Genomic DNA, 140,031 nt, shown 5'->3' on the forward strand with positions numbered 1-140,031 from the left:
CTATTTTAAAAAAAAATTCCATGGGACTTATTGGCAGGTAAGTCTGTAGAGCAAAGCAACTTCTGCACCCTTTCCAGGAGCCTTTTCCTGCCTGCGTGAAGGAAGTGGCTCAGAGGAGAAGCTGAGTTTACAAGTGTACAGACTCAAAAATATAAGACACAATGATGGAATATATTAACAGCTATGGGAAAATGCATGACATGGGCAGCCAGCATCAAATTGCTGGTATGAGTACACAATATTTTAATGCTAGTCTGGGGAACAGTTGAAATGTCTATGCACCTAGGTACCCAGGGACCTGGGATCTTTTTTGAATCTCTGCTCATTCATATTCCCAGCTCATTCATTTTCCCTGCCTTCCCAGACACAGCTATATATTAGACCTGATCAGAGCTTCAGCTGCGACTGAGGGGCTAAGGTTCCCGATAATAATAGTCTTTTGCCATCACAAATCAAGCAAATCGAGGCTTTCCGTAAAAATTATTAGTGAAATCCATTACGGTCAAAGGGGGTCGCAAAAATATCTGCAATAAATGTCGAAAACATATAGGGCATCATTTGATAAACTGTAGTATAATTTCGTTTGATGTTTACTTTGAAAATTGGTGGCTCTGCACAGGATATTTTGACTACAGCATATAGCCATTTGGATAATGGTGATTCTCCATTTCATGCCTGATGGCTTTCTGGACATAAAGGTAACATGTTTTTGCCTTCACCTATCCGTTTTTATTATTCAAAACTACCCAGAGATCGCTGAAGGGGGATAGCCTTAGTCGCAAGATTAATTTGCTTCCAGTGACGGCCTGGTTTATTTAGGATGGAGGACATAATAGAAAAAAGGAGGACAGCGTGTGTCTCTGAGCTACAGGTTGAATCTGCTTTGTAACTTAAATTTGTTTGCTTGTTTGTTTTGTATACCACATTTCATCCAAAGATCGCAGAGCAGCTCACGAGATAAAAGTACAATTTGAGAACACAAAATGCATAACAGTAGAAGAACAAAAGCAAACCAATAAACGTCAGATCTACATATTAGCGAAACAAATGCTGACTCAGGCATCTGCATGAGGGCTGCTTGTCTTTTTTATTGTTAAGGGTGAAACATGAATGTTCATGCATTTTTCTGTTTATCTGTTGTTATAGTATTTGGGTGGAGGGGATGAAATTAAAAAGAGAGAGGACAGAACTTGCTTTTAAAGGGCAAATGACACTTTCAAAGAGGGAAGGTGTTTCTTACTGACATCATCTGTTGTGCACTGCACTGCTGCCTCACAGAATCTGTTTGTTCCCCAGACCACAACTGTGGGAAGGAACAGACTGAAAAGGTGGGAAACTGCTGACCTAGTAGGCAAAAAATTGTGGCTGGTGGAGCTAAATTCACCTTGGGATGCCACAAATTTTGCAGGCATGCCACACTACCGTTTATAAATAGGATCATCAGCAAGCACACAGTTTTTACATATATCTCTTTGACAATTACGAGAGAGAGGGAGAGGCCTCCTTCTCCTCTGTTTTTTTATTATTTATGTTTGGTGCCATTGATTTGTGCAATTAGGCAGATTACAGAGAATCATGGGTTCGTACATAAACAGGTGGAATTTGAAATAGCCACATGCGCAGAGGATTTATTATTCGTAGGCCCTAATTGTTTCTATCAGAATTAATAAAATGGATGAAATTTTTTGTTGAATTTTGGCTATAATTTTGGTGCAATTTCTAGTTAGGTAAAGGGACCCCTGACCATTAGGTCCAGTCGTGGCTGACTCTGGGGTTGCGGTGCTCATCTCGCTTTATTGGCCGAGGGAGCCGGCATACAGCTTCCGGGTCATGTGGCCAGCATGACTAAGCCACTTCTGGTGAACCAGAGCAGTGCACAGAAACACCATTTACCTTCCTGCCGGAGCGGTACCTATTTATCTACTTGCACTTTGATGTGCTTTCAAACTGCTAGGTTGGCAGGAGCAGGGACCGAGCAACGGGAGCTCACCCTGTTGCGGGGATTTGAACCACCAACCTTCTGATTGGCAAGTTCTAGGCTCTGTGGTTTAACCCACAACAACACCCGTGTCCAATTTCTAGTTAAACCCTGAATTAATGCCAATGAGCAGTGTAAAGTCGTCTAATTGGCAGTTTGGTTGGAGTCCAGAGGCTATAACATATTTAGGTGTTTTGGTTTCTAGACACATTTCTCAAATGATTAAATTGAACTTAAATAGACTGGTGACAGAGGTATCTATTGATTCAGAAAGATGGGCATTCCTAACAGAAAGGGCTCTGCCACACTTCAACTTGTTCTGTGCCTTGAAAGTACAGGTCTGAGTGGTTCTCTGTTTGCCTTGCCACTTTCCCCAGGAAAACCCGCTCTTTAGCACTGAATCTGAGCAAACGTCAATCTGAAGAAAACCCAGCTGACGTTTCCTCCAATTCAGTGGTTAAGATAGGGTTTTCCCAGGGGAAAGGAGTGGGGCAAACAGAAACCTTAGTAGTGGGGGCAAAGTTAAGACACATGGGGTGTTAGGGGAAGGGTAGTACCTGTCATGGGCCAGGAGTCAGCTTCACCTGCTGAACAGCAGCCTGAAGGGGGAGAAGGCAGAGTGACTCCACCTGTAGCTGATCAGCCTTCAATTTCACAGAGGAGAAGGCACTGATGAGAACCAGCTGGCTCCAGCCTTCCTAAGCAGAGCTTCCAGCAGCAGTCAGATGCTGGCAACAACACTTGTAGTTCCTGGCCTCACCTTCCTGCTTGTCTGTGCCCTTGACCCCACGATCATCAGATTCCTTGACCCCTGGACCATCTGACCACGTGAACTGCTATACACCCAACCTTAGGACTGGACCTGGTTTTGCTTATGGACTCTGTTTCCAGGCAAGTACCCCTTTGTAACTCTACTGGTTGGCTGGCCTCTCACTCCACTGGGCTGTGCTCGTGGGTGTGCAGCACAGGACTATGGCAGTACCTCTTGTGGGAGACATGTTGTGCTATTTCTGGGGTAGTTTGTCCACCTTTGGTCCCCATCCTTCACTCAATGCTCACCTGTGACTCCTGGAAACTCTGCAAGCAACAGTGGTCACACACCAGGAGACGGCTTCAACTGGCCGGCTAAACCAGGTGAGGGTAGCTGACGGGTCTCAAACGCTCTGTGAGTTAGGGGCTTCCCCTGCATGAGAAGACAGGCTGTGGCAGATTGAGGTGACAAGACCAATCGTGGGTTCAGCAATTAAGAAGGTTTCTGCATGTGCTGTAGAGGGAAGTGAGGGGCAAATGTGATTCATCAATCTGAACGGTACATAGGCCATCTGGGAGAAGAAAAAGTCTGATTCTTAACCTCCACTGCCTTGCAGAACATCTTTGAGAAAAGAAAAGGCTACGGCAGGCATAGGCAAACTCGGCTCTCCAGATGTTTTGGGACTACAAATCCCATCATCCCTGACCACTGGTCCTGTTAGCTAGGGATGATGGGAGTTGTAGTCCCAAAACATCTAGAGGTCTGAGTTTGCCCATGCCTGGGCTAGGGAATAAACCCTGCACAAATTCATAGTGGAGTCCCTAAGATGGTTAGATGGCCTGTTGTAGGCCTCCTTCCAGCAACTCCTGCAGCCAAGGTGGTGCCAAACATACTGCTCTGCTTTCCTTTAGACCAAATCATTGAAGCTGAGAGGGGGGGTCTTTCCATCTGAGCAGCCCAGGACCTCCATACACACTGGCCAGGCTTGCGCCTCGGGGTGGTTACTTTGGTGCTGCTAATGCAGCGGTTTGACTTCACACCCGGAGACGCACTCCATACTTTTTCGAGACAGATGGATGCCGACAATACACATAAGAGAAATATTTTGCCACATATAATTCATGCGCTTGTGATGTTCCTTTATATATTCCCTGTGTGTTTTCAAAGATTTAATGCAGCATTTTGGAAGTTTTTTGGGGGGACCTCTAAACCAGGCGTAGGCAAACTCGGCCCTCCAGATGTTTTGGGACTACAACTCCCATCATCCCTAGCTAACAGGACCAGTGTCAGGGATGATGGGAATTGTAGTTCCAAAACATCTGGAGAGCCGAGTTTGCCTATGCCTGCTCTAAACTTTGGTGTGTGTTTTTACTTTAAAAGATGCAGTTGTCAGTATTGGAAAGAGGGTTTAATTTTACAGATCTCTGACTATATCATAGGCCATGCCTTTTAGCACACAGAATTGATTGGCAAGTCTGCCTTTTTTTGCAAATAATCCTGCCTGCGTAGTCTTGGAGATGACGTATTCGGCACCTCTCTACAAATGGATGGCGTTGGGGAAATTTCCACTTGTGATTTCAGTCATGAGGGATCTGTGGCTTATAGTGCCTTGTCAGGTACACTTTGACCCATATGCTCATGCTAAGATAACTTTATGAGGTAATCCAGATTTGAAAATAGAGATGCAGTCCCTTTTTTTATGGAAGAAGCGGGTTGATAGTGGGATTTATACATTAGATCAGTTAATAGGATGGGATGGAGAACTCTCATCATTTTCAGTCTCGTGGCTTCAATACCACTTACCTGCTAGTGTTGAATGGCAGTATCTTCAACTGCAGAACCTTCTTAAGGACTGCTTGCTATTTAGTGTCAGCTTTGAGGGCCTCAGTATCTCTGCTGGAGGACATAATTAGTTATTTGCAGAAAGCTAACCCTGTATTAGTCGCTTATAAACATTTTTTGGAATGTAGTAGGACAGAGAGTTCCATTCAGCTCAGTCTGTTTGTGGTGTTTCTTTAGATTTAAAATTGAGATTGATTGAACAAAAAATGGATGTTCCTGGTATCTTGGGACTCTGCAACACCTTTATACGAAGGGATTGGCTAGTTTAAATAGACGCTAGTGACTCAATGCTGAAAGTGCCTCTTTGTGTCATGGACTGGCTGGTGGGAGGCACCAATGGACCCCCCCAAAAAAGATGCTCAGAGTCAGGGGATTGGTGGTGGGACGGTGATGAGTGGTCCGATGGATAAGACAGAGCAGACTCAGAGGAGGAGCTGAAGAGGCAACAGGGTTTAGTGAGCAGAAAGAGGCTGTGCTAGAGAGCATTCCAGAACTAGAGGCAGAAGAGAAGGCTGGAGAGGAGGATGGGCAGAGATCATGCAGGCTGCTGAAGAAGCCAGGAGGTCTCGCCCTCCTTCTGCAACCAGCTCCCCTCTCCCATGGTCTCCCAGGACCAGAAGAGATATGAAGTGGGTGGAGCAAGGACAGAACAATGCAGCCTCAGATTCCTTGGGAAGAAACCAGGGAGGAGGAGCCTTAGGGAGCTGTGGGAGCTTCAGTCTCCACAACCGCCTCATAGGGAAATTTTTACCAGGAAAAGTTGCTGTGCTTACTAGCTCTGGCCTCCTGAGTCAACCTTGTTTCCTTGAATAAAGAGTTTTCACTGAAGCAGTGTGATTTATTGCTGACCTACTCCTGGCACCCGCCCCAGTGGTGGTGTCCTCCTCCTGGTTGGAAATTATTGCTTGCATTAACTGTGTTTCGGATAAATCCTTGCTATTTGTGGATGTTCATGGACTCTTAGATTGCAGTCCTGTGGTGTGGGGACCAACAAATGAACAGCAAAAGTGGATTCTGTTAGCCCTTTTGGTGGCAAAAGAGACCTATATTGCATTTCTTTGTTGTTGTTGGTATTTGTCTTGAGAGACCATGGAGTGGGCCTCTGTGAGGTAAAACTGCAGCGTTAGCAGCACTGATACGACCTCCCCGGGGCACAAGCCTGGGCATTGTGTATGAGGTCCTAGGCTCCTCAGATGACAAGGCCTCACTCTTGGCCTTGCTGGAGGGACAGATACCCACCATCCACGACTCAGTGGTCTGAACATCTCACTGCCTTTTCTATATTTTAGCACATAATCGTCAGTCTTGGTTTGGATAATTGTCTGGACATATGAAGTGCTTACCATATTTTTTGCTCTATAAGACTCACTTTTTTCCTCCTAAAAAGTAAGGGGAAATGTGTGTACGTCTTATGGAGCGAATGCAGGCTGCGCAGCTATCCCAGAAGCCAGAACAGCAAGAGGGATTGCTGCTTTCACTGCGCAGCGACCCCTCTTGCTGTTCTGGCTTCTGAGATTCAGAATATTTTTCTTCTTTTCCTCCTCCAAAAACTAGGTGCGTCTTGTGGCCTGGTGCGTCCTATAGAGCGAAAAATACGGTATATTGCTTCATACACTTAAATTAGGATTGATGGAATATTCTTATTGTTAATGTCATCTGCAGATTAAAAAAATTAGAAACAAACACACATAACACAGAGAGAGAAGGAGCTTTTACAAATAACTCTTTACAATTCCGGGTGAGTTGCTATCCCTAAGCATGTGTATACCTCTTGGTTATCAGCGGGAACACAGAGTCCAGCTGATAAGAGAAATCCTTGGAGTGGTGTAATAGATAACTGAAATCTTGCCATTGAAATATTGCAGGACTTTAAGGCAAAGAAAAAGTCAATTGCATTTCATCGAAAAGTTATTATTGTAATAGATTTTCTGCTGAGGTAAACTAATCCCAGGCATTAGAATTGTAATATCTCTATTTTCTCCGAGCTTTGCTACTTTGGAATCTTAAAATGAAAGGCTGCCGTGTCGTTTTCTTCCTGCCACCTCACATAACTGTTAAAACTATAAAAAGATGTTCACAGGGGACTCAAGCATAATATGGTAGTGGCAAATGTGTCGTCCCGCGTTGGCCGCCTTCTGAGAGACGCATACCTGGGGGATACTGTTGGTCTCTTCTTGCTTGAACTGAGCCCAAATCTAGATTTCGTCTGAAAATGAAATAATTTGGTGTGGTGTCAACTGCGTTTCTGGCAGGCAAAGTCTATTCCATTATCGCTTGGGGCCTCCTGGCAGCTCAGTAAGCTCCCATAATCCTTGCCTACACCGAAGTTGATCGGGAAATAAAGAGGCGGCTTTTCAATGTTTACTGCAGCGTTTATAGACCTATCATTTTTAATACAATGGTGCAATAGACAGGTTCATCCATTCGAGCTTGAGTGGTGGCAACAGGTGAAATGACGAGGCGAGCGAACCTGATTCTACTACACAGCATATACGTTTAGATGATTAATAAAAACTAACTGCCCGGTGCTCTAGGAAGAGGGCTGCCGCAAAACGGCTGTTTGCCAAATGTGGCATTATGCCAGACTGAATGGATATCACATTAACAGGACACAAGGAAGAATCCTTTAGAATGGGGAGTGAATTAAAGTGGTAAGATGGTAACACCCCCCCCCCAAAAAAATGTGAAAATAAGGCCTGAGGTTAAACACACAGAGACACCGCAACTTGTTTCTTGAAGACTGAGAATTTTGTCCAAGAAACTCTGTTCTACTTTCATCCATAATACATTGCCTTTTGCACAGTCTTAGGAGAAGGAAGTGAAAGACAGAGGGAAATCCTATGTAAGATTTCATACTATTAAATGTCTTGTTTATATTTTTTTCTGTTGAAAAACAGGCCAACCTTTTCCCGTCTAATACAAAAATAATAACAATGCTCTCACAAGAAAGAGGGTAAAGCACTGAGAAAATGAAGTTTAAAAAGAAAGTACTGGTCAAACGGAACCATACGGTTGCACTTTTACTTAAGACTTGCCTACTCATAGGAACTGTCCCAATTTAATGAAATTAATTTCTTCAAGTGAGATACAGTCAACTGCTAAATCAGATTAAGTATAGCTTGTGTCAGTTTAACAAAATTATTCTAAACCCAGTGTGCCTGCATTGGTGGCTTACACCAAATTAAGAGAGGAATCAATTACAGAACTGATTTAGTTAGATCAGAGCAATTTCTGTGTGGAGACACCTGGTCACCCGGCCACTTACAGCCCAGCCCTGTTCATTTTGCTCAGAAGTAGCCACCACTTGAAATTTAATGGGACTTATTCCCAAGTAAGCACACTTAGGATTGCAGACTTTATTACATGCACTAGTAGATATATTACCTTGCTAATATAGTGACAATTTAGGGGCATTCTTCTCCAATCACTGTTTTAATATGGAGGAAGTAAGATTTAATTGTATCTTTGCACCAAGCTAAATCAATTGCTATTTATTTGCCATGTTGTCAGGGGCTCAGGAGCAGAGGCACAGGAAAGGGAGGAAACGGAGAGCGAGGGGGAGGAATCCGAAGGAAACGTAAGCGATGACAGTGGTCCGAGGTCTCTGAGTCTTTCCAGCGAATCGGAAGACTCACAGAAAGGGGCTCCCAGGGTCAGAGCAAGGGGGACACCCCAGGAAGAAGGGGCCAGAAGGGACTCAGAGAGCAGCAGCTGGAAATCGGGACCAGCTTCCCCACCAAAGAGCAGTAGGGGGGAGGAGTCCCAGGTATCGGGATCAGGCTGCTCACCGCCAGCGGGAGGAGATGAGTCAGGATTGGCCACGCCTCCATCGGAGAGCGAGGAAATGGTCAAGAGGAAGGTTGGAAGCTGGGCGCGCGCGCCAAGTTCAAATGTACAGGCGAGCGGCACAGTGGGTAGCCCGGATAGGGAGCCAGGTCCTAAAGCCCGCCGAAAGGAGGGACAGGAGTCAGGGGGGTCAGCGTCAGAAGAGTCCAGGAAGGAGGAGACACCGGGGGGCAGAAGGACCCAGAGGAGAAAGGAGCAACGGAAAAGGTGGAGTAAGGCTAGAGTCTTAAACTGGTGTACAGGGGGTGGAGACTCAGACAGGGCTTCGCCGATCTAGCGTCTAGACGTAGGGCTGCACGCTGCGGCTTGTAAATGGAAACTGAACCTCAGTAAAGACTTTTGTACATTACTACCGGCTAGCGTTGGTCCTCTGTGAGCTGGGACCTGGAGGCAGCCCTGACACATGTGAATTTAGACAACCAGCTTACCGTATGCTATAGAAAATGTGGAGAGGTTTGCCCATTTCATTAAGGTGTGGTGTGCTAAAGTGCAGCGACGCATGAGGCTCCATACATAGATACTGACTTTGCTGTGGAGTGGAAAACCCTCTTCTCCCTCGGGATGAGGGAGGAAATTTGATTCAGTTCACATGCAAAGGTGATTCTCTCCAATCCACCTTTTCCAAAACAATGCATGTTGGGGAACAAGTGAATTGATTTTATGTAAGTGCAGTTGTTGATAGAAACGGTTTATATATCTTTGTAATTGTTTATATAGATGCAATTGTTTTTAACTATTTTGAGATATCTAACTGTTTTAGATATCTCATCTTAAAAAGCAGAGACATCACCTTGCCAACAAAGGTCTGTATAGTTAAAGCTATGGTTTTCCCAGTAGTGATGTATGGAAGTGAGAGTTGGACCATAAAGAAGGTTGATCGCTGAAGAATTGATGCTTTTGAATTATGGTGCTGGAGGAGACTCTTGAGAGTCCCATGGACTGCAAGAAGATCAAACCTCTCCATTCTTAAGGAAATCAGCCCTGAGTGCTCACTGGAAGGACAGATCCTGAAGCTGAGACTCCAATACTTTGGCCACCTCATGAGAAGAGAAGACTCCCTGGAAAAGACCCTGATTTTGGGAAAGATTGAGGGCACAAGGAGAAGGGGACAACAGAGGACGAGATGGTTGGACAGTGTTCTCGAAGCTACAAGCATGAGTTTGACCAAACTGCAGGAGGCAGTGGAAGACAGGAGTGCCTGGCGTGCTCTGGTCCAGGGGGTCACAAAGAGTCAGACACGACTAAACAACAACTGTTTTAGATAGGCTTTTATTGTATTGTATATTGGGTCCTCCCTTAAAGAGGGCACGTGTTGCGGTGGGACCTCCATGGGGCATACCAGGAGAGGCAGTCCTGTAGGTACGAGGGTCCTAGGCCTAGGTCCTAAGATAGCTCCTGAGAAAGCTGAGCAGGCTGGCAAAGGAAGTTTTCCTTCAATGCTGGAAACATGGTAGGGTCCTTCGTTTTACCTGAGAGCAGCAGGCTGGCGACAAATGACACACACCAAACCTCGCTCCCTGCTTCTCCCCATCATTTTGTCGCTGCCGTCTGATGCAGCTGCCTCACTTTCTCTAATGATAGGGCCGGACCTGGACATTTTTCTGTCTTAACTGGTGGTTGTTGGCTCAGCTGCTACCATTGTGAATAGGCCAGGCAGGCAGAGGATTATTGTTTGAGCTAAGCTGCCAGGCTGAGAGAAGAAACACACAGAATTGCTCTCTAGGAGAATCTTATAGCGCAGTTCAAGAAAGCTGATGGGGAAACAGAGCGCTAAAGCTGTGAACCATCCGTCTTACGCTCAACCCTGAATGTGTATGTACAGCGTAAATAAAGCCTTACATAAGAAAAGTTCCATCAGGCTCCAGTGATCTTAGGTTCATGAAAACCAAGGTATGAGGTATGAGTGGAAAACCCTGCAACCTCCATTATGAAGCCACACGTGTAATTTTCAAGTATCCACAATGGTGTTGGAATGAGCATGCTGATTACATAGACTAGAGTTGTTGAAAAGTTGTCACTTGATGGTCATGCAGAAGCGTAAAATGTTGCTGTGTCCTGAGGAAGATTCTCTTGACCCCCCCTTGTTTCCCCTCCTTCCGTTGGATCGTCTCTCGCTCAGGGAACTCAAGACCCCAGAGACAGGAATCTCTCGTTTAGTTTTATTATAGTCATTAGAAAGGTTTGCTTCCCTTCACCCCTCCCACTTCAGTGTCTCTCTTTAAATATTTTTTAAGCAATTTTCAAAAATATAAACATACATCATAAAGCAATTCAAGATACCCAGATTACTCTGAATCTCCTGGCTTCACCCCATCCGTTCCAGGAGTCCTTTTGATTCTATTTTCAACTGCATATCAATACTTTTCCATTTTTTCATCTTTCTAAATTATCTATATGTTCTGTTACATTACAAGTGTATTTAAAATCCTGCTAATGTTTTGACCTGTTTACAATGGTTTTGTATATACATTATAAACATTTCCCATTCTTTTTTAAATTTCTTGTTGTCTTGATTCCTGAGCTTCTCAGTTAGTTTTGCCAACTTGGTTTGCCAGTCTTCTTCTCTGGTCAGGGCTGTCTCTTCCTTCCATCTCTGGGTTAATAACATCCAGGCGGTAGTTGTAGCATACATAAACAGTTTTCTCTGGTCCTTTGGCATCTCAGTCCCTGTAATCAGTGTTTTTTTCTGAGGGGGACACAGGGCTCTGCATACCCCTAAACATTTTGTGTATGTTTGGCCTCATTGAGGGGCAGTATTTCAATATGAGTAGGAAAATGAGAGTACCCCTAAACATTTTTTTAGGGGGGGGGAAGCATTGCCTACAATGCCTAATAAAAAAGCTTCTGGTTTTTTAACAAAAGTTATTTTGAACATTTTTTTCAATTCAATATAAATCATTTCCCAGAATTTTTTGGTTATATTACAGGTTCACCACATATGATAAAAGGTACCTTCTTTTTCTTGACATTTCCAGCATATATTGGTGTTTGTTCCATACATTTTTGCTAGTTTTACTGGGGTCAAATACCACTGGTACATCATTTTCATATAATTTTCTTTCAATAAAGAACATGCTGTAAATTTCAGATCTGTTTTGCATAGCCTCTCCCAATCTGTCATTTGTATACAGTGGTACCTCGGGTTTGCTTCAGGATAAGAACAGAAATCGTGCTCCGGTGGTGCTGCAGCAGTGGGAGACCCCATTAGCTAAAGTGGTGCTTCAGGTTAAGAACAGTTTCAGGTTAAGAACAGACCTCCAGTTTGTTTTCAACTCGCTTGTGGAGACTATCAGAAGTCACAAAGAAAGGAAAAATATATGATAACAACAAGAAGATGAGGAAAACAATAAAGAGAAGAATGGATAGAAATGTGAATATTATTTGGACAAAAATTTAAAAATTTGGCTCTGTAATATGGAATTAATGTGATTTGATTGGTTTGTTAATAAAAATTATATATTTTTTAAAAAGAACAGACCTCCAGAACGAATTAAGTACTTAACCCGAGGTAAAGGTAAAGTTACCCCTGTCCGTACGGGCCAGTCGTGTCCGACTCTAGGGTTGTGCGCCCATCTCACTTAAGAGGCCGGGGGCCAGCGCTGTCCGGAGACACTTCCAGGTCACATGGCCAGCGTGACGAAGCTGCTCTGGCGAGCCAGCACCAGCGCAGCACACGGAAACGCCGTTTACCTTCCCGCTATAAAGCGGTACCTATTTATCTACTTGCACTTAGGGGTGCTTTCGAACTGCTAGGTGGGCAGGAGCTGGGACCGAAAGACGGGAGCTCACCCCGCCGCTGGGATTCGAACCACCGACCATGCGATCGGCAAGCCCTAGGCACTGAGGTTTTACCCACAGTGCCACCCGTGTCCCATTTAACCCGAGGTACCATTGTATTATGTTCCACACCTTTCACCCTCAATTCAGAGTCTCTTTTAAAAGGTTCCTCCCCCCATGCAGCATTTGCAAGCTAGCACCTTTGGGTCTCAGCTGCATCCAGATTGCGGGGTAAGCACTGCAGTACACAGGGCAAAAGGACCTTTGCAGCATAGGGGTTTTGAGCAACACACTGCATCATGCCTGAAATGAGCCCTAGGTCAGGTTAGCTAATGACAAGGTAGCTGTGAAGAGCTTCTGGCCTGCATAAGATCCAGCCAATTAATAGTGACTCGTAGCATGCCATCAATAACCTAAGCAACTGACTTTTCTCCCCACAACTTCTGTGGGCTGAGATGGTTGTAGCAATGGGCCTTTGCTGTTGTGTCTTGTGAACATTTTCCCTCAAGCCCAGAGGGAACGAGTGAGCGTGGAAAAGCAATTTGCCTGTTTTAGGATGGGGGAATTCAGTCCAGACCTCCACCATTTCCCTAACCTCTTACATAACGGGCGGTTTTTCTTTGCTCCCTCCCTTGCCCTTACGACCAGCACAGCGCCAGGCATAAGTCACCCCGGTGTTCTGGTTGCATCCTGCAGTATAGGCCCTTGCCAGAGAGAGACATTTACCACACAGAACGACAGCCTCACCGAAGTCCTGAAGTGGCCAATCCCTCAGCAGGGTTTGTGGGTGTAATTTCTTCTGTTCTTTCCCTAGTGCAACTGGCCATCATTGCACGATGAAAGCCAGTATGTTGCCTAGTAACAGAAGTCCCTTCTCCATCCTTCCCAGAGCCAATGACACGGGTGGCTGACACAGAGATAAATGGCTGCCAAAGATCTCTTAGCTGCAGGACCCAGCCCAGAACAGATGCCCCACCCAGGCTGCAAGGCAATAACGAGAGGACACGCGATCCATTTCCAAGGGTTTAAACAATGCTCCGATTTATTAGCTTTGCCTCAGTTTTCAGTTTCTGCGACATACATATTTAAACAGGCCATTTTTGCTGCAGAATTGAGCAGCCTCTGCCTTTTGTTTTCAAGCTCTGGAATTACTAAAAGCCTAATTTGTATGCAATTTCTTCCAGGACAGTGTTATAATACTCAAAGAATAGTGTCAGGTCTGCCTTCCTTCTGTCATCTAGTGAGCTATGATTTTGCTCATTCGATATTCCCTTTTTTTATAACTATGCTGAGTCTTGTTCAACAAATTAGTAAGCTATGTCATATTGTACTGCTGCTTAATTATGCATGTGAGCATTCATTTTATCAGAGCTCTACCTTTCTTGCGCAGGTGGCAGAAAACCAAGTTATGGTTAAAATTAAACATGAACTGATGTCTTGTTTGGAAGCAATGCCTTTGCTTATTCATGCGAGTTGATAGCCTGCGGGTTTCTGAAGAACCATCATTTGGTCATTTTTAAGAGCCACAGGAGACGAGATTCTGCTGGAATGCCCATGTGGGGTTCTCCTCATGTGAAAAATTGCAAGGGAATTTCATGAGAAGTCAAGCCCAGGGTAACTGAGCTTGTTTTGAACTTGGTGAAAGCAAATATGGAGGTTCTTCTCCAGATGCAATATTTGAGGGTGGTAGTCCACTTAGAAGGTCATTTCAAGAGGGTGATGCTTGGAGAGTGCTCTTTGACCTTGTGAAGCCTTCAGTGTGAGGTTCCTCAGGGTTCAATGTTATTGCCCATGCTGTTTAACATTACATTAAACCACCGAGTGGGATTGAGGCAAGGAAGAAGGGCTACCCCTATGCTATCCATATAATCAGTTATCAGAAATCAATATATTCATATATGCTCACACATAATCAGGGCTTACAGTATTTTATAATCCATTTTTGAATCAAACGGAAGCTGTGCCTTAGCTAACTGCATATTGCTTGAAACAGCAAAATTAGGAGCCGACCTTTCCCCTACAAACATCCGTGTACCCTGGACAAGGGGAAGACGTGAATCAGAGATTCTGGAACAAAATCCCCTCAGATACAGGCTAAATTAATCCACAGAACAGGAAGAGCAAAACCACAAAATCTCCAAGCTCCCTGTCCTGTCATAACTAGGGGAGAGGATAGACAGAGCGTCACTGCAAGCATCGGAAAGCAGAACTAGAACTCTGTGCTTGACCAGTGCTTGACCAGGAGCTGGTAGCATGGCAAGGAGCTTGCTAATTGGCTAATTTTCGCTGACAATATCGTGACTGCCTCATGGTTGTCTCATGATCTATGATTTGCTGTGATCTGCTCAGGTATAAAGACCTCTGGATTTCTGTCAATCGGGGTCCCAGTTCCTTTTGGAAGAGGTTCCAAACTGGGTCCTTATTGCCTGGCAATAAACTTCACCTTCTTATTCTCCATTGCTGCAGTTTTGGAGTGTGTTGTTAGCAATATGCTGATGAGAGACTTCTCTGCTTCTTTACATCTGCAGGTGAGGCAGTGAGTGTGTAGGACCATTGTATTGGTTATGGACCAGATGAGAGCCAATAAACTGAAGCTCAGTTCAGATAAGACTGAGACACTGTTAGTGGGTGGTTCCCTGGACCGGATGGTTGGGATTATACTTCCTCTGAAGGAGCAGGTTCATAGCATGGGGATACTCCTGGATCCTTTGCTGCCGCTTGAAGCTCAGGTGGCCTCAGTGGTGTGGAGTGCCTTCCCTCAGCTGCACCCCTATGTGGACAGGGATAGCCTAACTTCTGTCATCTATGGTAATCTCTAGGTTATTGCAATGTGTCCTACATGGTGCTGCCTCTGAAGATGTTTGGATACTTCAGCTGGTGCAGAATTCAGCAGCCAGGTTACTCACTGGGACAAGACGATTTGAGCATATAACACCTATCCTGGACAACTATGGGGCCATCATGGAAAAGGCCCTGCCATTGTTGCCTGCCGGAATAAGTTCCCTCCTTCATGGGCATGGAAGTAGAGCCTTTTAAATCTGAAATAAAGCTCTTTGTAACCCAGAGGCGGAGCTAGCTGCTCCGGCACCTGGGGGCGGGGCGAACGGCGAGCGTCCCAGGGGGGTGGGGCGGCAATGTCAGCCCTCCCTCAGGGATGAGACCCACCACACCCCCTTCCTCTGCCAGCACTGTAACCTTGGCTATTCTGGATGCATAATAACACAGCCTGTGATCATTGCAAAGGTCGGTTTTTCCATCAAACTAGCATTTAAACATTGTTGGTATTCTTGCCGGTTTTGCCATATGAACTTTGCTATCAGTTTCTACCATGCCTGTATTATGTTCCGGAGGGATACTGGTAGATAAAATAATAATAAACTCTTTACAGAGTGCACCCTGCTATCTTTCAAAGCCAAGATAGTTGCAAGTTTGATCAAAAGAACACTACCTATTTCTGAAGGTAATGTATTAGGAGGATTACATAGATATATCCTTGTGGGATTAGATCCCCAGGTATTGAACTGGAGTCCATTTAAATCACTAATTTAAACTACCTGCATATGTGAATGTTACTTTGAATGACAGACAAGAGACAGTTAACACTGTTTTTATAGTTTCTGGGCAATGCCTACAAGTTGCTGTTTTCTACACCCATTGTAATGTGGGCTTAAACCACTCTTAAGTGCTCTGAGGTGTACATAACCTGCAAAGTACAATCTTGAGAAAAGTTCCTACTAAAATATCGTTAGGCGACTGAGGTGTTAAGGGACCACCTAACTTTCCCAAACTGGAATTCCAGAAGTTTGTAGTGCACAAATTAGATGCGTCCATATAGCATTAGCTGGGAGGGAGAAGGCATCTCATCTTAATATCTGTGCCATAAACAATCACTTTTGTAATGATCGCAGTAATTTGATCTTTCATTTTAACTGCATCATAAAAACCTGTTTATTATCCTACCAGCCCTATGACAGACTTGGCGTATTCAGAGGGACCTGGCAGAACCTTTTTACTAATTTGTTCAGTGCGCTCTGGGAATACGGAGCAAAAAAACCCCACCCTGCCTCAACACACACCCCCCAAAAAAACCCCCCACCTTAAAGCCAAGAGAGCTCTGTAAGCAAGTTGCCTCGAGAAAAGGCCTCGCCCACTGGCAGCGAGAGAAAGAGGGAGAGCTGCAGAGGCTGGAAAGAAAGGAACAAAGAAAGATAGAAATGTACATCGTAATCTAATGGAGCCGAGGCAACAACTAGACTGTCAATTTACTGAGCTGGAGAGGCAAGAGCAGGCTGGGGCTTTTCAATTCTGCTGTCTCCTCCCTGGGGTTAGAATCGAGACTGGTTGCCATGGATATCCTGGATTCCTGCAGCTAATGGGAGGGAGTTCTGAAGCCCTGGTATCCTGGGGACTGTCTAGGGCGGAAGATGAAATGGAGGCCTGTGGGTGTGGTGGTGCGGCACCAGGAGAAAGGAGGTCAAAGGGTCGGCTTCCAACCGCGTTAAAGCTGAAATTTCATTTCAAGTCACATTCATCCGGCAATCTCCGTGTCAGACCTCGTTTGTCCTCTTCTCCTCTCTGTCCTTTTCCAAGGCTGCCAACATTGTTGTCTTAAAACGGCTATTATCAAAGCACTTAATATTGCACATAATTGGATGCACGCCGGCAATTCGGGGGACTTCCGCCCCCTCCCCTCTCTCACACACCGCATACCTCCAGTATCTGTATAATTTGAGCCGGACTGGGATTTAAAACCTGAATTTCCAATTTCTAAACATGAGGCGGTAGCAGTGCTATCTGGATTTACATCTGCTACGAACACAGAGGATTGTTTTTTTAAACAAAAAACCCACACCACACCATCTGGAGTTTCTGGGTGTTTTCACTTTATAATGATGTATCGGTCGACTTTTGCAGAGTTTTGTCTGCGAGAGTTTTTTGTTCATGGCTATCCGTAAAGAGGAAGGTCATCTGTGGGCGTGACATTATATTTAGCCAGTATATTTCTCCTCTCCTTTGATCTATGACAACATTACTGCATCGGCATTTCCCCCCTCTGGATTTCTCTTCAGAAAAAGGGCACTCTTCCATTGGGTAGAATTAAAGGATTCTCTTCCAGTCCCATAAAGCATCAGATATACCTGAGGAAACAGGCTTTGATATGCACATCCCTAGTTATGCTGGATGGGAAGTTGTGTGAGGCAGTTCTCCACCTGATTTAGCAGCATAACTTGTGCCCAGAACTATTTTTTAAAAATAAGTTTTTGTTCAGTTGGTTCAGGAGAAGAAGCAAGGGCTGGATTCATTCCTCCTTTTACACTATTTCCACTTTTCGCAGCTGTCTTGGAGGACCATAGCTGCCCAAAACAGCTACATGCACTCAGCCCTACCTGTGCCACAGCTGCTCTGTTGGGTCAGAATCACAATAATGACTTTTAAAAAAATTAAAAAATACTGATTTTTCCTTCTTAAGACACCACCATGGGATTAAAACCAACCACAAGGTTACTTTCCATGAAGAATTTGCACATAAATAGACATCCCACCCAGGGACGTGGGTGGCACTGTGGGTTAAACCACAGAGCCTAGGACTTGCCGATCAGAAGGTCGGCGGTTCGAATCCCCGTGACAGGGTGAACTCCCGTTGCTCGGTCCCTGCTCCTGCCAACCTAGCAGTTCGAAAGCACATCAAAGTGCAAGTAGATAAATAGGTACCACTCCGGTGGGAAGGTAAACGCCGTTTCCGTGCACTGCTCTGGTTCGCCAGAAGCGGCTTAGTCATGCTGGCCACATGACCCGGAAGCTGTGAGCCGGCGCCCTCAGCCAATAAAACGAGATGACTCAACCTAATGGTCAGGGGTCCCTTTGCCTTTTTAGACATCCCACAATGTAGTTTTCCTAATAGGTAAAGGACCCCTGGACAGTTAAGTCCAGTCAAAGGCGACTATGGAGTTGCGGCGCTCATCTCTCTTTCAGGCCGAGGGAACCAGCCTTTGTCCACAGACAGCTTTTTGGGTCATGTGACCAGCAGGACTAAGCCGCTTCTGGCGCAATGGAACACTGTGACAGAAACCAGAGTGCACGGAAATGCTGTTTACCTTCCCACCGCAGTGGTATCTATTTGTCTACTTTCACTGGCGTGGTTTCAAACTGCTAGGTTGGCAGGAGCTGGGACAGAGCAACAGGAGCTCACCCCGTCGCACAGATTTGAACCCCCAACCTTTCGATTGGCAAGCACAAGAGGCTCAATGGTTTAGACCACAGCGCCCCACACAGTTTTCCGAATAGATTATCACCTGGCAGATTAGTAAGCAAATGTCCCTGAATTTTAACCCCATACCAGATAGGGTTTTCTTCCTGAATATAAAAGAGCCTAGGCAATATAAGCTGATCAGTGCCCTTCTTTTGATGCTATAAGCATGGACATATGACCACCCTGGAATACATTGCAAATTGCCTTGGGGTAATAAAATGTTTTTAAACATTGCTTATGTCAACTTCTGACATAAGGCTATGATGACACTTTTATTTACCTCCATGCCCTCTTAACTTCATCAGTTCTACAAGCTGTATGAAGTGCTCCTAGCTAATTCAATAAGCCCATGTTCATTAGAAGTTACGGTACCTGTGGATGTTACCCTAAATGACTGCAGGATGGTAGTTTGGGATGCTTCGTATTAGGCAAATCTGAAAGCATGTTCAGAGTTGTTTATTCCAATATCTGCTTCAGGACTTGCATAGACAATATCTGCTTGTGGTATCCTTCTGAAAATCGCTGATACTATAAAAAATACTGTACATTGCACATTCATATTGTTACTAATTATTACTAATAATAATAAATGAGGAAGCTCTACAGAGACTCATCAAACCTTTTCCCCAAGCCTGCATGGAGTTTCGCCTCGCCATCAGTCCTTCCAACATATTGGGTCAGGATGTATCCAGCACTTCATGTATTGTTACGGTGACCACACGCTTGAGGGTAGTAGACACTTTTGCCTTCCTAGGTTCCACCATAACTAGCAACCTTTCCATCGCCACGAAGCTTGAGAAGCGTATTGGTGCGACAGCTATGGCAATGGCTCGCCTCCCCAAAAGGGTATGAATGCCAACAACCAATACCAAGATGAAGATCTACGAGATTTGTGTATTAAGTACACTGCTTTATGATAGTGAGACATGAGCATCTTACACCAGCCAGGAGCGACACCTTAATGCCTTCCATGTGAGCTGCAATGGGAAGATTTTGGGCATCAGATGGCAGGATAGTCTCAAACAAAGATGTGCTCCTTCAAGTCAACTTTCCCAGCATGTTTGCACTTCTGTCTCAGCAACATCTAAGCTGGCTTTGTCATGTCCACAGAAGATGGCAAGATCTCCAAAGATGTGTGCTTTATGGGGAACTGGCTTCAGGTACCAGGCCTGTTAGCAGACCAACTCTACGATATAAAGATGTCTGCAAACATGACATGAAGGCTGGCAATGTTAACAACAGTGACCAGAGGAGAAATGACCACTGGGAAGAGGAAAAAGAGGAAGAGGAAGAGGAAGATGAAGAGGAGGAGGAGTTTGGACTTGATATCCCGCATTATCACTACCTGAAGGAGTCTCAAAGCGGCTAACATTCTCCTTTTCCCTTCCTCCCCCACAACAAACACTCTGTGAGGTGAGTGGGGCTGAGAGACTTCAGAGAAGTGTGACTGGCCCAAGGTCACCCAGCAGCTGCATGTGGAGGAGCGGAGACACGAACCCCGTTCCCCAGATTACGAGTCCACCGCTCTTAACCACTGCACCACACTGGCTTGCATCTGTAACAGTGAAATTGCATGCCTTCATCTGCCCCAACTGGAATAAAACATGTCTCTCCTGTATCAGACCACAGCAGGCTCTGTAACTCTCCAACAGTTTGACTTTACTCTTGATACCACTGTCTCTCAAGACTGTCGTATGCCAACAATAAAGAAATACCGTACATTGCACATTCATATTATTAATTATTATTACACAGTCTAGTTTAAGCAGAGACCTGCTTAAACAAGGCAAAATTTCCCATGCTGCTTGCAGTGGAGCAGGAAAGCTAAGTTGATGTGCAGCCCCTTTAGGAATGACAAGCCATAGAAATATGGTTGCAGGCTGTTTCTCTGGAGAAAGCCACTCCCAGAGGGTCAGTGAGCACTAAGCAGGCAGGCACACAGAAATAAATGTTCCCTTCTCTTTCCTTAACAAGAAAATGGAGAGTTGTGATGTACCTATTCACAAAAGAGAAGTGGCAAGATTTCATGAATTCAGCCTTCCAGTTAAAACACTGCTCACACGCATAGATACCTCACACAAACAATTATTGACAGGGGCACGACAGCTGCAGCTACATCTGGAGAGGGTTTTCTGAAGGAGAATTTGCTTTGACCCCATGGGGATCTAGACGCTTCCTTACAGAAGTCGCCGGCCAAAGCAGCTGGAGGACAGTGGGCCACCCACCACCATTTACCACCCCAGGCCTGTGACACTCCGGGACCAGACGAGAACTGGACTTCAGAGACTCTCCAGCTGTACATCCCTCTGCAAGGACACCCAGGATCCATGGCTATGATCCGCCGAAGACATTTTGGCACCTGAGGCGAACCGCAAAATGGCATCCCTCCCCACCAGAGGAGAAGGGGTGAGTGAAGATCTACATCAGGAAAGAGGAGGGAATGAAGATCTACCTCAAGAACAAGGCAGGACTGGAGACCTACATGGGGAAATCAATCAACTGTACCCATAATACGGGGGAAAGGGGCATGCGCTGAATCATGTAGGATGGGTGCAGAGCCCAGGGGCTCCCAGAAGGCAGCCCCCCACCATTTCCTTCCTCAGCCAGCAGCACCTCCTATTCACTGAAAGGATACTGTGGAAGAAGAAGAGAAGAGTTTGGATTTGACATCCCGCTTTATCACTACCTGAAGGAGTCTCAAAGCGGCTAACATTCTCCTTTCCCTTCCTCCCCCACAACAAACACTCTGTGGGGTGAGTGGGGCTGAGAGACTTCAAAGAAGTGTGACTGGCCCAAGGTCACCCAGCAGCTGCATGTGGAGGAACGGGGAAGCGAACTTGGTTCACCAGATTATGAGTCCACCGCTCTTAACCACTGCACCACACTGGAAGTGGTTTGAGGCAGGGGCTGTGGAGAAGGAGGCACATCTTGGCCTCCAAGGACCACACAGCAGTCACTGCTGCTGCAAGGGCAGCAAACAATGTGTTTCCTCAAGGCTAGATCTGCCGCCCCTGTAGATTCTGCCACCAGAGGCAGTAAAATTCCTGGGGATGTTGTTCTAGGGTTTCACAAATGCTACAATAATTACTGCGAACAAAATTTGCCAAGCGATTTAGGAAGGCTTCTATATATAAGTTAATTAACCAATCAATTAATTGAGTAAAATGCTCAATATCGCTGAGTCTCAATAGACCCCCCAGGAGCTTCCTGCTATAAAGACACAAAACCCCAGAGAATTTGCTCCTCTTTGCTCCTCCAGTCCTAAACAAATTCCCACCTTTCCATGCAGAGAGACACAAAACCAGTCTGGATTACAATATCCCTGCAGCAGCTAAGCATGAAATGCAAAGTGCCGGATGCCCCTGACCTTAGTGATTGTTTTTTGCTTTTACATTTTATTATAATGTTTTTAAAGTGTGCATGTGTATAAGAAAATAATTACAATGGCATATGACATATATCACCCTGCGCACGGTCAGTGTCAGACCACTTCCTTGAGAATTTTGGACTTAAGTCTTCGATTCTGCAATCAGGGATAGTGGACTAATTATCTGCCCTAGGAAACAAATGGAATCCAATGGATTTCTGAATGCTCTTGGTTTCTTTCCCAGTGGATAGAACAGGTGATCCTATTGAAGCCCACACTGCGGAATACAGTGGTACCTTGGCTCTCAAACTTAATCTGTTCCAAAAGTCCGTTCCAAAACCAAAGCGTTCCAAAACCAAGGCATGCTTTCCCATAGAAAGTAATGCAAAATGGATTATCCGTTCCAGACTTTTAATAACAACCCCTAAAACAGCAATTTAACATGAATTTTACTATCTGACGAGACCATTGATTCATAAAATGAAAGCAATAAACGACAAACTGCAGTCACACAATCAATCAATCAATCAATCAATCAATCAATCAATCAATAGCTGAACTGGGTTCCATACAGTCACAAAAACAAAACAAAAAAACAAGAAAGCAAAATAAATAGCAAAAAGAGACTGACCGCAGCGTAACACTCAAAACAAAAGTGTGGCACTCAAATCAGAAGTGTAAGACTCAAAACGGAGCACGTTTGGCTTCTGAAAAAGGTTTGCAAACCGAAACATTTACTTCCAGGTTTGCAGTGTTTTGGGTTCCAAGTTGTTTGAGTACCAAGGCGTTTGAGAAGCAAGGTACCACTGTACTGAGATGCTTCAAGCTCTTAACAGGGCCGCCCTCAAGCACCCTCTCCAGCACGGTGGAACACATTCTGCATTTTGGTGCACCATAGACCTAAGGGCGATGAAACATGCCAGAGAATGGCTAGAACACATGTGGTAAAATGGGGCATGAGCAGGAGGGAGAGGGTGGCAAAGAAGACTGCCTGCTCTCCCTGCCTCATATCCTTGACTAGCCATCCTCTTGTATTGTCCAAAGTCTGTTAACAATGGTGTTTTAGACCCTTTGGAAGCCCATGGAGATGTATTTGCAAGGCATTTTGAGGGTAAGATTGCTTGCTTCCATCGCCGTCTTGACCCTAAATCCACGTTCACTGCTGTCTCTTGTGAGGTGCCCAGTACGTCTGCTGCAATATTGTGGGATTGGTTTCAATGGATGTGTCTTGATAATGGGGTGAAAGTGCTTGTGACAATGTGGCCAATAAGGTCTTCCTCTTGGTTCATTAAAGCTGACAGGCGGGGTGCGATCACGTGCATTTAGGGTGTGACATATACACCCCGTTCCAAAACATGACAGCAATTCTTCCTCGGAAATAGGGGGGGGGGGGAATTAGTCAGGCTAATTGCAGGACAGCCTCAGCAGCAAGGTCCATAAGTTCAGATTTCAAGGTTCTTGAGCAAGGCAAGAGATTCAGAACTTGATGGAAGCTACATAGGAAGATGTCCCAACACTTGGACATACCCTTCCTGCCAAGCTTCTAAAGATGAGGTGGGGCAAGCTCTCCTGCCCTACAAGTCTCCTGCAAGTAATCAAAGGCATCTCCAAGAAAGATACCTTTGACACGATCTGCTCTCCCTTTTTATCTTTTATTAAAGAACAGGATATTTCAATGCCATCATCATCACCACAGAGGTGTCTATGGAGCAGATATATTGGTTGAAAATGTCAAGCTAACCAGATTGCTAGTTGGGTTCTTATTGAAGATTTGGCCAGCCAAGATGACAGTGATGTGGGGTTGAGGATTATGGAAGTGGACAAAGCTGTATTGTAACTTTTGAACACACTCACACACACGTCCCCTGTGTGTGCACACATGAGTACCCCAGCTGGCCAAGGTGCATTAGATCCCATGTATGCAGGCGGTGCCTGTTTCTAGGCAACATCATCTCTTGATTCAGCAAATCAAGGTGCAGTTAAATTCATACCTGGCTGGTCTTTATTCTGGCCCTTGATAAGTTCTTACTAGGGAGAGGAGAGTGTGGCTTTCACAGTAACCACTTACTTTCTTCTTTTATATAATTCTGCTTTGTATCATAGAATTGTAAAGTTGGGAAGGACCCCGAGGGTCCTCTAGCCCAACCCCCTGTCACTGAAATCATGTTTTTACAAGCCTACAGCCTGTTGCCATGCTAATAACTGAAATGTCATAAATTCGCCATGGAAATTTTCCACAGAGGAGGAGAAAACGACAAGTTTAGTGGAGCAAAACAAATAAGTTGTGAAGTATGGAGAGAACTTTGATAGATAAGCAGACAAACACCCATCCCAAAGGGAGCAAAATAGTTGTGGAGATTTACCAATGACGCACAATCTCTCCGCTGAGAGAAGCGGTACATTGGCACTCATGTGGAAAACCAACCCAAGGCTTCTTTCACACATGAGGGTGACATGGCTGCTCCCATTTGTGGTTGGGAATGTATTGGAAACTTCCGCCCACATGGCTGAGCTTCCATGTGGATACATAACACAGAAGCTATGTTACAGGGATGCAGGTGGCGCTGTGGGTTAAACCACAATACCTAGGACTTGCCGATCAGAAGGTTGGCAGTTCGAATCCCCGCGACGAGGTGAGCTCCCGTTGCTCAGTCCCTGCTGCTGCCAACCTAGCAGTTCCAAAGCACGTCAAAATAGATAAATAGTAGATAAATAGGTACCGCTCCGGTGGTAAGGTAAATGGCATTTCCGTGCACTGCTCTGGTTTGCCAGAAGCGGCTTCGTCATGCTGGCCACATGACCCGGAAGCTGTATGCCGGCTCCCTCAGCCAATAAAGCGAGATGAGTGCCGCAACCCCAGAGCCAGCCACGACTGGACCTAATGGTCAGGGGTCCCTTTACCTATGTTACAGTGGTGTCAATGCACAAGGAAGCCCAGCCATCTGGGTAGACATTTTATATGACGCCATGTTGGAGCAAATGCGTTAACATCCGTGTTGCCCCAGAGCGTGCAAGAGGCTGTGGCGATATTATTTGAGGACCAACCAAACGCTCACATCCACAAGGACTTGGGCTGTGTACACACAGTACAATTAAAGCAGATTTAAAGTACCTGGCTTCCCCAAGGAATCATGGGAAATGCCACTCAATGAGCTACCATCCCTGGACTTCTAGCAAATTACAGTTCCCAAGGTTGCTTGGGGAAATCTTTAAATGGCACGGAAGGAAAGGTCTTTATTCTCTTCGGTTTCAATGCAACTACAAGAAGCTTCTGAACTGAAGGGGATGTCTTGTATAATGTCTTCTTTGATGTTCAGACACAAAATAAAAAAAAAAGTACAAGGATCTTTAAATGTGACTGTCATCAGTGCAAAGCACTTAAATGGCGTTTTATTCTAGGATAATCACCTACAAACCAAACCTGCCTCAGGAATTAGCCTGTAGTCTATCCTCTGGCCAATAGTCTCAATGAAACTATTTGTACAGTAATAATAACTCAATAGCCTTTCTTAAGGGACATGTCCTGCATTTACAGAGAGATCGCCACAGTCTTAGAGAGCTTTTCCTGGAATCATCTTTCTTTCTGTCTCAAGAACTCTCTAATATGTTAACCTTTCCCCCTCCTTTTTTTAGAACACCCGCCTTTAAAAAAATAAAATCAGCTTGAAAAGGTGCATTTTTTCTATAATCAGGGGGGTGGGGGCCACTCAGAAGAACTGAGCCAAAACTAGAAGACAAGAGGATGTAATAAAATTGAGGAATTTCACTTGATTTGATTGCCTGCTACTGCTTGGGAATCTAGCGAAGGAATGCCTGAGCTGAGAAGGTGACCAAGGTGATAATAAGAGCAATGTGCTATCCCTCTCCCCCCCCCCCACCCAGCGATTATTTTGTGCAAGAGAATTCAAAGGTCCAGGGGAGATGGTCCATGGAAGACCTCATTCTGTAATATCTGGAACAAAGCCAGCAATCAACCACACCCCTGCAGGGCCCACATGCTTTTCGAAAAAATTATTTCTCCTGCGCTCGTGCAATGTTTACATCTTTACAGAGCAATAATCTGAAAAATCAGCTTGGGAAACAAGTGCCTTGGGAATCCTCTGTATCAGGCTAGGAGCAATATTCGCCTGGAAATTCTTCTTCGGAGATGGGGCACCATCTAGTGGCACCTCCGCGAAACACAAGATTAAGGTGGCCTTTTTTAGAAGGGTGGGTTTGCTGAAATATGGATTATCTAGCCCAGGTTTCTGTCCACACAGTGGCAAAGCAGGTGCCAATGGGGAGAGCGCTTTCCCCACTTGTTTTCCCCAAGAACTGGCTCCAACAGTGAAGGCGGAACATATCTAGCAATATCAATGTCTATGAAGTGCTTTTGTCTGTCCTGAATTTTCTGACATTCAGCTTCACTGAATAGCCGTGAGCCCGAATGACCCCGTGCATTGTCTTGAGGAAAGGGGCATAACATCTTTCTTTCCAGAGATGGAAAGAAGAATCTGTACCAACCAAGGAGGAGTGGCAGACTAAACTAATGGACTATGTCGAAATTGCAAAACTTACGGAAGCAATCAGTAACCAAGAGGGAAAAAGACTTTGTCCAAGACCGGGGAAAATTTGTGGATTACCTGAAATGTTACTGCACACATATAAGTTCATTAGCAGGGTCAACTTAAACCAAGCAGCTAAAAGTAATGCTAAAAGAATTAATAATTGGAGTAATGAAGGAAATTAAGTGTTACAAATTGAAAAGCATGAAGCTCTGCCACTGGTCAAAATATGTATGTTTATTGGGAAAATATTGGATTTTTGTTTCTGTTAAAATTCCTTTTTTTTAAGCTGAAAAATAAAATTTATAAATAAAAAGAGAAAAGGTGCGTAACCAGCACTTTCACATAGACCTTTTCCATCTATTGAGGCACTTGCAATGTATCAGGAGGACATCTGCATTTTTAAAACCCAGCTTGATAAAACAAGACAATGACTGCTTTGCGTTTTGTAGACAAATTGGTCTATTTTCTCATCCAGCAACACTTACGTGTGCTCAAGTAAATCACAGCTAATGCCTATGGAGAGCAAAATTAAGGGGAGATTTTCCAGCACTGGGTAGTTATCGTACAGTTGTATAGAACTGAACACTCAAGTAGAAAATCTCTACAGGTAGCCGAAAAAAGGAAGAGCGAGAAAAAGGAACCACAGACAGATTCTGTGTGCAGGAAAGTCTTGTAAGTCACATCCGTGTCTTTAGAGGTGGGATTTTGAAACAGGGTTTGTAGTGAATTTACTTTTCTCCATAGGAGTGAATTTTTACCTCTTACTTATTTGGGATAATGTAAAGGGGTTCACTTGGAAGTACTATATAGCATGAAGGCGAAATCCAATTTTTGCCCTTGGTGAGCCCAGCAGCTGAGCTTTGTTTCTTCGCTGCACAAAGTGTGATGAAATATTGGTGATGAAATCCAACCGGCCAGCTATAGAACATGCTGGAATGCCTGCAGATTTTCTTCATTTGGCATCAAAAAGACATCAAAAGTGGGCAAAAGGTATATATTCCATGCACAGGGTACCCCAACTTTCTTCCTGGTAACCATACACCTATATTTAATGGCAGGCAGGCCTAGAGAAAAGCCTCAGATGACTTGGAGTTTGTGGGTGTAAAGTTGTTTTTATTAAGTTGTCCAAAATTCACACATGCATTTCAATACATAATAAAATCATCTTCTTTTTAAAGACTTCCCATCCCCTTTTCCATGATGTTTCTGTTTCTCTCTGCGTCACCATCTTCTCTCTCTTAAACCTTAACAAAACTATTCTAATCTTTAGTCCCTTCTGTTGCTCATAGTTCAAATCCTGCTAGAGTGTTCGTCATACAATAATATTTCTTTAAATAATCCGGAAAGGGTTGCCGTTCTTCCAAAAACCATTTGTCATTAGGTTCTCTTATTCTTTTTTGTTGTTGTTTAGTCGTTTAGTCGTGTCTGACTCTTCGTGACTCCATGGACCAGAGCATGCCAGGCACTCCTGTCTTCCACTGCCTCACGCAGTTTGGTCAAACTCATGCTGGTAGCTTCAAGAACACTGTCCAACCATCTCATCCTCTGTTGTCCCCTTCTCCTTGTGCCCTTAGTCTTTCCCAACATCAGGGTCTTTTCCAGGGAGTCTTCTCTTCTCATGAGGTGGCCAAAGTATTGGAGCCTCAGCTTAACGATCTGTCCTTCCAATGAGCACTCAGGGCTGATTTCCTTAAGAATGGATAGGTTTGATCTTCTTGCAGTCCATGGGACTCTCAAGAGTCTCCTCCAGCACCATAATTCAAAAGCATCAATTCTTTTGCGATCAGCCTTCTTTATGGTCCAGCTCTCACTTCCATACATCACTACTGGGAAAACCATAGCTTTAACAATACGGACCTTTGTTGGCAAGGTGATGTCTCTGCTTTTCAAGATGCTGTCTAGGTTTGTCATTGCTTTTCTCCCAAGAAACAGGCGTCTTTTAATTTCGTGACTGCAGTCACCATCTGCAGTGATCATGGAGCCCAAGAACGTAAAATCTCTTAACTTTGTCAGTTCTGCGCTTTGCTTATCGATTCTTCTTCAGTGGCTATTTCTGCTTCTTTCCATTTTGTGTGTGTAGAGAATCCTAGCTGCAGTTGTAACGTACATAAATAACTCAATCATCTTTTGGGGGACTTCTGTCTCTATAATTCCTACAAGAAAAGCTTCAGGTTTGTCGTCGTTGTTGGTATAGATTCCTGAAAGCAATTTGTGCAATCTGCCAACCCAACCCAATCCCTTTTCAGGGCCCGGTTTTCCAGCAAAGTCCAGCTCGAAAGTCTAAGCCCCCCCCCATTTAAATCTCATGCTCTTTCATGCCATGTACCCAGACCCCACCTAGGCAGGTGCACTGTTGAAGGGGGAAGGGAGCCAGAGTCAGCCACTACGAACCATCCCATCCTTTTACGAAATCGCTAACCTCCATTAGGGCAAGACCATAGAGATGGGCCAGTCCCAAGCCATAGAGGCTGCTGTAACTCATATACACGAGAGGATGGCTACATAAAAGAGCTCCCACTTGGAACGGCTCAAAAACATTGTCCTGGTTTTCTACAGGGCTTAGGAATTGCTCCCGTTTGTGGAGTGAAGCTTCTGTGGGGAATGGAGGAGACAGCAGCGAGCTCTTGGGGCCGCCCCTGTGGGGGGGGGGGAGAGAACAGCCTATTTTAAGCTTGCTTGAAAACCTCTCCCAGCATTATGCGCTCCAACTTCACGGAAGAACGGTTTAATCTCCGTTGCCATCATTAATTTTTGACGGAGGGCACCGCTCAACATCCTGTTTACAGCCCACTAAATCTCCATTATGAAGCTCCAGCTTACAGAAAGAGGAACCCTATGAAGAGCTGCGTTAACTTTTACGATTGCATTCCAACTCTGAAACGCACAAAGGGAGGGGATTAAAAATACCGCGATTTCTTTCCGGGGGTGGGGAAAAAAAAGCAGCCACACTTCGGGACACAGCAAGAGAGATTATGGGCACACTGTTCATCATTATTGCCACAGTTGCCATAGTTACCGTATGCTCTACGACTGCCAGGAAGCAGCTGGTAGCGCTGTGGTCTAAACCACTGAGCCCCTTGGGCTTGCTGATCAGGAGGTCGGCCGTTCGAATCCCCACCAGTGAGCTCCCGTTGCTTGGTCCCTGCTCCTGCCAGCCTAGCAGTTCGAAAGCATGCCAGTGTAGTAGATAAATAGGTACCACTGCAGCAGGAAGGTAAATGGTGTTTTCATCCGCTCTGGTTTCCGTCACGGTATTCTGTTGCACCAGAAGCGGTTTAGTCCTGCTGGCCACACGACACAGAAAGCTGTCTGCAGACAAATGCTGGCTCCCTCGGCCTGAAAGCGAGATGAGCGCCGCAACACCATAGTTGCCTTTGACTGGACTTAACCGTCCAGGGCTCCTTTACCTTTTTTATGCTCCAATTTTTCATGCTTTGCGTCCACAGGCTCTGGCAGAGCGGCAGCAGCAGTCACCCAGCCCCCTCCGCCCCAATGAACCAGCTGGGTCTGGTGTAACTTTACTCTGGCTTAACTTACTTGCTTTATTCCTGTTTCTTGTGCATAGATAGCTCCCTTAATAAGTATGAAAATATCAGAGAAAGAAAGGTGTTTGAATGGCACATATGGCAACACATCTATGCTAAGTTAAGCTGTGGTGTTACGTTGGTCACACAAAAACCGCTGCATGTAAAACATATTACAGTGATACCTCGGGTTACATACACTTCAGGTTACATACGCCTCAGGTTACAGACTCTGCTAACCCAGAAATAGTACCTCGGGTTAAGAATTTTGCTTCAGGATGAGAACAGAAATCGTGCTCCAGCGGCGCGGCAGCAGCAGGAGGCCCTACTAGCTAAAGTGGTGCTTCAGGTTAAGAACAGTTTCAGGTTAAGAATGGACCTCCAGAACGAATTAAGTACTTAACCCGAGGTACCACTGTAGTTAATATAGCACCACATTTTCTTAATACTAAGAACCTCAAAGAATAGAAGGTTAAAACATATAGATTTGTTTGGGGGGGCACTAAGTGTTTCTGTGACTAACGTAACACACTTAAGCAATGAAGTTTTAGTGCCCTAATATTGACTCCGTATTGGTTCAGTAATCCCGATGCTGGTGAATATGTATCGACACTTCCAGTGAGAGGGGAAATGTCTAGGAAATTTCACTAGGGTATATGAAAGGTACAGGGCCATCTAGCGGCTAATACAGAGCGAAGAAGAAATTGTTTTAACCCTCTGTCTGCCAGGAGTTCCATACCAAAGGCAGATTTTCAGAGAAATATCTGCAGATATTCAGTTTTTGCACTCAAGCCGGCTTTGCAAAACTCTCCGTCTCTTGTCCACAGTGTGGAAAGTGTTTCAGGTACTTACAATCAAGTTATCATCTAAGCTATCATTTCCCCCACAAGCAGCCAGTCTTCTTATGTGGTGTACAGCAGTTGATCCTTTCAGAAATGCGAATTGGAGAAACCCAAGAGGTTCTGACTGAACAAATTAAGTCAACGATTCCCAAGAAGAGATTTTGGGCAGAGATTTGAGGCTGAAACCTATAATTGTATGTTGCTTTGAGACATTCCTGTCATGAGCAATGAATAAATGCAATAAAAATTATAGCAGGAATAATTACAGATAAGGTTAGATTTGGAGAAAATTCCATCCTACTGTCTAAAACAATGGAACCATGTACATAGGTGAGATCAATGAAAGGTTGTTCCAAAGCATATCTGTGTGCTTAATAATGCTGATTTTTTGGACATTGTTTCTTCATGCTGTGGAGTACACAAAGCAATAACCATCATTATTTATCTTATTTTTAAAATATTTTACTGTATTTTATTTTTAAAGTGTAGCTTTCATAACACAGTCTCTAGTCTAACCTAGTTAATGTTGAGTGTTGACTTTCTTTTTAATGGCTGAAGGAGTTGACATCTTTTTATTTCTACAAGATTCAGTTAGAAAATTTAAACTTCATTTTATTCCCTGAGAGTCCTAACAGCTCATAAATAATACAGAAGACAATTGTCTAAACGAATGTTTTGAAACTTTTGCTGGTGTCCAGTGTATCTTCATAGTACATTTCTCCTTCCAGAGACCCTGCTGTCGGCATTTCCTGCTGTTTGAGATTTTGATCTTTTGTATTATTAGTTTACTAACTAAGGCATAGTTTTTATTTTTCAGTGCAGTAATTTTTGGTTCACATTAAGAACATAAGGGCATCTCAGCTGGATTAGGTCAACAGTCCATCTATTTTTAACCCTCTCCCCCAATTTTTCAGAAACAGTTTCACATAAATACCATCCAATATGTTCCAACTAATATATGTATTTTGAACTTCCCCCCACTCCTTTTGAGGTTTCTTATATTTTAAAATTTATAAAACTGCATCTCCTTCACTACTCCAATTATTAATTGCTTCCTAGTTATCTTTTAACATTAATTACAACTGTTTGGTTTAAGTTAATCCTGCTAATGAACTTATATGTGTACAGTAACATTTCAGATAATCCACATATTTTCCCATGTCTTTTATAAAGCTCCCCCTGTCCTGCGGTCTCTTGGTTTCTTACTGCTTCTGTAAGTTTTGCCATTTGGGCATCATCTGCGACGACTACTTGGCTAGTACAGAATCTTTTTTCCATTCCTGAGCATAAATCATCCTGGCTGCGGTCGTAGCATACACAAACTGTTTCTTTTTAAAAAATATTTTGGTAACTCTGTATCAATTATCCTAAAAGAAAAGCTGCTGGGGGTTTTTTTTTAAGTAAAAGTTATTTTAAACATTTTCTTCAATTCATTATAAATAATTTCGCAGAAAGCTTTTATAGTGGTACCTTGGTTCTCAAACGTCTTGGTACTCAAATGCCTTGGTACCCAAATGCCGAAAATCCAGAACTAAGTGTTCCGGTTTTCTAACGTTTTTCGGAAGCTGAACGTCTGATGCGGCTGTCGGCTCTTGTTTCAGGGGCGCCTGCACCAATCAGAAGCTGCGTCTTGGTTTCTGAACATTTCGGAAGTCAAACGGACTTCCGGAACAGATTAAGTTTGGCACCTTTGTTTTCGCTATTTATTCTACGTTTTTGTTTTTGAGACTTTTTCGGTTAATTTGTTTTTGTGACTGTGTGGAACTCAGTTCAGCTACCAATTGATTGTGTGACTGCGGAAATGGATAAAAGCCCCCCAGCCAAACAATGACTGTCATCAGTGCAGGTAAGAATTTTTTTTTTATCATCTAGAATACTGTCTTATTAATTGTATAGTACAGTACATTGATTATTGCTTTCCTTTTATGGATCAATGGCCTTGTTAGAAAGTAAAATTCATGTTAAATTGCTGTTTTCGGGGTTGTTTTTAAAAGTCTGGAACAGATTAATCCGTTTTGCATAACTTTCTATGGGAAAGCGCGCCTTGGTTTTGGAACGCTTTGGTTTTGGAACGGACTACCAGAATGGATTAAGTTTGAGAACCAAGGTACCACTGTACACTCTTACAAGACCATCACATATGGTAAAAAGTACCTTCTTTCTCCTTAAATTTCCAGCACATATTTGATTTTGAGGTCAAGGGTCGGGAGGTTGGCTTGTTTATAGCCACTGCTACAGAGAGGTCTACTGCCTTTCAATATGGAGACTCCACTTAGCCAACAAATTTAGCCGCCAATTTAATTGGGTGACCCCACCAAGTATGAGTTCTTCTGATACACAAGAGGAACAGGAATTCCTCTCTTCACATGCAAAAGATCTGTATCGCGAATGAAAACAACCAGAGGAAATGCAGCAATGACATTTATTGGAAATTCTCCAAATAATGATACATGTGAATAAGTCCAACTTAGAGTGAAACTTTCTCTGCCTCTTAAAAAAAAAAAAAGTTCTGAAAAAAATTGCAATGTGCGCCTTAACAAGTTGATCAATGCAGTACACAGTTCAAGAGTTCTATGGGACTGGTTCTGTATGCACAATATTGCTTCAAGTGAAATCGCAAAAAAAAGGAGAATTACTTTCCCCCTTCCACCTGGGAAAATGCAATTATTAGTATGATTTCACCGGATTCCATGTGAGTTTATTCATTTGGGTAAGAGGCAACAGCTGAAAGAAAATAATGCTAGGCACAATCTATTAGAAATCTGTCTTCCACAGTGGAATTTCCTACATTGTCACCTATTTGTTTCATCCACTCCTGCTAGACTGTGCCCCGTGATGATCACACCATTGTTATCAACTAACAAGAAAAGACTGATACTGCCGTTTTAAATCAGCAAACCAACTTCGTTGTTGCTTGCATTATGCATTTTACAAAGGAAACATTGGCACTCTCTCCAGCTCACCCCACACCCATGAGTAAGACACTTGGCTGAATTTGGCACTTGGCTTATTATTATTATTATTTTTTTAAAAAAACAATACCTGGAAAAATATAACAAATAAATCCCCACTGGATGTTACGATAATTCGATTCAAGCATGTTCCCACAAATGCAAATTTCCTGCGCATGATTAACTGCTATTTTCATAGCTCCCTCAGATCAAAGACTGACTTCAGGGTCGGGTCTACAAGACAGAAATGGCTTCCAGAAACAACAGATCTTCAGCGCTGTGCAAAAGCAGAGACTGATAAAAGAATGGAAAAAGCCCGGATTGAACTGTGTCTATTGGTATTGAATCCTGCTTCTAAACAAAACGAGAAAAGGTATGCCACAGAACAGATATCGTAAGCTGAAATGTACTAACCACTAGATTTGGACGACGAATTCCCTGCTTCTCTGAGGCAAGGGCATTTTTGAGGCATCGTAATAGTCTACATAGAGAATCCTGAAGGTTTGTCAGTGCCCATATCCCAATAAAGGAAAAAATCTGGACGGGTCATTGGCTCTTTGCACAGAGAGAGGTTGGGGACTCTTACAAGGTATTTTTGGCTTGTTGAAACCATGTATTCATCACATATTAAACTGCATGAAGCAGCACTCAAATCGAAGGTTATCTTATGTGCCAGCAGACAGGCAGAAACTCCATGTAACCTATCTGTTGGTGTGCATCATGTGAGAAAATGGGTGAGAAACGAAAACTTCGATTCTTTCCCCCCATAAAATAATTCCTGCACCTACAGAGCTAGTGCGTCATAGGGAAAAGCTACCTTGGAAACACGTGCTAGTTCTGTATATGAAGGGAGTAGTTTATTTCAGGGAGCGTTCGCACATTTCACAGCCAACCGGCTATTCATCATGGTGTATTTCCAGTGAGATACATCATGCGAGATTTCCAAGAGTCTGTTTCGGCTCTTAATTTCACACCACAGTGAACGGGGGAAGAGGAACGGCTTCCAACCTTCGCTTTTCTTGCCTCCGTTGGGGAGAATAAGGCTTGGCCACTTCTCTACATGCGGAAGAAACATGGCCCCATTGAACTCTCCTCAACAGCTGAGCCGCAAAATGACAGCCGGTCAGGGTTATTCTTGGACGTATGTGGAAGTCAGCAGAATGAACTGCAGGCACATAAGAGCTTAAGAGATGTCCTCCACAAAAATGGCCAGAGACACACACACAGAAAAAAACCTTACACGAAACACAAAAGAAATCCCCAACTAAAATGGAAAACATGCTGTTCTTTGGAGGGGAACAATTACATTCTTGTTTTCTTTTCAAGTATTGATCAATGTATATAAAGACAACAACATGTTCCTTTTACTAGATCCAGAGAACATATTGAAGTTGACATTTAAGTTACCAGCGGTCCAAAAGGGTGGACTTTCATCTCTTTCCCTTTACACCAATCCTAAATATACATCTAATTGTCTTCTTTAGGTCCAATCTTCTTTTGCTTTCCTTTTTTTTTGCATTGCTATTTATGTACACCCATTATTAAAAACATTTAACCTGGGATTTGCATATCAAGATTTTAAAAGGCCTCTCCGCTGCTAGAAGAATCCCAGTACCCGTGTGTGATTATGCAGATACCTTCTATGTTTGTCGTTTTCCCTTTTCTTTATTGTTCGAAACCGTGTTGCCTGCAACGCTTCACTTATGGCTTATTTCTAAATTTTGCTTGGGTTACAGTTTGCTTCTTTTAGCAGCTGTTCACAGTCAGGCAGCACCTCTTCTGGTAAGTATTTACAGATTTTCTCAATAGTCTTTCTATAGAGCGCCTTCTCTTCTTCCAGAGACTGAATTAAGCTCTTCATCTTGCTCTCCCTTTCCAAGACGTCTTCCAGGTTCGATTCCACACTCTGGATTTTAGCATGGGCTGCCTAATCAGAAAGAAGGAAAAGGATTTTTTAAAACGAGTGTCCTTGAGAGCAGAAACACATAGCAACTACCTGCATAAATTGCTTGCAAATACGTTCTACAAATTGCTCACTGTTCCCTTCAGGTGCATTGGGCATAAAGCATTTCCTGTTTGCTCGCTGTAGTTCTTGTGATACAGGCATATCTAATTTCCAGTTTACTGAAAAGAACTACTTGCACAAAGCTATTTTATTGTGGATCTTAACTTCTAGTCATAGTCTACTGCACTTTGGCAACAGCCATTCCAAAACTGTGTGCTGGGGTACCACAGTGTCTAAAGGTAAAGGGACCCCTGACCATTAGGTCCAGTCGTGACTGACTCTGGGTTTGCGGCACTCATCTCGCTTTATTGGCCGAGGGAGCCGGCATACAGCTTCTGGGTCATATGTCCAGCAGGACTAAGCCGCTTCTGGCAAACCAGAGCAGTGCACGGAAATGCCGTTTACCTTCCCGCTGGAGCGGTACCTATTTATCTACTTGCACTTTGTGCTTTCGAACTGCTAGGTTGGCAGGAGCAGGGATCAAACAATGGGGATTCAAACCACCAACCTTCTGATCGGCAAGTCCTTGGCTCTGTGGTTTAACCCACAGCGCCACCCGCCTCCCTACTACCACAGTGTCTACCCAGCTCCATATTGTCTACACTGAATGGAAGCATTTCTCCAGGGTTTCAGGCAGAAATAAGTTCCTCTCAGCCCTCCCTGGGGATGAACCTGGGACCTTCTGCACACAAAGCAAATGCTCTCCCACTGGGCTATGGCCCTTCTACTCTGGCATGGATGGATACAACCTGGTGTGTTTTCCTATTCTACCTCAATGAACCTGAAGACCAATCGAAGCTTTCACCATCAGATCTAGATGTTTGACAAATGTGTAAAAAAATCGGGAGAGGATGGAATTTGAAGAGAACTGTTGTCAGGAGTGGCTCACTCTTCCTCCATAATCCTCTTCCGCAGCCACCAAACAAAGGACTGGAAGTTTTCCTCTGAGGAAGAGAGGCTGGAATATAGGAGGGTGTCAAGTACCCGCTCCTGATGTTTCTCCTTTTGTTTAGCCCAGACCCGGGTCTTCTGCTAAACATTTAGAGAATCAGAGAGCCTGAACGGACCTATGAGGTTTCCTAGGCCAACCCCATGTGCCACACTGGTTCTGCAATGCAGGATAAAGTCACAACATGCAGCTTGGCCCTTGGTAGTTTACCTGTAGTTTCTCCAGGAGGTCCATATTCTGCCTCTTCAGCTGATTGTTTGCCCTTTCGAGTTTCTCGGGAGCCTCCCCATCATCGCAGAGATTTGAGTTCTCTTGCAATTCATCTTGCAGAACGTGGTACTCCACCTCATAGGCGTGCAGCTGTTTGGAAATATCCATCTCAAAGACCTACCGACAGAAGAGAAAATATTTGGAGAATATTTAAGGATTAGATGAGATCATATTGTACCAAGCACACCATATTAGCAGAACACAACAAATACCGTTTGTGGAGTAGATGGGAACAATATTAAAGAATATAAAACTGTGCAGAAAAAACGACGGTATAAACAGTACAATGAGAATGATTGGAAGACTTGTTTTGTCAGAAGTCTTTTTTATTTAAGTGCTTATTTAGGAAGATTAAGTTTTTTTATGCACATAAATCTGCTTTTCCTTCTTTCTTTTTTCTGTATTGACTTCTTTTCTTTGTTTTTTTCTTTCATTTTCTTTTTGTAGTATGAGATTGTAAATTCTTTGTAAATTCTTTGTATATGTGTGTAATTTGTAATGTGTGTAAAAAAGAAAAGAAAACCAGTTTCCTTATGAGAGGTCCCACCGTGCTTAATTCAGGCAAATAGGACCATATGAACTAAACAAAGCATGCCTACGAGGATGCCTCATCCAACTGGGTACATGAGTCAAGGAGGTGTTTGCACTTCTCCCCCAGAAGGGATGACTCAAGACTAGAAGCTGCTTCTGGATAATGAGCCTGAAAGATGGCAATCTTGAGGAATCAGCAGCATGCATGTTCCAAACTGAAGTTTGGTGGAACCTGTGCAACTTGGGTTGATGTGGCTACATTAACACACTTTCTGGACAGGCCCATAAATAGATGACTCTTACCAGAGGCAGAGACTAATGTCAGTAAGATAGCTGGGGAATTTTCTTGCCCTTTTGCCAACACGCTAACTCAAAGAAGTTTCAAGGATTAGCAGCTAAGTACAGGGACTAGGGTGGCGCTGTGGGTTAAACCACAGAGCCCAGGACTTGCCAAACAGAAGGTCGGCGGTTTGAATCCCCGCGACGGGGTGAGCTCCTGTTTCTTGGTCCCTGCTCCTGCCCACCTAGCAGTTTTAGAGCACGTCAAAGTGCAAGTAGATAAATAGGTGCTGCACTGGTAGGAAGGTAAACAGTGTTTCCGTGCGCTGCTCTGGTTCGCCAGAAGCGGCTTAGTCATGCTGGCCACATGACCCAGAAGCTGTCAGCTGTCTGCGGACAAACGCTGGCTCCCTCGGCCTATAGAGCGAGATGAGCGCCGCAACCCCAGAGTTGTCCAAACACCCACCCACCCAAATTTGTAATTGCACATGTACATTTTTTAAAACGCACACACATTTGTGATATATTCCGATGACATTTGGAGGATGCTGCAAGTGTGCATTTGTTTGTTTAAAATGTATTTTGCTGTTAACCTTTGACATTTGAAAAACATTTATACAAAATACAGCAGGCTAAAAATATACATGCATGTATTCGGATGATAATAATGCCTATACATTAGAAAGGTATATATGGAATCGCTCACTTCTATAACAATATAGTATACCTTTTCTTTTATCCTGTTCAGTTAAAATGTTCTTTAAACATTAATTTAAAAAAATACCTCGAATATGGCAAAATCTTGAAACTGCAAGATAAAGTTATAGCACTGACCCCCAGAGAGTGCTCTTTTCAGTTAGTCCTTCACAGAACAGAGTTTTCAGTCTCCTCCATTCACCCAGATATAAGCTAACCAGCCAACTCCTTAAAGATGGCCTCACGCCAGAGCTTTGCACTCCCAGGATGGTGTCAAAGGCACTAACAGCTTCTGCATGAAATTGTTCACAGCAAGCACCCAGTCTGCTGGCTTGAGGTGGAAACTGAAAGAGCCAGGGTATGAGCAATATGACTCACAGCGTTGGGATTACAACCTAATATTTCTCATTAGAACAACAGTGAACTTTACAGAGTGCTTCCTGTACATCAGCTCAGTAATCCTTACAAAAAAAACCCTGTAAGGAAGGCCAGATATCATTTCTGTATCCTAGACCGCGGCTGGAGAGTGGCTTCCCTCAAGCCACCTGGTGAATTTATGGGAGAAGCGAGGTTCTTCTTCACTCTCCCATATTTCAATACAGATCCACCACTTGGCCAGGGCCTTTTGGTTCACAGCTCAGTTCTTTAGGCACTATTGTATGACTGAATGGCCAAGTGATGCATTATCAATGCATTATACTGTTTGTGTGGGGGTGGAACAGACTATTATTACCTGCGTCATAATCTTTTCCATTTGGAGCTTTGTCATGTCTGGTAGAGTGTTTTTCAGAAACTCGACGATGCTTTCAAAAGCCTCACACATCATGATGTGTTCCTCTTGGCTGCTTAGCAAACTTAGTGCTACTTTAAATATGACTTCTGTTCCCTGAAGAAATATAATGTCTAGGGCAGAGAACAAAACATAGATTAGAATGAGTTTCCCATTTAAAACATTGACATATTTATGTTGAAGATTCAAGGGGATTAAAAAAAAGTCATTTGTTTTGTGTTGTTACACTTATCTGTTAAAAACATGTTTTATAATTAACATATATATCATACATGTTTTAATATTCCAAGTCAAGAAAACGTGTCATGTCTTCTCAGGTAAAATCCAAGCACAACACATGGCTTGGTTAGCATCAGCGAACCATCACCATGGCTCAAGATCTAATGAAATGTAGATTATGTTCCTGCAATACACTTTTAAAAAATTCCTGCAGAAGGATTAGTTTCAGGAAAAAAAGAAGTCTTAAACAATTGTTCTAGTGCAGAAGGAGTGCCCAAACTACTCAAAAGGATGTTTTCTTACGTACACACATGAATTAGGGAACTGTTCTTATACATGAGGGACGCAGGTGGCGCTGTGGGTAAAACCTCAGCGCCTAGGACTTGCCAATTGCATGGTCGGTGGTTCGAATCCCCGCAGCGGGGTGCGCTCCCGTTGTTCGGTCCCAGCACCTGCCAACCTAGCAGTTCGAAAGCACACCCGGGTGCAAGTAGATAAATAGGGACCGCTTACCAGCGGGAAGGTAAACGGCGTTCCGTGTGCTGCGCTGGCTCGCCAGATGCAGCTTGTCACGCTGGCCACGTGACCCGGAAGTGTCTGCGGACAGCGCTGGCTCCCGGCCTCTAGAGTGAGATGAGCGCACAACCCTAGAGTCTGGCAAGACTGGCCCGTACGGGCAGGGGTACCTTTACCTTTACCTTATACATGAGAAGCTGATGTCAAATAAGTCAATGTATGTTAGCCAGCGTAAAGCAGAATTAAATGTGGATGGTCTGGTATAAATCTGTCACTAAAGGCACTATGATTACGTCAAAGGCATGTTGCGGAATAGGATCCCCCCCCCCCACAAAACTACCAATTTGGAGGGGCCTATTATTGATCTGCCCAACCAATACACTGAAAAGCTTCCTACCGAACACTCTGGCTACAAATCCCAGTGGAAACTGCGAAGCGAATAAAGTCAGAAACCAGGGGGCAGCATAAAGGCTGGGGCTGATCTCGTTCTCTTCAAGGTGGTTGTACAGGTCTCTGTGGTAATCATGCAGAAGCCTCGACAGCTGGTACATCTGGATCTGTATTAAAATATGGGAGAGTGAAGAAGAAGAAGAAGAAGAAGAAGAGGAGGAGGAGGAAGAAGAAGAGGAGGAGGAGTTTGGATTTGATATCTCGCTTTATCACTACCCCAAGGAGTCCCAAAGCGGCTAACATTCTCCTTTCCCTTCCTCCCCCCACAACAAACACTCTGTGAGGTGAGTGGGGCCGAGAGACATCAGAGAAGTTTGACTGGCCCAAGGTCACCCAGCAGCTGCAGGTGGAGGAGCAGGGAAGCGAACCCAGTTCACCAGATTACGAGTCCACCGCTCTGAACCACTACACCACACTGGCTCAGATTAAGAATTTCTCTGACATCTTGTGCAATTCGTACCTGTTATCCCAGTTTCCCCAAGGGGAAACCCTGAGGCTGTTTGGGTCCCCTCTCCCTGTGGCTGCTGTTCACATGATGCTTGGTCTGTCCAGAAGGTGTGGCCACATGTGTATATGCGCATAGCTAGAATTCACTACCATAAGATGCGGTCACAGTCACTAATGCAGGCAGCTTTTCAGATTCGCAGCACCCAAGGTTGTATTTCAGGTTGGTTTTTCTAAGCTAGAAAATGATCACAGATCTCCCAAATAATGTGTCGTTCGTCCCTTACTCTAACTGATAAACTATGTTGAAACAGAGTACTCTCCTGTGAACTAGCACTCTGGAACTTGTCTTAGGAATTCCAACCAGAGGAGGGAGGGATCTGCATAGCTCTCCCTCAAAATTGAGAAATGAAAAGCAGGGAGATATTGATCAGCTGCCACGTCTTATTACATTGCCAACAGAGGTTTACACTTAAAGAAAGATGCTATTTCTGAGTGAGGGAATAGTTTGCCACATCACTTTGCCACTGCAACAAGTTGAGCGAGGATGAAACCCGGCCATGAAGCGAGCTAGCTTCTAACACCGTGTTCCTCTCATTCATCGCTTCCACTGAGGGTACCTAATAAAGTCATGGAGCAGCAGAATATTTGGCAGCAGAGTATGGGGTGAATAGTGTATGTAGGAATGATCGCTGGGTGTGGAGCAACCTCCCCGCCCGCAGGCAGCCTCAGCTGCCTGCGTGCGTTACCCTGGGGTGCGGAGCACACTCCCCCTCACAGATAAAGCCATAGCTGTTTGAACATCTTGCCCTCTGTCTAACCTTTTGCGATCTCAGTAGTCTGCCGTGTCCTGTCTGAAACCTTTGTCTCCTTCGTCATACATTGTGCAAGGGGAAAATGACACGGTGGAAACAGGCTCCAAAATAACTTTGTTACCACCCCACGATCTCGGGACCGGAAGATATGTAAAGGTCACAGCCCAAAATGTATCTGCCTGGGTTTGCATATTGTGTCAATAAAAAGAGCCTCCACAGAGCTGGCCGGCAGCTTGCTTGCAGCTGACCTGTGCGCAGCTCACCTGCATTATCAACTCCTGCCTCATGTCCTTCACTTCAGTGTAAACTGCTGAGGTGGTTGAGAAAAACATAGGGAAGGGAGATGCCCAACAAGCCAATGGGAACTTTTAAGGGACAATACAGGAAACAGTGGTAAGAGAGGTTGTTCTGAGTACGACGAGGGATCAGAAACCAAAGGGAACCAGGTGGCAGGCCACATTTAGTTCATGAGCCTTCTGCAGTGCTGCCCCCAAACTCCCAGTGTAACATCTTTCTCCCAAACGGAAGCCTATTTCTGCCTTACCTGTAGCGACATCATGTCCGGCCTGTACTGCTTCCGGAAGCCGAGGTCGTACATGAGGAATTTGAGCATTTCAAAGGCTTGTTCTTCACTCATGTGGAGGAGCAGCACCCCAGCTACAAAGCTGATACCTTGGCAGTAGCCCACCTCCTTGTCCAGCAAGGAATAAGCTTTCAGAAGATTGAAGAGGGAGAGCTGCCCTGCTCCTAACTGAGCAGAGAAGTAAGGATGTGTTGGGAAGGTCCTCCCTGGTGCAGAGAGAGAGAGAGAGAGAGAGAGAGAGAGAGAGAGAGAGAGAGAGAGAGAGAGAGAGAGAGAGAGATATGTCATCTGGAATGAAGAACTCACAGGACACTCAGTCAGAATAAAAATCATCAGAAGCCATGACTAGCTTCCAAAGTGATTGCTTGCACACACATACAAAGATATAACCTTTGTTATATACACTTCCTAACCGTGGGCTTTAGTCAATAATAATAATAATAATAATAATAATAATAATAATAATAATAATAATAATATTGGGCAGCCCCCAACAAAATACCAAAACACAGTAATGCATCAAACATTAAAAGCTTCCCTAAACAGAGCCGCCTTCAGATGTCTTCTAATAGTCTGGTAGTTGTTGTTCTCTTTGACATCTGGTGGGAGGGCGTTCCACAGGGCGGGTGCCACTACCGAGAAGGCCCTCTGCCTGGTTCCCTGTAACTTGGCTTCTCGCAGTGAGGGAACCGCCAGAAGGCCCTCGATGCTGGACCTCAGTGTCCGGGTAGAACTAAGTTTTACTCAGAGCAAAACCATTGAAATCAATGGACCTAACTTAGTCATGTTTGTTATTTTCAATGGGTCTACTTTGAGTAAACCTTCATTGACTACCACCCCATTATCCAATAGCAACAGAATGTTAAACTTCTCTTTCGTCTCTTGGCAGGACTAGGAAGTCTCCCTCTCTCTCTTGGTTCCTTACACTGTGCTACTCCTGAGCCCATGATCATGAGAAGTGTGAAAATCAACCATCCTAAGCAAATGAAAAACGGGGTGCTAATTACTGGGGGCAGTTTCCAGGCATAACAACTGGCAGCCATAAAACAATAAATGTAAGCAGGCTGCAAGATTTGGGTGGCACAGAAGAAGTACAGAACTGAACACTAGGCACAAAATTCAGGTTCCCAAAAAAACTCTTTTCTTTGTTGAACGTCAGATCTCTAACCCTCGTGGCTAAAATATGCAGCTGCATGTTTACAGATAGTGCCACCTAACGTTCCAGAAACCAGAGCGGGTGGCTGAATAAGACTTCAAGAGAGAAAGAGTAAGTCTTCAGTGCTCACATAGTTCTTTACCCGGTGGCTAGCAAAACAAAAATGAATTTATGCAAAATAAAGAGGTGTTACCCTGGTACTTGTACAATTTATACAATCTGCAGAACCGGATTAACTTGGAACAAGTCCCCTCCCCCGCCCCACACATACCCCCACCTCCAACCTGTTCATGACCTAAAGTCCTGACTATGGAAAAAAAGTTACCTAGGTCTACAAGGATCGCATGTTGCTGAGCTGTCAACTGTTTCAGGAGTTCTTTGTAAGAGATATCAGAAGGTTGCTGTTTATTTGGTAGCCGGTGCCTTACGCGATGCTGCACAGCAAGAAATTGCCATATTTCTCCCCGGCGACTTTTGGGAACACCTGAACACAGGAAGATATAAAACAAAATTATTCAGGGGATTGTGGGGTGGTTTAATAGAGTTCACTACAAATATAAAGATGACCCATTTCTAATTTATAACCATTAGGGTCATTATTTTGAACTTCTATGCACTCTGTTCCACATTAACACTTTCAGCATCTCATTTATTGCAGCCTCATAATGGGGCAAAAAAATGGAATCCTTTTGCTGACCCAGGAGCTTCTGAATTTTCAGACCTATTTTCTGAGCTTTAGTTTACTTTTCCACCCGAATTCAAGCGGAGCACTCCCTTTCTCTAGTTACTGTAGAGCCCAGAAATCTTTATTTGTCAGCCACTCCTTTCCCAAAACTCAAAGAGACTATAATTTCCCAGTTTTCAACTGGAAATGCAAGGCAACAAAAGTGAGGGAAAATCACCAGAAAAATGCCATGGCTTTGCATCAAGCTCATTCCCTGCCTATGGTGGTGTTCAAACAGATGAAAAATGCAAGGTCTCAAAAAAAAAAAAATGCACTCAAAATTACCATCTTTCAGAGTTGCATGGATATCTTCCATATCGCATCTGATTTTGGCTCTGCAATTCAACAGCTTCTTATCCCAGATATTGATAGCGTCTTTCTGACAAGTACCAACTTCCTCATAGTCCAGCTTAACCTTTCTGGACTGGAGCTCATCTCTGCTTGCTGCAAGAGAGAACACAAGGCACAGACCATTTCAGATGATGGACCACAGACCAGCAGTTAATGCCATGTAGGCCACATATCAGGTTATGTCCCGTCAACCATCCTACAGGCCGAGGTTTAGGAAGGCATGTTTGGGGACAGTTACCCATAGTAGTGTTCTCTTACTGTGCAAAAGCTCTGCACACTTACAGCCTTGTACAACCAGCTCTTAAACTAAAGCTGTAGAAAGTTCGGTAAGACTCAAGAATAAATAGCAGAAGACTTTCTTAAAACCTGTGGGAAGGTGGGAACATGTGCTCAGCTGTCTCCCCTGAGCCAGCCTGGTACACAAGCTCCTTCTGTAGATGATCTGAATTCCGTTGTATGGTTCACAATGTGATTATCCTGTCCTAAAGCTAATCATTAGATTTGGTGGGGTTGCAAAGAACATGGCGGTTGAATAGATGGAAGTAGCACATGCAAGACGTAAAGCTACAATTCCATGACCCAAACTGCGAAAGATTTGGTGCTATTCTACTATCTGCAGTGCTTCAAATTGTGGGTTACATATAAGGAGGGGAAGAAAATATTTTCCTTACGTGCATCTTACCTTCTATAAAAGAAAATATAATTCAAGCTTCCTCGACAGCATTAAGAAGAACAGGAAGTATTTTTATTAGTATTTTGTCAACAAATCTCATCTGATGATGAATAAGCAAAGAGGGTGTACGGGCAGAAATAAATTGCACAAAGGCAGGACTGAACTCTGCTGCAACTTGCTTTATCAACCTAACTCTCTGTGCATGGGAAGGTGAGGAAGAAGGGAGGCAGGTTTATACGTTGTCTCAGCCCTCGAACGATGCAATGTTAAATGCTGTGTGATATAGCAAAGAATTTGAAGCTGATGCAAATCAGCCAGCTGAAACAGGCTGCTTAGAAACTTCCACTCAAGCAGAATTCCCACTGCCACAATTTGTTTTCTCATTTTCACTGCTTCATAATTCAATGTTATTATGGAAGAAAGAGAAAGAGGTGTTTGCTTTATGCTTTTTTAAACCCACAGAACTATGAAAAAGGGATTACAAGGCACTTCTGTCTACATTTTCTTCACAAGCATCTCTGCTAAATGGTGTCTGATGGAGAGGCCCATATGCACCTCCCAGACAGTTCAAATAAGCTAAAAATAAATAAACAAACAAAATCCAAAATCTGTGGTAATGTTTGAAAAGTTGAGTGTCCCATTTACGGGGCTGCTTATCCCTCAGCCACCTCATTAGAGCTGAAGATATGTGAGTGAGTGAGTGAGTGAGTGTGTGTGTGTGTGAGGGCTGTGAAGCTGGAGGCAAAACTGGAAGCAGGAACTGCCTATCATCTTACAGATAAAGGAAAATAAACATAGTTTTAAGGTGCTGAACTGCAACAGGGATCGCAGGTCCAACCAGACCCAAAAGCCATCCAGGATGGGCTTGTCATTTACTTAAAGTTTTTTCTTAATTTTGTGACGCATACCAAAAACCTTTATACTGAAGGACGAAATGTAAGCCCATGAAATATGGCAGTCGCACAACACCATTTCATTAGCTACTTCTGCTTCAGGTTCCGCAGGGAATTCGTTAACTAATTCCTGGGACATCCAAGCCCGGAAGGCAGAGCAACCATTCTTTATCTTAACCTTCACTAACCTTCCAATTTCTGGTTTTCCTTTTCCATTCGAAGTAGCAGTATTTGCTGATGGATGGCTTTTCTCCACAGACTCTGCAGCTCTTCAGAGTTCTTTTTCTCCCCAGTCTTATCTTGAAGATCATCGTTTTGCAATAAGGAAACAAGGGGGTCTTCATCAAAAGATCGTGCAAGAGGAGACAGCGGCAACAATTCATTTACATCACCTCCATCTGCAAAATATTGCTGCATTAGACATGGATTTATTAAATACTATTTGAGAGTTCTAGTATGGTGGCAGAAATATGCATCAACATCCATCATTAGGGTTTTATTTATTATATTACTGTATATGCTCACATTCACCCATCTCCCTTGTCTCTCCTCTTAGGAGAGAGACCTGGGTTACTGGGGTTTTGGTTTTTTTGCTTATTCTGCAGAACTGCCATGCACATTGATGACACTCTATAAATAATAACAGTAGTACGTAGTATTTTTAGTCTGTGCTCCAGCACTCAATAACATATATACTACCCTAACTGAAGGGATGTGGGCGGTGCTGTGGGTTAAACCACAGAGCCTAGGACTTGCAAGTCAGAAGGTCAGCGGTTCGAATCCCCACAACGGGGTGAGCTCCCGTTGCTCAGTCCCTGCTCCTGCCCACCTAGCAGTTTGAAAGCACGTCAAAGTACAAGTAGATAAATAGGTACCGCTCTGGTGGGAAGGTAAACAGCGTTTCCGTGCGCTGCTCTGGTTCGCCAGAAGCGGCTTAGTCATGCTGGCCTCATGACCTGGAAGCTGTACGCCAGCTCCCTCAGCCAAGCGAGATGAGCGCCGCAACCCCAGAGTCGGCCACGACTGGACCTAATGGTCAGGGGTCCCTTTGCCTTTACCCTAACTGAAGCCCATGGACCTAAGGACATGTTGCTACAAGCCCAACTATACCCTTATAAGAAAGCAAGATGGAACTTTTATAATGTCACCCGATACAGCCTAACACTGGGATTATTATCTCATCCAATACTGCTTCTTCACACACCAGTCAGCAAATTTGTTTTAAGATTCTTTGCATCCAGTTTGCCCTGCTAGACAGACAGACGAGCCATTCTATAACAGTGTCACCTATTGCGTGTAATTTTGGAAATCAAGTGCTAATGAACATTCATCTTCTGTGGTTCTGCTGAATATAACAATCGAGTCAGAAAGTGCAAGCAGACATACATAATTCTGCAAGTTTTGTTCTCGAGAGTAAAGTGCCAAGGCTATATTTTCCCTTATGAGCTGCAGACTGGCTTTCTTTCTGGCCTATGGCCTCCCTTGAATAAATACTTCCCAACTGCTAATTGCCAGATGTAATTAGTGTTCCTTTTGATTTAGCATCCAGAACTGTTACTAGAGTGCTCTCCGAGCAGCAGAGCCTGTCAATATGATAACTGGATGTTATCCAACTTAGGCATTGAAAGCAGTACTGCAGCGAACTTGCAATTAGCAGAAAGTTTCCTCCAGGGGTGAAACTTTGCCAATCTTAACCAAGAGTTGACCTGGCTTTGCCCAGTTGGCCTTCATTACCTGAGAAAGATCTGGTGATCTGGCACACACCCAACATCTGCCTTTTCCTATGCTAGGAATTTGTATTAAACAGAACACAAAGTATCTCTAACATACTCTTTTAAAACCAAGGAAAGATGGTCCATACCATCTGCATCACATCTGATTCATAGCTCCTGAAAGGCGGTATGATACAGGCCCAAATGCTGCAAGGTGGTTGACAAGCACGGGGTGAAGAAAGAGGAGAGAGAAGTTTCTGTCCCTCCCTTTTGTCCCTTCCTTTCATCCAGTTTAACTGGCTGGCAGGAGATTCAGAAGAGGTAAAAGGAAGGGATGTGATCATTTGCCTTGATGGTCTTAATGAGGACTGGCAAATTCATGGAGGACAGAGCTACATGTAACAATATTAACTCTGATTGTCAGTAGCTGAGAAGCAATTACATAATGCAGGCATGGCCAAACTTGGCCCTCCAGATGTTTTGGGACTACAGCTCCCATCAACCCTAGCTAACAGGACCAGTGGTCAGGGATGTTGGGAACTGTAGTCCCAACACATCTGGAGGGCCAAGTTTGGCCATGCCTGACATAATGAATTTACTTCAGATGCACCTTTCCAGATGCACCTGTGCATAAGGACAATATTGGGCTAGATCAGGAGTTCCCTCCAGCTATTTTTGGACTACAACTCCCATTATCCCTAGCTAGCAAGACCAGTGGTCAGGGTGATGGGAACTGTAGTCCAACAACAGCTGGAGACCCAAGTTTGGGAAACCCTGGACTAGATGAACATTGGATCAGATCCTGCAGGACTCTTCTTATGTTCATTAGCCTGTTGCCACCAGACATCTTCTCTTGCACCACCCCATACAACTTCCTTAGCTGTAACTTGAGGTCAAGGCAGTGTTGGCGACAAAGATACGTTGCATAATATAGTTGTTAACCAAATGTTACCAGGGAGGTCAGAAGGAAACATGATTCGGAAACAGATAGGAGGAGATGTGGCCATGTGTTTCTGGAGACAATTGAAGTGGTTACTCTTAGAACAACATGTTGAAAGATACAGGGATACTCAATAATAGACTTGACTCAGACTTCGATAGCATACTGCCACAAAAAGGCCAACTACTTGAAAAAAAACATCCATTTGGAACCTTAAAACGAAACACGCACCTAACAAGCATATCAAGTATTCAAACTTGGGTCTTGCAGAACTTGCCCACTTCTTTTAAGAGCAGACTGGAAACTGCCATTCTTAAACAGAGAAATGAAATCGAATTGTCGTGACATAAACTGCTGCCTCAAGATGAGAACTGACCTTGAAGTTGCATTGCTGAGGGCGATTTCTTCATGGGCGATGCCACCCTTAGGAAGATTCTCTGCCGCCAGGAAATCCGGCGGGGCGTGAGAGTAATTCCGCCAGCATTTAGAGAGTCATTGCTGCACACAGAGGAGGTCCTTTTTCTTCTTTCCCCATCACTGCAGGATCAGAAGGAAAAGACAACAGCCCAAGTCAGCGTCAAGGAAGACTGACAGAAGCCTAGGCATGGCCATGCAAAGCCAGCGAAACAGCCTTGAACACACAAAGGATTACATCAGTTCAATGTAATCGCCATATAGCGAGGCTTCCCAGATCTTTTCATTAAGGACACCGGCCTCATCTGGGCCCAAGTTCTCACTGTATTTTTGTCCTAGGCACTGTACTGTTTCTACCACCAGAAACCTGGAAGTTTAGCCATAAATCTCCAATAAGTTTTTTGTAAGTCCCATACAATTTTGGAATCTACGAATATTTAGAGTTGCGGCAAACTATGTTGCACATTGCATATTTATTAGAAGAAGGAAAACTGTATTTAACAGAACCCTCATTATCAAAATTGGGAATAGACTGTGTGTTTTCCCCTCATGTCCATAGATCTCTAATCTAAGCTAAAAATGCTACTGATCTCAACTCCTAGGTTACCTGAAGATTAACAATTGCCTTAGGCTTACTGGATAGATAAGGCTAAACAACACAAGGAACTTGACGTGAAGGTCCAAACAAGCGTATTAAGTCTCTCTTTTTCAAATTGCATCCACATTCCACGAGGCTTGTATGTGCATGAAAGCAAATGAAGTATCAAAATTTTACTTCTGCTGAAGAATCAGAGTTTGTTCTGTTTGCAGTTGCGATGTCAAAAGTTTTCGTAAATGAGATAATGTGTGGTAAAGATGACATTATTATATCTCAGAAGTGGAGAAGTCCTGCCATAACTTCTTTCTATTTTATTTATACCACCACGAAATGGACAAAAAGTGAAACGCACAACAAGGGTGCATGATCAAGAATGGTTTCCTTGTCCAACTCCTTTGAAGAGAAGCTTTAAAAATAATATTTATAGCATCAATGCACATGGAGGCGCAGGTTGCAGCCACAGCAAATGTAGCATTTTTCCATCTCCTCCGTATTAAGCAGTTGGTCCCTTACCTTTCTCGCCCTGATCTGGCCACAGTGATCCATGCGACGGTCACCTCCAGGCTTGATTATTGTAACTCGCTCTATGTGGGGCTGCCCTTGAAGCTGACCCAGAAACTCCAGCGGGTGCAGATGCTGTGGCGAGGCTCCTTACAGGGTCCTTGCCGTGGTATCACATTCATCCAGTGCTTTACCAACTGCACTGGCTCCCGGTGGAGTACAGGGTCAGGTTTAAGGTGCTGGTTTTGACCTTTAAAGCCCTATGCGGCCTAGGACTCTCGTACCTATGGAACCGCCTCTCCTGGTATGCCCCGCGGAGGACCTTAAGGTCCATAAATAATAGCACTTCGGAGATCCTAAGCCTCAAGGAGGTTAGATTGGTTTCAACTACGGCCAGGGCCTTTTCAGCACTGGCCCTGCCGTGGTGGAACGCTCTGTCAGAAGAGACTAGGGCCCTGCGGGACTTGACATCTTTCCGCAGGGCCTGCAAGACAGAGCTGTTCCGCCTGGCCTTTGGTTTGGACCCTTATGTTTCCCTCCCCTTATGGTCTTGATTTATCAGCTACTTTAAAACGAGGCTGCATTTTAAATTGCATTTTAACCTGTATTTGAAATTGGTTTTTCCCTCTATTATGTTTTTACTGTAATTTTACTGGTGTTAGCTGCCCTGAGCCCAGCTCTGGCCGGATAGGGCGGGGTATAAATAAAAATTAGGACATATGCCAAGGATATGCCAGTATCCCAAAGTGCTTACAATCTAAAGCAAAGAAAAGATCCTATTTATTCAAGCAACCTTTGAACAATCATGTTGCCTACTGTCTTGTGGAAATTAAGCCCCACACCCTTCTAGACGTTTGGTTATTATCCTTTGGCTATTCAAGATGACAAATTTAAGGTAGATTTGTTACCCACTGAAAAAAAATAATTCACGTCCAGCACTCTATTGCATCAATATGTGCTTATACATATTACTGTTTATGGCTCATAGTTCAGAATTTCTGCTCTGAATATGGGACAGTGCCAGATTCTATCTTCAGGTAAAAGGAAGTCAAGATAACTGGGCTGGACACGTTAAAAACAATAATAAATTTAAAAGAACTTGCAATTTCCTAAGTGCATCAATTTCTCAGGCTTCCAGTTTGTTCCTGAGCCTAATTTAGACTGCTCACTGCCTTTTCTAAAGCCTTATATGCAGTGTGGGGTTTTATTCAGGGGGTACTTAAGGGCACGCAGTACTGGCACCTCTTTTTGCTGTTGTTAAAAAGTGTAGCACTTAATGTAATAACTTCATGGTGAGTATTGGCATCTATTGTTCTAGGAAAAAAAGCCCTGCCTGCTCATTAAGGTCTTCTTTCTGCATGCTGCCAACATCCAAGTTCCAACTGGTTGGAACATGAGACAGGGCTTTCTCTGGGGCCAAGTCCTGGCTTTGGAACTCACTGCAGAAGGAGGCTTTCCTTGAAGACTTTCCCATTATTGCACAAAGACCTTCTGTTTCCTACTGGAATTTGACATGCCAAGCTGTTCATCTCCCTGGCATTTCATCTGTGGAGTTTTCAAGGTATTTTAACTGCTGATATGAATGGTTTTTATTTTGTTGAATTTTGCTGTCATTCTGCTTAGCCACACTGAGGATTTTTTTTAATGAAATGGAATCACCAACACTGGAATACTGGACTCAAAAAGAGAAACAACTAACAGACTTTTAGAAGACATCTGAAACAGGGAAGCTTTTAATGTTTAATAGACTATTGTATTTTAATATTCTGTTGGAAGCTGCCCAGAGTGGCTGGGAAAACCCAGGCTGATGGGCAGGGTATAAATAAATTATTATTATTATTATTATTATTATTATTATTATTATTATTATTAAGGACATACAGACCTAACAACTGAAGCAAAAAAAGGGTGTAAATAGATACATTATAGGTCCAGTGAATGGGTTAGAAAGCAGTTTTTCTTCATCGTGAAGTTGACCAGAACAGTCTCCAATTGTTAAATTCTTAATTCCTGGGCCTTTGTGTGTGCTTCAAAGAATCATGACTGAAATATTTTAGAACCTGAAATTCGCAGACAAGAAAGAGCTTCAGGAGATGATTTTGTACAGCATAACAAGTAGTGAAACACCATGACAAAGAATGAAACTGAATAAAAGCAAGTCCCATCATATTAAATAAAGATGTCTAGAGACCTTTGGTCTCAATTCTAAGCACTAGCCAAGGACCAAAGAGTATTTTCTGCCAGCACCTCAAAAAGGATCGTTAATGTGCCTCATTTCTAAGCTAAACAGAATATGCAAGTATTTTTTTAACCTCCACTAATGTAATATTACATTAATATTCTACTTAATATTTAAAGCTAACAGTACAAGATCAGTACATAAAAGCAATGCAGATATAATTAAAAGAGTTTGGCTGCTGTGATAGAGTTAAAAATCAGACTGATGTATTCTAGACTAATGAAGAGTGAATATAGTCAAGCACAGAATTACAAAGACTGAACTACAAAAGAGGAAGAAACTAGAGTCATAAAAAGGAGACACACATTCAGAGAAAACCCTCTAAACTCTCTCAAAATGCATTGCATTATTGTGACGAATCAAAAGTATGTAGCATGCCCAATCTGAAATATTTTACATACATAGCAAGTGGGCGTGAGATAGCTTTTATATAAATAATGCACCAAGAAAGAACTATTTCGACCTCTTTTGTGGCCCCCACACTCATCACTAAAATGTTAATTTCTAAACAGGCTAGCCATAGATGCTCCCTACTTTAGTTGTGCAAAAACTGAGCTCAGATCAATGAATCTTGTGCAATTATGTCTTCCCGTGGCCCTTTAATTTTTCTGATCCCAAGTAACCTAGTTTTCCAAGCAGGTAGCAAATGCAAGTCTTCGCTAGGTTTTTTAAAAAATGGTTTCAACAAGAAATGGCAAAATCCCCTAGAGCTTAGCAAGAGCAGTTTCTGGGGGGTACCGTATTTTTTGCTCTATAAGACGCACCAGACCACAAGACGCACCTAGTTTTTGGAGGAGGAAAACAAGAAAAAAAATATTCTGAATCTCAGAAGCCAGAACAGCAAGAGGGATTGCTACACAGTGAAAGCTGTAATCCCTCTTGCTGTTCTGGCTTCTGGGATAGCTGCACAGCATGCATTCACTCCATAAGACGCACTTACTTTTTAGGAAGGAAAAAGTGAGTCTTCTAGAGCAAAAAATACGGTAAGTAGTACTACTAACGTTTGCTTGTAAAGTGTAACAGCAGCTTTAGAGTGAAACAAATGCAAGTAAGACTGCCTTCTGAAAGTGAAATGTGTTTATTGTTTCCCTATATTTTTAATTAAAAAACGCCCTACATTGAAGCTCCGACCTAGTCCTTTTACTTTAGAGATTGCTCTCACAAGCACACACCACAAATAAAAAGGTCTTCCATTAACCCATACTAAACCCATCTAGGTTTTAATGCACATTCTTAGAGACAAAGCAGGATAAAAGGAACCAAATCAAAACTGCAAAGAAAACCACTGTTCAGTTTCTAACTTTGTATTTTTACTCTTAAGCTGCTGATAAGTTGTGAAGCATCAGAAATAAATTAGCAAAACACTTAAAACTACCTGGTTGGCCATGAACCCAGTCTCCATTTAGCCAGCTGTGAGATCCTGTGAAGTTTGCCTCTACTTTTAGAACGATCTGGTACCAAAACCACACGGTAATTACAAAAGCCCTTTTCTATTCCTTCTTCCAGTTTCATCAGCAGAAGCATTGAGCTTCTCCAAATAAATGCAGGGGATTTCCTAAGTGACAAGAGCAACAAGCTCTAGATTTCTTGGTAGCACAGTTCCACAACCGTCTTTCAAAAATAATTTCCCTTATTTTGTTCACAAATGGAGCGTTTTTGAATTTTAACCCGCAAGCCGTAACTCACCCAAAAGTAAATCTTTAGGGCTGCAGCATATGAAAAATCTGCATTGTCTCCCAGCTTTGCCTTCAGTTCAACTTCTCCTTTCCTTTGAAGGAAAGCAGAAAACTAAAAGGGAAATTCACGCCTTAGCCTGTGTATGTACCCACTGATGTTAGCTGAAAATGAAAACACACCCACCCGGTGAATAGAAAAGAGCGGCTCAGATGCTTCCGCCTTTAACTAATGTGTCCTAAGGCTGAAAGATTCCTATCAGTTTTAATCCTCTGATGGGTTGACTATGATGTTGCTTATCTCTCTCTGTATTACTCTGAATTACACAGGACCACACATCCAATTTTCCTGGTAGCCCTAAAAGTGCAAGAAGAAAAATATAAGCCCTAGATGATAGATAGATAGATAGATAGATAGATAGATAGATAGATAGACAGACAGACAGACAGATTTGCTACTGATGAAATGTCTGAAATATTAAGAAACTCAACAGCTTTACAATTACATATGTAACTTGTAAATAAGATGGCCAGTCAATGACTTGGAGTGCTCATGACTTAAGTCTGTCACTAACGGTTTTTGTGTTTTGTTATTTTTCGATATTTTTCGTGTTGTTGTTGTGTGGAAAATACTAATAAAATTTATATTAATTTTTTTAAAAAGTCAGCCACTAACAGTGATAACCTGTTATGCATGGTAGGAGCAATAAGGGGCCATAGAATAACAGAAATGTGGAGCTGGAAGGGACCACAAGAGTTATCTAGTCTAACCCCCTTTTAGTCTAATCTTTTGCTCAACGCGGCACTCGAACCCATGACCCTAGAGTAAGAGTCTCGTGCTCTGCCGACTAAGCTAGGAAGATGAGGCCAAGATGTTCCTCCCCACAGAAATATTTAGTAAAAAGAGGCCAAGATCAGGATGAGAACGGTAAAAGGTTTCCTCCGCCAGGTAGGCGGATTTTAGCTGATAGTTATAGGATAACACAGATAAAAAGAGAACCTATTAAAAGTAGGGCTATAGCCAGATTAAAGAAGCCTTAGTCCACTAATTTAGCAGATACAGTTGATCAATTAAATCTGCATATAGTTGCCTACAGTAAATTTTAAAGAAAGACACATGCATGATATGTATTATCTTATAAGAGGCATTCCTCACACAGAAAAGAATGGTTTTCTTTTGCCTGCGGCATTTAAGCACTTCCATGAGAAAGGTAGTTTTCATAGTTCTGCTGCCTCCTTCAGCCATCGACAGTGCTTTAACTGCTTAAAATCAGGAACAACACTCCTGCTCCTATTAAAATCTGTATCAACCAGAATGCTAACACCCACTTACTGTTTTCAAAGCTCATTGCGGTTTTAAACTTGCAAAATAAAGAGATACGAGCAACAGTTTGTTATTGAAGTCGCCACTGCTGAAAAATCTTGAGATGGGAGTTTGAAAGCAAATGACCTTGGCGTGAAAGAGATGCTGGCTAGATGTACTCCAGATTTAATCACATTTTAAGTTATAATATGGTTAAATAATAATTTTGGGTTGCATCAGACAAACATTGTCACTCTAATAAGATGGTCTGCAGGGGGACATTTGGGTTTAGCAGGAAAGAAAGACACATCCCCGTGATATTTCTCAACTACGGTTATCGCTGTTCTTCGCTGAAAATCCCAGTAAGCCAATTAATTCCGTGTGAATCAGTGTGCACCACCAGCCTCCTCGACTCTTTGGGTCCAGGTCCAAAGTTTCTTGCATACTCACAAGGCAAAGGACGGTACCTGAGACAGAAGGCCACAGGCTGGGGCCAGTGGACACATTGCTTTGGTTCAGTGAAAATAAAATCCAAACAGAGATATTACAAGTAGGCTGAAGCACAATATCCTCCACATCAGGGTCCGCAGACTGCCTACACTTTCGCGAGCAGCAAAATTGGTGAAATCACAATTCTGAAACCATTCAAGGGCATCACCAAAGAGATGTACCACTGTTACTTTTGGATGCTTTCCTCATGCACTGGGGCTTCACAAAACCTTCATTGCCATGCTCAGAAAGTGGAGGGAAATTCACACTTGCCGTATAGTATGTCGAAACAAAAAACGTATAGTATGTGTCATTGTGTACTGGAATCTAAACATAGCTGCAGCGGTTGAATCGTACCAGTAACTGGGTGCCTTAAAAATGCAAATATCCAGGTTGGCCAAAGGGAGGTCAGTTCACACAGCCCTATCACAAGCCTCCCTGATAGCAGGCATTAGCAGCCCAGTGCAGATTATATTCCTCATTTAAAGCATTAAAAACAACAAAAGCATGCCAATGTTAGTCACACACGGGCAGCCTTCACATTGCCCCTGCCACACAGCACACGATTAAGCAGCTAATTAGTATAATACCAACTAATATCATCAACATTGCCATTTTTCTCTCTCCTTTTTTTAAAGTGCCTGGGTTATTTTCTTTACATTGCTAATTCAACAATAAAGGTCGTTTATTTTTTAAAATCTGAGACACTTCAAAGTGTGTAGTGTAAAATGCCCTGCTTGTTATCATCTCCTCAAACGAACTTTACAACCATTCTGTGTGGTAGAACAAGATTGTTCCCATTTCTATAGATGGGGTGCTGAGGATGACAGAAAATCTGTTTTATTCGAGGAATAAAAGTCCTTCCACATCCAAGTCTTGTACTAGACTACACTAGGGAGACATGCAGAGATTGTCCAGAGGAATAATTTAAAGTCATATACAGATTTATGCAGCGGTTGTTTTTTTTTAAAAAAATATCCCATCTGGGGAAAAACAACAATCAGTATATTTAGAAACCTTATGATTTTTCACTTACTGGGTTTGGCAATGTTGATCTTTTTTTTCACATTATTTTGGCATTAGTCAGAAAACTAATGTAGTAGTTATGCAAGATCTCTGTGCTGTAACCTTCGGCAGGCATTTCCAAAGAATGCTCTGCTCACAGGTTTCCACAAAACAAGTGAAGTATCTCACTTAGAAGCGAGTGGCAAAAATTCCTTATCGCAAGCCGGCTGCATAGGAAGTGCAAAATTGCAGGCCAGGCAGAAACCAGTGTTCTCACCTCTGGGGGAGCTCATTTTCAGACTGAGGAGATGGTTTTCCTGAGCTCTGGTAAAAGCTTTTCAGGAAAGATGGGGCAGAGAAGGAAGAAGGGAGACTCGAGGGCGCAGATGATTCACTCTCACTGCGAGCGCGTCGGGCAATTGTCAGCCTGACAGCAGGCGATAAGAAAAAGCGTAGCAAATGAGTTTCAGTACAACATTTTAAAGCGTTCCCACACTCCATACTCACCATGTAAGAGGTTCAGTCAAGACCTGAATTGTAATTGCCATTATTACTGTAACAGTGTGGAAATTTGATGCACTTTAAGTTTAATGCACCACGAAATTTTGCCGAAGTTGAGTTGGGGGGCATTTAAAGAAACCGAAAAGCTGAGTCATGTACTTGGCTTCACATTCCCTCGACTTGCACATCTAGTCAAGGTAAACTACCCCTTCCTCCCCTTTCAGGGATATACAGTGGTACCTCGGGTTACATAAGCTTCAGGTTACAGACGCTTCAGGTTACAGACACCGCTAACTTTGCTTCAGGATGAGAACAGAAATCATGCTCTGGCGGCGCAGCAGCAGCAGGAGGCCTCATGAGCTAAAGTGGTGCTTCAGGTTAAGAACAGTTTCAGGTTAAGAACAGACCTCCGGAACGAATTAAGGTACCACTGTAGGGACGTGGGTGGCACTGTGGGTTAAACCACAGAGCCTAGGACTTGCCAATCAGAAGGTCGGCGGTTCGAATCCCCGCGACTGGGTGAGCTCCCGTTGCTCATTCCCTGTTCCTGCCAACCTAGCAGTTCAAAAGCACGTCAAAGTGCAAGTAGATAAAGAGGTACCGCTCCATCGGGAAGGTAAATGGCGTTTCCGTGCGCTGCTCTGGTTCGCCAGAAGCGGCTTAGTCATGCTGGCCACATGACCCGGAAGCTGTACGCCGGCTCCCTCGGCCAGTAAAGTGAGATGAGCGCCTCAACCCCAGAGTCGTCCACGACTGGACCTAATGGTCAGGGGTCCCTTTACCTTTACCTTACCACTGTACTAGACCCTAAAGGTTCATTAAAACTTAAGAAGTTGCAAGTCTTGTGACCTACTGGGAACTAAGAAAAACCACGCGAGCAGTAATTCCAACAGGAAGGTTAGGTGGCACTGACGACAAGATCCTGATAAAAAACACCAGCACCACACCTTAACTCATCCTTCTCCTCCTATAATGTCGCATAGAATTTAGCCATTGCCTGCCATTAGAACATTCGGAGAAGAAGGAAGTTCTGCTACGTGTTACAAGGGGGCGTGGGAGCTGCTGGATGCAGGTCTGCCATTTGTGTCCCTAGCACAACTGCCCGTTTTTTATTTTCTCTTATTCAAACTTACCGTATTGGCCTGAATATAAGCCACATTTCCCCACCCCCCAAATTCCGACTGTGAAAAGTTAAAGTGAGGCTTAAATTCACCACCTTACAAAACCCGGCTTTTACCATATCGCTGCTGAAACAAACATATGGTAAAACAGAACCAAAAAAATGTTTTATTGCTGATTTGCGAGTTTGAGACTGTTGTGCAATTAATTCTAATGTCACTCGTCGCTTTCCCCATGTTTTACAGTGCAGTATTGATTTTTTATTTGCATTTATGGTGCCACAGATTTTCTTCTGCATTTGTCATTTACGGGTGTGAGTGTCTGCAGAATTTTAAGGGAGCGGCTTATATTCGGGTATTGTCTCTCCCCCCCCCCACCGCCTTGAATTTTAAAGGTGTGGCTTATATTCGGGTGTAGCTTATATTTGGGCCAATACGATAATAGATTCACAGTTACTAGTTTGCTTATGATTAGGCTTCTATCAACTCATATTGACTTACGATTTTCCCTTCTGCAATGTACCTGCAAAGTGCTACACTGCCACTTTGTTTTCAGCAAGAAAAACCACAACATTTCACCAGAAGATTATTTGGAGTGGGCAGAAAGATGCTACGGGGGGGGGAGGGGGAGAGAGATACAAAAGCATGCAGTTATTTTACAGCGATAGACTCCAAAACGATGGAGTCGATCAAAATAAACGTGTTCTAGAGTTGGTGGGAAAACTTAAGTATCCTCAGAATTATTTCAGGCTGTTAGAAGGTGAATCATTACAAGCCTCCGCCATCAAATATTTCTGGGGCGATCGTTTTTGAGTCTACACACATGCACAAAAGCAACTTATGATCAAACTGTTGAAGAGTTGCTGTTTTGACTAGAAAACTTGCTGAGCAAGAAAAAAAGACAACAGCTCTGCAGCAATGGGCAAAGAAATGTTGTCAGCAAGTCTAACACAATTATTGTTCAAGTTTCCTGTTTCACCGCAGCATCGTAATGATTAGGGTCTGAGGGTGGGGGGAGCAACCTAACACGAAATTTATCAGCAAAAGACAAGGTCACTTTGCTGACAAGCTACAAACTGCCAGAAGAGGGTGTTGAGAGGTGTCAACTAACCATGGACACAGAAGGGAGGATTAGCAACAGATACTCCTGACGGCAAGCGGACTTACTACTAGGGACAATTCATTGGAAAGTTTGGAAAGTGGTTACTACACAGAACTGCAGCAACCTGCTTAACAGGGCAAGATTAATACCAGTCTTTTAGGGATGAAACAACTTGACTGGCTTCAATCACACTGCAATCCATTGTGGATCCGGTCACAAACACTGAAGCTCAACTTGGCGATGGTGTTAATTAGCACTAACTGGGAAAAATGGATTACCTATCTCTAGAAGAAAGGATCTCAACCACAAGGGCTGCTGTTCCAACTGGTCTGGCTGTGGGGCTGACTGTACAATTAGAAATAAATGAATAAATGGTCGTCTCAGTCATTTCAACAGAGAAATACAGTACAAAAAGGCTTGGTACATTAAACACTTGGAAAATGCTTGCTTTCTCTACCCTAGATGTTAGGGGGGGAAATCTCAGCTAGGGGTGTCCTGAACCCAGATCATTCTTTGCATGAATCTTCTCATCTCAATTAATTTAAAAAGTGACTTGGTATTAAGGCTACATGGTTCGGGGGGGGGGGGGGTTATGGGAGTATTTGGAATCCAAGCCTTCATCCTACCCTCCTAAGAGTTAAAATGGCACCGCCATGTATCTCCTCAGCAGGAGGAAACTGCATGGCCACTGTCTGCAATGGAGGCTCATGAAGACCGCAGTTCACCTCTGCACATTGTTCAATGAAGGTACGGTGTTCTGCAGTTTCAAGGGGAAGTTTTGCTTAGGAACAAACAAAACCACCTAAATTAACTGAACTTATTATGTTACTAGTTTTGAAGGCATTTAAGGATACTTAAGGTGCAATCCTTTCCATGTTCAATGAGACTTACTTCGAAGTACTGGACCACATCTTAAACACTGCAGCTGTTGCATAGGAATTATTCAATATCTGGATGGCGACACTGCCTGCTAGTCAAAATGTACTGAGGCTCTGGCTGTTTTCTTACATGCCTTGGCCACATGCATGTTCAACGGCAGCAATGCACTGTGTGTGGACTGCTTTGGCCAAGTGCGCAAAAGCTGCAGCCATTGAAGAAGGCAGTGGCCAGAGAGAATGGAAGGGGGCGCCTTTTTTTGCAAACGTGTCACTCAGAAATTATTTGATACTTTCAGCTTGTTTTGAAGCCTGATCCAAAAGTGCCAGTAATAAATTATAACTCCCTAAACAGGTTGGGAATGAAGTTAAAGAACCACCTGCTCCCATATTATCCTCCCTTTGTCCCACCATTTTTAGAAGTGCAGTTGCTGGGAATTCCTCTTCCTCCAGTATCAAAAGACTACACTTATTCTATGTCCTTTTGAGATTAGGTGAGCTATGTCTCTGCTCCCCTCTCCTGGCTGAGAGGTGCCAGAACAGTTCTGTTGCTGATTTTGTTTTTGCATTGCTTAAAATCCTCATTGTTCAATGTTTGCTTCTTCTTATATAATAATATTTTATTCCAAGATAATTCAAAGTATATTTTTTCTACGCTGCTTTGAGAGTTATTTGGGGATAGAAAAGCAACCTCAAAATGTTAGTCTAAAATAAACCATTGTATTGTAAATCCCTGAATGGTGGAAAGAGAAAGGTATCTATACTGAAACAAAGCACAAGACTTGAACCACTCTAGAAAAAACAAGGCAGATCTTCTTTTAAACAACACTGTCACTTTACTTTATACAAAGCACGAAAGGCCTTAAAGATTTACATAAATAAAGTCCACAAATCAGTGGGTCCAATCGCTTTTGTGCATCTTCCGTTCATTTCAAAAGGTTTGTGTAGAAGAGTGAGCCACGTCCAAAGAGCAGATCTTTATATACCCCTATTTGTATTGGCTGGCTATAGCTGCTTTCTGATTTATAAAATGTAGACCATCATCATTACAAGCACCTAATTGCTTCAGATACTTTACAGCCGTCGAATGAAAGTGTTTTTATTAACAACAACAACAGCAACAACCCAATCTCTATTTGTAGGATGCAAAGCCCTACACAGGAAGATGTCTCACCAAACTCACTGGAACTTACTGCTGAGTAAAATATACTGAAGATATATGCTGTAAACTGTTACTCTCCGGTTGCCTGAGATAGAATGAAAAACCCAATATTCTTATCCTTGTTCCATCAAAAAAAATAATGGGAAAATAAAAGATATCCAGACAAGCCTACAAGATTCCTATGCAGTTGCTTGGCTCAAAACTCACCTGCTATGCTCCACAGAGTTCTGCCTCAGGAGAGGAGACTTGACACTTTGAGACCTTCCGTCTTGGAAAGTAATCCTCTTTTTGGCGCTGGATGGTGGGTGGCTAAAGGTATGAGCTCGTCTCCTGAACTGGGGAGAATCGGAATCCTCTTCGGGGAACGGCTGCCAAGCCGAGGATATGGGAGAAGCGGGAGGCGTTGTGGAAGGAGATTCCCCAGAAGAGCATTCCTGGAAGAAGTCAGCCACAGTCAGGAATGAGGTTGCCCCTTTTACACCCTATAGCTACTCAGTGAATGTCAGAGTAATCCCTGCAAGTTAACAAGAGAGGAGATGAAACTGAGCCACCTCCTCCTCCTGGGCGGAAAAAAACGAAAGCAAACCCATTGTATGCTAATTAGAAACTATGCCAAACATCCTTTGCCCCTGGAATTGCCATGACCTCTCGCGAACAATACCACAAAAAGAATCTGAATACTTTACTGGCACTGTTACTACATTTTCAAGCCTGGGTTCCAATCAAAACTGGCTTCTTTTCTCGGCCTATCGTGTACAGATTTCCTGTCCTGTCAGAGCTCTTTCCTGAAAGAGGGATCTGCTAATAAAAAGCTGCATTAAGAGCAACAGGAAAATTAGAAGTCAAAAGAACCGCTCTGTTTCCACATCTCTCGGAGGAGAAATAATAATAATAATAGTGTGTGTGTGTGTGTGTGTGTGTGTGTGTGGAATTGCTACGTAAAAGAGGAAATAAATGGAAAATGTACAACGAGCTGTTTACACATGCTGCACAGGCAGGCTAACGGCAAAGGATGACAGATTTAAAATGTCATTGTTTAAGAGACATGTATCAACTGGGATAAACAAGGGCTTTCAGGTTTTTTTCTGCTTTACATGCTTACTTCCCCTAAGTAGGTTTCATTTCAATTGGCAATGAGTTATTCTGTTTACACTCATAGAAGCAAGTAGGATTTTAGAATTGATGGAAAGGATCTTGAGAGTCATCTAGTCCAACGCCCAGCAAAGCAGGAATATGCAGGAGGCTTGAACCCACAACCGTGGCGTTATCAGCACCACACTCTAACCAACTCAGCTAACTAAAGATCCTCTTACACTAGTGGTGTGGAACCTGAGGCCCAGGGGCCAAACGGAGCCCTCTCTCCAGGCCACCCCTTCCACTGGCCTTGCATTTCAAACCCAAATATTTTTGCCCCATGGAAGGTGGGCCAGTTCCCCACCTCTGCGCCCTAGAGAATGACCCAATTCAGACTTCTGTTTTACTTATATTTACTAAACAAAGCTTTAAAACTTTTGTTGTTCTTTAGTCGTGTCCGACTCTTCGTGACCCCATGGACCAGAGCACGCCAGGCACTTCTGTCTTCCACTGCCTCCTGCAGTTTGGTCAAACTCATGCTGGTAGCTTCAAGAACACTATCCACATGAGTTTGACCAAACTGCGGGAGGCTGTGGAAGACCGAAGTGCCTGGAGTGCTCTGGTCCATGGGGTCATGAAGAGTCGGACACGACTAAACGACTAAACAACAACAAAAGGTTTTAAGTTTTTTTAAAAAGTTTTTAAGCTTAAAAACGTAGCCTTTCCTAATATGTATTTGCAGTTGCCACCCATTGTTTTTGACTAATGAATTTATGAAACGGAATGTTTTTCCACCAAGAAATAAAATATCGGCCCTGCATCACTGCTCCTTGTTTTTCCCCCAAGCCATCTAGTTACCACAAATGTCTCTTCCAATTTAGACCTTCTCCCCTGCTGGTTTGCCAGGCAGTGACTCTAACCAGCCATAAGCTTCCAAGGTAAGGGGCAGTTTTCAAGCACTATTAGGCTACTTGTTGTTTTGTTTTGCCTGTAAAAGTAAATAGCCAGCAAACCATAATTTTATCAGAAAGTGAGCTTCTCACAAGTTTTTTTTTAAAAGGAAAACCCGAATAAACTCCTATACCCAGCATAATTTTGCACTCCCCCCCCACACGCGCGAAGCCTGTTACTTACTTTGTCAGAAGTGAGGTTGTTGCACCTTTCAAAGCTGTCCATGCTCCCCAACCGGCCGCGCATTCGGTTAGCTCCCTACGGAATAACAACAAAGCATTCCACCTCTTAAGATCCCATTCCCCACTCTCTGCAATTCACAAACAGAAGCTTACTTTCGGCTACAAGGGAGCAAAGCCAGGAAAACAATTCACAAAAGGATTTCGCCTGGAACGTTAACGGCTCAGCGACAGCCTGATGAGGCCAGAAGCAGCCTGTGGACCCCTCTGAATTTGGGAACTTTCCCATTTTGTAGTTCCCTTGGAGAAGCTGGCAAGGATAGGACAGATTGCTTGAATGTGCTGTGGTGCTTGAATGTGCTTCTAGCACGATCTGTACCAATATAGCTGTCAAGTGCTGAAAGGCAAGCCATTTAATTCCACGCTGAAGAAATATCCTTGATAAAGAAATCCCAAGTTGGAACGTGCTGTGAACCAACCCCAAATTGGCACACTTACTTGAAAACTGAAATCCTGTGCAACTCTAGCGCTTTCATGTGTCAAAAAAGGATACAGTCTCGAATCCTCTGATCCCATAAGCAGAAATCTGTTCATGGGATTCTCCCGGTGGAGAACAGATAGGAAGGCAATTTTCATTGACTCCCCCTTTTCTGTCACTAACCCCCTGAAATTCTATGACACAGGGTTAGGGAGCCATCCAGACAGTGTTTGAAATTAGCTAGGAGCCAGGCGCATTTTGAACCTTGCTTTTAACCACTTGCACCAGGATTGGGCCTGGTATCTCCACCACCTGGGGATCACTGGATCTGGACTGTTTTCACGCACAAATACCCCATATTATAGAATTCTTTCAGTTATATTTTATCTATACAATCAGAATGAGTCTCAGTAACCAAAATGTTTTTTCTGGGCAGCCTGAGCAACAGCAGCAGTCACCATTAAGAAAAAGAGGTTGGAAATAGCCTCTATATATATGTGGACTGTCTCTGGATCAAGTGACTTTTATTCTTTAAGTTCTCAGAACTCAAGGTTGTAATCTGCACTAGCCAGATGTTTAAATGAGAATTATTCACAGTCAAGCTCATCATTTGAAAGCTAAGACTTCAGAACCGCTTTGCCCCCAAATGGCAAGTAGACATTCCATTTTGGCGACTGCAAACCTGGCTTAAGGAGCAGGTGTGGAGGACTCCCTGGACCTGAATGGGGTAACTGTGCCCCTGAAGGACCAGGTATGCAGCCTGGAAGCCATTTTGGACTCACAGCTGTCCATGGAGGCACAGGTCAATTCTGTGTCCAGGGCAGCTGTTTACCAGCTTCATCTGGTATGCAGGCTGAGACCCTACCTGCCCGGAGACTGTCTTGCCAGAGTGGTGCATGCTCTAGTTATCTCTCGCTTGGACTACTGCAATGTGCTCTATGTGGGGCTACCTTTCAAGGTGACCCAGAAACTAAACTAATCCAGAATGCGGCAGCCAGACTGGTGAGTGGGAGTGGCCGCCGGGACCACATAACACCGATCTTGAAAGATCTACATTGGCTCCCAGTACGTTTCCAAGCACAATTCAAAGTGTTGGTGCTGACCTTTAAAGCCTTAAACGGCCTCGGCCCAGTATACCTGAAGGAGCGTCTCCACCCCCATCGTTCTGCCCGGACACTGAGGTCCAGCGCCGAGGGCCTTCTGGCGGTTCCCTCACTGCGAGAAGCCAAGTTACAGGGAACCAGGCAGAGGGCCTTCTCGGTAGTGGCACCCACCCTGTGGAACGCCCTCCCACCAGATGTCAAAGAGAAAAACAACTACCAGACTTTTAAAAGACACCTGAAGGCAGCCCTCTTTAGGGAAGCTTTTAATGTTTAACAGACCATTGTATTTTAATATTTGTTGGAAGCCGCCCAGAGTAGCTGGGGAAACCCAGCCAGATGTGCGGGGTATGTATAAATAAATAAATAAATAAATAAATAAATAAATAAATAATAATTATAATTATTTGGTGCCTAGTTAATAGATCTGAGTTTCTAACACTACACCAAGAACAGCATAGATGGTGCAGGAAGAGTAATTAATGAAACTGCCTTCTCTCTTTTTGCCAGCAGGATCCTATTGGCTCAAAAGCCCCCCTGTGGATGGGAGTGAAGCACAGGATCCAAGCCATGGGGCTTCGTACAGAGGGCTGCATGAACTTCAGTAGGCAGTCAGGAACATCTGGGTAGGAATGGTAGAAACATCTGGGACACATGCAAATCCCCCCCCTTCACAACCATGTGTGCGAACTTGGATGCCATTTTGCTTTCATCCCAAAATTGAGTTTGATGGTTAGAGGTATCAGAAGTGACCCTTAACGACGACACCTCCATTTGCCATTAACCTTCCAAGGTAACTGAGTGTTGGTGTTATACCTACTAAGGCCTGTTGAACAGAACTCTTGTTAAGTGAAGCAAATATTTATCTGGCAGCAAAACAGCAAGAGATATAAATGAAATTCTTAAGAGGCTCAGGAATTTGCTTCAGGAAAGCTTCAAGATTTCCTTTCAATGTTCAAAAAAATGTGCTGACTGTTCATAAGCTACCCTGAACAGAGTATGGCATGTTTGAAGACAAGAGAAATATGCTATACTTATGAAACCTGGAGTTTAATAGGTTGTATTTATTCAGTCAACTGGAAACAATTTTTGCCAGACAACCCCTTCCCTCTCATATCTCAGCACTTGAGATATGAGCTTGCAACTGTGGAAGCCTCAACATTTGTTTATTTTTGAAACTAAATACATTTTGGGTTTCTCGTTGCATGGTAGCTTTGTCTGTTGTTCATCTTCTACCACTTTTAATCTCTTCTCAAAATGGCACTTCTGCAAACCTAGTTGCTGCCCAAGGCCATATATTGCCTATTAAACAACAAATCTAGCGTCCTGGGCAGACAACGTTTTCAATATTATATTGGGGAAGATACCAGTTTAGGAGTAAAATTCTAAAATTCAGGGTCAACCTTGCCTTTCGGTTTGGTTTCCATGTTATATTTACTGAACTACAACATATACGCTTGCCATCAATCAATCAAAAGTTCAAGTCTGAGTGAGACTGTCCTTTGCCAATCAAAATTCACCCCCAATTTTTGCTCTTGAGGTTTCCTCATGTTTGTTGCTTTCGATGCCATGCTATCTTCTCCCATGATGCCTAATTAAGTAAGCAGGAGAGGGAATCTGGATGCAAGCCTCTAAGACTATGTGACCCATCAGCAACCACGTTCAGAAGCAACAGAATTCCAGAAGGCACTGTGCCGAGTTAATTTTAACTTTCAAATCTGACCTACATACAAAGTGATTTATCGTCCAAGCTACTCATGTTAAAATATGTAGCTTCAAGCCATGCATTGTACAACTTATGCCAATAAACTTCCTAAAAATTCCTTAATACCTATTTGATAATAATATCAAAACATGCAGATGTTAAATGACACACTCAATACATGCTCTATGAGGAACTTCCTTGTGCTTGATCCAGAAGATGCAGTTAAAGCAGAGTGATGCCTCTGTATAATTAGTTAGAGCATGGTGCTGACTGCTGACAGGAGTGAGCCCTTGTTTGCATAGAATAAAGGTAAAGGTACCCCCTGACTGTTAGGTCCAGTCACGGACGACTCTGGGGTTGCGCGCTCATCTTGCTCTATAGGCCAAGGGAGCCAGCGTTTGTCCGCAGACAGTTTTTCCGGGTCATGTGGCCAGCATGACTAAGCTGCTTCTGGCAAACCAGAGCAGTGCACGGAAATACCATTTACCTTCCCGCCGGAGTGGTACCTATTTATCTACTTGTACTTGATGTGCTTTTGAAATGCTAGGTGGGCAGGAGCTGGGACCAAACAATGGGCACTAACCCCTTCGCGGGGATTCAAACTGACGACTTTTCTTAGGCTCTGTGGTTTAGACCATAGCGCCACCCGCGTCCCTTTGCATAGCATACCCATGTTCAATTGGCTACCAGGCCAAGTTCAAGGCCCAGTTAGTACTTAAAGTTAGCATTTAAAGCCATTAACAACTTTGGACTTGTGTACCTATGAGATTGCCTTATGTGCCCTACTCGATCGCTTCAACTGGCAGAATTAGCACTGCTACAAGTGCACATAATACGCGTTCCACATTTGTTAGAACCCTTTAGTGTGGCAGCACCTAGACTTTGGAACTCCCTGCCTATAGATATCAAGCAGGCGGATTCACTGAACTCTTTTCTGAATCCACTAAAAACATTCTTGTTTAGTCAAGTCGAATCTCTAGTGATGGCGTCAGCTCAGAAAGTTGGCTCCAGAGCTCTGCAGATCACATGATTTTAACCAAGTTTTAATTGGTATTAACTGGTGCCAAGCCAATTATTTTATCAACCTTTTTATAACTTGGAAGTTTAGTCAAGTCTACCCAGATGCTTAGAAAAGCTGGTGTGAATTTTAATCTGTTTAAGCGTTTAAACGTCTTGCAAGTTTTAATGTACAGTAAAAAAAAATCTGGTTTATTGGTCTTATCTTTTTGTAAAACACTTTAAAAAACCCCTTGGTAAAGTAATCTATAAATTTTGTGATATAAACAAATAGAGAAGCACATTCCTGTAGGGCACAATACATTCACAACAGGCAAAATACCAGCACTCCCAACAGACCACCATTTGCCATACTGAAATTAGTTCTTATTTCTGCAGTAGTTGTTGCAAAGACAACTAAATGAATTACTGGCGATCTGTACAATTCAACACAAATTTCAGTTTTCAAGAGAGGGATGCAAAAAAGAATAGGCCCAAATAGGTAGGATTTGTTACCGAAGAAGCTATTCAAATATCTCAAAGGTTACAATGATCTTATGGACAATTACATCTCAGGAGTCCTTGCTCCTGAGCAACTTACCCTTGAGAAAATGTTTTCTAGAGAGCTGGTCAAAGATTTCTTGGCCTTGTTTTTCAGAATGTCAAGTTTGAATCTGCCACCACTAGCTGCGTTCTCTGGAACTGTCGTGTTGGAAGCATTCTGCTGAAACAAAAAGGCAAGTTTTGTCATCAATGTTGCCTACAGAAGACAGCCCTGCCAAACTGACCCACAGATATACAAAGTGCAAAACAGAAAAAAGTGCACTTATCTCATGTTGCCTTTTAAAATTTTCAGGGTGCCGTTGCATTAAGTTTTTCTACATGCCTCACTTTGGCTTTTAGTGCAATGTAAGGAAACGCAGGTAGGGACGCAGGTGGCGCTGTGGTCTAAACCACATAGCCTAGGACTTGCCGATCAGAAGGTAGGCAGTTCGAATCCCCGCGACGGGGTGAGCTCCTGTTGCTCGGTCCCAGCTCCTACCCACCTAACAGTTCGAAAGGACGTCAAAGTGCAAGTAGATAAATAGGTACCGCTCTGGCGGGAAGGTAAATGGTGTTTCCGTGCGCTGCTCTGGTTCGCCAGAAGCGGCTTAGTCATGCTGGCCACATGACCCGGAAGCTGTACGCCGGCTCGCTCGGCCAGTAAAGCGAGATGAGCGCCGCAACCCCAGAGTTGGTCACAACTGGACCTAATGGTCAGGGGTCCCTTTACCTTTAGCTTTAAGGAAACCAGGTCAAACTAGATGCAACATCAGGGGTGCAAAATTCATCGCTGACTTCTTGATGTTGTTGCTATAAACTATTTGGATTGAGGCTGGGCCACAGGGGGGCAGTGACCCCTTTTTTGTGTACTGCAGCCCCAAAGCAAATCAGAAGGTCCCATTGGCCATTCATTCGCTAAAAGCAAAGCCAGGGTTTCAGATTCCAGGAAGTCTCAATGCATGAGTATGAAGGCTCGTGCTCCCTTGCTAAAGGCGTTCACATTAAAAACATTTTTTGGGGGGGAAGTTGTAGGTGAGACTTCTGTCAACACAGGAGCAAAGAATACTGAATAGGGCTTTCGTTTAACTCAGGCTTCCTCAACCTCAGCCCAGATGTTTTTGGCCTACAACTCCCATGATCCCTAGCTAGCAGGACCAGTGGTCAGGGATGATGGGAACTGTAGTCTCAAAACATCTGGAGGACCAAGGTTGAGGAAGCCGGGTTTAACTGCTCTGGCATAGTTAACATTTGCTGGGTTTTATAACCAAGTTTTGTTTCATAGTAGTTTTTAACTTAACTGCTGCCTTAACAATATTTCAATCAAGAGCCGGTTTATCATTAAAGGAAGCTATTATTGTGATGGTCAAGATGGTCACTCAATAATTTCTACACTATGGTACTTATCACTCGCCGTCTTCCTTATTCTGCAAACAAAAGCAACTTGCAATTCCCTCCCCAAGGGTAGAGTTTCCTACCTCTCTCACAAGGCTAGAGCTTGGGGTCACCCAATGAAAATGACTGGCACAACACATAATTGCCCTTTGGAAACCACTGCCACAAAGTGCCATAGTTGACTAGCCTGACCATATATTAACTCAGAGGGATTTCATTGGGACTAAGCTAAATGTATGCTCGGATGTATGCTGCATCCCCGGAGAAGGTGTTAAGATGGGAAACCATCCAACAGAAGCACTTGGGTTCATATTCTAAGATGTCTTCCGCCATCGCTAAACAACAAAACATGATAAAGAGCCTTACCATTGGGGCCTCTCCAATATGCACGTGAGCCTTTTGTTTAGCTTCGCACAGTTGTCGCAAGTGTAAGATCACCAGCTCATTGTCTTCCTGGTCGGTAACAGGCTTCATTTTCTGTTAGGTGGGAAATAAGCAATATATTTTTGGAAATTTGATACCTGCAATTCTGGTTCAACTTGCTTTTTATAGAACAATAGACAATTCATTCTTCTAGAAATAAAGTATCAAAATAAATTCATTTCATCACTGAATAATAATGATGATGATGATGATATTTATACCCCGCCCATCTGACTGGGTTTTCCCAGTCTTTCTGGGCAGCTTACAGCAGTTTAACAATAGCCTCCAGAGTACAGTATACATTTGTGATTGTACTTTTGACTCTTGGTGTCTCTGAGCTGACAACTTGATCCTGTAGTCCCGTTTCAGAGAATGAATGCCAACCGGTTAGGTTTATTACCTGCACACGCTCAAAGATGTCAGCTTGCTCATTGTCACTGAGAGAGGACAGATGTTTCTGAATCACAAGTTTAGCTCTTGGTGGATAAAGACCTTAAAAAACAACAGAGAGTCAGGCAGACATTGATGAGGTAAGTTATATTTATTTGACAAACCATCTCACCATACTTATTGTAGAACATCAACACTGAATAATGTGCAGTATATTAAGTCATGACAATGTCAAGAAAACTCAGATTTTATGCTAAAAACAAAAGTTTCTGCTCCACAACTTTTACAAATTCAGTCTTATTATATTCTTAATTTATGGAAGGGGAAAGCGGGGTCTCAAACAAGCAAGCGGGTAAAGAGAACTACCACCAGTGATGTGATTATGTGTTTTGGGGCACTAGACTTCATGATCTTATGGGGGCCCTCTTTTTTAGATGCAAGAGAAGATGGCCTCTGCCACGTGCCAAGTGAGATCCATCTTCTCAGATGCACTGCCTTGCCTCAGAGGATTCGAGAGGGAGTTGATATGACACCAGGGACATATTAGGATGGCAGCCAGAACTGCCTCCTTCATACGAGCACCGTGCGATTTCTGTTTGTGTGCCACATTTTAATAGAGATTTTGTTTGAGAAACTTTTTCTCGGCTGCTCCGAGAGCCTCTTGGCACTATGAAGTGGGCTTTTCCCTTCACTGGTACCCGATATTTAACAAAATTTAACGAGCATACCACCAGGTCTGGCACCTACTTTCACCTGGAACGCCTCTATCGACTGAAGCACAGTCTTCCAAGATATTGCAGCTCTTTTTAAAAATAAATAAATACCCACCCACCACATGTGATAGAAATCTTCTTTAAGCTGTTGGTGTAGCTAAATCAATGCAAAGTTGTTGTTGTTGTTGTTGTTGTTTTGCGTGCATTTTTCTTGCTCAAGGGCAGAATCATAACTCAGCAGTGGGGTTCCCCCCCCTCTCTTAAGGCCAAGGAAGGCCGTACCTTTTTCAAAACCCAGGCCTCCCGCAGGATTTCAGTTTGAGAGTTCAATCAGTCAGTCATTCTCGAGAGAGGTGATTATAGGTCCTACATACACCCTTCCAGAACCTGCCAACCCGCCCACCCACCCTGACAAAGCTCTTTCTTTTCTTGAAGAAAGCATCAGCTTAAGTCACGGGCGGCACTTGCGCAGACTTGGCACTCTTCTCTGCCCACCAGAGGGAGCTGACAACTAAATATGTACTTCTGCTATATACACATGCCAGCATAGAAGAAAGCAAGCTTTATTTTGGGCTGGGGGGAGGGGGGAATGCCATGTGGGTAGCCTTGTCATGCTGTCAGTATGGTGACTAGCTTCCAACGGCCTCCATTTTGAATAAGGTTTCCGCATCGCGTTCTTAAAACGTGTGAGTCATCCTTTTGATGGAAATTGTTGCCCAGGATGAGTTAGGGCTCATTTAGACTTCCTTTTGCTCTGCATTTTCCAGGCCCAGGGTTCATGTTGTGCTTCCCCTGGGAAAACCCGTGTTTCGCCACTAAATCAGAGCAAACAGCAATCGGGTTTCCCACTGGCTGCCATTTGCCCTGATTCGGTGGTATGTATGCTGGCACCCGCCTGTTCACGAGACCATATGTAAGTGCGCCTTTGGGGGTGGTCAAACCATTGGAGAGGTACAGCACTGTAGAGACCGATACGGGAGAGACAGGTTTTGTTGCAGGTGGGGCTGAGGAAGGTACCCGGTTTTACGGCTATGGGTGCACCAGGGTGTTTCTTCTCTCATTGCTAAGATGTGGGTTTTCCTGGTGAAAGCACCAAGACAAAAACAATGATACTAGACCAGTGCCTAGAAACACAGCACAAAAGGAAGTATGGATGAGCCTTTATAGACATCAAACAAATATATAGGAAAATAGCACTGCTCGGGTGGAATGACCAGCCAGGGTAGGAACCAAATGGAACCCTCTATACTGTAAATCTCAGAATACCAGATACTGTGGGGTGGTCTGTAAGGAGCAAGCTGTTGCCTTCATGATTCGTTTGTAGGTTTTTCAAAATAACCTCTAGTCACCATTTGAAACACAATTACTGTACAGATTTGCTAGACCTTGGTCTGATTATGCAGAGCTATTCTTCTGGATAGGGTTCATATAGTTCAAGGCAGCCCCTCTTCCTTTCCTTTAAAAGGCAACAATCTGGCACATGCCCTATTTATGGCTGTGACAGGAATCCTATAACCTTATAACAGGAAGGGGGCCTATAATAGGTGGGTGGGTCTTCTTGATACAGAACCAAATATCCACAAGAAAAGTTGTTGTGGTTGCTTGAATTTATAAACTGCCCTATACTCGGAAGTCTCAGGGTGGTTCACGGAATAAAATCAAGACATAAAACCACAAAATACATAATAAAAATAAAAACAACAACCCAATAGTGGCCCCCTCAAAAAAAACACATTTTAAAAGGGCATTGGATGTAAATCTGGTTAAAAAGGAAGCTTTGTGCCTGGTACCTAAGGTGCGCAATGAAGGCGCCAGGTGAACTTCCCTGGGGAGAGCATTCCACAGATGGGGAGCCACTGCAGAGAAGGCCCCGTTCTCGTGTTGCCACCCTCCGGACCTCTTGAGGAGGAGGCACAGGAAGAAAGGCCTCAGAAGATGATCTCAGGGTCCGGGTAAAGTTATATTCCCTCACAGTTATGGTATACGCAGGGCAATCTAACGTAAATTACAGCCTTAACCAGGCATTCATGGACACTGGAAGAGTTAGCATGGCGCCCTAAGCAAACAGGCTTGACTGTTACTGCAAAACAAGGCCCCGTGGCACCTTTGTGTGCAAAGCACAATGCTCCAGATTCAGAAAGCAAGCAAGGGATCACAACTACCTTCAATCCTTTCGCAGAGCTTGTGCAGCGAGTGCATTGGGCAGGCCTCGCAGAGCTTAATCTGAGTCTTGGCGCTCTGGAGGGCTGCAGCCGTGCTGAACGCTTGTTTCAGAGTGAGCATTACTTCATCCACCTGAAAAGGGAGGATTAAAATCCAATGAATCTTATGTGTGCATTTTAATACCAGTTACATAAAAATACATACATACATATTTAAACCAGACACCAGATTTTCAATCTAGTTAGCAAACCACTGAGTTACCATTAGAAATAAAAAAGCACAGCAAACTGAGGTGATGCTCCTTCAGAAATGAACACGAGTTACACAATGGCTAAGAACCCTTTCATTTCACTACAGCGTCTGTGGAAGAATCTGCCAGTGTCCTGTGTCCTATTTTCATTTAAATGGCTTGTTAAAATTAGACTGATTTAGCAGGCTCTGTTTCACATTTGGATTGCTGTTGTTTTTTTAAAAAAACAAGTGTCGTTTTTCTTGCGTTGTTTTTTTTTTAACACAGCTGAATTCTTTGATAATAGGGATCGGAAACTTAACTTTTCCAATAAGCATAATGAAGATATTAAATCCTATTCCTGGATAGAATTTAATTTAGAGAACTGGGCCTTTATGTAGTGGGACTAAAAGGAGCTGAAGACAAGCTACCAACTTATTAGTAACCAACTGAACAGCTCGCCAGCCTTTATTGTTTCCAGACGGCAGTCTGGGCCGTGCTCCCCCCCCCCCCCCCGGACACAATCACAAATAGAGGCAGGCAAAATTCCCACACTCTCCCACGTTAGAGGGGGGCAAACTTTACATTCTCTGTCAGGAAAAGGGTCAGAGGTTACAAGGCTTCCCCTCAAGTGGTATAGAGATTCAAATCCATTTTCATGCCCCGCAAAGAAGCTTTTCAGTATCTCCTTTCCCTTCCTAAATTTTATGTTGTGCCGTTTAAGAAAGCCAGACCTCGAGTCTGGAAAAATCTGGAACAAGATTCGCTTTTTACAGTAGCTTCTAGTTTGCTTTGAACTTCTTCTTTTTTGCATTTGGACACAGTTCCGCAGCTTTCTTGTGAAGAATATTTGCCAGGCAAGGAAAGCGAGGCCCTCGTCTATGGACTGTTGCTTAGCAGAGTATTTGGTGGCTGTGCAATTTTCCCTTTCCAGAGATCACATCATCTTTATCATTTAGATCCTAACTCAAAGCCTTATATGGCACAGGAGCCTAGGCCCAGATTTCTGTTTTGACTCTTCTGTCAAAACAGCTTTTAGTTACAATTGGCGCCATTCTCACCACCTGAAATTACAGAATAAAATTCTCTCCTGCCGATATAGAAGCTCCAAAGGCAGTTGTGCATGCATAAACTAGTGTATTAAGTTATTTGTGAGGAATGTAGGAGGTAATGTCAATCAGGCATCAGAACAAGCGATACCCTTTTTGCAACTATGGGTGTTGGTCGTGGGGGGAAGGCAGCTCTTATTATCTTTTAAGATTATAGTACTTTGGGTGGGTACTGTTGGGGTTTCTTGGGTTTTTTTTCCCTTGGGATTTCCTCTGCTACTGCAGCATCATCATAGACTCTTGAATCCCAGGGTCTCTTTCCTCCTGGCCTTGCGATGATGTCGCTGCCCATATCTTGGTGAAGAGAAAAGGGAGATGTGCCGCGCTTCATTACCCTGCTCAAAATGGGTATGAAATATCTGCCGAATGTGCCCTGGCACATGAAATTACTGCCATCGGATGTGGGAGGGAAAACAAAGACTAGAAGCGTGTGCTGCTTTTCCCCCCACTGTCCAGAACTAAGAGTCACAAGGAGATCACGCTATGGATTTGGCCTGTGTCCAAAAAAAGGGAACACAAATATCTTACCACATTTTTGGAGTTTTATAGCTCTTGAGATACAAATCACTAGATGAACGGAAGAATACAGTAAACAGTAGTGACTTACCAGAGATTCGCTTGCACACTGGAACACATAGCAAACATACTGATTGATCCCAGGTTCCGCAGATTCCCGACAAATAAAACCAAAGTGATCTATGTGTCTTATGCCCTGGAGAGAAATAAAACGAAAAGCTGAACATACAGTAAAAAATTAATTGATGCTCATCAACTACAGATCATTAGGACTCTAGCATTTTTTTAAAAAATCAGGAGTAACTAAACCTACTTTTCCTGTATAGTGTTTCCCAATCTTATAGATAGAAAAACCATGATCCTTTTGTGGTTTTAAAGAGCGCGTATAAATATATACAAACATTTCTGAATATGTGATGCTCCTTGCTCCAACAGACATCTCCAAAAAAGAAACAAAGCTAACAGATCACTATTTTGAATTACTACACTGAAGAGTCGGAATCATTTTTCTGACTTTTGTTTCTGCTTCCACTGCCTATTCCTCCTCTCAGTATACATTTCTGACACTCCCCCAAAGCCCTATGAATCAAGGAGGACCCCAAAATAATGTGTGTCCTTTCTTTCTGAGGGGAGCATGAGAAGATCCGAAATGGTTAAGTCTCTACTTGGCATAGCTCCTGACTTCTAGGCCCCAGCATACAAAATGAAAATGGTGGCAGCCTCAGCCTGAGTTGAAATGGGTCACATGCAGTGTTTATTTGTATACACTAGTACGTGTATAAAATTTGTATGCTCATCTGGTACACCGGCCGAGACTGCAAGGCGCTCTACCCGGGGCTACCTTTGAAGGTCACTCAGAAGCTACAACTAATCCAGAATGTGGCAGCTAGACTGGTGACACGGAGCGGCTGCCAAGACCACATAACACTGGTCTTGGTACATTGGCTCCCAGTACATTTCCAATTCAAAGTGTTGGTTGTTGTTTAGTCGTTTAGTCGTGTCCAACTCTTCGTGACCCCCTGGACCAGAGCACACCAGGCCCTCCTGTCTTCCACTGCCTCCCGCAGTTTGGTCAAACTCATGCTGGTAGCTTCAAGAACACTGTCCAACCATCTTGTCCTCTGTTGTCCCCTTCACCTTGTGCACTCCATCTTTCCCAACATCAGGGTCTTTCCCAGGAAGTCTTCTCTTCTCATGAGGTGGCCAAAGTCTTGGAGCCTCAGCTTCAGGATCTGTCCTTGCAGTGAGCACTCAGGGCTAATTTCCTTAAGAATGGAGAGGTTTGCTCTTCTTGCAGTCCATGGGACTCTCAAGAGTCTCCTCCAGCACCATAATTCAAAAGCATCCATTCTTCGGTGATCAGCCTTCTTTATGGTCCAATGTTGGTACTGACCTTTAAAGCTCTAAACCAGGCATCCCCAACCTTTGGCCCTCTAGATGTTTTGGCCTACACCTTCCATGATCCCTAGCTAACAGGACCAGGGGTCAGGAATGATGGGAATTGTAGTCCAAAACATCTGGAGGGCCAAAGGTTGGGGGTGCCTGCTCTAAGCGGCCTTGGCCCTGCATACCTGAAGGAGCGTCTCCACCCCCATTGTTCAGCAAGGACACTGAGGTCCAGCTCCAAGGGCCTTCTGGCCTTCCTCTCTGCGAGAAGTGAGGTTACAGAGAACCAAGCAGAGGGCCTTCTTGGTAGTAGCGCCCGCCCTGTGGAACGCCCTCCCATCAGATGTCAAGGAGATAAAGAACTACAGTGGTACCTCTGGTTACGTACTTAATTCGTTCCGGAGGTCCGTTCTTAACTTGAAACTGTTCTTAACCTGAAGCACCACTTTAGCTAATGGGGCCTCCCGCTGCCACCGCAACACGATTTCTGTTCTCATCCTGAAGCAAAGTTCTTAACCCGAGGTACTATTTCTGGGTTAGTGGAGTCTGTAACCTGAAGCATATGTAACTTGAAGCGTATTTAACCTGAGGTACCACTGTACATAACTTTTAGAAGACATCTGTATCAGGAGGTTTTTAATATTTGATGTTTTACTATGTATTATATATGCTGTAAGCCGCCCAGAGTGCCTGGGGAATCCCAGCCAGATGGGCAGGGTATAAATAATAAAATAATGATGATTATGTTTGAAGTAGTTTTGTAGTAAAATGGAAAACATGAAAAATAAAGTGATTTTAAGAAGCCAAGAACAGCACTGACCACACTAAACAGTTTAAAGGAGGAAGGTATTCATTCTGCAATCCTATGCATGCCTATCTGTGAGTTAAGTCCTACTGAACTCAGTGGGGGTTATGGCTGAGTAAACATGTAAAGGTTTTTGCCAGCAGTTTACAACCCTCCATGTGCTGCTGGTCTATAGCTCTCCCCATACATTATCACCGGTCAGGCTGACCAGAGCAGATGGGAGTTGTAGTCCAACATCATCTCATGGATCCCCTCGGTTATATCATAAAGTCCTTGCAGAAAAGAAGTGCAAGGACTTCAGACATCAACAGAAATGGAGCAGAAATTCATACTGAATCAAAAGCAAGCAGACGATTCTCTTTCCTTCACCAGCACTAAGGGAGTGAAAGTAACCACAGGGTTGCTTCTTACCACAACACAGTAAGTGAGACAACTGTGTGTAAGGGGGAAAACCCTAAAACTTAAAACTGGTGTGACTGTCAGTTACGTTGTCTCCTCTTAGTTCTTCCCTGGGGAGGTTTTTCAACATCCCAAGAACAACAGGTGAGTTTCTTTTATTGTTCTCAGTACAGGGAAACTCTCACAGCTGCTTCTGACACGCAACGCCATACTAATATGTTTTGATATTTGTGATCTGCTTGTACAAGTTCAATGCATGCAACCTTCCTGCAAAAGTGTCAGTCACTAGAAAACAGCCGGTTGGAAGTGACGTTGCTATTTTAGTCCAAGAGAATGCATGCTTGAGAACTCTAAAACCGGTGATGAGAAAACTGAGATGATGATGTGATGAAGGTATTTGCCTGCAAGTCTTGTTGGAAAATAGTGGCTGCAATCGAGCAACGGAGAATTGCAAGCAGAAACAGCCTTCCATACACAAAGCCCACAGAAGCATGTATCTCACTATTTCTATCACAAAGCACATTCACTGGTCAGATCCATCTGTTTTGCACATGTAACAGGATTAGTTGTCACGACGAGACCCCATTTTGGGGGGCAGGGGAATGATCAAGAAATATCCCAGCACGCTATTTCATCATTTGTCTCTCTGATACTTTTCATTTTAGATGTGAAGAACAGTTAAGATTTTCACCTGCAACTACCTTAATAAAGAGAATGAACTGAAACTTCTCTTTCAATAAGTAGGCAAAGCGTCATGTCAAAAGTACCCACTGATCACTCAATTTTATTTTATTTTTAATTTCAAATTGTTGTTCTAAATGTTCTAAGAAAAATTTGTTACCACAAGGAGGATTGGAAATGAGAAATCAGCAGCAAACAGCATGAAACTTAACAGATGTCTCTGTTGTTGATACTGCAGGATAATTCTCTGGCATTCCCTTTTTATTATTATATGCTGCTAGAATATATTGAATTCTACAGTGAAAAGCAGGAACAACTAAGCAGATGTTAACAAATAGTTCCTCCCACCTCAGTCCTTCTGCTTACACTTAATTTTCCAAACCTGTTTTTATTCTGAAGATGCCCAGCTTGTTTTATCCAAACACTATTAACCTAGCTTGGATACCCACCTGAGAACATGAGGAGATATCTTTAAAGTTCTTCTCAAACACAACCGATTTCGTATCTGGACTGATGAGGTTAATTTCAAATCGACCAACCTTGAAAAGAGAGAAAACAACAACAACATGTTAAGGCAATCAGAACATCATGGACAAATAGCTATCCTTGAGACTTGAGGCGCCAGAAATTTTTACTCGTGCCTGTTTATCAAAGGGAAGCGTATCAAAAACTGATGTTATGCCAACAGTAATGATTAAGGACAGGGTGACTGTTCTGCTAAGCCACCTGAAAGCAATCGGAATAGAGAAAGAGGAACAGGCATATAATATATTTGCTTTTGTTTTATTCAGGATTCCACTTTATCTATGGGATGAGTAGTCAGTCATGCAAGCTCCCACAGAAGACACAGGCTTGAAGTCTCCGTAACAAGCCTCTCAAATGTTCCAAATTCAGGGCAACTGGAAATATTCAGAATAAAACTCGGTGACAGAAGATGAATAATGGGAATTACGAGGTACAGAAAAATAGTCAAGAGGAACCAGGAAGAGCATCAGCATGCAGTTTAAGAATAGACATTGATGAATTTGCTCTAAATGCTACAGTAATAACCTTGCCTGCAAATATTTTCAATTTAAGGGATCTTGAAGATCATCTTAACCAGTCATCCAGAAGCTAATCTCACATGTTTACAGATTTAACAAACACCAAAAGCAGAAAGTAAGGGTGAACAGGACAAGGAATTTTATCAGCAGTACTGTACATCAAATTGCTGGCTGTGTTATCAGCTGAACATATACAGTATCTTTTTCAGTATATAATTAGCTTTGGTATGCTTTTAAGGTGGTGGTCAACCAAACAAAAACATAATTTAGAGACACTGCTCCATTATTTAGAGCCATTGCTTCCTCAGTGCTACAAACTACAATCCTGGCCTCACAGGTTAAAACCTACCAACCATCACATATTCCTATCAAAATTTATATTTCATTTTGTGAAGTTTTCTCCTCTCGCTCCATTTGCTGAACATATTATTACTTTTTTTTTACCATTTATAACCTGTATACTGGGCCAGGAGAAAGTATACAGCATACCGTATTTTTCGCTCTATAAGACGCACCAGACCACAAGACGCACCTAGTTTTTGGAGGAGGAAAACAAGAAAAAATATATTCTGAACCTCAGAAGCCAGAACAGCAAGAGGGATCGCTGCGCAGTGAAAGCAGCAATCCCTCTTGTTGTTCTGGCTTCTATGATAGCTGCGCAGCCTGCATTCACTCCATAAGACGCACACACATTTCCCCTTACTTTTTAGGAGGGAAAAAGTGAGTCTTATAGAGCAAAAAATACAGTATGTTACAGACAACTCTCTGATTTCCAGCAGCCTTTAGCAATGCTAGCCCCAGACCTAGGCTAGATCTACACTGACCTGTAAAAATGCTTTAAAAAAGTAATATAACTCTCAATGCAATTTTCCATTGGCAGTGGATCACTGCTCTATAGCGCCCTCTGATGTCACAGGTTTATAACGCATTTTTAACGTTTTAACTGACCACTGTAGATGAATCCTTAGTAAAAAGGTAACAAAAGGGAGAGGGGAGAGGCCTGAGAGTAAAATGAAGGAGCAAGTAATTTGTAAGGAAAGATGAAAAAATATCTAGGGGAAGAACAGAAGCAGTAAAGGAAGGGCTGAAATGGCTTTGAACAGCATGGATCAGCGTGGATGAGTACAGTCTCCTCTCTCTCTCTCTCTCATGCATGCGAATGCCCAACTCTGTCCTGGGTCTCCTCGTTAGCTGTAGTAAAATTGAGTTTCAGGTATAAAAACCCAAGTTCCTGACAATCTAACGAGTGAGAATCAATGGGGTATTCATAGTAAGCATATAAACCAGGGGTCGGCAACCTAAGGCCCATGGGACACAAGCGTCCCATGGGGGGGTCATTTAACCGGTCCATGGACCCCCGCCGCCAGCTCGTTCGGCTCCCGTGCTAAACCGGTGCGGAGCAAAGCAGGGACCGCCTTCTGCGATGCTGGCTGGCTTCCCATTGGCTGCAGGAAGCTCCTGTAGCCAATGGGAAGCTGTGTATGCCTCCTCTGTGCTGGAAGGAGCGCCAGAAATAGCGTTTGTGCATGTGTGTGCGCGCACACACACTCTGGTCCACTGCGGGACCGTGAACTGGCCCAAGCGACAAAAACTTTGCCAACCCCTGATATAAACTATTGCCTTTAACCAGGAAGAGGGCCTTCTCGGTAGTGGCGCCCTCCCTGTGGAACGCCCTCCCACCAGATGTCAAAGAGAACAACAACTACCACCAGACTTTTAGAAGACATCTGAAGGCAGCCCTTTTTAGGGAAGCTTTTAATGTTTGATGTATTACATTATTTTAATATTTTTGGAAGCCGCCCAGAGTGGCTGGGGAAGCCCAGCCAGATGGGCGGGGTATAAATAATAATAATATTATTATTATTATTATTATTATTATTATGCCTGCAAATTCTGGAACAGCATTCATGTTGGCTATAGTCCTATACACACTTGTTAGGGAAAAGTTCCATTAACTCAACCGGGCTCACTTCTGTAAGGCACTATTTCGTAAGAAAAACAAGGAGGCTTGCAACATCTGAAGACTGTGAACTGATGGCAGAAGTTTTTGTGGACTACAGTCTGCAACGTTAAGTGTAATTTTTAATTTTAAATCCTCTTAACAGATCTGCCTGCCAAAAATAGTTGCCAGGGCTGTTTAATATCTCTGTGTTTGTACACGTGCAAATGTGTGTATGTAAAAATATTGTTTTATTAAAAGAACAATTAGAGGCTATATCCCTAATCATAAACTGGGGAGGAAGTCACATTGGAAATTTGTTTCTGAGTAAATATGAACAGGGTTATACTGTAAACAAAGCTGTGTTTGTTTTATAGGTACCGCCTTAAGTTCCATCATGGAACTCAAACCTCTGTCATTCGAGTTCCCTGACAGTCTCCTATCCATGCACTAAACAGATCCAGACCTGTTTATCTTCTGCAAAGATCCTGCATCAGATACTGGCAACAGCTGCATCAAAACCTAAATGGTAATCTACCCGGTCAGCAGAAAATTTAATAGTCCTGTGGAAAAAGAATAGTTTTACCCTGCCTGCTAAACTTAGGAGTGGTGGCACAGCCTTTAAGGCCTCTTCAGGAAAGGTATACAGAGGTGTGGCATCACCACAGACCCCCACTAATTGTAAAAGATAATTTTGTATTATTAGGAAATTAAAACTATGCATAGCTAACTGTGCTTTCAACAATGAGCGCTTGGGGAAGCTATTGGGTGGCTGAACTCTCCCCAATGCAGTGTAGCAATGCTTAGAACTGGCATGACAGCCTTATCTTGCCTCCTGCTTTTTCAGGTTATTTTAGGTATAAATTCTAAGGCAGATAGGACATCAAGAAATAGTTATTTGCTTGTTCAGGATTTGCTAGGTATTCGATTACTATGGTACATTATCTTGCATTCCCTTTCAGCTCTGTTCAAATGCACAATTGCAGTAGCTTAACTATGGCTTGGTGCAATGTCCAAGTATAAACTATGGTTGATTACTGGCCAGCAAATCAGACTGAGAAAAATATGTTCTGAAGTAGGTTAGCAAACCGTAGTTTGGCATGATGTCTGACTTGAGAAACCATGGTAATATTCACCGTTCTGCTGCAGAATGGAGACAAGTGCACAGGGAGACAAATAACATAAAATGAAAGCAGAAGAACTCTTAACACAGCACTGACCACTCATCAGAAGTTGGGAACCTTGTCTTTCAACATATTGCAAAATTTCAGCCTCTTATTCTGTTCACCTTATGACTGAAAACCATGGTTGTACCACTAAACACTGATGTTAAGATTCATTTTGTTTTAGTGATGAGAGCCAGTGTGGTGTAGTGGTTCAGAGTGGTAGACTCGTAATCTGGGCGACCGGGTTCGCTTCCCCGCTCCTCCACATGCAGCTGCTGGGTGACCTTGGGCCAGTCACACTTCTTTGAAGTCTCTCAGCCCCACTCACCTCATAGAGTGTTTGTTGTGGGGGAAGAAGGGAAAGGAGAATGTTAGCCGCTTTGAGACTCCTTAAAGGGAGTGAAAGGCAGAATATCAAATCCAAACTCCTCCTCCTCCTCTTCTTCTTCTTCTTCTTCTTCTTCTTCTTCTTCTTCTTCTTCTTTAGGTGCAAACACAATTTTGATAAGAGAGCTTATTGTCTGAGAGCAAGTTCAAGCTGCAGCTTGCAAGAAGTTTAGAGCAGCTATCGCTGGTGCTTTGCGACCAACAGTACATCTCCAACTTTGATGCATTGACTGGGAGTCTGTTTAGACTAATAAGGGATCTGTGTAAGGATCTTCCCTTGCTAGCTTGTGTTGTTTGTCAGTGATCAGATTCCAAGCATGTTTGTACAGAAGGACTCCAACTTAAAGATATGAAGTAAAGATACAGTAGTATGTAAATTTGTCTACCTCAATCCATTCCCATTCACTCCACCCTCCCAGCTGCGAATATTCTGGATTACACACAGAGCATACCTGAAACAGCATTGTCCTGTTCTTTTCGGAGTCAGAAGGCTGGACGTGGCTTGGGGCACTTGCGTGACGTCTCCGGGATTGTGTTTTCAAACTATTGTCATGAACCTTCCTTTGCATGACACCCGTAACACTGCTGCACCGGGATCGGAACTCCTGCTGCTCATCAAAACCTGAATCCTCCAAAATGCGCTCGGGGAAAGAGACGCGGGAGCTGGCCAAGCTGGCCAGGTTGGGTTGGCTTCCAACTATGAACATCCCGGGGCTACCACCGTTTAGGCCGTCCACCTCCTCAAAGGGACTGTCCAAGGGAGAAGAGGGCAGTTCTCCATCGCACTCCATAAGATCCGTGATAGATTCCGCATTCCTTTGCTCGCTCAAGAGTTTCAGGCGCTGACGCTCGTGCAGGTTGAATTTCTCGATGCAGTCGTCAATGAGACTGGAAGGCGCCTTTTTGTGTGCCACCATCACTTTGCCACAGTACAGAACCTCAAATTTTTGAGAGTTGTAGAAGGCATCTTCGCTGTCTTTGTTAGGCTTGGCATCCTCTTTCAGGGCTGCTTTGCAAACCTGTCTTATGCTGCTGATGACATCTGGAACCTTTAGAAAAGGAGAAAGAGAATCATCATTAACAAAATGAAAACTGAAAGAAAACGGAGAACTTTTTAACAAAAAGAGAGGCACTTCCTTTAGGAGAAGGGTGCTGTCTCTGGAGTGGAGGTTTGCCTTACACTAAGGTTGCCAGTGAGAGCTGGACCATAAAGAAGGCTGATCGCCGAAGAATGGATGCTTTTGAATTCTGGTGCTGGAGGAGACTTTTGAGAGTCCCATGGACTGCAAAAAGATCAAATCAATCCATTCTGAAGGAAATCAGCCCTGAGTGCTCACTGGAAGGACAGATCCTGAAGCTGAGGCTCCAATACTTTGGTCACCTCATGAGAAGAGAAGACTCCCTGGAAAAGACCCTGATGTTGGGAAAAATGGAGGGCACAAGGAGAAGGGGACGACAGAGGACGAGCTGGTTGGATAGTGTTCTTGAAGCTACAAACATGAGTCTGAGCAAACTGCGGGAGGCAGTGGAAGACAGGAGTGCCTGGCGTGCTCTGGTCCATGGGGTCACGAAGAGTCGGACACGACTAAACGACTAAACAACAAGGTTACCAGATTTTTTTCAATGAATCTGGGGACACTTTTCAACTTCCTACTAAATAGATGTATTTTGTCAGGGGGCTGATTCGTAAATCCGGGGACTGTCCCTGGGAAAAAGGGACGTCTGGTAACCTTACCTTACACTTGCCTTGGGTGGGCGTCCAGAAAAAGGGATAACCCAGTCCTTACACAGAAGGAAGGTCTTATGGAAGATTCAAACAATTACCGGTACCTATAAAATGACCTGATTACGTGGACTGGAGAGTGTGAGGATTAGGGACTGTATGCTCTCTCTGTTTTTGCATTGATTCTAAACAGAATTCAGATATGCCTCTGTAGTTATCAATTGCTCCATGCATTCATGAACAGGACACACTGAAAAATCTAAGCATAACCAAGACAGGGAGTGCATCTCTGTTATCACCTCTCCCCCCACAAAGACACACACTTCAGTTTGGGCAGGGGACAATGACATCTACTAGAGAAGTATTTGCCAGTACTGCAAGCTTGGAGAAGAGGATTAAGAGCACAAATTTCCTAACCGTGGTCCATGGACCACTAGAACTCCACAAACTTCATTCTGGTAGTCTGCAGCATGTTTACATTGATTACAATTGTATTTGACCGCTTCTTTTATTTCTTATATTACGTTTTATTGATTTGCAATCTGAATTCGATGGAATGCAAACTGAAATATAATAAACTACAGTAAAAGAAATGAAAGAAGTAATAAAATATAATTAAAAACCATACAGCACCTAGCAGAGCACATTACAATTACTATAACAGGCAAAAAAATGGCTAACTGGTTTGCCAAAACAGTTTAAGCAATTCTACCAACACTTCTAATCAAAGGTGTTCAAGCCCTAGAATCCTCAGAAACCACATTCTCCATCATGACGATTAAGCATAAAAAGCATCCTTTCTTACGACAGTAGAATTTTTTGCAACAATTTCAAATTTCAAAGACTTGAGTATGGATAAGAAATTTGCTCATTATAAAGGTGACTTTCTACTTGAAGTTACAGATAGGTAGCCGTGTTGGTATCTGAAGAAGTGTGCATGCACACGAAAGCTCATACCAAGAACTGACTTAGTTGGTCTTAAAGTGCTACTGGAAGGAATTTTTTTTTTGTTTTTGTTTTTTCTACTTGAACTTCAACATCAGCTTGATCTCACAGGTTTAGAAAAAATACAACCCAATAGTTCATTTATTTACTTTAAGCGTTGACCTATCAAAGGAAAATATGGCATGTTCCCGTAATATAAAAATTCTCCATTTGGAGTTTGAATACATACAATTTTTGGAGAATTCAAGCGACCATGGTAGGTGGTGGTGGGAATGGACAAGGTAGGGCAGCCAATTTTCATTTGATGGGATACGCTTTACAGTAGCACAAAACCACCACTGCATGCAAGCTTATGTTGACCACCATATACATTTGGGATACAGAAAATGCGAAATACATAGTTATAAAATACTTCAAGTGAAGAAGCCTGTGAATAGTATTAGTTCTGCCACACATCTCACATATAAAAAGCTGAAGATATTCTGCTAGTAAATTTCCCCCGAAAGATGAAATGCTATACACATAACACACTAGCTGCATTGAATATTTTCTCTATGAATTTTTTAGGTAAGCGCTTAAGATTTAGTAAGCTAGAAGCTTCTCCTATTCCATATGTAACAAAGTGGTACCTTGTTATTGGTATTTCAGCAGAACAGTGAAGGCATTCTCAAAGTTCTACAGAACTCCAGAAACAGAAAGAGGACTGTATTTAGAAAGACTTTCTTCCTCTGCAAGGATAAAAATGTCTCTCTTGCTACAGAATTGGCAGCTATTTCACGGCATTTCCTTAGACACTCTGTTCACAGCAACAGTTGCATGGTTTTTCAAGGAACAGTCATTACAGATTCAAAAGCAGAGTGTTTCCTGATATTTAAAACACAGGAAGCACATATGCTGTCAAGCATTTAACTATCTACAGGCCCTTTTAGTTGCATTCTTAAAACTATATAATTAAAACTAAACTAAAGGAGTCTGACTCACATAAGCAGAATAAAGTTTAAGTATTTTGCAGGTATAAACATGGATGGATTGTAAACTATGGGTAATATATTGTATCATGCACACAGATGTTTAAAATTCTCCTTAAATTGTTCACATGTGAGCGTCTCTGAAATACATAAACCCAAGTGTTATTACTTTATTTTTGTTTACACTCATGTAAACACTGGAGAATGGTGCTAACTGATGCAGAGAGCCCTCACTTCGGATTACATGATTTTATAAACATTAACTCAAACTTCTGCTTAAAAGCATTATCCAACCGTGACTCTGCTTCCAAGATCAAAGTGGAAAGTCTGCCATCTACTCATTAAGTGTTATTATATTGATCATAAAGATGCACATAAAGTAGGTAAAACATATTCTTATTTCTGTGAGCAAGCATAAACAAGCTTTGTATCTAAAGGAGCAGGTTTATTGATTGCTCAAGACTGCAGTTGCCAAGGGGTGTATTACTTTGCTCTACAAAGAAACAGGTGCAATTTATAAGATTTTGAATTCAAAGCTATTGGGGCACCGAGCTAGTTTAGCAGCCTCTATTTATTGAGAGCACAACCTGTAGGAGATAGAAGGCTGGAGAGAGAGAGAAGCAAAAAGCCAATGGTATTGATGCATCAGGTTTGGACCAAATGGATTTTTGGTACGACATCAGCTTTGCTTAGGGGACTGGGGAAGAAAGAGCACAAAATATCCATAGAAAAAGGCTCTTCCTTTTGCTAGGGCAAACTTGGCTCACGTTGATGATGTAAACACGAGGGGAATCTTTCCATTGGCCAAGATGATCTCTAAAAAGAGGGGCAGTTGCTGGAGGGAGGCGAACCAAGATGCAGGAATTACAACAGACACATGCAGACCAACTGCAAACTGTGAACACAGAAGCAATGCTCAAACATGGCGGAAGCGTTCATGACCCAGAGCACATACATTCTTGACCTTGTATGTTCAGTGCAGAGATTCCTATTTATAGGGGTTGGGGTGGCGGCAAACAATTATTCTCCATTGACTCTTCTTAACCTCTCATCAGCTTTAGCTAGAGTAAATCACAATTGTCTTGCTTACAGCATCTTGTGTTGAACCCTCCTCTCCCATTACATGAGCACTGGGGTTTGTCCTCATCTGTGTACAAAACACTCAACAACTTTATTCTGTCAATCCCTTTTCACACCGGTGTTTCGAAGCAATTTACGTAACAGAACCAGAAACAACAACAACAAAATACCCCTTAAAACCAAATAAAAAAGAGCATTGAAAGATGACCTAAAGTGCTCATCCAAAAGGATGAAAGGAATGATACACATAAACATGGAAGAAAAAAAGGAGAGAAATATAATCAAACATTAAAATGAAGGAGAAGCTGGAAAGGGGGCAATATTACAAAACTCTTGTGCAGTTTTATTCTACCTTGTCTGCCAACATTACAAGTGAAGCAGATAATATAACTCTTATAGTCAGTCTGGGACTTGTTGCAGCTTTGATGGATTTCCACCCTTCATTCTTCCCATCAAAGGATGGAATCCAGATGGAAATGACTATCAATATGGCATCTTTGTAACTCCAACTGCAATGTTGAAGCACAATACTATGCCAGCCTGAAGGAATGAGATCATTGCAACCAACTAAATCTTGCTGTCGGATACTGCCATAATAACCATCCTCGCATGTATTTCTTGCACCAAATCAAATCCTAGCTTTTTTATTTATTTACTGCACCTGTGACAAGTATTTTCAAGTTTACTTCGGCAACATAAAGCCCCAACTCTCGATGAAGTGCTAAACCACTCTAGGATGGACCACATATGACTGCGGCTGAGTACTTAAAAAAAATAATAAATTCCCTGTGCATACTATTTCAGTGTCAGGGAAAAGGGATTTAGCCTAGCCTTCCTCCTGACATGCTTAATAACCACGTGCAGGGAATTGCTCCAGAGGTAGTTTTATGGGGTGCAGTGTGGTTTTAGTGGGGTGGATATATTGTGGATAATAAGAATATTAACTTGCATGTAACTCTCCCAGGTGCCTCAGACTCCACCTCCAGGCAAGCAGGCTCTTTTCAAGATATGTCAGAACAGGTGAGCAACATATACTGGGAAGTGAAATATCTCCAGAGCAGGAATCTAGGTCAGAGATAAGAATTGCCTTGCCCGTATTTACTCAGTGAAGCTTCAATAAATATCTGGAATCATGTGAAACACAGAAACACCCACAAACTCATAACAGTACAAGTATACCACCCCCAACCTCAAGATCTTTCTTGAAGTGTGAAGGTTTGTGGCACAACGTGCAAAGGTCCCGTCCCCATGTAGCCTCATCCTGATAAACAGCAAGTTTATCCTTCACCATTAACAAATGAACTACACATCTCTAGCACAGATTCTCTATCAGCCGTTATTCTCCACAAAACCACATTCCAGAATGTCTATGCCGAAAACATTTCTGCTTCTGTTTAGGAGGAAAATAGGCCAGCCTCAGCTTTTGCAATCAATATTACTTCTCATTTTCTGAGCTCGGCATCTATATTTGAAAACTTAATGTTCCACTACCACATCAACACAGACTTCCTCCCTCGTAATGATCTTTTGAAGAGGCTGCTATATTACAACACACAACCCTGAACACCTGCTAGAAATCCATTAAAATTATACTTGTGTTGGCAGCAGTTATTGGAGACAAGACGTAAGAAGTAAAGTCAGAAGAACTTCATGCCCAAAATATAACTGAGTGACAAAGCATAACCCTCACGAAACCAAGATATCCAACACATTTGCTTCCTTTATGGGCATATAACGTCTTTTGCTTCCACACTAACCCCTGATATTGCCATCCTGTTCACTCATTTTTAAAGAGGACTCCACAAAACACAACAGGAGCATTTTAATTCTGAGGTAGATTTCTTCATCTTAAGTTCAATAAACAAGCAGGCCAGAGTTAAGACACACACAAGCCCTCCAGGCGAGCGCAGTCCCTGGTACAGTTTCCTGTTTATTTCAGCTTTATTTCCGAACCCAGTCCTAGCAATACGAAAACTAGTCTTGAACCGTTGGGCAAAGCATTTCTGTTTACCTAGCAATTTGCGTCTGACGTACTTTAAAACGCTGCCCTCTGCATAACCCAAAGTAGGAATGTGGGCATAGCCGTCTACAGAGTTAGGTCTGCAAGAACTTGTCTTGCACACATTTTAATAAAGGTGATTTTATCTGTGGCCTTGAAAGACTGGCTGTTCTGGCTCGTCTCCAGATTTAAAAAAAAATACAGATATGTGCAGTGGAGCTTCAATTAATGGATACTATAGGAATGCAGGTTGTTTCCAGTTCCAAGAGGTTCCTGCCTCCAAAAGGTTTTTCCTGCATAAACGTGGCGTCCTTCAGTGAACCCCATATTTTTCCACCAACTGCCGCCCAAGCAATTCAATTGTGGGATACGGCCACTGACTAACTGAAGGTTTACGTACTAACAGTATGGAACAATCACTTCCCAGCTGAAGAATGATCAAGGATCTCATACATTTAAGAGCATAACTTAAAGGTAAAGGGACCCCTTACCATTAGGTCTAGTCGTGGCCGACTCTGGGGTTGCGGCGCTCATTTTGTTTTACTGGCCGAGGGAGCCGGCGTACAGCTTCGGGGTCATATGGCCAGCATGAGTAAGCCACTTCTGGCGAACCAGAGCAATGCACGGAAACGCCGTTTACCTTCCCACCGGAGTGGTACCTATTTATCTACTTGCACTTTGACGTGCTTTTGAACTGCTAGGTTGGCAGGAGCAGGGACCGAGCAACGGGAGCTCACCCTGTCGCGGGGATTCGAACCGCCAACCTTCTGGTCAGCAAGTCCTAGGCTCTGTGGTTTAACCCACAGCGCCACCCGCGTCCCAAGAGCATAACTCAGCCCATTCAATTCCAGAGAGATGAGTTCTCATGAGAAGTAGAAAATGCTTTGCAGAGAAACTAGCACATAGGGATTGTGGACAGTAAACTCACATTTAAAGACAAACCTAGCAGATCTGCACTTTCCAAAACAATCTCTGAACCAAAGCACAGTCACATCTTTATAAATATGCACTTCTCTGAATTTTGCAATGCAGTTCTCCAGTCAAGTAATATGTACAAAAAGGCATATAATTGGGCAGTGGTATCCAGCATACTGCCCTCCAGATGTATGGGACTACAAATCCCATCATCCCCAAGCAGTGGCTGTGCTGGCCAGGGCTGATAGGAGTTGTAGTCCATGACCGCCACCATGTTGGGTACCCTTGTATGAGTGTACATAAGATTGCATACATTGGTGAAAAATCTCAAGAAAATGCATTGTATTAGGAAAACGGCATTCTAAAAATGACTCTATTAAGAAAAACAGAACAAAAAATGTGTTCGTCAGGAGAAATTCATACTGAAAGGCATGAGTTTGCATGAGGATTTTTATTTTTTAAGGCAGATTTCCTGTAGTAGCGCTAAGAACTGATTTAAGATTGAGAAATTGGGAGTGGCTGGGGCAACCTAGCCAGATGGGTGAGGTACGAATAAAAAAAAATGTTATTATTATTAAATTATTAAAGGGACTCCAAGCAGGGCTTGCAGTCAGAAGTGGTACACACTGGGCATGGGTTTATTATCACGGGGAGAACTAGGCCAAGTACTTGCTCTCTGCAATACCTGGATCAGAGATGGGTACTCTCTTCCATTTGCAGGATTGGGCCTGATCCAAAACCTCACTAAGAGCTTTAGTGAACTGAGTGCTCCCAAAGGAACAGGAGGGTCCTTAAGAAAATAAAAAAGATATTTCTGCAAGTGAAACAATGCATTCCACCGACAGCCAGCGTAGGACTTACAGAAAGTATTATGAAGAATTCATTATCACAGCTGCATGCTCCAATTTAAGTCAGAACCAAATACTACAGCAAAACAGCATCTCTCTCTCTCTCTCTCTCTCTCTCTCTCTCTCTCTCTCTCTCTCTGTGTGTGTGTGTGTGTGTGTGTGACATCTCCATGCTGCAAGGTGTCACTGCTCATCACTTATAAGAACAGGAAACTAGTCAAGACATATTATTAGAGTAAGACAGAACAAACAGACATAAAGCTGCTGTTTTCTGTTGCAGCTATACAGTGGTACCTTGGTTCTCAAACTTAATCCATGCCGGAAATCCGTTCCAAAACCAAAGCGTTCCAAAACCAAGGAGCACTTTCCCATATAAAGTAATGCAAAATGGATTAATCCATTCCAGACTTTTAAAAACAACCCCTAAAACAGCAATTTAATATGAATTTTACTATCTGATGAGACAATTGATCCATAATATGAAAGCAATAAACAATGGACTGCAGTCACACAATCAATCAATCAATCAATAGCTTCAACAACAAAAAGAGCCACAAAAACAAAAATGCAAAACAGACAGATCTCAGTGTAACACTCAAAACGGAAGTGTGGTACTCAAAACAGAAGCGTAAGATTCAAAATGGAGCACGTTTGGCTTCTGAAAAAGTTCGCAAACCAGAACACTTACTTCCAGGTTTGCAGTGTTTGGGTTCCAAGTCGTTTGAGTACCAAGGCGTTTGAGAACCAAGGTACCACTGTACATCCCAAAAGGTCTAATTCAAGCAGCAGAAGTAAGCAGTGAATCAGAGCTGTGTGTTTTTCTCCTGCTCATTTTCTTGTGGCAATTATCCTTTGCACATTTATGGAACAGTGAAACCTCCTCCGTCTTTCTGCATCCATGTAACACGTGTTGCACATTTAATAAGTTAAGGTTTTCAAGCTTTGTGAGGCTTGAAGAGGAAAGAACCTAAATCGGAACATGGAACTGACTAAAACGACCAGCGGCATCTATTGCTCCGCTGCCTAATACTGTCTGAAACCAAGAGAACTATTCTGAGTGCCTAATAGGCGTCAAGGCTTGAATTTGGCCAAATTTTTTTGGTTCTCTTTGCCACTGAACAAACTGCTTTAGGAACCCAGGCAAGTTTTGAAGGCATTTGCAAAATGGGATTGCAGGTTACTGTGAAAAAACAATGCAAAATCCTACTGCGCATGTCAAAGCTCTTGGGCACGCCTAACGCAACTGTTTGGATCCCAGCCATTACATTTGATCCACCTTGCAAATACACAAAGCACCCCGCTTCTTAACTTATGAAGCCAACTTTCAACCAAGTTACTCATACAATTCCCACATCCAGATGATTTGGTTCTTGGCCTCAAATGCCTGCATCCAGCAGGATAATTAATCTGATTTATTGCTCTTCAGAGTCTTAACGTTTTATCCTACTAACAAGAACTGAACTATATAAGGTTAATTAGTTTTCCCATCAACAGACTTTTAACTTCCATCAATCACTTCCTTTTTTTTAAAAAAAAAAGCAACATCATTTCTGGGAAAAGAACTGTAAAAGACAACAACTTCTAGGACAAAAGGCAACGGAATCCTGACTTTTTGAATGACCAAGCGGAAAACTGACCGTTAAACTATGAAGGCCAAATATTCCTCAAGTATTTTCTTTGTCAGAACAGAAACCAGGATGTAAGTTTCGTTGCTTCTGCACAACATTTCATAATAACATCTCCCACTTCAACACTAGCTGCTATGCTTAAACAATCACTCAGATTTTGCTTTTCAAACATCCTGCTCTCAACCAGGGCTGTACAACAAACACACCAATGACATCTAGTTTCAATTTTATTCAATAGCAATCTGGCAGGGTAAAACCAGGGCTTTTTTTCTTACCGGGACTCAGTTTTGGCACCTCTCAGGTGGGCGCCATTACCATTATAAGAGAACAAGGGTTTGTTCCTGCCCCTCTTTTTTCTAGAAAAATAGCACTTGATAGAACTATTTCCTTAAGCACAGCTTTTTTCCAGTCCTAGTTGGTGTCATTGCTTCTACTGGTGGTAGATATGATATCATGAGTTTTCAACACAAAGTGCTGAATTAATCACAGAGTGATTTCAGCCAAACGGGGATCACACAAATATATAATTAAATTTACTCACTGAGGCTAATGAAGTCAATTGAGCAAAAGGGAAAGGGAAGATCAAAATGTTCCTTTCTTTAGCAAGGAATATAAAAACACACACCAGTTATTTCTTTCTTTCACACATCGTTACAGCATTAACAAGGAATATATTAAACATAAGCAAAATAAGCTGTTAACGCCACCAAAAAAACTTACCAAAAGGATAAATCTAGTAAGTCAGAAAAACGTCAAGCTATTAAAGACACATCTATTGTCATATACAGTACTTTGTCATCATGAAGTCCTTAAAACGACAATGTCTTCTCCGTAATTCCTGCATTAACAATCTAATACTAAACTTGGCCTTCATTCTGAAGCGTGTTTCAAAGCAGTTTTCAAGAGAAACTACTTGAAAACACACTTCAAAACAGTGTTAGAAACTCAGACATAGAAGCTAATCGCCAAATGGCACCTTAAACTTTGGTTATGGTTGCCACAAAGGAATATCTAGGTGGCATTGTTGTAATCATGGAATTTATTCTTATTACAGTGGTACCTTGGTTTTCGAACATCTTGGAAGCTGGATGTTTTGGTTTTCAAACACCAAAAACCCAGAAGTAAATGCTTCCATTTTCCAATGTGCCTTGGAAGTCGAACGGCTTTTGTTGCATGTACCTGTTATTTTTTCCAGTTTTCTGCAGGCCGCCCTTCGCACCTTCAAACGTTTCGGAATTCAAACGGTCTTCTGGAACGGATTACGTTCAAAAACCAAGGTACCACTGTATTATTATTATTTTCATTCCTATACCACTTTATATTTTAAGGGGGGGGATCTCTCCGTGTTTTACAACACGTTAAAACATCAAGTAAAGCAATCCAGAATAAAACAAATTCAAGCTTCAAGGAAAATATTTCAGATGGAGTCAGTCACAGCCTCTTAACCTCCCTGACAGGGTCATTGAAGGGATAAACTGGGGCGGGGGATGAACCATGTAGTTCTTGGAGGAAAAGTTGGGATTTAAATGCAATAAATGAGCTCTTTTGCTTACCTGCTTAAGAAAGCTGGAGGGGCCAGCCAGGTGGAGATCTCATTGCAATCTTGGCATCCAGAGATCTCCATGTGGTTGAAACTGGACCAGCACCAGCTATAAAACAGGCCTAATGCCTGGGGAATTTCTAGCACTGGCTGAGAGACATCGCCTTTGAAACCACTAGGAAAACACTCTTCAAAGTGAAGGCTGCACCTATACCTGCCTCCCGCCTAATGTCTTATGTGATGTCAAGGATGTGGTACGGATCCACGGTTCGGAAGAAACAGACTCGCAGGTCAAATGGGGACGTCTGCTGGGCCAACTTACGCCTGCGGGTTGTGGCTTCCTCACCCTTGTACAAAAGAGATGTTTTGATAATTAAATCCCACCATTTTCAGTAAAGCTTAAGAGCTTATTAGTGCCTTTCCTTAAGGTCACTCCAATGTCAGTGCTGAGGAGCCGCTATTTTGCCACACGTCAAAACGAGTTATTCTTGGAAATTAACATATTGCAAGAAACTGCACTGTATACACTGTAAGTCCGTTCATTCCCTGAAGAAAAGAGTTCCTTCCCAAGTAAAGTTATGAGGCTTAATAAACCAACAGCATTTTGCAATTATGCGGTCTACTTTCCTTCCTCATCTGGACCACAAGCAATAAAACACTCAGGTTTACATAATAACTGAACATATATTTTCATATATGGCAGTAAAATGGAAGAGGAGAAGAGGAGGGCAAAACCGATCTGACCAGCTTTGGACTGAGGCTACAGCAAAGTGTCAACGTTTATTTCATTCTCATCTGCATCAAAGTAATATTATTTAGTTTGAACAGGGTGAACTATTTATTTTCAAGAAAACTGGTCCTTGCAGAGAATGGATGCTCTATCAAGTACACAGGGCTTGTGTTAACACCTTGCTCGAATTTGTGAAAATTATTGGTCTTTAACAGCAGCCTGGTGTACAGAATTAAGCAAGCAAAACTTTTTGTCAGTACTTTGGTCTTGATCGAAGAGCTACTTGAGACACCCCTCGGCTTTACCTAACATCCGCCATTTTGAATAGATGGTTCCCCAGTTTACAGAGGGAAGTGCTTCTGTTAATTCTCTCGAGTCCCATAAGTGGTCCATGCTGCATAGGATTGGGAGTGGGGTAGGGGTGGAGAACAGGAGGTTGCTTAAGAAGAAGTCATCCAAAACTTCCTGAGGCAGGCAGAGTTCCTTGGCACACTCCTTGGATCCTGGCATTTGCCCATGCCAGGAATAACAAAGTGTTGCAGCAGCTCAAGACTAAGCAAGTTTATTATGGGCTGCGATCCACTGCCTTAGGTGCGTGCCAAGAAGAACATCAGCTTCTTTATTTCTAGAACAGTTTTGATGGATCTTCAAGACTGTAGGGGCGTTGGCTTAGATGGGTCAGTCCTCTCACATTGATGGGACAGAGAGTATCCATATTGATTACAGATTTTTTTATTTTAAAGAAATCACATTTGTGAAATAAAGAAACCAGCAAGGCCACTAAATTCAACAGATCGTATCGTAATGAGACATGCCTACTACTAAACACAAACAAAAACAGGTTCAAACCAAGATGTATCCAAGATTCGGTCAGCGTGGGTGACCCATTCCAGATCCACTAGTGGGAAATAAGTATAGCAAAGTGAATAGTTTAATATGCTTTTAAGAGTCACGATTACTTTCAGTAGAAGCCATTTCTAGTCTCTGTTCAAACCAAGAACCACAGGGCCTATCCGCTGAAGAAGTCCGACTTTAGAAACTTTTGGCAATTTTAAAGTCTACTACAGAAGCGGCCTGGGATACTGAAATGCTCCCCTACTGCTTTCAAATATTTTCAGTGCCTGATTTACGCCATGGTATAGTTGTTAGGCTTTGACCTCAAATCTCTGTTTTTGTTAGGGGGGGGAAATATCCAGTCCGCTCTGTCTGAAGCCATTTGACTGATTATACTAAAGTTTCTTAAGGTGAGCCCCCTCAAGATTGGGGGGGGGGGCTCTGCCTCTTCCTCACATACTTTTTTTTTGGGGGGGGGTAGGGTGCCCTCAGTCCCACAGAATTGATGCGTATGGTGCCAATCTGCTTCTACCCAAGTCTTCCCAATCTGCTTCAAGTCTTCCAAATCTGCTTCTCCTCCTCTTCCAACTGCGGCTGCTAAACCATGTCTGGTCGTAGATCCTGATGGAACCAAGGATGCCATGACAGTAATTCGTGAACAATACACAATCTCACCACTGATTTACCTACTTGCAGCTACACACCAGGTTTATTTCCTTCATCTACACACCCCTTATCAATTTCAGCTTGGTCCTTGGCTGAAGCATCAACGTAAGACTTATTATACGCACAGAATTCCATTGAACTCAAGAGGTCTGCAGAGGCTTTAGCTACTTACAAAACTTAGACCTTTTGCATGAAGGGGTTATTGCCAGGGTACAGAACACGTAATTCAAGGAGTGCCCATCAGGGTGGCGTACAGATTCCAATTAGTGCTACAGCTATAGAACAAACACTAGGCTACACAGCAGACTTGAACATGCTGCCTGCAACGATTAGGCATAAAATCCATTAACGCTTGCACGTTACCCTAGAGTAATGCTACTGACATGAAAGTGTCACCAGAAGCCCATTAAGCTGCCTGTATTCACATTTCTTCCTTTCTCCTGTAACTAAACAGGGAGAAGAATGATGAACAGCTTCTGCATGGTTTGATAAATCCTAGATCTCTGGTGTTTGGAGACTTGGTGGCTCGCAAAATCTTGCTTACCATATTAGTATATGTTTGAAGATTGCTGCAGTTTAGAACAGCGGAGCTCAAGGCATATTTAGAGGAAGATTTTCATTGAGAAGCCTCGGATAGGACCAAGAACGCCAGATAAAGTTCTGCAAGGCACAGCTTTGTTACAGAGCTTCCCCCTACAACCCGTCGCTCCCACAAGTCATGCAATGTGATAGACAGCCCCAACAAGCCAGGACACTGCACTGCATAAACTGAGTGTGCACTTCAAACTAGGGTTACCAGACGTCCCCGTTTCCCGGGAACAGTCCCCGGATTTACAAATCTGTCCCCGGACAAAATCCATCCCTGGACTGCCCCTGGATTTCATTTAATGTCCCTGGATTTATATTTTAAGTGTTGTAGATGTAGATTTATTAGTAGGGAATGAATGTTGGTTCAATGGCACAAGACACATTGTATGGGGACTTCCAGCGAGGCAAAATGGCGGGCGCCACAGCAGCGAACCGCTCCTGAAGCTAGCCAGAGACAACTGCGCTACCAGGCTGGCTCTGGGCTGCTGAGACTGCTGCTGCCGCTAATGCCGAGGGGAAACCGGGGGTGCCTGATGCGTCAACTGGGGGAACCGCTGACCCCCCGCGACCCAAATCGAGCCGGGAGTGAGAGCGCCCAGCCAACTGCCCAACGATGCTCCAGAGCCAGGAAAACCCTGGAGCTGCCGCAGGGAAAAGGAGGAGTGGAGAAGGAGAAGGAAGAGAGAGAAAGAGGAAAGAGAAAAAAGAGGGGGGGGCCGAACTTGTTGTGTCACCACCACTGAGGAGGAGAGGCAGGAGAGCACCGGGAAGACAAGGGCACGTGGCCGAGCCCAGGCCCAGCCCAAGCCTGCTCCACGGCAGCTAGTGCTCCAAGAGAGCAGGCCAGGGCCCCACAACAGAGGAGACCACAGAAGACAAGATATTACTACGTCTTTTTTAAATAACTTTCTCTCTCTCTCTCTCTTTTTTAAAAAAGTGTTCCCAGATTCTTTGAAAAAAATCTAGTAACTTGACTTCAAACACTTCCTAGAATCCAAAGCACGATGTGCAAGCTTGGTCCCTGGGGCCAGGTTCCTCGTGAGACAAGATTATATACGAACGGTTCCCCAAAAGTTTCTGAAGCTGGCACCGCTCCAAAACAAGAGACCATATAAAAGGGATGGCTAAATTTAAATGGTTTTCCTTTACCTGCCATTAACAGGGGCTGTAACAGCATTAAACATGGCACTTGCAATGACACCAACTTCAAACGTAAGAAAGATGCAGTTATGTACTCTCAGAGTGAGAAAGAGTTGCCACTGAAGCAGCTATATTTCTATCACTAAAAAGGAAGAAACTAGTCATTGCAAAACTTGCTTTGATTTCACTCATTTACTGAGGGAAAACAGAAAAGCTTAGCTTTATTTTATTCCCTTTCAGGTTTGTTCATACTAATGTTACTTCCTGAAAAGCCAGTACTACTTAAATATTGCCAGAATTGAGACCCAAACCTTGACATTACTCCCAATCACATAAAAGAAAACGTACAAGGCCCCTTTCCTATATTTATTACAAACAAGGATATCTAACTACAAGTTTCCAGAAATGTGAAAAGTTGCATTTGTCTCTTTAAATGTGCCCTCGGTTAGACTTACATATGATAAATCATTCCAAGGCTGCAGAAAAAGAACCAGAGCTATGAATACTTACTTTAGCTAAACATTTTATTCTGTATCTGGTTACAAACTGAAATACAGCACAAGCTTCCATGGTAAAAAAAGCCAGAAAGCAAAGGATGTTGTATCCGAAGTAGAGTAAGGCAGAACACATTCTCAGAGTTGCTATTTTAAGGATACTATTATAGGATGGAGACTACAAACAGAAGAAGTATTTAAACCATATGGGAAGTTTTCTAGTTCAGCTCTTAAGCAGCAAGATGACTGAAGCAATTAAGCTACCCAACATACAGGGGTGGCCAAATGATTCAGTAAACAAGGCCAGCTGCTCAAGTGCTTCTGCAAGCAATGAGATGTTCAGAAATCAGCAGGTCAACATTTTCTCTGTACGGAATGAAACATCATCACCAAATAATTTCTGCACATCAAGCTGTTGTTGAAGGCACAGCCACAAATAACGGAAAGAATCAGCCAATTCTATTAACCCGCTCCCACTCTGGCAGCTCAGCCTTACACATGTTGAATCAAAAGAAACCCCTAATGAGTTCAGCAGGACTTGCTCGCGAGTATGTGTGCAGAGGGCTGCATTTTCGTTTTCAGCAAATGAAGTTTACTACATCCTAAACAGAACCAAACACTAACATAAACCACTGATTCTTAACTTGACTTGCAGACGTTCCACAATTAATCACCATTTTATTTTTTTTGCTTCAAATATGTGGCAGAGCAGCTTTGCTGTAAAGTTGGACAGTGTATTTCCACCTTTTAAAAACAGATCCCACATTGATTTCCCCCTCCTAAAATACACAGTCTATCCAGGGCTACAACACTGCACATCGTATCCTGCCTGGATCCTTGAAATACAGAAGCCCTCTGTTCTTCACACTATTGTTTCTACATGCCAATCTTTGACTTAATTAGTACTGCCAAGAGAAAGTTAATTCTTAATCCCAATGGGCCCATTAAATCCCATTACATCACCATGACTTTCAGTTGTCCCTCAAAGCAAGGTTGATCCTACACAGTCTGCAAGCTATCACAGCTTTCCTCCCTGTTTTTGCACCACTGCGTATCCACTTGCTTTATCAGTTCAAGATGTGCCACTCCAAATTGTGGGGTATTCATTCACCACTAGAAGTATCTTTTACATAACACCGGTCTTGAAAGACCTACATTGGCTCCCAGGACGTTTCCAAGTACAATTCAAAGTGTTGGTGCTGACCTTTAAAGCCCTAAACAGCCTCAGTCCAGGATACCTGAAGGAGCGTCTCCACCTTCATCATTCTGCCCGGGCACTGAGGTCCAGCGCCAAGGGCCTTCTGGTGGTTCCCTCACTGCGAGAAGCCAAGTTACAGGGAACCAGGCAGAGGGCCTTCTCGGTACTGGCACCCGCCCTGTGGAACGCCCTCCCACCAGATGTCAAAGAGAACAACAACTACCAGACTTTTAGAAGACATCTGAAGGCAGCCCTGTTTAGGAAAGCTTTTAATGTTTCATAGACTATTGTATTTTAATATTTTGTTGGAAGCTGCCCAGAGTGGCTAGGGAAACCCAGACAGATGGGCGGGGTATAAATAATAAATAAATAATACATTATTATTATTATTATTATTATTATTATTATTATTATTATTATTAAATCTAAAAACAACCACCACCACCAAACTAGCTCAGAACAAAAGACTAAATTATAGAGACGTGAGTTCAAATCCTTACTCACTCAAGTTAAGGTTGGAAGAAATCCAGTTTCTGAAACAGGAGGGCACCTGCATGCAGAACGAAGGGCGTGCCTCTTAGTAAACACTTTTTTATCGCGAACATTTTTTGTTAACAAAACAAATAACAATACACTTAGAGATACATGAACAGCCACATCAGGCAATGTCATCAAAAGACATGCATACTTTGTCCAAGAGCATTTCAGATAGTTCCATGTGTGGACATGCCTTCCACATATTCTCATGATATGGACATTTTTATTAGCATTCTGCTTTATTTTGCAATGGCATGGCTCTTTTCAAAAAGCTCAGAAGCAGCAGGCGTACGTAATTCGTACTCTAGTATGTAAGTCACTTGAGAAAGACCAGGTGGAAGAGTGTAGTGGAAGCTGATTTATGTACAGAGATGTCATCAGAGGCACATAATTCAATCGCAGAGGGGAGTACCATTTCAAACATTTCGCAAGGACTACCAGGAAGGAATCCCAATAGCAAAGATCTGGGTCAAGTGATCAGGGAAGCAGATAGGCCAACCAATGGATTTTACAAACACTGGGCCTAGACCAGGGTTTTCCAAACTTGGGTCTCCAGCTGTTGCTGGACTACAACTCCCATCATCCCTAGCTGGCAGGACCAGTGGTCAGGGGATCTTTGACCCTCCAGATGCTGAACTACAACTCCCAACAGCCCCAACAAGCATGGCCAATGGCTAGGAATGATAGAGTTTGTATTTCAGCAACATCAAGAGAGCCAAGGGTTGGTTCCCCACATCTGATCTACAGGGAGAGGGGGAATCTAGGCTGGCCACACGGAAAAGAGGGCAAGATGCAATTGTCGTGAGATGTACCCTTGCTGAAATTCCCCCTTTTCCACACTGCCAAAGGTATGAGGGGCCCGTTTTCCTTCTTTTAACCAGACACTATATATTAGGCTCCCTACAGACATGGAGAAAACTACCTTTAAGTGGTGTGGAAAGGGATACAGACACTTAATACAGTGGTACCTCAGGTTAAGTACTTAATTCGTTCCAGAGGTCCGTACTTAACCTGAAACTGTTCTTAACCTGAAGCACCACTTTAGCTAATGGGGCCTCTAGCTGCTGCCGTGCCGCCGGAGCCCGATTTCTGTTCTCATCCTGAAGCAAAGTTCTTAACCTGAAGCACTATTTCGGGGTTAGCGGAGTCTGTAACCTGAAGCGTATGTAACCTGAAGCGTATGTAACCCGAGGTACCACTGTAAAAGGGGCACACAAATGGAATAACTTCTAGTGCTGAGCTGCGGACTCTGTTTTCAGCAAGCTAACTCATGCATGCCCATTTCTAATTAAAGCAAATAGGCTACTTGGAAGTATGCATTTTGCATTTCTGGCCTACTTTTTTTTTAAAGAACAAGTATTAGGGTGATAGAGCTGGGGTGTCGAGTGTCATCTCATCTTGTGGCTCTAAATAGGACTTTAAGCAGCAGCAGCAACTAAAGATAGCCACCGTTGCAGTATAAATATCATCAATGGAATTATTTTACCAGAGTCATCTTGCAGGCTGGGGCAAACTTGTTGATGTAAGAGTTGTTTTGGAAAAGAAAATTCAGGTCACTCCGACATTTACGCTTAGGAGTAAATTGCTGGTTAATCAATTAAGGCTTCGATCCAATGCACATTTACCTAGGAGTAAGCCCTCTTGGATTTTGGAAGAAATATATTCGTAAGGCTGCTACTTGACAAAAATCCAATTGTCCTGATTATTTGAGTTGCTGATTTCTATATAAATAAATCATTCTGCTTATATAAACTGAAGGTGGGAAGTACCATCTTAAAAACTGTTTCCTCTCTCCTTCCACACAAAAGAAGGTTAGATGCAAAGGGAGAAAGCATATGTGCACTTTTTGTAGGTGCTTGACAAACTGCACCTGCTGAAATTCTTGCTTCTACACAATTATTAAAGCTGCAGGAGCTTTTTCCTCCATTGCAACTGGTTATCCTCCACACAGAAGGAATGCTTTTTCTGATAATGCATGTTATAGCAACGTGCAAATAAAAATAAAGATTTTTTTTCTTGCTGCAAAAATTCTGTTTTTACTTATATGTATTCAAACTGACCGATTAACGCACTAAAATTTGCACAATATAATCCTCTGCATTCGGACCTGGGAATGAGCCCAATCAAACTCAATGGAGTTTACTTCCAAGTAGACACCCATAGGATTGCGCTGCACCTCTTCTGTAACAAGCTAGCAACCCTATTTATTTCCTAATATAAAAAGCCGTGTAGTGGAAAATATTTAACATGAGGGTTTGAGAGATCGTTCAGAAATTTGGAATAATTAAAAAGTTATTTTGATTATCAACGGTGTTTGTTTTTTGCCTCTGGCTCTCGTGCCGTGTGCCAGGGATCTGGGATTCCTCTGTGAGATCAATAGTGGCATGGGAGCATTGCTGAAAGGCATCTTGGCCACAGTTCCTGATCTCACTTTGCAACATAAAGCCCCAGGCGAGTGCTGAGAAACAGGCTTGGGCAATGCTCTCCGTAAGCAAAGAGCACACCCTGAAAACATGGACCAGAATATTCTGAAATGTGCAGAGTCCTGGGGACAGCACACAGGTTTTTCATAAGACAAGACACTGTGGGAATGGCTCTCTGAAGGTGGAAAGCTAGAAAATGATGGACTATAGTGGTACCTCAGGTTAAGTACTTAATTTGTTCCAGAGGTCCGTTCTTAACCTGAAACTGTTCTTCACCTGAAGCACCACTTTAGCTAATGGGGCCTCCTGCTGCCGCCGCGCAGCCAGAGCACGATTTCTGTTCTCATCCTGAAGCAAAGTTCTTAAACTGAAGCACTATTTCTGGGTTAGCGGAGTCTGTAACCTGAAGCGTATGTAACCTGAAGTACCACTGTACTCCAATGTTAAACACTACTTAAACTTGTTGTTGTTGTTGTTGTTGTTGTTGTTACAGTGGTACCTCAGTTTCTGAACATCTTGGAAGCTGAATGTTTCAGTTTTTGAATGCCAAAAACCTGGAAGTAAATGCTTCCGTTTTCAAACGCACCTCAGAAGTCAAACGGCTTCTGCGCATGTACAGTCATACCTCATGTTACGTTTGCTTCATGTTACGTTCTTTCAGGTTACGTCCTGCGGAGACCCGGAAGTACTGGAAAGGGTTACTTCCGGGTTTTGCCACCCGCGCAGACACGCAAAATGACATCATGCGCATGTACAGAAGCAGCAAATCGCAACCTGCGTGTGTGCAAACACGCCCCTGCAGGCTGCACTCTTTTCATGTTGCGAACGGACCTCTGGAACGGATCTCGTTCGCAACCAGAGGTACCACTGTACATGTGTGGTTTTTTTCAGTTTTCTGTGGACTGCCCTTTGCGCCTTGGTTTTTGAACGTTTTGGAAGTCGAACGGTCTTCCAGAACGGATTATGTTCAAAAACCAAGGTACCACTGTATTGTTATTCATACTCCATCCATCCGGCTGGGTTTCCCCAGCACTCCGGGTGGCTTCCAGCAAAATACAAAAACCTGATAAAACATCAAACATTAAAAACTTCCCAATACCTTGCAGGCTGTATGACAGAAAAGGGAAAATTAGACTGCAATCCTATGCACATTTACCTAGGAACAAGCTGATAGGGCTTAATTGAGGACACAAGAATACACGATAATTTGCAAGATGAATCTGTACATTTTTACTGAAAAGCAAATTGTCGCTTAAATCTTTGTTGTTAATGATATTTGATTAATAACTACCTTATTTTTCGCCCCATAGGGCGCACCGGCCCATAGGGTGCACCTAGGTTTTTTTGGGGGGAAATAAAGAATTTTTTTTATATTCCCCCCCCCCCCAGGCGCAGGGCTGGGGAAGCCCGAGCTTCCCCCGACCCCAGAACAGGCTGCTATCTGCAAGCCTAGGGAGCCAGGCAGCTCTCCGCAAGCCGTGGGAGAGCTGCGCGACTTCGCGCTGGGCTCCCACGGCTTGTGGAGAGCTGCCCGAAGCCCGGGGCACGCTCTGCTGCGCGCCCCAGGTTTCGGCATGCAGGCTGCTATCCGCAAGCCTAGGGAGCCCGGCGGGAACTCCCGTGGGCTTCCAAGGCTTGCGGATAGCTTCCTGAAGCCTGGAGAGAGAGAGGGGTCGGTACACACCGACCCCCCTTGCTCTCCAGGCTTCAGCGAAAGCCTGCATTCACCCCATAGGACGCACACACATTTCCCCTTCATTTTGGGAGGGGAAAAAGTGCGTCCTATAGGGCGAAAAATACAGTAATTCATGCCACAGAAGTTGCAGATATTTGGAATAAATCTAGAAGGCATCTTATTTAAGGGAGGTGCAGTGTTCCCTAAATATGGTTCCTCCTTTCTTCCCACAACTGCCGGCCAGCTTTAAAGTTATGCACTGGCATTTAGATTCATGCTTGAAATGCACTAATATCAGTTTTATTGGAGCCACCATCACTTCTAGACTTGGACTAACTCCTTTTGGAATTGTTTCTACTGCATCCAGAGCTGGTTTTGGAAGAAGAGTACATACGGCAATGACCGCAGTCCATGTGTATCCTGTATTTTGAGGATGTTTTCCCCAAACCAGCTTTGAGCTGAATTCAGGGGGGAAAGGAGCCAGCTATGATTTAAGCCAGTAATGTGTACATGGCTTAAGTGTCTGCACATGTGCAATATTTGAATCTTGCTGTTTAAAGTAAACTTGCAAACAAGTCTGCAAAGCAATGTTTACAAGAATCTCATTAAATAAAGGCTGTGCATTTCTGGTTTTTCTCTTGAGCACACAGTTTGGCATTTTTGAATATTTATTATCTTCAGCATTACACTCATAAGAGCCAACTCCTAGGCTTGAAGAACACTTAGCACAAGTAATAACAATAATAAATAATAAAATGGGCGGCTTCCAACAAAACACTAAAATACAATAATCTATTAAACATTAAAAGCTTCCCTAAACAGGGCTGCCTTCAGATGTCTTCTAAAAGTCAGATAGTTGTCTATTTCCTTCACATCTGATGGGAGGGCGTTCCACAGGGCGGGTGCCACTACCGAGAAGGCCCTCTGCCTGGTTCTCTGTAACCTCACCTCTCACAGTGAGGGAACCGCCAGAAGGCCCTCAGAGCTGGACCTCAGTGTCTGGGCTGGATGATAGGGGTGGAGATGCTCCTTCAGGTATACTGGGCTGAGGCCGTTTAGGGCTTTAAAGATCAGCACCAATACTTTGAAGTGTGCTCGGAAACGTACTGCAAGCCACTGTAGGTCTTTCAAGACCGGTGTTATATGGTCTCGGTGGCCGCTCCCAAAGGTAGCCCCACATAGAGCGCATTGCAGTAGTCCAAGCGAGAGATAACTAGAGCATGTACCACTCTAGCGAGACAGTCTGCGGGCAGGTAGGGTCTCAGCCTGCGTACTTTGATAATCAATCAAGAGATCATTCAAAGTTTTTTTGTTTTTTTTAATGCAAGTCAGAGGAAAGGGACATGAGGATATCTGGAAAGCAATGGCCTGCTTTTATCCAGGTGGGTTATCCCTGTGTTACTTACAACAGAAGTGACAACTTGCTACTGGCCAGAGGCTTTCTATGCTAGGGTTATTTATACAAGAACTTTAATCCTGCCCTTCTATCATGCAAATATTACTCAGGAAAGCTTACAATAGTTAAGATCACAATTTCAAAGCAAAACAGCAACAATAAGTAGAGACAAGCATAACATAAAAACAGTGGGTAAAAGGTAGATTATAAAACTACCCCCCCCCCCAAAAAAAGCTTTCTCTAACTGGTGATAGAGTCACAAGTAGGACCACCTCCACCCTAATAATAATAATAATAATAATAATAATAATAATAATAACAACAACCCCGGACATAGCCAGGATTCAGCCGTTGCAAACAGTGTCCGGGGAGAATTTGCTGAAGTGTCCGGGAAAATCTGGACGCAGAGCAACCCATTTTGGAAGTGCAGATTTTTTGGCAAATTTCCTTAAAAATAGCTCAGTGAAATCCCAACAGCTTTGCCCCAAAAAGCTCAGCAACCTTTTTTGTCCAGATTTTCACTTTTTGAAATGTGGCAAACCTACTACCATGGCTTCTCTTACTTTCCATGCTGTGATGTTGGCAGTAAAGAGCTCTCTCTTCCCATGGTAAAGTGTGGACCAGAAATAGGCAAGCAAAATAGTAGAGGATCCCTTGGTGATGCTAACTGCTTGGTGATGCTAACTGCTGGATTAATGGTCCAGTTGGGCCATTAGTAGAGGATCCCTTGGTGATCCATTAGTAGAGGATCCCAATAGTAGAGGATCCCTTGGTGATGCTGATGCTTGGTGATGCTAACTGCTGGATTAATGGTCCAGTTGGGCAATAAGGTGGCCTCTGTTTTCCACAAATATAGGCTCCCTAACCAGTGCCCATGGGGAAGCAATATCCACTACATAAAGTATTATTAATATTATTATTACTTATTAAATTTTTATACAGCCCAATAACCACAGGTCACAGGGCCGTTTGCAACATAAAAATCACAATATAAAAATCACAAAATACATAATAAAAACAAGAGTAACCCATTATTACCCCCCCCCAAAAAAACACGTTTTAAAAGGGCATTGGATTGGCCATGATGCTTTTTCAAGTCTCAAAAACAGCAAGGTTACACTTTGCCATGTGGGATGCATTCATCCCTGCCATTTCTGAGAGGAAAGAGTCTTTTACTGACCTTGCGGGAACTCCCGTGACAAACAGCAGCACAGAGAGAACAGCTGCTGTTTCAAGGCTGCAATTGTGCTCATGCTTTAATTCAATCAAATGGTATTTTTGGCATGGCAAAGTTGCAAAGGGGAAGGGGGAAAAACCACACCCTCACCCTGCTTATTTTTACCTAGCATTTGGTACTACCAAAAGTGACATAATTGTCCTCTAGTCCAAAATTATCCTTTTGAAAAGCCCTTCCTGTCTGGTAATGCCAACTGTATTAAAAGAAATTACTCATGTGTGTGTGTGTGTGTGGAGTTTGGAGGGTGGAGTCCCAACTGCACGGGCTCCCAGATTACTGTCTGAAAAACAGCGCTACATACCTACAAAATATAGAAAGTGACGATTTCTGCTCCAAAGGCCTTCTGGTGGTTCCTTCACTGCAGAAAGTTAAGTTACAGGGAACCAGGGAGAGGGCCTTCTTGGTGGTGGCGCCTGCCCTGTGGAACGCCCTCCCATCAGATGTCAAGGAGATAAGTACAGTGGTACCTTGGTTCTCAAACTTAATCCGTGCTGGAAGTCCGTTCCAAAACCAAAATGTTCCAAAACCAAGGTGCACTTTCCCATAGAAAGTAATGCGAAATGGATCAATCCATTCCAGACTTTTAAAAACAACCCCTAAAACAGCAATTTAACATGAATTTTTCTATGTAATGAGACCATTGATACATAAAATGAAAGCGATAAACAATGGGCTGCAGTCACACAATCAATCAATCAATCAGTAGCTGAACTGGGTTCCACACAGTCACAGTGACAAAAACAAAAAAGAGCCGCAAAAACAAAAATTCAAAATACGTAAATAGCAAAGACAGACAGACCTCAGCGTAATACTCAAATCAGCAGCGTGACACTCAAATCGGAGCAGATTTGACTTTGCAAAATTTCGCAAACCGGAACACTTACTTCCAGGTTTGCAGTGTTTGGGTTCCAAGTTGTTTGAGTACCAAGGTGTTTGAGAACCAAGGTTTACAACCCTTAGACAACATCTGAAGGCAGCCCTGTATGGAAAGGTTTTAAATGTTTGATGTTTTGTTATGCTTTTATGTTTGCTGGAAGCTGCCCAGAGTGGCTGAGGCAACCCAGACAGATGGGTGCAGTTCCAATAATAATGATAATAATAATAATAATAATAATAATAATAATAATAATAATAATAATAGGTGGACTAACTGAAGTGGGCAGGACCTTTGAAAGGTGGAAAGACTGCAAGGGCTAGTACAGGGGTCAGGAAACTTTTTCAGCAGGGGGCCGGTTCACCGTCCCTCAGACCTTGGGGGGGGGGCAGACTATATTTTGGGGGAAGAATGAACAAATTCTTATGCCCCAGAAACAACCCAGAGATGCATTTTAAATAAAAGGACACATTCTACTCATGTAAAAACACACTGATTCCCAGACCATCCGTGGGCCGGATTTTGAAGGCGATTGGGCCTTAGGCTGCCTACCCATGAGCTAGTTCTATACTATGAGCCACCCGTTTCCTTCCCCATGCTAAACTATACAGCCATGCAGTGTACCTGGACACAGAATCATGAGAGTTGGATTGGACCCAGAGGTTCAACCCCCTGCAATGCAGGAACATGCAGCTGTCCCTTGCAGGAATCGAACCTGCAACCTTGCTGTTATCTGCACCACGCTCTAACCAACTAAGCTATCCACACAGAGCGAAAACCTTCTTAGGATGGAGCCTGACAAGTGCAATAACACAAACGAACTTATTAAAATAACATGGACGGATTTGGTTTGGGTTGTGAGCGTCTCCCCATCGAATTTCTCAGAAAGTAGAGCTACACTGTGGATTTTGGAAACCAAGAAGAATAAAGCTCTCTTACAATCAGCTTGAAACTTATATTTCATATGGCCAGAGAATTTGCGCCTGTCCATTGGAGGATATAGGAAGCCCTGAACACATATTTTTTAGATGTCCCTTTTACGATGAGGCACATAGAGAAACCATTGACCCTGCTGGTGAGGCTTACTGACCTTCCGGTAAAGCAAAAATTCGATCTTCTCCGGTTAGGCAAAGACCACAAGACGACTCGGATTGTTGCCAGATTCTGCGCACAGATCTGTAGGCGCAGACCATCCCGATTCAATCTAGTTTGTTAAGAAATTTCCAAAACCAGATCCACGGGCAACACTGGGCCATTTCTCTAAGACAGTCTACTTTAAAGTTTTTATGTGTTTATATGCCTATTGCACTTTTAAACTTAAAATATATTGTTGTATATTGTTTTAAATGTTTGTTTTGCTATTGGGATTTTGGTTCCATTTGTGTTTCTCAAGCTGGTCTGTCACCATAATAAATTTCATGTTTCATACGGTGCTGTGCAATCTATCCTTGGCTGCGCTAGAAATAATATTGTGAAGGATAAAGATAAGATCACAACACTGCTGTAGACTGATTGCTATTTAATGACACCAAGGAGAATTTCTGAGCGATTTAGGACATTTTTCAAGGGCACATTTCAAGCGCACTGGACAAGAATTATTATTGGTGGCATTTTATCTCAAACACAGACATTAGGGATTTCAGAAACTGGCGCTCGTTGGCAGTCAAATTTGGGCAGCTGAATCATGTTGCCTTCAGCCCATGTAGCTAAATCAATTATAGCTAAATCAATTAAACTTTCCAAAGAAGTCCAATTTGTCTGCAACACTACAGAACTAGAAGAAAACTAGAGGAGGGTGTTTAAAAAGAGCCCCTTTAACAAGTCCAAAGCACACAGAGTTCACTATTAACAGAACATCCATATTTACCACCTGCAAAAAAAACAATCCTGTTGTTACATTGTTCTATTCCGCTGAATGGGAGTAATTTTAAATCTTACAAGTACAGTACGTTCTCAGCTATGTCAACAAAAAGAAAGCCATCATCACTGAGCTTTTGCTTCCTTACACCAGAGTCCATTTTGGAGGAATAAAAGGCTTTTCTTATCTAAGTGGGATAATATTGACTTTACAACAATCAAGTTTAACTTAGCACTTCAGAAAAACGGGACACAGCATGTGATTCAATATGCCAGCTTAGAAGGTCCATATGGCTGGTGTTCTCGAAATTCACCGTTATCATGTTAAATTAGCTTGAAAAACACTTAGCACAAGTACTTTGATAATCAATCAAGGGATCGTTCGAAGTATTTTTTTTTTAATGCAAGTCAGGGAAAAGGGAAATGAGGATATCTGGAAAGCAATGACCTGCTTTTCCCCAGGTGGGTTATCCCTGTGATACTTACAGCAGAAGCGACAACTTGCTACTGGCCCGAGGCTTTCTACGCTACGGTTATTTATACAAGAACTTTAATGCTGCCCTTCTATCATGCAAATATTACTCAGGGAACCTTACAATAGTTAAGATCACAATTTCAAAGCAAAACAAGAACAATAAGTACAGACAAGCATAACATAAAAACAGTGGGTAAAAGGTAGATTATAAAACTACCCCCCCCAAAAAATACCTTTCTATAACTGGTGCTAGAGACACAGGTAGGACCACCCCCACTCCAATAATAATAATAATAATAATAATAAAGGTAAAGGGACCTCTGACCATTAGGTCCAGTTGTGGCCAACTCTGGGGTTGCGGCCCAGGGGTGACGGGGTGAGCGCCCATTGCTCAGTCCCTGCTCCTGCCAACCTAGCAGTTCAAAAGCACACCAGTGCAAGCAGATAAATAGGTACCACTATGGTGGGAAGGTAAACGGTGTTTCCGTGCCCTGCTCTGGTTTGCCAGAAGCGGCTTAGCCATGCTGGCCACATGACCTGGAAGCTGTCTGTGGACAAACGCTGGCTCCCTTGGCCTATAGAGCAAGATGAGCGTGCAACCCCAGAGTCGTCTGCGACTGGACTTAACTGTCAGCGGTACCTTTAAGCTTACTGATACCACTTTCATGGGCTTAGATGGTGCTGTTTTTGGCTACAAAAAGATCCACACTCAGAGTTTGCTATTTTTATATACAATTCCAGGATTAATATTTTTTTTTAATGCATGCATATCAGGCAAATCCAGTGTCCTTTAAAATCCTACGACGTTAGCAGCCAGCTATCTTTCTTTGCAGTATTAAGTAGGTTATGCTGACTCACTGACGCAAGGTGCCTAAAATATATGCAAAGCTGCTGTCGTGCAAGAGGAAGATGAAAAACTAGATAGAAGAAGCTATTGCACAGTTTCACAACTAAGATTTCTTGGGTTGTTTCTTTTCATATACTCCTGGGGAAACAGAAGCCTAGCGCTGAGGGCACTTTTGAACTCAGAACTTTCTAGACAGGCTACTTGCAAGACTGGCTGGTTATATCCAGAATCCATAACATGTGATTGATTACTAAAAAAAGTTAGTTCGCAAAAATGAACTGCTTCCTTTCTGAGCGAGCCCCCAATTTTTCAGAGCCAATCTGTTCCCCCCCCCCTCAATTTATTTGTTTCATTTGGACAAACTATCCCATTTGTGATACACACTCTGAACATTCAGATCCCCAAAGACTGAAAATTGAAATCATCATCTTTGATAAATAATGCCCTACACACATATTGACAAACATCAGCAAACTTAAGGAAGGCGATTCTGCAATTCACATTCAATTAAGATATATTGGTAAATCTGCTTACCGTATACTCTCAGCTTTGGACTCTAATGCAGAAAATATAAGCCGGGAACCAGAAAAATACAGATTAGCTACTGCAGGCCCCACGGCCAAATCTGATTACCTGCTGGCTCCTCTGTTGCAATTTCAGAAACAAAAGGGGTGTGTGGAAGTAATGGTATCCCTGATAAATGGAGCTTGCTAGCAGTCTACTTAGGAAGGCCAAAGCCCAAACACATATATCTCCCTCAGTGCAGATCAGGAACGAAAGAAAAATAATCTTTAGAAAACTGTTCTTTAATATTTAAGTTTTAGATTACAACTTGCCATTTGAATTTTTTTTTATCCTTTTAATGGTAGCATCCTACAATGGCTTGTATTAGAACTTGTCCCAATTTTTATTCCAGCTTCCTCCTACAGTATTCCAGGAATCATCTTATAGGAAAGTTGTACAAAATGGCTATCCAGTAGCCATTTCCCTCCCACGATGTCCAAAATAAGTAAAATTTTTATTACAAGGAATAAAAAAACATAAATTTCATTCTTTGTTGAGAAAGAACTTGTCTTTGCAATAATTTTCAACATCAAAAGTTTTTGGTTACATCATGCCCACATGCTGTAAATTAAGGTTTTCTAAACCTAGTTTTTCCACCAAAAAAACTAGGCTACAAGTGCATTTATTTTTTTTAAAAATAGGCATTTATAAGATCTTTTGAGTGCTGGTGTATTTTTTTCTGAAATCCTCATCATTTTATTGAGCTCTGTGTAAAATTTCAAAGAGATCTGATCATTGGTTATGGAGAAAAAAATACAGTGGTACCTCAGGTTAAATAATTCGTTCCGGAGGTCCCTTCTTAACCTGAAACTGTTCTTAACCTGGAGCACCACTTTAGCTAATGGGGCCTCCTGCTGCTGACGTGCTGCCGGAGCAGAATTTCTGTTCTCATCCTGAAGCAAAGTTCTTAACCGGAGGTACTATTTCTAGGTTAGCGGAGTCTGTAACCTGAAGCGTATGTAACCTGAAGCGTATGTAACCCGAGGTACCATTGTAAAATGTACACAAGGGTATCTTGTGCCGAGGGTCTCAAGAGGGACAGACAAGGCAGATTTAACGAAACTTCGAAGTGCTATAAAATTAAAACCATTTGAGATAGAGGAGGGAGATTTAAGGGGGTTTCTTTCAACCATAAGGGAAGGTTGTACAGCAAATTTCATCAACATCCAAGAAGGAGGGTGACCTGATCTTCTGGAAACAACATGGAATGACCCACTAAATACTTAATGCACAACTCTTCTGAGAATTAACTGCCCCTGATTCCACCCTGAGTCACAGTGCCACGCACAGCCAATTCTTTAGCTTCTCCATAGCCCACTGCAGATAATGAGATGCTGAGCTAGAAAATGCAACTCTACCCAAATATTTTTGTTTGGAAAGACAAGAAGACATCATGGACCAGAACTATCTATTTTGTCCCCTTAATGTTGATTTTTTCAGAAGGAAGAAAATTACTAGTACAACTAACAAAACAAAATCAGATTTAATGTTCACCCTTAAAGGGGAAAAAAGTGAAATACAAGGTTACACGTCTCTTTATTGTGAAGTCTTACACAAAAATTTTAACTCACTCTCTTCACAGTCTTCTTCAGCCAGAAAAATAAAAAATAGAAATTAGAGTTTTGTGAGTGCTTTTTAATGTGTGGTTAAAAGGAGTAACTCTTTCCACTTACAAATCATAACCTCTATAAGGAAAGCTATTCTGAAGCCATAAATTAAACCAAGCATTGCCAAGCTAAAATTATGCTCACTTTGAAGTTTCCCGCTTGCTAATATAAAGACTTTTCAGGCCCCACAAATAGACTCGTGGAAACTGCAGCACTGAAATTTATTAGGGAACGACCCTCAGCTTTGCTATCGCATATAATCCAAAACAGTCCAGTTGCTTGAGAAACCTCAAAATCAGGGCATTTGTTCTTCTCTACCTCAAGGATAGGATATGTAATAAAATGTACCCCAAAATTGTTAAGGTACCCTCCATAACATCCAGAACGTCTCAATCTGAGTGTATATACAATTTAGGAATACACAGAGGAGGGGAATCTGGCCCTCCAGATGTTCTTGGACTACAACTTCCATAATCCTTCATGCTGGCTGGGACTGATTGGAATTGGAGTTCAATAACTACTGGCTACATCTTCCCTATCCCTGAGCTACTGCAGGGATCCACATATTTGGGATGCCCTTTGCGCTGAAACAAAATCTATGGTTACCATTGGCCAGCCCTGTCTCAGCTCTCAGGGTATCGCCTGGCATCGTGCTGAGCTTTCAAATCACTCAGAAACAGCAACATTTATTGCTGTTTTCCAAATAATCTCAGACTCTGGTGAGGGGAGAGATAACTACCCTCACCGGCGTCTTTCAAGGCTCAAGGCGTGCATTTGAGGACCCTTCGGTGCCAAAATGGGACATGGGCCGAGAACAGAGTGGATAAAAATCAATGATTTAGTTTTTTAAAAATGGATTTTTTTTATTTAAATTGGATTTTTAAAATAAGATGATTTTGGAGGGGAAATCCTTCTAAAGGCAGTTTTCTATTTAAGTTACATTATAGCCCACCAGGAAAGAAGGATTTGTTGTAAGTTTTTCATGTGTGCTAAAACTCTGTTTAACCAAAAATTGTTTAACCACATCAGTTAACAAACATGGATACATATGCTATGTTATTGTTTTAGTTTAAAAAATTGTTTAAACGATTATTTTTCTCCTTCCAATAAACTACAGCAGAAAATGGTCCAAATATAAACAGTTAACTTAGTAAACCTCACAATAATTTCATAATTATCGATCTATGCATTTCTAGTAGTATAACCAAATCAGTAATTTTTGATAGAACTGTAAAAGCTACTCTGAAAATTTATTATTCCAAAAACGAAACTTTCATCTGGTTGTAAATATTAAGATTATAGCAGCAAGAATGAGTCTTTTGGTTAAAAAAAGATTTAAACCAAGTCTTACTGACTAGTGATTTAAACCAAGTCTTACTGACTAGTGATTTAAATCATGGTTTTAAACAATTTGATTTAAATCAAATCCACCCTGGCAGGGAACGAGGCATTTCTGCACCTACCCATCAAAATGTGGGCTGCAAAAATCACTTCACAATAAAGTAGCATTCCAGCACAGACCGACACTCGTGGACTCAAATATTGAGACACAGGAAGTCCTTTGGGCTTTGATCTGGAAGTGACACTTCCAGTAGCTACCCGGAACTATATCTGGAAAAGCAAAGTTCATCTGCTTTTACACACACACACACACACACACACACACACAAATATTCTGTGTCTGTATTGCTAGTTAATTCTGATCAACTACCGAAAATTGTTGCTCCCATTCCTCCTATGACATGCCTGAAACAAGAGGTCAAAACTCGTACCCAGTACATCCTAATAAAGAAGCATTCAGAACACAGTTCCCTCCCAGGCTCCTGGCAGAGTTCCAGGAAACTGATGCGATGCGCAGTCTGGCAGATCTCAGTCCTACACAAAGCCTTTCTGCCATCAAGCTGATTTATTCCAGCAGAACCTTGCAGGAGTCTCTTAGCCTCCATCACAAGTGCTCAGGCTGAAGTTTTCTAAATGTGCTTTTGACTCTCAGGTCATGCAGCAGGGAAACACAAGTTGTTCATAATGTTTTGTTCTTTCGGAACATGCTGCATTTTTTGTCATTTAGGGGTAGCTACATGGAGAAATGAGCTGGAACACAGCAAAGCCTAGGGCGCATCTATAAAGCACTTTGTTCCTTTAACATATCAGGCAATTTCCATGCATAAATTTCTGGAAACGTTTTCAGAAATCTCCTAACATCCTGGAATATTTAGCTGACTTTTCTGAAAATTTGTTTCACAATGGCACTTTGGGTTGATGTTTTTGTATGTTGCTACGTTAAATGTTGGAAACCTTCCTTAATTTTAAGGCGGCCAGGGCAGTGTTAGAAACTGCGATAGAAAAGCTATTTGCCACAAGGCTCCTAGGTTGTGAGTGCCAAAACAAACTGTATAGTTGCACGCATATACTGGGCAACACTTTACACTTTTTGAAAAGCATGAACTAAAATGTGCCTATTTTGGTGCTGCGCTACTCTGCAGATCAGCTGATTTGTGCAGCAGCGCAGCACCAAAAGACATGCAAACCAGCTGATTCAGGGGGCAGCGCAGCACAAAAAAAATACACATGACAACCATAATGTACAGTTTGGCCACAGGAAGACACTATACAATGCCTGAAAATAGAAGGGGCAGTTTTAAAGTAATAGCTTCTGCAGCCAAACATTTATCATCACTTTTATGAGCGTGCACACACACATACACATCTTCTCTTACTACACCAGTACAGTGAATAATTCTACTAAGAACTGTTTTGGTGACTGATCACAAGCTATGCACTAAGATCTCCCAGGTTAACCTACTATTTAAAAAGCCAACTTTTGACAGACCTGCCCGTAGCTACAATGAGTTACCTATTTATAGTCCAGTCTTGCATCTTAATGGGTCAGGCAGGTGGCATGAATGTTTGCTTGACACAAAACGTCCTTCACAGGAGAAATGTGCAGATGTGATGCTGCATGCTGGGCAAGTTAATATTCTGCACAAGGACATTTAATTCAGACTTCCTGGAAGTCACAATGAGGAAAGAGGAGCTTCGGCTTAAGTAGTTCTGTGATGGAATAAATCCAAATGACTGAGCTAACTCATAGCAAATCCTCAGTCACAGTGATCTCTTTAAACCATTTCTGGTGAAGCTGAACCTGTAGAATGCACTTGCTTTAGCACAAGCTTGAGACTTACTTCCCAGATCTGTGAAGCGGAGACCCCATGCATGAAAAGTGCAGACTTTTAGATAAACCTCCTATCCATTGTGCATCTAAAAGGTACCCCTGCCCGTACGGGCCAGTCTTGACAGACTCTAGGGTTGTGCGCTCATCTCACTCTATAGGCCAGGAGCCAACGCTGTCCGGAGACACTTCCGGGTCACGTGGCCAACGTGATGAAGCTGCATCTGGCGAGCCAGCGCAGCACACGGAACGCCGTTTACCTTCCCGCTAGTAAGCGGTCCCTATTTTATCTACTTGCACCCGAGGGTGCTTTCGAACTGCTAGGTTGGCAGGCGCTGGGACCACACCCCGCCGCGGGGATTTGAACCGCCGACCTTTCGATCGGCAAGTCCTAGGCGCTGAGGCTTTAACCCACAGCGCCACCCGCGTCCCATTGTGCATCTACTATATGGCTAAAGCGAGATGCTCTATAAGAGGCGTATATAACTTCAAAACTAACGTGGGGGCTTGGTCCTCAACTTTCCATCCCATAGTTTAGCACAGTGATGAAGACTGTGTTACCTGTGTTCTCTTGAGCATTCCACACAGGAGTGGCCAACTAGCTGTGCAGCAAGACTTTTCAAACAAGTTGGCTTTCAATCCTTGTGAAGCAAAACAAAGCACCCAGCCATTCTTAGAAAACCGATTTTTTTAAAAAATAATAATATCCTGCTTCCTTTGCATTATTTCCCTTTAAGCTTTGTCTGAAGCGGGTTGTTTTGGCATTTCAACTATTTAGCTGAGTAAGGGTAATTGTGGGTCACAGTGAATCAGAACCGGAAAAAGTTTGAAATTCATTGCATTTTGATTACACTGTGCGTCAAACAGCTCAGCTTATTATAACAGCAGTTATCTTAGAATCATAGCCCTTTAACTTGATTTGTGCTCCAAGATATTCTGCAGAAAACTCATGCTAGTTTAACCGAAATAGAGCATCTATACCAAGAGAACTTGCCATTTCATTCCATGTTTCTGTCCCTCCCTGCCCTAAATAGAACAAATTGCAGGCAGCTGCGATTGCAAAACTGCTGCAGGCCACATGAACGGAGAGGCATTAATAAAAGCTTGTAAAGATCTCCAGAACTTTATAGAGCCAACCAAGTTTTCTAGGCAACAGATGTGACCTCAAAAGCAGCCCCGGTAGAAGTCACTAAAGTCAAGCTTTTAGTGGCTACTGAGTATCTGATACCCCAGACCCACACTTCTTTCAAGAAGCTCAGAGTATCTTACACCTGGTTCCCAGATAATCTCGTATATATGGTGAGGCCAGAGCAAGCCAAAACCAGGTGCTCAGCTTCAGCCTTCAGGGTATTCCAGATAAGGTGCAGCTGGTGTTTTATTACGGCACAGAAGCAACCCGGACAGATTGCACATCACTAGGATAGTACATACTGGCAAGCAGCAGCACTATGAGCCAGCAACACAAATAAAGTTATTTCTTTATCGTCATCCTGTAACTGCAAGTGCCAAGCCAAGAAACTGCCCATCTGGTTGCACCTTGAAGCACCCGCCATAGCTGAAGATTCGGGAATGATGGGGTTTTTTCCATTAAAAATGAGGAAAATGCATGTCCAAGATACAAGGTCATAGAGAGAGCCCCGGAAGATCAAACCATCTACAGTAGACCCGCATCCTGTTGTCACAAGGGGCAACTGGATGCCTGTGATAAACAGGGGAGACCTCATGGTCTCCAAACCATGGACCTATCTCCTCCATTGCATCTGAATGCATTTGTCTTAAGAATTAGCATACTCCTGCATAGCAAACACAACTTGGTATCTCACATCTCCTGTGTGTGTTTCCTTCCTCCTCTCCAGTCACCTGAAGCAGCGGTTACAGAGGTTTCATCACTCAAAAGGAACATCTGAGCTAGATTTGGGTCCTGATTTCAAAGATACTAATTCTCCGTATCTAAGCATAGGTTTTTTTTTAAATCCCCTTAGCTAGAGTTGTCTAAAGCTAATGCAATGAGAGCGTGGTGGGATATAACATGGGGAGAGCTCTAGGGAAAGTTAACTGAAAATACCCAACAATACTATGGGTAGCAGAAGGAATGAACCAAGATTAAGTACAGCAAGGCCAAAATGTGTCCTACTGGAATAGAACGATTTGGAAGGGAAGGTTTAGTGGCAAAGATGGATACTCCTGCTGTTAGCATTTAAGTGACAGTTACCCAGCATAAGTACTGAGGCTCTTACATATACATTTATTCCCAGGGGTGGGGATTTTCTTCTGAGTAAACATGCATTGTGCAATACACAGAAAATCAAATCATATTATTTCTCCCTTACAGCTGCTGCTGCTGCTACACCAGAATTTGTTTTTTATTTAGGTGCAATGAAAGCACAGGTGTGTTTTGCATCCAGATGGCATATTTTTAGGGTTTAATTAGAAACACATCAGGACCTGCATATAGTTTACTGCTCCACCCGCTACTGCCCTATTTTGACTCTTGGCTCCCACTACAGGATTAAGAGAACAGCCTGGTTAGAGTCTCCTTCATGAATGCAGTCACTCCTGGGACTCATTCTGTAAAGGAGGAGACAGAACTCAAGGGAAGTACAGGCTGCCGTTCTCACACTGCTTTTTCCACAGTTCCACTGCCACCCCCAGCACCACACTCATGTAAGTGAAATATGTCACCTGGCTATACATTAACAGGTATATACATCTCTGCATATCTGGAAACCTATCATGATTCACCAGAAAGTTACTTTCCCTTCTGCATGTAACCACAGGGCAGAGAAGACTCTGCAGAGAACCACCTTGGACACAACGCTACTCTCCTGGAATATTAGCTAGGTAAAAAGGTGTGCAGACCTAGCTGTCCATCACAGACTTTGAGCATTACATTTGCAGCCCAATTCTAAGCAAGTTTCCTCCGAAGCTCAAGTGAGTCCAGTGATGCTTTTTCTCAAGTTACCGTGCACCTTGCCTTCAGATCATTTTCACCAGAATGCCAGTCTGCTTTAGGAGACTAGACCAAAGCACATTCTCTCAGTCTGTGAATTCATTCTACTTTGGGGTGTTTCCCCAAGTCTGGTGCAAGAACCCTTGGAGCTGGGTTCAAATCCCCCTTTGAGTTACAGACCTTTGCGGCGGCCCTAGCCTGGACCACTGCAAGGATACAAATGCGGTTTGTTTGCACACTCGGACTGGCAACACTCCGCGCGTGGCCTTCTTCCTTCGGGGGAGGGCGGAGGAGGAAGAGGCGCGCGCGACATTGCAGAGGCGGGCCGAGGAAGCCGCGACGCCGCATGGCGCGGGCCGCTTCTTCATCCCTTGCGCGCCCGCGGCCAAAGCGCGGAAGCGGCGCAGCCCATCGCTCGACCCCAGCCCTCCCTCCCCCCGTCCCTGGACTTGCCTGGCTGGGGTCGGTGGCCTTGAAGACGTGGCAAGCCATCGGGGACTCGGGGTCGTCGGGCTGCGCCTTGATCAGGTAGGCGAAGTAGGTGAGGTCGTGGCTGTTGTGGATGAAGCGCGCGATGTGCTGCGCCTTGTGCTCGAAGATGAAGACGGCCGGGTTGGCGGCGCTGCTGGCCGACGGGATGCAGCGCAGGTTGGGCGAGCCCAGCAGCAGCAGCACTTCGCGGGCGGGCACGGCGCTAGGCTCCTGCTTCTGGCTGCGCCGACGGATCTCGGCCACCAGCCAGGGCAGCATGGGCAGCGTGGTGCGCCGGTCCAGGCACGACCAGCCCACGTACCACAGCCTGAAGCGCTTCTCCCCCGACGGCGCCTTGCCGACGCCTTGCAGCGGGTCGGCGGGGGGCTCCAGGGGGTGAGAGAACGCCCCGTCCGAGCTCGCCTTCTCCATGAGGCCAGCAGGAGCGCCCGCCAGAGGCGTCCTCGGTTTCCTTTGCGGCGTCCGAAGAAGGAGCGCAGCCTTGCGCGGCCCTCGGAAAGCAGGTCACCTGCAGCTCAGCGCGGCTCCCGGGCCAGGAAACGTGCCGCAAGGGGACATCTCATGCCCTGGGCAGCACGTCGGGGGCGGCGGACTCTTCGCGCATGGATCCCGGTGCCGCGATCCCTCGGGGTGCTGCAGAGCTCCGGGGAGCGACCCTCTCCCAGCACCCGCCGCGCTCCTGCGGGTCTCGCCTGGAGCTGCGCGACGGCCGTCCGCGCCCGCCTCCTGCGCCCGCCCACCCCGCCGGGCAGCGCCAGTGAGGCGGCCGCGAGGGCTGCCTCCTCCCGCCTCCTCGGAGCGAGGGGTGGCGCACGGAAAGGCGACGCGCCTGGGAGGCGGGCTGGACGGCTCGGCCCGCCCTCCCCTGCAGTTTGCCCGCAAAGGAGACTCGCCGCGTCGTTTCCCGACGGCCAAAACAAAACGAGACGCGCCTCCCTCCCTCGCTCGCTCCCGGAGGCTCCCCTTCGCCGCCTCGACGCGGCTGCAGAAGCCGATCCGGGCTCCAGCCAGCCTAGGCGAAGCGACAGTCCTCTCGCCGTCTGCGCATCCTCCGCGCCCGCCGCGCATGTGTGCGCGTCGGGCCGCACATGCCCAGCAGCAGAAGGGGAGGAAGGAGCGGGGTCGGCGGCTTCATGCACGCACCCTGCGCGGTCCGCGGGCTGCCGCAGGGCGGATCTAGCGGCCAGATCCGGCAGAGGGGTCGCAAGCGTGATCCTGAGCGCGTTAACTTGGAAATTTAAGCGCAGGCTTCAGTGGCGTCTTTTGCGCCCGGGTTGCGCGCCTGACTTTTTGCTTGGTAGTCGCCGCCGTCGAACCAGCGCAACTTACGCGTCAAGGCTCTAACTTAGGCGGGCGGGGGGGGGGGGAAGGTAGAGGAAACAAAGGGGGGAGGCGCTGATGTACTGAGGGATTTATTGTGACATAAGCCACAATAACGCCACAAGGGGCATAATTCCCAGCCCTGTCGTAATGCAATGAGCGTTGCTGGATATTACTCCCTGAGGGGCTATGAGGTGAAAGCAAAACACCCAAGATTCAATATTAAAAATAAATGAAGCTATGATCTGTAGTTAGGGGCGTTCCCTGCATGTGAAGACAGGCTCCAATGGATTGAGCAGATGAGACCATTAGTGAGTCCAAAGGTGGAGAAGATGGTTTCTGCTCAAGCTGTGGAGGGAAGTGAGGGGCAGGTGGGGCTTGTCAACCTGGGAAGGTTGCCCATCTGGGAGAAGAAAAACCCTGACCCTAAACCTCCACTGCCTTGCCGAATTTTTCCACGAGAGATTAGAGTAAACCCTACACGCATCCCCGAGATGGTTGGGTGGGGGTCTTGTACGCCCCCTTTCGGCAACTCCTGCTCTGCTTTCCTCTGGACGGGGGTCCCAGGCCCTGTGGAGGTGCTGCTAAGAAAGAATGATGACCTGGTATTCTGAAGTCAGAGGGACTTCATATGAAACAAGCCCACTTAGGAGGATCTTGCAGCAGGTCAGGTTCAGGGCATAAGGAGCCCCACCGAGCTCTGCCTGGTGTGTCATGCTTGCGCCCAAGGCCAGAACATGGATCGTCTGAGGCGCAGTGGTCGCTGGTGCCCATTGGAACCGCAGAGCCAGTGTCAATTATTTCTAGTTTTGGCCTCCGTGCTGAGTTGTCTGAGGACAACGCTGAGGAAAACTGAAAGCAGGCAGGTGGGGACAGGCTGGCTGGCCGCTGATTGAGGCTGGTGCCCAGTTTGCCCTAAACCATCCTGCTCTGTAGGGGTGTTGTTTTAATCATTCATACCTAGGAAGAGATGGGTCTCTGTCCATCTCAAACCGCCCCCAAGTCCACATTTTAAGGTACACTTATAGGCTATATGGTACACTTCCTTCAAAATATAGATTTCCAAGAGGTAGTGTTGTATTTGATTTGTAGGTTGGCGGCTGGCACCTTAAAGACTACGGCTGCACATCTTATACACTAGACCAGTGGTTCCCAAACCCTCGCCTCCCCCTTTTAAAACAATTAAAGGCTGCTACTGAAGCCTGTTTATTTGAAAGCAGGAACTACTGAAACCAGCAGCCTTTTTTTGAGGGTAAATACAAAACAGCACTCCCTCTCTCCTGTCTCACGATCCGGGGATCCATTCACATCAACCCATCCAATAATCCCCCCTCATCTCCTGACAGGCTTATCCACTTATTTCATCATTTGGCTTCTTATCCCTTAATCCGCCTACCATTTGTTATCCTCAAAGCCCTGCTCAGTACTTGGGAGAAAGTGTTTCAATGGCATTTTGCTCGTGGAAGTCAGTGTTTAGGGTTCATATTTGGGTATGCTAGGTTGCGATCATGACTGTTAAAACACAAGCACACACACAGGTCGGCTGTGCATCTCTGCAGCTCGTTTAGTAATCCTCAAACTATCCTCAGATCCAGTTCCCAGGGGAGGCTGCTAGTGCAGCATCTAGAATCTGCCCTCAAATGCAGACAGGGCCAGTTGCAACACTAGAACAGCACCCATCATCCTAGGAGACTGCAGGTAGGAACTTCTGAATCAGAGCTTGTGCTGGCTCTTTGCTGAATGTGATAGAGCCCAAGGATTACTTATTAGTCATTATTGTCACAACAGCTTGAGATACAGATCTTCCTCCTACTCCATGGGTAGGCAAACTAAGGTCCGGGGGCTGGATCTGGCCCAATCGCCTTCTGAATCTGGCCTGCGGACGGTCCGGGAATCAGTGTGTTTTTACATGAGTAGAATGTGCTCTTTTATTTAAAATGCATCTCTTGGGTTATTTGTGGGGCATAGGAATTCGTTCATTTCCCCCCCAAAAATATAGCCCAGCCCCCCACAAGGTATATGGGACAGTGGACGGGCCCCTGCTGAAAAAGTTTGCTAACCCCTGTGACCTACTCAGTAGGTTTTTCTATGGAGAGGCTGGTTTAGATAAACAAGATAGGACTTAAGCACTTTAAACTCTATTTCATTATGCAGTTTGCAACTAGTACAGTACAGTATCTTATTCTTTTTGCTGGTGGTACAGCATTTTACACTGTGCTCCATTTTGTTCCTTCTTTTCTACCTGCTTGCTGTACGTTAATCTATAAAATCAGATAGATAGATAGCAGCAAGAGATGATAGAATATAGCCAAAGGTGACTTCAACTTAAGCCTCTTCTCCAGTGAGCCACTGGCCTTATTATTTCAATTTCTACAAAATTCCAGAGGATTCTACACTGCCCTAAAATATTCACTGCCCCTGTTGATACAATAAACTGTTTGGAGGTCATTTAGCAGCAGTTAAAAGACCTCTTAGTAATTTCTATAGGTTTGCGACAAGGCAAGAAACTTGTCAAAATAAAGAGTGGATGAACTGTTGACTCCTACCCAGACCCATCATTGAAGAGACCATGACTGTGGAAGGACAGCAACAGACAGGGACGGAGGGCTTATGCATCAAATTATCAGTGGCATAGCGTGCGGGGTGCAGGGGGGGCCGGCTGTACTGGGCGCAACATCTGGGGGTTAGGGTTAGGGGGCGCAAATCCACGGGTTAGGAGGTGCAAATTACTTGCCTTGCCCCGGGTGCTGACAACCCACGCTACGCCACTGCAAATTATAACTTCCTAAACTTAACTGCTGGGTCAGCATTCACTGCTTGCTTCAGGGCTAGTTTGGGAGGAAAGGACACGGGTTATACATCAGGAAAGAAGAGAGCAATCACTTTAAGCAAGTACTCTGCAATAGAACCAAAGCTGTAATTAAAAGCCCATAATGGGCTAGCTGTTGTCCTTGTCCATGGAGTTTTCTTGGCAGGGATACTGGAGTGGCTTGGCGGTTCCTGCTCCAGGTGGATCACGCTTGATCAAAACTCTCCACTATGACCTGTCCATCTTGGGTGGCCCTGCATGGCATAGCTCATAGCTTCTCTGAGTTATTCAAGCCCCTTCGCCACGGCAAGGCAGTGAGTGATCCATGAAGCTATGGTTTTCCCAGTAGTGATGTATGGAAGTGAGAGCTGGACCATAAAGAAGGCTGATCGCCGAAGAATTGATGCTTTTGAATTATGGTGCTGGAGGAGACTCTTGAGAGTCCCATGGACTGCAAGAAGATCAAACGCATCCATTCTTAAGGAAATCAGCCCTGAGTGCTCACTGGAAGGACAGATCGTGAAGCTGAGGCTCCAATACTTTTCCTCCTCGTGAGAACAGAAGACTCCCTGGAAAAGACCCTGATGCTGGGAAAGATAGAGGGCACAAGGAGAAGGGGACAACAGAGGACGAGATGGTTGGACAGTGTTCTCAAAGCTACCAGCATGAGTTTGACCAAACTGCCGGAGGCAGTGGAAGACAGAAGTGCCAGGCATGCTCTGGTCCATGGGGTCACGAAGAGTCGGACATGACTAAACAACAACAACAACAATGGGCTAGCTAAGGGACGTGGGTGGCGCTGTGGTCTAAACCACTGAGCCTTGGGCTTGCTGATCAAAAGGTCAGCAGTTCGAATCCCAGTGATGGGGTGAGCTCCCGTTGCTCGGTCCCAGCTCCTGCCAACATAGCAGTTTGAAAGCATGCCAAAAAGTGCAAGTAGATAAATAGGTCCCGCTCCGGTGGGAAGGTAAACGGCGTTTCCGTGCGGTGCTCTGGTGTTGGTGTTCCGTTGCGCCAGAAGCGGCTTGGTCATGCTGGTCACATGACCCAGAAAAACTGTCTGTGGAGCGGACAAATATAAAGCCTGTAAAGCGAGATGAGTGCCGCAACCCCGGAGTCATTCACGACTGGACTTATCTGTCAGGGGTCCCTTTATAGCTGGCATCTATAAAAAAAAGGGAACATGCATGCATACAGGTGACAGCCAGACAGTTTTGCTTATCAGATGCAGCCTCCTTGAACCACTCCTGATTTTTCAGAAGGCCCAAAGTTCTGCAGTCTGGGGCATGCACGGAAAACTACAAATCCCAGCCTAAAATTACTGTGTTTAAAACGTCTAGCAGCAGACAAGTACATTCACACACAGACTTAAGGTTCATAAGCAAAAGGGAGCAGACAATCAGGGAAATAATGGTGCAACGATTTTTCCCATCATTAGATTTAATAGAAAACAACAGCATTTTGGGTTCCCAAAATATGTGGCATGCCACGTTTCATGGGTAATAGGCTAATCAATATGCTTGAGCTAAAAATTAACAGAAACCACAAGGTTTATAATTGTGGCCTAACAGCACTCAGGCAACATCTCCTGCACAGTATCACTTTTCTGGGTTCTTCTGTATGGTGAAAATCCTACGCCCACTACATATGCTCTTAAGCAGCACGTCCTTCTACATGTGTGTAGCATTTCAGTATATAAGAAGTCATTTTACAGGCCTTTGAACATGAAGAGTCCAGCAGATGGGCAAAGTCGCGTAGGAAATTGAAATGACACCTTCTCTTAGCAAAAACCACAATGTTTTAAGGCAAACAGGAACAGCTCATTTGGTTCAAAACAAACTGCGCAGCAGATGCTCAAACTGTCTCAAGGACGGCTGCCATTTCCTTGAACTGATTGTAGAAGTTCTAAAATGGAAAAAAAGGAAAGGATATACGATTATTTGGATACACAGTCCATGAGATGTAGCAGCCTACTTCAAACTGGTGCCCCCCAAATGTTTAGGACTAGAACTACCAAAATCTCTAACCGCTGCTCATGCTGGCAGAGGTTGACCAACATTACAGTCCAAAATATTGGGATGACACAAGTTGGGGAACGTTGACCTACAGTGTTTGGCTTGTATGTCCAAGTTCAAATCCCCAGTCAGGGCCTTTTCACACGTCTGCATTTCTTTAACCTCCCTTCTCTGCTCTAATGTCCAAATTCTCTTTTTCATTCTAGAGCCAATCATAGTACACTGTTACACAAAATGTATTTCAAAAAATTAACGCATTTCCCCAGTTTTCGAGTCTTAAGATAACAGGAACACGGAAAACCAATGGCGTTTCCATTGCAACCCAATTGATTTGTAACCACGTTGGAACAAGAGCCAACCTTTAGAAGGGGTTATGTTATTATACAAACCTGAAATTGTGGGACCGTCATTTCAAATGTTTTGCTTGTGATGTGGCCTGAGGCATCTGCCACTTTTACTGCCATTGTAACATAAGGAGACTTCAAAGATTTGCAGCTGTCGGAGCTCACTGCCATCCCCAGTTTCCACTGAAAATCTATAAGCTGCAAATAAAGAAAGAGAGAGAATCAGACACTGTGGCCAATATGAGTTCTTCAAGGCTGGCAGAATGCGCAAGTAGTGCGTTCAAATGCAGCACCAAACCATGCTTTGGCATTCCATTAAACAGACTTGGGCACATGCGCAGTTTCTTCCCTTCGCATACTCATGTTCCCTCCTTGATATTCTGGTTCACGGCAAACCAGTGTGCGCTAATTCAGATGTGAACCAAGTTGTCGTCGATGTCAACAGAGCTGCGGCAAACCTTGGACGCCACATTAAAACACAGCTTAGAAACCAATGGTCATTTGATTACCGTATTTTTCGCCCTATAGGACGCACTTTTCCCCCTCCAAAAATGAAGGGGAAATCTGGGTGCGTCCTATGGGGCGAATGCAGGCTTTCGCTGAAGCTTGGAGAGCGAGAGGGGTCGGTACGCACCGACCCCTCTCGCTCTCCAGGCTTCAGGAAGACATCCACAGCCTAGGCAGCCCTGCGGGAGTTCCCGCAGGGCTGTCTAGGCTGCAGATAGAAGTTTGTTTCCCGGAGCGCCGGGCGCGCTGAAAGCAGAGTGCCCGGTGCTTCAGGACATTCCCGCAGGGCTCCCCACGCTGCGGATAGCAGCCTGCCGCCTGGCGGGCAGAGCGCCCCGCGCGCCAGGCAGACATCGGCCAGCCCCACAAGCTCGGGGGACAGCAGGGAGGCGCAGCGCCGCCATCCCACTGTTCCTCGACCTGGTTTGGTTTCCCCGACCTGCTTTTGGGGGGGGGGGGGGAAATAAAGGGAATTCCCCCCCTTTATTTCCCCCCAAAAAAACTAGGTGCGTCCTATGGAACGGAGCGTCCTATGGGACGAAAAATACGATAATAATGATGTTTTTTGGTCTGAACCCTGGCTCATGGTTTGCTTCCCCCAAACAAACCACAAGCCCCAGTTTGCACAGAACAACATTCCTACACCTGCAGCTCAGAGATAGCAGCCAGAGCCCTGGAAACTTTTGCACAACATGCAACACTGTGCTGCTCGTTCATGTTAAACCATAGTGGGGGTTTTTCTAAATAACTATGGTTTAATGTGGTATGCAAACCAGGACACTGTGTCATGGGACAACAATAATACGCAACTAGAATTTTACACCATGCTCTGCAGAAGGAGGCTACCCCAGTGCAAACTTCCTTTGAAACAAATTGTTTTACCCGTCCAACAACTGCTACATTTTTGGCATCTTCCGACACTGCGATCGAGCTGCCCTGTTCGTTCCAGACGTGACGAAGAACCTGGACGGCTTGTTTCGGCAGAGTACCAGCTGCACCTCCTAGCCTGGTAGACAGGTCTTCTGGCGAGAGTTTATCTTTTGCTGCTGTGCTAAACAAAACAAAACAAAGCAAAAAAAGAGAGAGGAGGGGAAAGGAAGACTTCACTGCTAGATTTTAAATAGAAAAGAGCTGATTTTAAATTTTGCTTGTCCCCTATAAGACTGCTTTACACCTATTTTAGGGTTTTTGTAAAAAGAACAAATAAAAAAAAATACATTTAAACAAAATTAGATCATTTATCATACTTGTGGCTTGCTCTTCCTACAGTAATTTCTGGAATTACGTCACTTCAATCTCACAAATAACACTGTCAAGAAGGTTAAGCAGAGCATCATGGTTTGCCTTGGGCCAACGGTGTACCAAAGAGTATGTATGAGGAATCCCTATATATCGTAGATGATTATAGGGCAGGCTATAAAGGTAAATCAGTATTTTTAATTCACAGAAGCACTGCTCGTAATTACAGATACTAATTTTCTTCCATGCAGTATACAGTAGCGATATAGTTAAAGAGATCCGAGGACCATGTTTGCTTACCTGAATACAAAGGAAATGGCATTAACAACCTTTTCCAGGTCACTAGTGACTATTTCAATCCCAGCTGCCTGAAATCTCTAGGAGAGAAACGCAGTTCATAGGGTTGTAGCAGAGGACAAATTAATAATGGGTGTTGTTAAAATGCATGCAATATTGTTTTAGCGATTCAGTTTACCTGACATAGTTCCACTGTGTTCACAGCTGGGATCTGACACTGAAGATTCTGAATGATTTGCTGACACTGCAAAGAAAGATTTTAAACAGTTCTTAGATGGCAACTACTTGCTAATTGCAAATGCAATTTGTGGGAATTAAAATGCTTCCACCCCCAAACCCAAACGAAACAGCATTCATTTGCTTTCAATGGCAATAAAGAGTGTGATAAAACGGAATTCCTGGTTTTAAGATCATTCAAAAACATGGCAACTGTCAATCAGCTAGCGACTTATCAACCTTATGGTAGGGAAGGCCTTGCCTGCACAATTTTCATAATCTACCCAGGGCTACAAGCTTTAACCAGAAGTTTTAGCTGACTGATTAATGCATACACAGACTGAGAGTTAAAGGGAAGACTTATTTTTAGGCTTCCTTGGCTATAGTGAGCTACTGTACTAAAGAATGGCCAATAACAAAAAGATTAAATAAAAGGGCATTAAGGATGTCCTTTACTTCTATTGTAAATTCTCTCGCATATCCATATTTCCAAGAATGGGTCTGTATTAGCCTTGCTAATATGAAACTTACCTTTAAACGGTAAACAATCAATTAAAGCTAAAGCTCTGCCAAGAAAGATTCATCGTGCATCTTGTTTCAACCTTTAAACGTTTGCTGAAAACTTTCCTATGCCACCTGGCTTAGGCCAGCAATTAAGATTACGACTTTCAATAATGAAAATTGATAATCTCAGATTTTACATTTTTATGTGTTTTTATTACACACAGATACTCTTGTGAGCCACTAGATTTTTTTTAATGATATAGCAATATACTTCTATAAATTAAATTAAAATTTTTTAAAAAAACATTGAATAGAAATGTAGAGTTGGAAAGGACCCAAAGGCTCACCTAGTCCAGCCCACTTGGACAGTTGAACCACGGAGGCTGTCCTTGGAAGGGGGTCTGTACATAATACACTCTACATTTGCCAATAAAGCGATAAGGGCCTGGTTTGCACGTAACACTAAGCCAAACCATGGCTTACATCAACTGGCCGAAGTGGTGGCCGTCTCCTCTCCAGGAACCATCATTTTCTCATTAAACCATGGTTTCTTAGAGTTATGTGCAAATGCCACCATAATATTAACAGGCTAGAACGTAAAACGGTTTCAACTGTAATGATTTGTTGGAGAATATTGTATTGGCCCGAATATAAGCCACACTTCTTTTTTTCCAAATTCCGACCATGAAAAGTTAAAATGCGGCTTAAATTCGCGACCTTACGAAAGCTGGCTTTTACAATATCACTACTGAAACAGACATACGGTAAAACGGAACAAAAAAAGTTTTATTGCCGATTTGCGAGCTTGAGACTGTTGTGCAATTAATTCTAATGTCATTCGTCGCTTTCCTCGTATTTTACAGTATGGATTTTTTATTTGCATTTACGGTGCTATGAACAGGTGTTCCACCCACTTACGGATCCTCTGTAGTACCCATAGATTTTTCTTCTACATTTGCCATTTATGGGTGTGAGTGCCTGCAGAATTTTAAGGGAGCAGCTTATATTTGGGTATTCTCTCCCCCCCCCCCCAATTTTAAAGGCTTATTTGTGGGTGTGGCTTATATTCGGGCCAATACAGTGGTACCTTCGTTCTGGAGGTCCGTACTTAACCTGAAACTGTTCTTAACTTGAAGCACCACATTAGCTAATGGGGCCTCCTGCTGCCGCCGGGCCGCTGGAGCACAATTTCTGTTCTCATCCTCAAGCAAAGTTCTTAACTTGAAGCACTATTTCTGGGTTAGCGGAGTCTGTAACCTGAAGCGTATGTAACCCGAGGTACCACTGTATGGTATTTCTTTAAAATTGTATTATTAAGTTAAATAATACAAACAAATGTGAGGTTTATCCTGGAGACAAATAAATAGGCTTTCCTTAAATATAAAGTGGTAGAGGGTAGAATTGTTTATGAGCTGTGTCACCTATGCATGTTTACTCGGAAGTAAGCTCCACTGTTTTCAGTGGAGTGCATCTCAAGTCTTAAAATATATTCCAGTCCCATGTGAGGAGACCCCATGGCTCCATCCCACCATCCTCTGAAGCAAAACTGTTTTTCATTCATGAAACTGCGCATCAGAAATACTAGGAAGGGAATTAAAAAACCACAAGACACACAATGGAGCAAAATCGCTATAAAATGATCCATGTTTAAAAGGGGGAAAGGAGTTACTTACTAGCTCTGCAAACAGATCCTGTGGTATTGTTCTGATGATGTCCGCGGTGCTGCCAAAATCTGCAAAACAGAGAGAAGATTTTGAGCTTCACATTTAAATCACTGTGCAACTCTAACCAATGCACCATCTATGTAAAATGGCCACCAGTGGGTATTTCGCTGGCAGTAGCCTGAAGAAAATCCCCAAAATTGTGCACTTTGCTGGCAGGTTTAAACCCCTTAGCTGCACCCGTTTGCCTTGGCACAGCAAAAAATAGAGAATCCCTTCCCCCAAAAAACCTTACACTCTGGCTCATATGAACAGCAGGGCTTCACAAATTTAACTGCTCCACAAATGGTTTTCAAAAGGACTTTTACTAGAATTCGGGCAGCTGTAGTCACATACATCCATAGAGTAGTTTTATTCTTGGGAATTTCTATTGTTAATATTTCCAGAAGGAATTTTCGTAGCACAAAAGTGGAGAACAGATGCAGGACCATCAAGAGAAGAACGGCACCTTAAAATATATAGAACGTTCTAGCATGACAAATAGATATAAGAAATATAGACGATAAGAATTTAAAAAGAGGACTGGACGTTATATATAGAATATATGGAAAATATAAGAAGAAAATAAGTGTAACAGACTGGAAAAAAAATACTCAGCAGTAGATGTGACAAAGCGGAATAGTGTAAAGTAATGAAAATAATTTAGTAGAATCAGAAAACGCAGTCAAAAAGACAACAGATAGGAAACAAGAGAAAGAGTGGAAGGGGAATTAAAATTAAGGCTCATAAGAGTCAATTAAACTGGAGGAATAAGTTACTGTTATTATTTAAAGATATATGTCTTATATTTATTTATTTTTATTTTTCTCTTTCTCTCTTACTACCACATGCTTGAGTGTAACACACTATGCATTGATGATATGATAAAACAGAAAAACAAATAAATGTTTTTTTAAAAAAATCCCACCAAATGTATTTTACTGTTAGATAAAAGTATAAACATTGTATTATTTAACCCAACTAATGAATGAATAAGGAGTTGTTTTCTGCTCAATAGTGGCTGCAAAAATGATGAATATTGGGAAGTGAATCAAGCATCTCCTAGACATCCGTAGTCCACACAAGTATGGAATGGAGTTTTTTTGAGGGGCAAGGCATACGCAGGAAGATGTCAGGAAAAATTAGGTGTTCACTGGGCGGGGGGGGGGGGGAGTGGCAGGAAACACTTAAGCAGGCATAGGCAAACTCGGCCCTCCAGATGTTTTGGGACTACAACTCCCATCATCCCTGACCACTGGTCCTGTTAGCTAGGGATGATGGGAGTTGTAGTCCCAAAACATCTGGAGGGCCGAGTTTGCCTATGCCTGCACTTAAGGGTCTGGAAACAAAACCTTATTTGGAACTGTTGCGGGATTTGGAAAAGTTTAGCCTGCAAAAGAGTAGACAGAGGAGACAGGATATTCAAATATCTCAAGGGCTGTTACATGGAAAATGGAGCAAGCTTCTTTTCTTTTTTTAATAATATTTATTAAGAATTTAAAAATTACAGAGAGAAAAGAAAAAGAATTAAACATAACAAAACAATACAATACAAAAACAAAAACACTACATATACATAACAGAACAAAACAAAACAAAAACAATTAAAAACACATCCAATACTTTCAATATTATTATCTTTCATTTACTTGTTTCAGCGACCTCCTCACACCTCCCTTTTTTGTATTCCACTTCAATTAATTGTTTCAGCGAATCCTTTCCATCTTCCTCAATTTATCTTAACACATTCTAACCTTATTTTTTCCTTTAATCCATTTACAATCTATTGTACTTAATTCTTTATAGCATTTCTGCTAAAGCCATGTAACTTCATTCCAACATCTTTCTAACATTCATTAATTTTACAATATTTCTGTAGGTAATCTTTAAATTTCTTCCAATCTTCTTCCACCGACTCTTCTCCCTGGTCTCGGATTCTGCCAGTCATTTCCGCCAATTCCATGTAGTCCATCAACTTCAACTGCCATTCTTCCCGGGTGGGTAAATCTTGTGTCTTCCAATACTTTGCGATGAGTATTCTTACTGCTGTTGTTGCATACATAAAGAAAGTTCTATCCTTCTTTGGCACCAATTGGCTGACCATGCCCAGGAGAAAGGCCTCTGGTTTCTTTTTCTTTTTTTTTTATAATGATTTTTTTATTATTTTTACAAAACGGAAAAAACAGGGAACAAGGGTAAAGGAAAAAGGAAAAACAAACACATCACAAACGAATACATAAAACATGACTTCCCCATACCTCCCCTTCTCTGCATTGTTATTTTATAATGTGTCAGCAACCCTTCAGTCCATTTCTTTATATATTCTCATTAAGTTTCCCCCTTTAATTTACAATTTACAGCTGTAATTCTTTGTTTCTAGCCTCTCAACATCTTAACCATCCAATATTTTACAGTAGTTCTTAAGATATACTTTAAATTTTCTCCAATCTTCCTCCACCGCCTCCTTCCTCTGGTCTCGGATTCTGCCGGTCATCTCTGCCAGTCCCATATATTCGATCACCTTCGTCTGCCATTCCTCCAGAGTGGGTAGTTCTTGCATCTTCCAATACTTTGCTAAAAGAATTCTTGCTGCCGTAGTTGCATACATAAAGAATGTCTTATCCTTCTTCGGTACCAGTTGGCCCACCATGCCCAAAAGAAAAGCCTCTGGTTTCTTTAAAAACGTCCATTTAAGGACTTTCTTGATTTCATTATAGATCATTTCCCAGTAGGCCTTAATTTTTGGGCAGGTCCACCAAAGATGGTAGAAAGTTCCTTCAGCTTCCTTGCATTTCCAACACTTATTATCAGGCAAATGATAAATCTTAGCAAGCTTGACTGGGGTCATGTACCACCTGTAAATCATTTTCATAATGTTTTCTTTCAAAGCAGTACATGCCGTAAATTTCATACCGGTGGTCCATAACTGTTCCCAGTCAGCAAACATAATGTCATGACCAACATCTTGTGCCCATTTAATCATTGCTGATTTTACCGTTTCATCCTGTACATTCCATTTCAGCAGCAGATTATACATTCTAGATAGATTTTTTGTATTGGATTCTAACAGTTCCGTTTCTAGCTTAGACTTTTCACTCTGGAATCCTACTTTCCTGTCCAGCTTAAACACTTCATTTATTTGGTGGTAATGTAGCCAATCCCTAACTCTGTGTTTTACTTTTTCATAACTCTTTAATTTAAACTTTTCTCCATCATTTTCTAAAATTTCATCATATTTTAACCAGTTTGAGTCCATGTTAAGTTTTTTAACTGCTTTTGCTTCCATATAGTAAGGAAGGCTTTGTATAATGTTTGGATTAGGTACAAAGATTTAAAGGCCTCTGGTTTCTTCACAAGCTTCTTTTCTCCTGCTCAGAAGGTAAGATTCAAATCAATGGTTTCAAGTTACAAAAAGGGAGATTGTGGCTAAACATCAGCAAGAACCTTCTGGCAGTAAGAGCTGTTTTGACAGTGGAACAGATTCCCTTGGGAGATTGTGGACTCTCCTTCCTTGCAGGTTTTTAAGCAGAGATTGGATGGCCATCTGCCTAGATGATCTAGTTGTGATTCCTGCACTTCAGAGGGTTGGACTGAATGACCTTCAGGGTACCCTCCAAATCTACACTTCTATGATTCTAGGATAAAGAAACTGTAGGGCAATTATTCTTAGGACAACCTGAAGCAGCGATAGAGGATGGGTGACTCTCTTGATGTTGTTGCACTTTGATGCAAATTTAATAAACGGCAAATAATAGCAGTGCATAGCTTCTAGGTATGGCTAAAAGTAAAAAAGGGCTTACTTCAGAGCAAGCATGTTGAGAAGGCGGCCTGCAAAAGACACACGGGATAAACACCACCTATGTACTTGAAATAAAAAATAAAAAACTGTCCAGGCAGACAATTTTATTATTATTTATTTCGAATGCGTCAGACCAACACGGCTACTTACCTGAATCTAGAACCACCTATGCAGGAAGTGGGAAGCGCTGTTTAGGGAAGCTTTTAATATTTGAGGAATTATTGTATTTTAATGGGCGGGGTATAAATAAATTATATTATTATTATTATTATTATTATTATTATTATTATTATTTGGCAGAGGTAGGAGGCCACGCAGCCCAGGAAGCACTTGAGGCGATGGGCCGGTTCCCCAGAACCCTCCTCATTTACATCCTTAGCCTTAATAAATAATAATAATAATAATAATAATAATAATAATAATAATAATAATGTTATTCCACGCCTTTTTCAAGGAAGCAAACCCCACTATGTTCAACAAGGCTTACTCCCGGGTAAAACTATATGGGCTGAATTTCAGCCCTCCCCGCCTTTTTTTTTAATAGTCAGCCTCCATGACATGCTTCCTCGTTCAGTCCCCAAAGCGACCCACCTCTCCCCAAACTCACCCCAAGGTCCGAGCGGCTTTCCGAGCCCCATCGCGGCGGCTCCCGCAGCCATGGACATCAAAGGACGCGCCTCCCACTTTGGAACGCCTTGGAACGTCCACGAACTACGAGCGGCTCCCTGATTGGTCACTTCGCAGCAACAAAGAATTTTTCTCCTTCCGAGACTTCCCTCCTAGCCAATCAGAAGCCAGGGTTTTCCTCCGTTGTTTCCGATGGCGGAGCTTCTTCCGCTCTTGGTCGCTTTACGGGCGGCGAGAAGGTCTGCGCTCTTGTGAGCATGCATTTTTGCCCGGGGGAATCAGTTGACTCTCGCTGGAATAAGTCGTGGCCCCATGAAAATGCTCCATTCTTCCCTTCCCCCCCAAACTTAATTTTATTTCTTCTGGACTACAACTCCCATAATTCCTGGCCGTTCGTCATGCTAGCAAGGGCTGATGGGAGCTGGAGTCCAACATTCACCCGGCTGTCTGTAGGAATCTTGGGCTGGGCTATCATTTAAGGCGGGGCTTGTTTGGGAGCCGAGATTTGCTGCAGCAGCTTTTCTGTCTTTCTGTTTTGGATCCTATGATTTATGTGGAAATTGTTCAATTTATTGGGGTACTTCCCTCAAAGCAAATATTTTTAATGGGATATATGTATGTGTAATGTAATGTAATGTAATGTAATGTAATGAATATAATATAATAATATAGCATAACAAAACAATCCTTAAAATATTGCTTTGTTTTGAATGCATCTTAAGATTCCCAAACTGGAAACTCATGGTCCGGTCATCACAGACAGAATAAAAAATGCTTATTATGTCCAATCCTATGTATCTTTAAGGACGCTGGTGGTGCTGTGGGTTAAACCACAGAGCTTAGGGCTTGCCAATCAGAAGGTTGGCGGTTCAAATCCCTGCGACGGGGTGAGCTCCCGTTGCTGGGTCCCAGCTCCTGTCAACCTAGCAGTTCGATAGCACGTCAAAGTGCAAGTAGATAAATAGGTACCGTTCCAACGGGAAGGTAAACGGCGTTTCCGTGCACTGCTCTGGTTCGCCAGAAGCGGCTTAGTCATGCTGGCCACATGACCCGGAAGCTGTACGCCGGCTCCCTCGGCCAATAAAGCGAGATGAGTGCTGTAACCCCAGAGTCATCCGCGACTGGACCTAATGGTCAGGGGTCCTTTTACCTTTACGTACCTTTACTCAGAAGCAAGCCCCACTCTATTCAGCTGTGGTCCCTTTCAGCTAAGTGTGCATATGATTGCATCCAAAACCCCAAAGTTCCAAATCTTCTGGACTGCAGCCCTTCAGATGCTGTTGTTTGACTATGGCATGCTCATACCATGCATACGATACGACTTTAAACAATTGTGGCTTCTTCCAAAGAACTCCGGGAGCTGTAGTTAAGGGTGCTAAGCAATATTAGGAGGCCTTTGTTCCCCTCACAGACCTACAATTTCCAGAGTGACTTAACAACCAATCCATTTTAACAGAGAACTCTGGGAATGAATTGCAATTCTGCTATTCATGGGTAGGCAAACTAAAGCCCGGGGGCCGGATCCAGCCCAATCGCCTTCTAAATCCAGCCTGCGGACGGTCGGGGAATCAGTGTGTTTTTACATGAGTAGAATGTGTCTTTTTATTTAAAATGCATCTCTGGGTTATTTGTGGGGGCTGCCTGGTGTTTTTACATGAGTAGAATGTGTGCTTTTATTTAAAATGCATCTCTGGGTTATTTGTGGGACATAGGAATTTGTTCATCCCCCCCCAACATAGTCCGGCCCCCCACAAGGTCTGAAGGACAGTGGACCAGCCCCCTGCTGAAAAAGTTTGCTGACCCTGCTGTAATCTCTGCACCATTCGAAAACTACAACTCCCCTAATTATCCGGGGGAATCAATAACTGTTCAGCATGGCATCCTAGTGCTTTCAATGTATTGTATGAATGTGGCCTAAAGCTGGCATCTTCATTTATTATTTATTTCATAAAATGTATACACTACTTGGTTGTAAAAAATAAATAAGTTCAAAGCAGTTTAATCCCACTTAGCTAGGAACAAACCCCATTGAATCCCAGAGGATTTACTTCTGACAGTGCCAGATTTACGTATAAGCTAAACAAGCTATAGCTTAGGGCCCCACTCTCTTGGGGGTCTCCAAAAAATTTAAAGGGGGGGGGGACTGGATGTACTTTGATAAAATACATATTTTGTTATGTGCAAATGGCTTTAGATACCTATTAGGTCCATAAATTGCCATACAGTGGGCACTCTGGTTGCGAACGTGATCCGTGCAGGATGCACATTCGCAACCCACAGCAGCACGTCTGCGCACGTGCGGGTTGCGATTCTGCACTTCTGTGCATGTGCAAAGCACTATTTAGCGCTTCTGCGCATGTGTGACTGCCGAAACCCAGAAGTAACCCGTTCCGGTACTTCCGGGTTTCGGCGGTCCGTAACAAACAAAAAAACGGAACCTGAAGCGTCTGTAACCCGAAGTATGACTGTATAGCATATATTCAACACAAAAAACAGCAACAACTTGTTGTTGACAAAGGACAGCTGGACATATAAAGGGCCCCATTACCTTCAGTAGCTTAGGGCTTCATCAAACCTAAATCCGGTCCTGACTTCTGAGTAGAAATGGTTAGGATTGCAATTTACTGGTGTCATTTAGGTGACAAGATCACAATGTCGATGAGGGAGCAGACCTCCACATCTCCATGCAGAAAGCCCTAGTGACATGGTGCACTTACCCTCAAAAACAGCCACCTCTCACGCCATACATAAAGTACTCAATAAAACTGCTTTGGGGCCAGGATTCTTTGGGATGCTGAGAATTTAGGGATGCTTTTTAAAACAAGGACAGTTGTTGCTTTCACACACAACCCGCCACTGCCCCTCTCCCCTCATGTCAGAAACAGGAAATTGTTGTGGTTACTACAGGGGAACCGTCCATGGCTTCATTTGTACCTGGAAGAGTAATATTCTTCCTCCAGCTCATAGAAGTCCATGGAGATCTCATCCCGCAGGGCAGTAAGCTTCTTGTCGCATTCCTCCTGAAGGCTGCGCAACTGCTGGTTCTGCTGCTTGATGGCTTCGTTGACGGAAGGGAAGTCGTTGAGGATCAGGAACTGTTTTAGGTCAGAGACAAGCTTCATAAGAGACTCGCCAGCCCGAACAATATTTGCAGCTCTGACATGCATCTCATAGTTGTCCTGCTTGCCTTGGGTTGCCCGAGAAACTTGAGTTGCTTCCTCAATCTTTGCCGTTTTGATTATCTCTGTGAAGTTATCCATGACAGACTTGATGTCATCTTTCAGCCTCTTGTTGTAAAACTGAAGGAGGGTTTCCTTGCTCTGGGGGAGCACACGCTGCTGCGACATTGTGGGGGCAAGAAAGGTCAAAAAGAGTTACAACTTACTCAATACATGCAATCCTCTTGCAGCCAGGCGGCCATTTTCTCTTTTTCTCTTGCAAACGATTCGTCTTTCATTGGCTATGTCCAACCAATGAGGCAGGGAAAACATTTCATTTGGGTACTTTATGTTTTGTTCATTGTTTATGACGACTTTTGTTACGTTTTGTAGTTATGTAATTTTTTATATGTTGTCAGCCTTGAACATGGTTTTACCTTTGGAAAGGCAGCATACATATAAAATGATTGCTTGATTGTAATAAATTTGAACACAGTCCCACCTGGATTGGAAAAGATTATTTCGTTCCAGCATTGCAGAGGCTGCTCTTGTCACAAATCCCCTGTTATCAAACTGTTGTAATTTAGCATTTTCATGCTTGATCTTGACGTTTCTGTGTTTGAAAATTGCCATTTTAAGGTCAGTAGCAGGAGTGTCCTGAAAGCTTGCCGTTTTCTCC

General features: G+C 43.4%; 3 protein-coding genes across 7 annotated transcripts in view; all 3 read right to left on the bottom strand.

The window, feature by feature from the left end:
* Window positions 1-33,132: 33,132 nt before the first annotated feature.
* TBC1D4 (TBC1 domain family member 4) lies at window positions 33,133-121,513 on the bottom strand. 3 transcript variants are annotated; one of them, XM_081907277.1, is made up of 20 exons: window positions 120,779-121,506; window positions 83,871-84,467; window positions 79,333-79,422; window positions 75,704-75,808; window positions 73,758-73,890; window positions 70,893-70,984; window positions 70,436-70,546; window positions 68,736-68,858; window positions 63,860-63,934; window positions 61,859-62,085; window positions 57,171-57,320; window positions 49,048-49,208; window positions 46,208-46,417; window positions 44,388-44,546; window positions 43,704-43,862; window positions 42,184-42,428; window positions 40,328-40,487; window positions 39,139-39,308; window positions 36,840-37,016; window positions 33,133-35,602 (listed from the first exon to the last, which is right to left on the bottom strand). In XM_081907277.1, the coding sequence occupies exons 1-20, from the start codon at window positions 121,226-121,228 to the stop codon at window positions 35,390-35,392; spliced, it is 3,807 nt and encodes a 1,268-aa protein (XP_081763403.1). In that variant the 5' UTR covers window positions 121,229-121,506; the 3' UTR covers window positions 33,133-35,389. The 3 variants fall into 3 exon arrangements, 2 of the variants coding, with proteins under 2 accessions (XP_081763403.1, XP_081763404.1); XM_081907278.1 differs by having other exon boundaries at window positions 68,736-68,855; window positions 120,779-121,505; XR_014167303.1 differs by lacking the exons at window positions 33,133-35,602; window positions 36,840-37,016 and adding an exon at window positions 38,926-38,978 and having other exon boundaries at window positions 39,017-39,308; window positions 120,779-121,513.
* A 4,855-nt stretch (window positions 121,514-126,368) lies between these two features.
* On the bottom strand, window positions 126,369-136,357 carry COMMD6 (COMM domain containing 6). The gene is made up of 7 exons (XM_081907354.1): window positions 136,175-136,357; window positions 131,742-131,800; window positions 129,527-129,592; window positions 129,352-129,428; window positions 128,695-128,863; window positions 127,351-127,503; window positions 126,369-126,851 (listed from the first exon to the last, which is right to left on the bottom strand). The coding sequence occupies exons 1-7, from the start codon at window positions 136,230-136,232 to the stop codon at window positions 126,801-126,803; spliced, it is 633 nt and encodes a 210-aa protein (XP_081763480.1). The 5' UTR covers window positions 136,233-136,357; the 3' UTR covers window positions 126,369-126,800.
* Window positions 136,358-138,829: 2,472 nt separating this feature from the next.
* LOC309367741 (mediator of RNA polymerase II transcription subunit 22-like) overlaps window positions 138,830-140,031 on the bottom strand; it is a 3,351-nt gene continuing 2,149 nt past the window's right edge. Inside the window, exon 2 of one of the 3 annotated variants that reach the window (XM_081907356.1) lies at window positions 138,830-139,529. In XM_081907356.1, the coding sequence (XP_081763482.1) occupies window positions 139,119-139,529 (411 nt within the window). In that variant the 3' untranslated portion in view covers window positions 138,830-139,118. Of the gene's footprint in view, window positions 139,700-140,031 lie in introns of those variants that run through there. The other 2 variants (XM_081907355.1, XM_081907357.1) reach the window with 2 other exon arrangements.

This window comes from Podarcis melisellensis, assembly GCF_964234715.1.
Source record: "Podarcis melisellensis genome assembly, chromosome: 4".
Classification (NCBI taxonomy): Eukaryota; Metazoa; Chordata; class Lepidosauria; order Squamata; family Lacertidae; genus Podarcis; species Podarcis melisellensis.

Excerpts from the sequence above, each read along its gene's own strand:
- COMMD6 (XM_081907354.1), bottom strand. The coding sequence starts at position 136,232 with ATGTCCATGGCTGCGGGAGCCGCCGCGATGGGGCTCGGAAAGCCGCTC. Across the intron at positions 128,864-129,351 it reads GCCATTTCCTTTGTATTCAG|CACAGCAGCAAAAGATAAAC; the intron begins GTAAGCAAACAT and ends TGTTTTGTTTAG. Across the intron at positions 127,504-128,694 it reads ATGTAGCAGTTGTTGGACGG|CTTATAGATTTTCAGTGGAA; the intron begins GTAAAACAATTT and ends CTTTATTTGCAG.
- TBC1D4 (XM_081907277.1), bottom strand. The coding sequence starts at position 121,228 with ATGGAGAAGGCGAGCTCGGACGGGGCGTTCTCTCACCCCCTGGAGCCC. Across the intron at positions 75,809-79,332 it reads ATATCTCCTCATGTTCTCAG|GGCATAAGACACATAGATCA; the intron begins GTGGGTATCCAA and ends ATTTCTCTCCAG. Across the intron at positions 40,488-42,183 it reads CGGACATGATGTCGCTACAG|ATCCAGATGTACCAGCTGTC; the intron begins GTAAGGCAGAAA and ends ATTTTAATACAG.